The 144,179-nt window shown below is 43.1% G+C and overlaps 1 protein-coding gene across 8 annotated transcripts; it reads left to right on the forward strand.

The window, feature by feature from the left end:
* Nucleotides 1-17,748: 17,748 nt before the first annotated feature.
* pcdh7b (protocadherin 7b) lies at nt 17,749-102,996 on the forward strand. Of its 8 annotated transcripts, none has more exons than XM_086059881.1 (4): nt 17,749-21,408; nt 62,944-63,163; nt 98,144-98,162; nt 99,779-99,917. In XM_086059881.1, the coding sequence occupies exons 1-3, from the start codon at nt 18,340-18,342 to the stop codon at nt 98,158-98,160; spliced, it is 3,306 nt and encodes a 1,101-aa protein (XP_085916007.1). In that variant the 5' UTR covers nt 17,749-18,339; the 3' UTR covers nt 98,161-98,162; nt 99,779-99,917. The 8 variants fall into 8 exon arrangements, with proteins under 8 accessions (XP_085916007.1, XP_085916009.1, XP_085916003.1 ...); XM_086059883.1 differs by having other exon boundaries at nt 62,944-63,139; XM_086059877.1 differs by lacking the exon at nt 98,144-98,162 and having other exon boundaries at nt 99,779-102,996.
* The last annotated feature ends 41,183 nt before the right edge of the window (nt 102,997-144,179 follow it).

Raw genomic sequence — 144,179 nt, forward strand, 5'->3', positions numbered from 1 at the left:
TCTCAATAGGGTTGGGGTCAGGGGATGATGATTATGATGGCCACATGGTGGGTTTTTCTCCTTCTAGTCTACAGCCAAAGTGCCTTTAGTGTCAACGGTACTTTTAGCAGTGTGGAACAACATAAATCCCACAATGCTTTGAAACACAGTGCATAAATGTTCTTGTCTTGATATTTGAATGTGTGATAGTGCGGGAGAAGCAACATGAGAGGGTGAAAAGGTGCTCCCAACTCTCTCCGACAAAAATGAGAGCTGCCCCTGAACTAAATCGAGGGGATTGAAAGTGGATTGAATGCATTTTCTCGCATGCCGGCAGCTTGGCAGTATTGATGAGAGGTGGGCATGGGGGATGTGGGGAGGGGGAGACTGGTTTAAAGGAGAATGAAGAAAATAAGCGTGGCGGGAGAGAGAAAAAGAGCAGTGGTGCGTTACTGGCTGACCACTGGATCTTTCCAAGCGCCACCTCCTTCCACCGCTACTGACACGAGGGTCTCATTTTCGCCTCGCCAATAAAAGTGTTCTGGTGCAGGGGCCAAGCTCCACTGAGCGCAAACCCCCCACCCCACCCCAACATCTTGCGACACCGTCAACACTAGTGCACAGACAGAATAGCAAAAAGGCAGGCTAATTCCCGGACGACGGGAGCAAAAGTGCAACGGGTTCCCAGGGGTTAAAATGCCTTAATCTTTTTATCCTGTGCTGCAAAGGACTATTCACAGATTTGATACACTCAGGCTAAATCCTTAAGTGGCATGCCTGGGCAGGACCACATGAGTACGTAGCAACATGCAGTTTAAGGATTATAATCTGCATCACAGCACTTTCCTTCCACTTCCTGGCAAAATGAAGTTGACGGGTAAAAGCAGCAAGGTGGCAATGGGTCACACAGCAGCTTGTCGATAGGAGAAAAAAAACCATCAGCTTGCATATTTACCGTCGCCTCTTCTCTGCTCTTTCTCGAGTTCTCCAGCATATTTATGTGCATCTTAAGCAGCCCCAGTTCTCTAATGAGGCGCGATCACTGTGTTAAACTGCTAATTAAAATCAGATATTAAAGCCTACTACCCATAATCCCTCCTGGCTTGTGCTACAAACACCAGGCTGGCTGTCGCTTGGTGCGACGTGGCAACAAGTGGCTCCCTCGTAAAGCCAGTTCATCCCATCAGTACTCATTTTAAAGCAACAATACGATGCGCCCATGCGGGCAGACACGCGCTCGAGACATATGGTGCGTGTCGGCGTAGCGTCATTCCAAGAGTGAGCTTGTAATTTGGATGAAATGGGGACGGAGTGTCAGAGAATACGCCTGATCGCGCCATCAATTAGTGATCGGGCTTTCACAGAACAGCTGGCGGGCCCTAATGAAGCGTGCGCTAATGATCGGCCATGCAAAATTGATGAGTAATTCATCTCAAGACGTGTAATGAATTTGGGATTATTAAATGTACCCTTAACAGGCCAGTGTATAGAACTTGGTGGACTATTCTGTCCTGTCACATGCTGATTCCAATCATGATTTTGTCCTATCGTTTCAACATTTTGCAATATATGCTTTTCTTAGCACATGAAAGCCTTCTTATTACATGATGATTTGAACAATTTAGTCATCATTAACTATCATGTGCAGCTCCAACTTCACAAAGAAATACTACAGAAAGTGCAGCTGCTGATCAATGTCCTTCCAAGGATGAAATGACCAAGGTCCAAAAAGGTTAGAAAGCTCAGCTGCAGAGTACACCATAAGTGTGAGAAGGTCACAGATCTGCAATTTATACTTCCAAGTTTCAAGCAAGTCCCAAGTTACTGCGGCAAAGAATCACGTCAAGTCCAGTCCCCACTAAATTTTACTCTCTTGGCTTAGGCAAGTCATTTTGATGCGAATGATGTGATTTACTCCCACCTCACTTAAGTTGTCATTAAAATCGGAGGCACCGTTCAAACTTTTGCAGGTCTTGAGAGGAGAAATGGTTTTCCCCACCAATTTCCAATTAATATTCTTTGCCTTGAAGCCGTCGAGCCCTGCGCGACCTTCTGTCTCCTCTGCTTTGGGCGAGGGCACGCCTGCAAACATCTCAAAGTCTCCACAGTGGAGAACGGGGGCAGAACTCTGAACCCGGCGCTGCTACTTCATTAGCCTTCGTACATATCGGCATCTGGTCTATCGTGAACCCTCGTGCCACAAAGGCGCAAGTGGGAAATAACCGGCTCATTAGATGGCGCGGGATTAGCCGGAGTTCACAGGGCGCTTTGAATCATTCCGTTCTCGTTGGGTCGGAAGAGAAATGTCAAGGAATGACAAAAAGTACTCCACACTCTGTACTCAAGTACACGTACAGATACTAAAAAAGGACTCGGTAAATGTAGAAGTAGTGATTGGGATAAAATTGGACCCATTGCTGCTCACTGTCATACTATTACACACTCAATATTACACTCTCTCACACTAATCATACTCATGCATAATTTCACTCGTTCACTCACTCTCACACTACTGTGCACTCTTAAGCTCTCCCTATCTCACGCTCACGCATTCACCCACTCTCTCCCTTTCTCTCACACTCACTCTGTCTCTTACTATTATAACTTAGACACTCTTTTACTCTCCATCTCACACACTCACTTCCTCTGTTACTCCCACTCACAGCCTCTCTCACAAACACATTATACACTCATGCACTCACACAGTCCTACAATCTCACTGTTATACACTTTCATTCACTCTTTCACAGTCATTCACTCTTACTCTCTCACTCAGAGCCTTTCACACAAACACTCACTCAATAAATGTTACACACTCACTCATACAGAATCCTAGTCTCATTCACTCACTGTTACTCTCACAGCCTTTCTCACAGTACACTCAATGTTTCACACTCACTCACACAAAAGCTCTTGTCACTCATACACTCTCACAACCTGTCACATGCTCACTCACTCGCTATCTCACACTCCACGCACAATACACACAATTGTTAGCATTTCATTTCTTGTTTAATTTTGAATACTGCTGTGTTGATAATCTAGTTATTGCTTCACACTGTTCATCCAACCCTAAAGTAATACGTGCAGGATGGAATCAAAAACTTGATGTTTGTCTTGCCCACTGAAAAACAGCTGTCATCCACTGTGTAGTGCTCTATGTTCCACCGAGTCCGTATGCACATTATGAAACGAAAATCGGCTAATTAACAGTCTCTCTACTCCTCAGAGTGGCCCTTTGATCGCGTCCTCGCACGCAGGTTTCTCTGGACGGCAAAAGGAATTTTAACTTTAAAAAAAAAAATGGACGTTCTCTATTATGATCAGGGGTAAGAAGAAAAAAATACTTGAGATGAAGAGAGAAGACTGGCACAGAAAGGCAGACTTGTCTCTGTTCCCTCAGGCCAGCGGCGTGGGCACTGACTCTATTTGACACGGAGAAGGACGGCAGAGGATAGCGGAGACGTCAGAGCTCCTCGATGCCCGCAGGGGGCTCCGTTAATGCGAGTCATGGCCGGGACGGGGTGAGCGGGCGGGGCTGAGTCACGTCGCCCTCGAAACGTTCATTTGCTTGGCAGAGTTCGAGTGGCTGTGACTTTCTGGCGCCCCGACCCCTTTGGGAGTAGCCAACATTGTCAGATAAAAATACAAAAAGTGCCCAAGTTTGATTAGACACGAACACGACCGTTTCAGAAGTTGAAGGGCATGAACCTGAGGATCCCTGACAAGTTCTCAGTCAGTGCTTTGAATGGAAACCACCGCCACTGTGTCAAATGGGAATTCGAATCACTGCATTTCGTAGCTGGGCATTCACAGTTTTTTATTTATTTATTCATTTTTAACCAGTGCACTTATTTGTTTGCCTGTATAATGTCACATCATCTTATGCTAGCGTGATATTTAGGCTAGTAGGCCTATGCTAGGCTAATTCCATTTATGAGCCTCACAGTTTTTTGTTTTTTTTTAAACTTTACTGAACACAATCACAATACACTTATGGAACATGTGTTCATGATTTCTTAGTGCCGCATGGAATTGCAGTCTTAGTTTTAAGTGCTTTACCGCCATCTTGTGACATCTATAGGCAATTAACAAACCCTTTTAGCGCAAAGACATAGCTTAGCGTTTAGCATCGCAAAGTCACCTCAATTTAGTTGCTTCGAAAGACAAGGTTACTTCCGCTCACCGTGACGTCTAACAATGGTAAGTAACTCTGAGCCTCTACAATGTTGTGAAATCGTCATTTTTTTTTACAGGTTATTCCCAGGGACCTGAAGCAAGGGTTTTATACAACAATACTAATATGACAATAGTGTATAATGAATAAACAATTTTTCTTTTTCTGAAATTCACATTGCGTGGAACAGCAAAACATTTTCTTGTCTATGAATATGGCTTAATTTATTGTGCAGGCCTCGAGAGACAAAATCAAAACCCAGGAATCCATTGTAAAACAAACAAATATTACTGATGTAAATATTTTAGACTACATTCATTTATTTTAAACCTTATCGGCCACTCTTCCTGGCTGACGTATGGCATAGCGTGCCATAATTCATTTCCGTTTCGATCACTCCAAGCACTTAATTCCGGTGTTAAATGAGGTACCTGTATTAGTCTTTAGTTTGCTTAGCAATTAGCATGGCTCATCCGACTTTCCTTGTCATCCCTTCGTGAGAACAACACCTAGCAGAACAGAAGTGTAGCATATTTGCCGTCGCGGAGGTGATGATAACTCACTTAGGAGCAGCTCCACATTGTGTTTAGCCACAGCAGTATCCAGCCGAAGCACATTGCTGCTTGTAGCTAGCTGGTGAAGCGTAAGCAGGTTGAGGTTGTTGTCCAGGTTGTTCTTCAAACTCCCCTATACAGTTTGAAAGTGTACAGTGTGGTGTATTTACATTTCAATCTAATAATATAGGTAATTATGAACATTCTGCATTACAGCTTGGTCCCTATCCCCCTCGAATTACATCAAAGCATCGATTTGATTGGATACCAAGCAGGCGTAAATGCAATTGCCGAAGGGAAAATGGCCACGAGGCAGCGGAATTAGCGGGCTGCAAGAGGCCAACTGAGGCACATCATTAACGGCTAACAGCCAAAACATGCAAAAGCATCTGTTGGATCTCATATGCATCTTTGATTTGTCCCCCTCTAACATTCAACACACAAACACACGCAAACATTCTTTCGACTGCGACGGCGAATAGCCTGAATCTGGTAAGCCGCTCGGGAGGGACAGGAGTAAAGCCGTTGGGTTATGCACTCCACACAATGGCCCTATTTACCGACGCACCTGAATCTGAGAGCTCGGTGCGAGCGTGGGAGGACTGTAGGATTTCAGACCAATCACACGCTGTCCTTCGCACTGCTGGCAATAACGGTGCGGCGGGAAAAGTGGATGATGGCAATTCTGGGGATGAGAGAAAATCAGCCCCCCGTTTTGGATCGAATATTGTGTGAAAACATCCCATGTAGGAGAAAGGGTTGGCTTGCATCACATGAATACCAAGCAGGTGCCAAGGACGCTGTGAATATGTGAACAGTTTGTCTCAAGCGGGTTGCACTCTCACACTTTCCCTCCCACTCTCACATTCTTAATCGGGCGATACTCTCACTCACATATTCTTACATCCTCTCTGTCACAAACATACACACTTTCTATCTCTCTCGCACAAAGCCCACAATCAACACCCACATCCTCTCACACTTTTAATCTCTCAAAATCTTACTCAAGTCTCACTCAAATATTCTCACACCCTCTCCGTCACAAACACGTACACACTTACTATCTCTCTCACAATCTTACTCAACTCAACAATATTTCAAGATGATCAAAAATCCAAACTGAAAACCTGTTTTAAAACTGCTGTTTGGTTGGTGTTGGATTTAACTTTGCTTCATCTTTCCTTCCTTTGATCCTTGCTCTGGTCTCCTGACAACTTCACGACTCTGGCGGGACTCTTAAGTATTCGATTAAGATAAAGGGTCTTGGATTTATAACAGGTTTCAGGTGAATTAAAGAGCACAATAATACTTATCTCTCTCTCTCTCAAATTGGCAACACTCACGCTCACTCTTGCTCTCATTCCCAATACTTACTCACACACTTTCACTCACTGCAAACACACGTGTACACACACACACACAGACACACTCACACGCTCATCTTATTCGCTCTCACATCCACATTCACTCTCACATTCTCACCGTCACACTCACTGGCTCTCACTCTCACACTGCATTTCTTGCTCTCCGTGCATGCGCAACAGTCTGGCTGGCCCCCACGCAGCAACAAACCATTTCCGCCGTGGCAAACCCCATTGGAGTTTCTCGGCGAGCGGATTGAGTGCCCGCCTTCTCAAAAATCAGCGGGGAGGCTTTTTGATAGGTGCCTCAAGAACAAAACGAGGCTCCGTTTGCCTATAAAGTGGCATTTCCCTATCAAAGAGAAAGGCCATAATCCAGATTTATACACTAAATCCTGTGTACACTGACATAATGCCCCCTAAGCTGCCTAATTCCTTCCAGAGCCCTCCATGGTTCCACCACTCTCGCACTTAATCAGTACGTCTCCACTTCAACCTCGTCACTTTGTGTTGTTTTTTTCCCCCACTTTGGCTCCCTCTTTGCCTCCCAGCATATTTTTTTTCCAGTATCTGTGGCTCCCATCACAACAATAACAACATCCTGTAGTATACCAAACAAGCATCCATGAGCTGATGGTTGCTAGGATACCCCCCCGGATATTGCGATTGGTTCTCATCAAGCACAGGATTTGCGTTTAATCCGGGCTATGTAATTGGTCTCTTTAACTCCTTGTGACAAGGGTGCATTTTGCGGTACCAAAAAGTGGGATACAAATACAAATAAGGTGTGTGATTTACTGGGAATAATGTCTGTGCATGAAAAAGAGGCAACCTGACATCTCTCTCCGACAATTTAATGCATGATTTATGTTGTATGGGTTATGGCTTGGCACGTAGGAAGCCACCGTGAGCGTTGCATTAAATATTTTCTGACTCACAATGGCCTTGGGAACACATCAACCTTACCAACAGTCAAAACTAAAACTCACTGTTTGCATCAACCATTCAGAGTATTTTCTCAGTATCGTGAATCGTGATTTTCAGAATTTAGGTTTACATTTCACAGCGATTGATTTTTCTACTTTCATTTTCAACATTTCATTGTTGCTGTTCTGATGATATATACCAGTCTTTGAGTAGCTCTCAGAAAAATACCTTTTGAGATAAAATTTCTGTTCACATTCTTACTGATGAAATCTGCATTTAGAACTTCTCCCACAGTTATTTTATACTTACTGGTACAACCGTACGTCACACACTGTGGTATTTTCGTTGTAGAGGAAGAAAATAACGTAAAAAGTACACAGCGGAAAAGTCAATTTATGTGTTCAATTTAGAGTCAGAGTCTGACCGTGGTCTTTTTTTGAAGATTTGAGCCAGGAAAGCATGGTAGAGTTTTCATTTCATTTTCTTAACTCAAGAATATATGTAAGTCTGTGGATGAGCGGCGCTCGGCTGATATATATATTCCCTTTACCCTCCAAATTGATGCAAATGTATTCTACTCCAAATACTTCTAATTCTACTCCAAACTGCATATTTTTGGGAGGAAAACTAATCCACTGGTTTGTTGTTAATTCAGTGTGTTTGGTTATAAGAAAGCACAAATACTAGGAGGGATTACTGGATTGCATGTGCCGGGAAAAAACTGGGTGAAAACAAAATCTTGATAAGCTCCTACTTGTTTGCATTAAATTTCAAACATAGGGTTGCTGTTAGCATAGCCACTTCCACATGCTAATGACGAAAGTGCGAGGCCTACAACGCTAGTCGACGCTCGCGTATGATTAATGCGCCCCACGACGTCTTGATTAATATAACCGAGAGAGCGTGTGACAGAGGCGATGATGGCCACCACTCCTAAATTGGAATGAGCAAATTGCGTGTCACCAACAGGGGCCTCCATTATCTTCCGAACAAAAGCCAAATGGCTCGGCACGTGAGCGTCGCGCGCGGTCATTAAATCTTGATGGGCAGTTTGAGAGTGCGCTTAACGACCTTAAGAGGGCTCGATGATTAATTTATCAAACATCATGCTAGACCCTTTGACAACAGTGGAAAAACATTATTAAGCATATGCTGTTTTCACTCTGACTTGTGATTGGCTGGCCACCCCCTCCAGGGTGTACTAATCAGGATTCTTTATTTATATATATATGTATATATTTATTTATTTATTTATTCAGACTGATACGAGTGGTCACCGATACAAGTACCGATACCCCTCGTATCCTCTCCCAAAAAAAAAGGAAATCATTTCCTATGAATCTCAATATAGAATTGTTTTTGTTGCATGAAATTGATGGCAATTTTATATTGTTCCAACTTTTAATTAAAATGGTCAGCCTCGCGAGATACTTGGTATTGGTACTCACCCATTCCTATTTTTTTTATACCTTTTTAAAAAAAAAACACACACACACAAAAACAATAATTGGCTCTCTAAGTACCACAAAAATGACCACATTAAAATACAGGCACGTAGTATAATCTCACTTCACATTGTAAAAGCCGAAAATACCACACTGATGCCAGAGATCTAAATGAGTGATCTAAATAGAATAGAGATGCAAAACCTCAAACTCGCCCACCGCTGCCTTCATCTCCATTTTGACGAATCTGACTTGTGTTGTCGTTTTCTCCTGTGGGCCGGGACTTTACACAGCCTGTCAATCTCTTGAGCGTCACACATTAAAAGGACCAGCGGAGTGAGACAGCAAAAGTGATACCCATGGGGATCAATTCCTCTTCCAGTCCACCCCGCTTCGCTCTCTCGCTCTCTCAGAGTGCTCGTCCAAGTCTGGCCCGACATCCCCCTGCATGCATCACAGCAAGCATGCAACTAATGAACACAAACAGCGGAATGCTCTTGAATTCCACGCCCGGCCCGGTTTCATCTGATGAGTTTTGCGCTCAGTGGGGGACTCTGTTTACAGTCTATCCACCCAGAACAAGGAGGAACGGCCATCATACCCAAAACTCAGAGAGAACGACTTGCCTCGCATATTGGGAGATGCTGTTAAACGTAAGAGTCATCCTTATCCGGCGGTCCTTTCGTGTATGACTGGAGGGAGGCGGCATACCAGGAGCACCCTTCGAGAATCACAAAGTCATCTTGTTTCATTGCCATTAAGGCGTGACTGTGGGTTGAGTGGGCTTCTTAAAGAAATGTAAGAGCAGGGTCTTCGTGTGAATAACCAAAAGCATTCATCTGGCTTTAATGAAAGCTCTCCAAGCGAGCGAAAGTCTGAAATTGCTTTGGTTGGCACACAATGGTCGCCTTAACTGTAGGTATTAATCCTTGACCGGCAAGACCTAATTGGCTGACCAGTGAATAGGCCAATGGGTGAGTGGCTTTTAGGCTGCAATGTCAGAAGGTCCGACAAGTCATCCTTTCTCCTGCAAATGAGAAAAAAAGTTTCCTGTTGATTGGAGCGGCGTATCGACTTCCCATTGTTCGCTCGGCTTTTCGAAAAGTACCAGTAAAAATTTTCACCGAGTACTTTTGGATGAACCTTTCACATGCGCTTTATTCCCTGGCACACGCATTTTTACTTCATTTAACTCGCTCCCCGATGTGACAAAACCAATAGAAAAACACTCAGTAAAGTTAGAACGCATTGTCGGATCTTTTACCGCAGGGGGTGGTTCGATGGCCTGTGGTGTATCCAATCGCCGAGTCCAATGAAGTGAAGTAGTCCCCAGCCAATAGAGGAGAAAGACAGTGGAATGGAGGAGCACAATCTTATCCAGCCAAGTGTGCTAATCAAAACCTTGCGCGCCTGATCAATACTTGCGGACAACAGATTGCACTCCTGGGGAGAGCCGGCAGAGGTTAGAGGTGTGTATTGCCGAGCGGGGGGCCGAGAGGGGACAGATAAGAAAGAGCCTGTGTGGGAACAGGGGACCGGTTAAGTGATTTAAACGCAGAAGGTCAGATGGGGAAGGTGGAAGATCAAATGTCCGCCAACTGGACTGCGATGAGGCCAGTCAAGCTGGTTGCCAACATGACAAACGATTACTGTCTGCCTAATCTGTTTGAATTTTCATAATCTAATGAACGAATCCAGCTCATTAAGCATTCATGGGAAACGGCTTTTGATAATCGATGTGTTGATTCTAATCCTTTTGTCGCGGAATCCGAAAGCGTCATTTTCTTATTTTAATCCCATCAACCAAATGGGAGATTTGTATCCTCAAAATGACGCCGGGTTGTTTGCACCGGTATCAACAGGTGGAGAGGATATTACGAGTCACGCAGCACGCAGGAGATCATCTTGTGTCACCCGCAGCATATGAAATGATCATCATCAAAATCTCAGATTAAATATCCATCAATTCTGATCACGTTGTTCTGTTCAAAACACTGTTAATACCACAGCCACGTGATGGATTACTTCCTGTAGAGTACCAAGGTACAGAACTAAAACGTAGCTAATTACACAGGTTGGATGGATGACTTGTCGACTGTGATTAAACTAACATGTATGTTTTTATCTGCTTTTCTTTTCACGAGGCACAAGCAGGAAGCACCCAAGCAGTGGTTGATGACATTCACGCATTTTAAAAGACCCACACTGCTTTCCAGAGAGAGCAGACTACTACTTTTGCTTCTTCTTTTTGTTTTTAACTTTGCCGACAATCTTGGTCTGAGGCGTACGCTGGTTTGGGGGTGTTATTCATTGAAAATCAATATTTTCCATTTCTGCGGCTACCGAATGAATTATTACCGAGATGAGCATTGTGAAGAGATTGAAGGCTTAGTCTGAGGCATCGCTCATCTTTAGACTTTCACAAGGACATTGACTTCTCCCTCCCATGTTAACGTGGCAAACATACACCGGCTGTTTCTTACTGCTGCCGGCGGACACATCTCACCTTCCTGTCCTAATCTCCTAGTGTGTGCTGAGTTGAAAATAATACTTGGGACTGTATTATGAAAATTGACTTTTTAATTGGAAACAAATAGTTGGGTCTACATGGAGTACCTGCCAACACTCCACGTTCTTTTCTTAGCTGCCTATTTCAGAAAAGCTAAACGGCTAAATTAGCATTATTAGCATTGTGAAATTAGCATCATTTGCAGTGTGGATGCAGAAGGGGAAAGATCATCTTATCTGAAGGGTGTGTCGAAGTCTCAAGAAGTCTCCAATAACACAATTAAGTCACTTGATTCGCTGCTAGCCAAAAAGTCACTTAGCTAGCAATACTAAGTTGCCACCAGCCCTAGCAGTCATTAAAACAAAACAGAGCAAATCTGACCAGAGTGTACTGTAATTCTTTATTATTTGCGTATTTGGCAGAAGAATGTCAGAGACCTTTTTAATTAAGAAACCTGTTTTTTCTAACAGCAGCGGCCTTTAACAAACACACCCGAAGAACGTCAAGCATGCAATTCCGCAGCGACCTCCCATTCGACACGAATATGATGAGCTAAGCAAAAGCGCGCTAATTAAGCAGCCCCCCCTTTCATCTGAAATGAACAAATTAGGGAGGCGATTTCTAATGTCAAGATAAGCAATTATCAGACAAAAAGTGGCCATTAGGTAGCGTTCCCTCTGGCCACAGGTGATGATGCCACCTGGAATAATGGGAAAAGCACCGGTAGAATGGAATTTGAGACGTTGTCACGGGAGAAGTAGGATATTAACCTTAAATGCAAATGTCCTTGGGGAGATTATTTCGCTAGATAGATCTTCCAAGTGCCCCTCTCGAGGAACAAATGATCATTGGCCTCTTACGCCAACATTATGCAACTGTTGGGCCTTAAGACAATGGTTTTGATATTGCGCTGACTTGTAAAATAAGGGGGGGGGGGGGGGGGGACAACTCTCATTAATCACACGTTTAATTTTTATTTTATGTTGTTAAAGGAACTTTAAATTAACACACACATTTGTACATCCCTACTAAAAAAGACAAGTGATTTTACACCTTTCTAAAGAAAAGGCAAACGATGTGCTTTCCAAAGAGAAGACAAAATATTGATATAGCTCCCTTAGTTGCACTTAATAGCAGACACAAGTAGTTTTCTTTTGACTGCTGAATTTATTGCTTCTTGCCAACAATAAATCCACCGTGAAAACTGGAGCAAAACACACATACAAAAATAACATCTAGCATAAAGAAAATAAAGACAACTTAGATTTAACTTACACAAAAGTATTGACAGACACAAAATAAACCTCCTTGGCTGTGTGCAATGTCCAAAAAGGAACAAGGCTTGTTTTCTTCTTTCTTCGTTTTTCTGTTTCTTTCTGATGTGTCGTTTTGTCTTAATGATACTTGTTTACTCTCCTGCCTAAGCTCTTCCTCTACTCACTCACTAACATACACACATCCACCACGCTACAGCGCCCTCTCTGTTGTGGGTGGGAACAAACACCCAAAAGCAAAGAAAACAAAATGCACAAAAATGACAACGCGGCGGTTAATTGATGTTTACATTTTCCTTAAAAAAAAAAGGAGATGAACAACTGCTGTTCAAATGCAGGTTTGAGAGGAAGCAACATGGATATTTGGAGAAGAATGAATGTCCGAGTGAGTGGCAGATAGCTCGGTGAAGACAGAGAGCCCAGTCGGGGGGAGCAGAGGGCGTATTTTTCAAAGCAACATTCTGTGAAACGTCCACTGCCCTTTTCGGTGTTGTGATGAAGGATGGACCGCGAGGAGGAGGTTAAAGAATGAGAGGGTAAGAGAGCATGAGGAGAAGGGTGAGAGAGGAAGAAGCTTTCAGTCTGTATTTTCCATTCAAAGACATTTTGACAGGCCGGAGCCCACTCGGTGGCAGGGAGTGGGGCCATTTTGAAGTCTCCTACCGGCAGCTTGAGGGAAGCGGGGAGCCAGAATAGATATATCTCCAGGCTGCCTGACTGCTTCCCCCCCCCCCCCCCATCCCCCCCGCCATCTCCTACCAACACTTTCTTTCCTGTTTTTGACAGCCCGCTCCGAATAGCCAAGCAGGTGCCTTCTTATTTTTTGCCGAAACAGCGGGACTATGCACACAAACACTCCATAAACAGATAAACATAGCATCGAAAAAGGCAGAACCTGCATTCAGACTTCTAGAGCAGAACCAGTGGAAAAAATTACTTTGAATTGGAAATTTGCTACTTTAGACGCACATCATGTCGCTCAAGTTAAAAGATGACGTGACAAACGCTATTTTCAACGCAATGCATGACGGGTTGAAATGGTGATTCATCCTTGTTCGTGCCTCAGAAGATCTTCATAATGTGGCCAGTGTTGTACTCGCTTTTCTTCTTCCGTCTGGATGGTTGGGAATTAGCAGGGCATTGTGCGTAGCTTCTCTTTTCTCCGTGCCAAGTGGCCGGCTCATGGAGGATCAACGGGTTGAGGGTGGAGCGTGCGGTGTTGACACTGAAAATCATCACAATGCGAGTGGCCTCTGAGCACGTTCGCCGTGTATCAATCCATTGAGTGGAGCTCCCCTCGGGCCTCGTCCCATTGAAAAAGAGCCTCTGAATGGCTTCTTTGAGTGGTCCCGCTTTGATGTTGGAGGGGCTTTTGAAAGGCCGGGGTGCCCCTCGTGTCACTGGTGTGATTAAAATGGGACGGGTGGCTGACTGTCTGGGAGGGGACGGGTAAAGCTGACAGTGTGTATGCCCCTTGTACTGATGGGAGTGATACGATAGAGGAGCTTGTCAGAATTCCAAGGCTATCGACAAAATAAGACATTACAATATACAAATGCTGACTAAGAATCAAACGGGCCAGGTCGTTCAGAGACACTGATGAGTTTCAGGAATTGGGTAGGGTATTACTCAAAAACACACTTTTTGACTTTTACTTTTCAATGTTGAAAATGCACCTTTTTCAGAGGTGGACAATTTCGTCTCTCCGTCGACACCGTTGTTAACGGATGCCCTCATTTTCAGAAGAAAAAAAAAGCACTGACTGAAGAAGGTTTTCGTCTGTTGATCCGGGTCAGTCTAGACAGCGGCGGACGCGTTCTGGAACACTTCCTACGCTAGTATTTCACCGCATACAATTTTTTGGAACACATGCCGCTCATTCGTGCATTCGCGCATTCGAGAGGAGGAGGCTTGTTGCTTGTTAAATAACTACTGTAGAGCACTTTAGCAAGTCAACAAAAGAGCACCGCCGAATACTTCCACTTCTTTCCAGGGATTATACAACTGGGGCACTATTTTCTCCAGCCGCAACTTTTTTTGAGTCGCGTTATTACTTCCGCTTTTTTAGTGGCAATCCGGCGGCCGGTGGTAGCGCTAAATAGCTTTGGCTATTGCATGCAAAACACTATTGCTAACTCGGTACAGCTCAACACCAGCACTCCTTGTTCACCATTCGGTTCCGACTTGCCGTGTTGTTGCGCTCCGGGTGACAACAGACAGGACGCTGTGTGTGACATAGCCCTTACCCGAAGCTGATTGGCTGCCGCAAGGCAAAGCACAAAGAAAGTTTACATTTTTCAACTTGGCCGAAAAGACGAAAGTGCGGATTTTCGCTGCAAATGCCGATTTTCACGTCCAAATGCGTCCTCCGCGCCGCCCCACACCCTTTCGCACCGTTCCGCGCAAAGTACATTGACTACAATGCAATCGCGCCGCCTGAAATATATATTATATATTTTTTAGGGCTTTGCATCATAAAGCAACGTTGAGCCGCTTCAGATTTTTGGGGCACAGAAGGGCACCTCACAATCTAGTAATTCGTTTGAAGGGGTTATCACTTGATTGTATCTTTAGGGACAGATATGATGCTCCTTCTGCTGCATATTGAAACTACAGGAGAGGAAGAATTGTACAAATCATTGCTGTGGTGTGCCTCCAACTTACCAAGAGGTGAAACGTCTTCTAAAAGTGCAGTAATTTCACCCTGTTCCCTTTTCTCACACTATAATCAACAACTGTACCTGTCCAAAAAGCACAAAGTTCCAACAAATGCCAGTTTTACTGGCCAGGAAGTCCACTGTCCTGACATGTCACCTGCATGAAGAAACTCTACTGACATTTGAAACAATGTGACACCAAATCTCCAAAATTGTGCTCTTAAAATATCAATCCCAAACAAAATTCTCTTGAAGAAATAAACATCTATTTACATATTTTACATGACCCAAGTGTGAAATCACACGTTAATAGCCAGAGACACCTTAGAGAGCCAGAGTACATCTTCGATGTGGCGATTATTAATTACCAAGTGACACATTATTGTCATAATGAATAACAGAGCCTCCCGATTCATTTATCACGCTCCATTTTGCCGGCATTTGGCCGGAATACACTATCTGAAAAGCTGCAACGTATTTTACTGGATGCACAAATTAGCATTAGGTGATTCCTTGTTTTCCCCTTTTTTACGCCCAGATTGACCGTGCAAAACAAAGTTCCTAGATCAGTTGTACGGCTCATTGTCGACCCCCACCAAACAGCTCCCACGTGGTCCAGAAGGAGCCGGCCGGGCTGAGCCACGGCATTCAAAGTATCAAAATAGCAAAATCGCCGGAGGGAGTTGGAATGGAAGCGGACGCTGCTTCTCTGGGGCTGTTGAGTCACGCCATGTTGTGATGTTTCCTCGCTGCCGTTCAAAAAAAAAAAAAGAGGACGATGCCGTGACATATTACCTCCCGGGCAGAGCAACAAAGAATCGCCTAAGAGTGGCCTGGTCGGCTGCCCGTCTATCCCGCCTGCTGCATGCCGTCGGGCAACTTTTTACACTTTGTTGACGGACAGCTTTACTAGTCTCCCGCGGCTACTCAGACTTGGTGCAAGGACGGTGACTGACATCAACACAGTGAACGGGAAAGTCAAATACTGCATATGGAGCAGGTCAAACTCTATCTTGGTGCTGGGAATGGTGCGGGAATCCTTCTGCATTTGGGATTATAACCCACATAATTTTCTTTTAAATGGTAGTCAAATCATTAACACAAATGAATGAACTAACTGCATCCCTATTTCTGATGGGAAACATACCACAGGTATCAAACTCAAAGCTGTGCAAAACAATACAAACTGTTAATGGTGCCCTCTCCAAAGAAGAAGACAATATACTTTCTAAAAAGAAAAAAAAATAGTTGCACTTTCCTAAAGAGAAGTCAAATTATTGTTGAGTCTAATTATTGTAGTAGTTTTACAATATACTGTAGGGCCTCTCAAGGTAATTACAGATTACAGCCATGTAAAAAAAGAAAAGAAAAAAAGACTGAAGCTTCATTTGGACTGCGTTTTAATTTGGGGCTTTCAATTATTGTGTTGGAGCATGACTCATCTGGCTTTAGAAATGCCAGTGGAGAGATGTGGTTGCCAGTGCTTTCTACGCTGTCATTTTCAACCAGTCATCCACTCGAGGCGAAGGTTGATAATGATTTTCCGCAGCGATTGGGAGTCTTGATTGTGGCGGTCAGGGTTGTAAACACCGTCTCGAAATCGGCCTACGCGCTCTCTATCTGCTTATTCAAAGGCCATGGGACACTGGCAATCACTGCTGTTTTCTTGTTTGATCCAGCCTCGGGTTATTGCGTTGCTTGGTGAGACTGTCTAGAAGGCAACACGAGTAAAAAAAAGAATAAAAAATTCTTACTTCTTTTTTCTTTTTATAGGATTGATTAGACTGATTGATTTCCTGCAGGAGCCGACTGGCGGCATGGCGGCGTTTCATTATTATTTTTTTCATGCCACACTATTGCCCGTAAATCATCCTGGATGTTTCTGAACCCAACGCGATGGCATTGATCACCGCCCAACGCTCGGCGGACGCTTCATTATGTACACCTGCATGATCTAATAAGAAATGCCATATGCTTACTTGTGTGCAAAGTTGCACTATATCATCAATATTGAAGACTATGTTTACTATATGAAAAAAATCTTCTAGGCTACACGTTAAATGTTGCCTCAATATGGGAAGATACAATGCAGCAGAAAAAAAGGCTTAAGTCACCAGAACGTACATAACAACCTACAAATTAATATCAATTATTTTGTGTCCTTTAAGAACGGTGTCTTAATATTTTCTCTTTCATGGAGCTGAAACACAGTGACAACATTGGGACATAAATAGTAACCCAGAAAAAGACAACAACAATTGAGTGGATAGGTTCAGATATCAGTGGTATAAAAATAACACACCCGTGTCTCAATCCTTTATGATGCTGTTGAAGGTCCACGTGTCTGTTTGCAATTGGACGATAGAGGGCGCAAGTAAGCAAGGAACAAGCACTGCTGGAATCCAGACACAATCACTTTTTCTCTGCACCTCCTGTCCTCGCTCCCTGCTTCTAATCAGTCTCGTGCACAACGTGAATTTCAACTCACTTCAAGTCGGTCCAGTTATGCAGTTGGTCAGCCACGCAAAACAGCGTTAGTACGCTTTTATTTTTTTTAAATGTTCTTCTATAAAATCACAACGTACTGTGGTTCGCGCACGCAGCCTGTCCCGGTACTTGCATGCGTCATGATTTACCCCCCCCCCCCCCCCAAAAAAAAAACCCCACATAAAATATGTTAGTTTTAACGGTCCAGCACCCACACAACCCTCTTACCCGGACGCCTGGCCCAAACGCGCCGGTAACCTATACTCGCGCGTGCTCATGGAAAGGTGGGGGTGAGTGAGGTAAAGAGAGAGAGAGAGAGAGAGCGAGCGAGCGAGAGCAAGGAAGAGAGAGGAATATCATTTGTGCGTCCCTCTCCGCGTGCTGCAGAGAGAGGCTGCCGACACACGTCTGCAGGCGAGTGGACAGGTCGCCGCCTTCGCCAAGAAAACCAATCACCCCCACTCCTAAAAAAATTAATCACACAGGATTAATATCTATTTTGCTGCTTTTTCGAGCACTTGTCGGTTTGTGTGTGTGTCTGTGGAGCTGCATCGGACCGGGAAACAGAACTAAGTGACTTGCAGTATGAGAGCAGCCCGAGCAAGGTGGCTTGTTTTTTCCCCCTCCCTCCACACTTTTTACTGACTCGCGTGGACATATCGAGCACAGAGGAATATTGCCCGCTAAAGAGAGATCCAGCGCAGAAAAACGTGAGTGGCTATGCTAACAGCTTGCACTTACTGCTGCCCCGACTGGCGCCTTTTACGCGCGTGAAATTCCGTGGTGCACCGAGCCTTTTTTTTTTCTAGCACCGCTGAGGCGTCATTTAAATTCATAGAGGGGGAAACTTGCTGTCTTCCACTGCAGCAAGTGTGATGTAGACGAAGTCTCCTTTTATTCCAACATCCAGACGACCACAGTGATTTTTCGATTTTTTGTCATTTTAGTGGACACTTTTACAAGGGAGCAATGAGGACTACTGGTGCAGTGGACTATTTATACTACTGTATGCTCATCCTGCAGTTTGTGCATCAGCCCGCTGCCAAGCAGGTGCTCCGGTACCGCCTGGCTGAGGAGGGACCGCCGGACGTGCGAGTGGGCAACGTGGCCGCCGACCTGGGCATTGTCGCGGGTTCCGGCGAGGTGACGTTCACGCTGGAGTCCGGCTCGGATTTTTTCAAGATCGACAACATCACGGGCGAGCTCACCACCAACGAGAGACGGATCGACCGTGAGAAATTACAACAGTGCCAGATGATATTCGACGAGAACGAGTGCTTCATCGATTTTGAGGTGTCCGTCATCGGACCGGCCCAGAGCTGGGTTGACCTCTTTGAGGGAAAGGTCATCATCTCAGATATAAATGACAACACTCCTTCTTTCCCCTCACCTGTGCTGACGCTGTCTGTGGAGGAAAACAGACCGATCGGAACCCTTTATCTGCTGCCCACAGCCACGGACCGAGATTTTGGCAGGAATGGGATCGAGAGGTACGAGCTCATTCAGGACAGCGTGGAGAGCTCCAGGCGCTCCTCAGGAGACTCGTACTCAGGGAAGAGGAGATTTGATGAGGGCGCAAGCAGGAGCAGCGTTTTTGAGCTGCAAGTCGCCGATACCACCGACGGTGAGAAGCAGCCCCAGCTCATCATTAAAGGGGCACTCGATAGGGAGCAGAGAGACTCCTACGAGCTCACGCTGCGCGTTAGGGATGGGGGGGATCCCCCGCGTTCCTCCCAGGCCATTCTGCGGGTGATGATCACCGACGTGAACGACAACAGTCCTCGGTTCGAAAAGAGCGTGTACGAGGCCGACCTGCTGGAGAACAGCTCCCCCGGCGCCCCCATTCTGCAGCTGAAAGCGGCCGACGCGGATGTGGGGGTCAACGGTCAAATCGAGTACGTGTTCGGGGCGGCCACGGAGTCCGTGCGGAGGCTGCTGAGATTGGACGAGAGCTTGGGGTGGCTAAGTGTGCTGCACCGAATCGACCGTGAAGAAGTGAGCCAGCTGAGGTTCACGGTGATGGCCCGTGACCGGGGTCAGCCGCCCAAAATGGACAAGGCCACTGTGGTGTTGAACATTAAGGACGAGAACGACAACGTCCCCGCCATAGAGATACGGAAAATCGGACGCATTTTCCTGAAGGACGGCGTCGCCAACGTGGCTGAGGATGTGGTGGTGGACACGCCCATCGCCCTAGTGCAGGTGTCGGATCGTGACCAGGGCGAGAACGGCATCGTGACCTGCACTGTGGTCGGCGACGTGCCCTTCCAGCTCAAACCGGCCAGCGAGATGGAGGGTGAGCAGAATAAAAAGAAATATTTCCTCCATACATCAGCAACGCTGGACTATGAGGCCATGCAGGAATACAACGTGGTCATAGTGGCAGTGGACTCCGGCAGCCCCAGCCTGGCAAGTAATAACTCTCTTACCGTCAAAGTGGGTGACACCAATGACAACGCTCCCGTCTTTAACCTCAACGTAGTGGAGGTGTCATTCTTGGAAAACAACGCCCCTGGTGAGAGGGTGACTACGGTGGCTGCCAATGACGCAGACAGCGGGAAGAACGCAGAAATCAGCTATTCCCTCGACTCGTCTGTAAATGGGATTTTCTCCATTGACACAGACAGCGGCGACATCCGCGTGAACGCCATCCTAGACCGGGAGCAAACAGAGCGCTATGAATTTAAAGTCATAGCTAAAGATAAGGGGGTGAACACCTTACAGGGCTCTGCTACGGTCGTTGTCCTTGTGGCGGACAAAAATGACAATGAGCCAAAGTTCATGCAAGATGTGTTTACATTCTATGTCAAAGAGAACCTTGAGCCAAACAGCCCAGTTGGCATGGTTACAGTCATCGATGCAGATAAAGGTCAAAATGCAGAAATGAGTCTTTTTATTGAGGAGGAGGAAGAGATTTTTTCAATCGAAAATGATACAGGGACAATTTTCTCCACTCTGTCGTTTGACAGAGAGCAGAAAAACACGTACACTTTCCGCGTGAAGGCCGTGGACGGGGGTGACCCGTCCCGGTCGGCCACTGCCACCGTCTCGCTGTTTGTCATGGATGACAATGACAATGCACCAACCGTCACATTCCCGATAAACAGCTCCTACACCCTCCTCCCGCCCTCGAGCAACATCAGAACTGTAGTCAGAACGGTCATTGCCACAGATACTGACACAGGCATCAATGCCGACCTCAACTACAGTATCGTCGGCGGGAACCCCTTCAGGCTGTTTGAGATTGACGGGGGCACTGGTGTGATTTCATTGGTGAAAAAGCTCGAGCAGAAGCACTATGGACTGCACCGGCTTGTGGTCCAGGTGAATGACAGCGGGCAGCCCTCCCAGAGCACCACGACGCTCGTCCACGTCTACGTTAATGAGACACTTTCCAATTCCACTGTGGTGGAGGCACAAGTGGCAAGAAGCCTGAGCACATCTCTCAACACCAACATCGCCGGCGATCCCAATTACGACCTGAGCAAACAGCGCCTGAGCATCATCATCGGCGTCGTTTCGGGAATCATGACGGTCATCCTCATCATCCTGGTGGTCGTCATGGCACGCTACTGCCGCCCCAAGAATAAGAACGGCTACGAGGCCGGCAAAAAGGACCATGAAGACTTCTTCACGCCACAGCAACACGACAAGTCCAAGAAGCCCAAGAAAGACAAGCGCAAGCAGAAATCCAAGCAGCCGCTCTACAGCAGCATCGTCACAGTGGAGGCCTCCAAACCCAACGGCCAGCGCTACGACGGCGTCAATGAGAAGCTGTCGGACAGCCCCGGCATGGGCCGCTACCGTTCGGTCAACGGAGGCCCCGGCAGCCCGGATCTGGCCCGGCACTACAAGTCCAGCTCGCCGCTCCCCACGGTCCAGCTTCACCCGCAGTCACCCACAGCCGGCAAAAAGCACCAGGCGGTTCAGGACCTGCCCCCGGCCAACACATTCGTTGGCACCGGAGATAACATTTCACTGGGATCGGACCACTGCTCTGACTACAGCAGTCAGACCATCAACAAGTACAACAAACAGGTAAGAAGATGCATCTCCATGTTCCTTTTCTTTTTCCTCCACCACTCTTAAATGTATTCCGTTTCCTTCTCTTAGTGTTTTGTCTGGCGTAATGCGTTCTGACAGGGCTAGTCTCAGTAGTCGTGTTGCCTTTATGGTGCTAATGTGTGTCAAGTTAGCAGTATTGATCTGTTTTGGTTTGGAGTGCCATTCACATGCAATATTGAAAGGGACCGTAATGGTTTAGATTAGCTCATCGGAGGGGTATTGTGGCCACTCGGGCCGGGGCTGAACTTTTTTTCAGTTGCTGCTAATGTGTTTAGAGGGTTGCAGACAGCTCACACAAGGGTTTAGTTTGCGGTTAATTTATACCAGAGGAGCAGGGTAGTAGTGGGGGGGCCCTTCTCCGCCTCAGACAAGGCGGCCTTTTCTTCTTGTAGAAAGGGGAGGCAGGTAGATTAGAGTTCATTGCAGAGCTAACACGCTTTCTTACCATCTGGTCATCAGGTCACGTTAACGTTCCAATGCGTGTTTCATTCCACTGAGATACAATTTAACATTGTCTTTTCCATCACCATCGATATTGTGTCTTACTTTATCTCTTCCCCCAAACCGCTTTTTGTGTCTCGTCTGCTCTCCAGCAAGTTTGAACTCCCTTCTGTTTGCTTCGCCACAAAAAAATAAAAAACGCTTTTGGCCCAGCATAAAAACATGGAGGCACGGCAAGAGAATAAAAGTCAGCTGATTTGCTGAGGTGCTTCGTCGGGCTTGATTAGGCAATGAAATGAATTATTGATCCGTTTCTGCTTTTATTTGACATCTAGTATATCTTTTTTTTCTCAGCCCTGTGTGGTGCATCTCCAATAGCAAGCGCCCACCCATGCCGTACAACCTTTTATTTTCCACCCCCCCATTCCCTGCCTGTCATCACATCACAGCCCTCGCAACGCTTCACTCATTCCCCCTCGAAACGCTTCACTTGTTCTTCTTGGAGGGGGGCTTCTTTTAAATCTTGGTTGTGCCCTCTAAGTTTTATATATATATATATATATATATATGTGTATATGTGTGTGTGTGTGTGCGTGTGCATATATATGTGCATCCCCCTCCGCCCCTGCTGCTACTTCTCATCCCAACACTCACAGCTTCTAATACTGTCTATTTGCCCAGCAACTCCCCGGAGGGTGTTGAGCGCTGTTGCTTTTGGATGTCTCCTGCATAATTAAAAGGGCACTCTATCCTCCGCATTGTAGTGTGTGTCACTGTGCTCAACTTATATAATTATTTACCGCTGCATGTTCGCCGCCGCTCTCTGCGTTTCTTGCGACACCGGGCCTAATCGACACTGCCCGTATTATTATGCGCAAAGTCTTTTCCGGTTATCTTTAAAATGCAATTTACATTTGAAGGGATTTTTAAGTGGCTGGGTGATCACTAATTGGAGTATTGACATCTGCCGAGTACAGTAGACATATTGCATTTTATGGCCTTTCTAATGATCCCTCTCCTTGGTCTGTCCGTGGGAAGAGATAGAAACAGGCACAAGAAAGACGGCCCTGTTTGAAGGTACAGAGAAAGGCCCCTACTGTTTCGACAAGGGCCCTCGGGGAGGGAGATGGGGTCGCGGGATAATACCAACCATTCACTGTAACCTCTCGGTATCGGGTTTCTTTTCTCTGTCCCCTCATCCTCCTGATCTTACCGTAATTGCAGAAGCAACCTGGCCAAGTGGGTAACCAGGCAACTGCACGGGTTTATCAGCCTTTCTGTTTTAGCAGAGTCATTAAAAAGCAACTTGATCTGGACATTGCCCACCACTCCGGCTGATAAAATATTAACAAACTGTCTTAACACATAGCTGCCTCCTCATCCTCATCATGTGCACCCCGCTGGACATTTAACTTTATTATTCTTGGCTGTGGTTTCCATTCTGAAAATAGTGAAGGGCGTGCTTTCATGTGGTGAGGATTTAAATCACTTAGCCATTAAATTAGCAAAGGTCATCTGCTTTTGTTTTATCATTGCACCTTAAAAGGATCACTTTTAATCTGTGGTGATCCTCAGCAGCTTGTAGTCTCTGCTCACGTACACAGACCCCCCCCCCCCCCCCCCCCTTCCCTGAGGGCAAGCGAGGCCTCGGTCCACACGCTTATACCACAATTTCTCGCCTTAGGGCCAGTGCAGCGAGCACTACTGGACTTTTAACCCTGTGGTCACCTTCCCAATGCTTTGCCTTCCACTCCAGTTGCAACAAACCACACAACCACCTGAACAGTATTTGTAGCCATCTAAATATTCACAGGAAAGCAATATGGAAATGTGGTATTTTGCCTGCGGTCGTCATTTTTTGTTGATGTGCAAAACACTGCTTTCTAATCCAGTGTTTCACCAACCTTTATTGAGCCAAGGCTCATTTAAGATTTCAAGTCTCAACTGCGCACCGCCAAATAAAACAAAAAAAGTAACAAATGGAAGCCCAGGTTATGATGTACCTTCTGCCATCTTGTGGAAGAGCCTTTAATTTTTCTGCCAGTCGTTATACGTCACTTGCCTAGATAGATGAACAGATATACTGTATATTATTCTTCATAAATAAATAATTCACACCAATTAGGTGAATTTGGATGATGTTGGCTGAGAATCCCAGAATAAATCCAATTTTTTTTTTATTATTATTTCCAGTCACACAGCAAACTGACATCCAAAGCTAATGAGCAAAAGCTTAACTCGATAATGCAAAAAAAGTGCACTTCCGTTTGTCATCGCTAATTTGCTTTAACTGTACGCCGATCCACTTTCCTGTATGTCTATATACTGTATATACAAGTGTACTGTATTTCACAAAAAAAGAGCTGGGTCAAAAATAAACTAATTACTGGTGAAAAATTGACCACCACTTGAGTCAATTTGACCCAACTTTTTGGGTTATTTGTTTAACCTAACAAGTTGGGCTGAATTGACTCACCGATTTTTTCCAGAAACAGATAAAATATTTATGTGGTTTTATAACTTTACATTTGATGGGTGAACAAACATTCCAGAGACTCCATTATGTGTTAAAAACAACAACGAAAACAATTAGCCACTTTTAATTTTCCCAGGCTGGCTTTCGGACAGTTTTATCTGTGAGGCCACTTAGGCAGTCAGTCACTCATCAAGTCCAATAAGGTACAAAAGAAGAGATTCCACAGGAGCTCTCGAGTTTCATCCCACCAGCTTTGAGGTCAGTTTAGTAAGCCCAATCATTGCCCAGCAACCGCTTGTGCTAAGAAACTCATACGCCAGCTAACGAGAAAAGGGTACAAAAAAAAAGTCTGTGTGAAAAGAGGATAAAATAAGTTGTTTTTCAAATGGCCCATTATTGTCATCCTTGGTGGTGCAAGCGTACCACCAGCCGAGGCTAAGTTGATATAACTGCGTTTGGATCTATTATAGATAAATTCAATCAATGATTTCCCAGCCTTTTGTTTACATGCTGGGGGGAAAATGGAAGCGGTATCAGCCAAGTGGTGCTCATGAAACTGCGGCAGAAAGCCATTTTCGACAATAATTTGGTTTGGTGATTTGAATGGATTTGCTATAACGCAATTAATTACTAAACTAAGAGACTCACCTAATAAACTAGCAGAAATGTTAAGGGACTAAAAGGGAGGGATTTCTATTGATGCATAATGCAGGGCAGGGGCTTCAAACTCATTTTCTTTATGCCACATTGTATTTATGGTTGCCCGGTTACAATGGCAAAACCACACAAATTTATTTTTGAGGAATAAGCTTGGTTTTGAAAAAATTAAGTTCCAAAGTCACGGTATCCTGTATGTTTTGTGTGGCAACCTTAAAAATCATGTCATCTGATACAAAATTGCCTATGCATTTGTTTTTGATCAATTTGTCATAGCTTGTAGAAATATGGTGGCTCTTCGCTGCGGACCTTGAGTTTGACACCTGTGGTGGAACGGGTGATCTTTTTGTGATGAAAAACAAAGCTTTGTCTTTCCTCTCAGCCTTCTCTCTGCCTATGATAAATGCACCAGTGAGCTCGAGATTCCTCTCAGAACAACAACAAAAACCCACTCGTGATTGAAGGAGCCCGCTCCGGCTCTCGACATCTGTCACGATAAGAAAGATACCGAGAGAAGCGGTTGGAAACAGAGAGCGACTTTCGAGCCCCGCTGCCTTGATTGCCCGGCACGCCGCTGATTGCGAGTGTCGGCGTCGCGGATGTCACCTCTCCGCCACCACTTCTTCCAATTTGCCGTCATCAAACGTGGAATTTGATTTCACGCCGCCCATTCATATCCGCGCCTATGCCGCTGTCGGTTTTGCCAGGCCGCCGTATCGCACACTTGTTTATCCGCGGCGATTGTTAGCGGGAGTTTGTACAGCCAATTGACTTTTACAAGGCTCCCAGGGTCTATGATGTACTACGCTAGCGCCGCTGTTTCCTCGTACTGCCTCCCTGTATCGACTGCAGGAGTCCAGGCCGGCTGGATGGGAACATCACTTAAGCTGCGCCGCGGTCAGACTCGGGGGAATAGTTGCCTGTCGACCCGCCGCATTGCAAACACAGATCAGACGTGAGGCTTGTTTGTGTGACTAACGGGCACGACGGCGGTTTTGTGTTCGCTGCGACGCTGTACCTCATCAAAATTGCAAAAATGTCTGGCAGAGGCGTTATTGTAGTGTGGCTAGTTTTGTCGTTTTGTAGAAAAAGGCCTCAGGCAGTCTGCTGTCTTGATTCAATCAGTCTGTGTTCTTTGTGGAATTCTGTTTAGCAGAGGTGGGAGCAAGTCACATGTGCAAATCATGAGTGAGTTTCAAGTCTTAACCTTCAAGTTTCAAGGAAGTTGACTGTGGGAAAAATCAAGCAAGAGTTGCGGTTGATTCAATGCCTTGATTTCAATTAAACGCATAACTGACTTGAAGATTAGGTCATGTCTGATCGGTTAGCTCAACTAATCGTAGCTTACCTGTTTGCAGGTTTTCGAGTAATAGATGAAGTAATTAGACATTCTAAATTCAAGTTCTAAATTTCGGCGACTCAAATCTGACTCGAGTCAAGTCATTTGGCTTGAGTCCCTACACTTGTTTGCCTCTGTGGCTCTTGAATGAATCAAACGAATCATCCACAAGCAGGTGCGCTGACATGGGGCCCAAGATGACAAGGAGACAGCCAGAAGGGTCCGCAGCCCCCTTGTTGGTGGGGTGGACATTGATTTAAAGCCCCTCCCGCTGGTCGCGTTGTCTTACTCGGCCTTTGCAAAACATGAAAATAAGAGCTGTGAACGCTGGACACGCTGGACACGCTGATCCATAATTTACCGTAAGTGCAACCCTTTGCTCTGGCAGCCAATTGTAGAGCCTGTCAGCGCAAAGTGGACTTGTTTATGAAGAGGAGTAGACAGGTGAAGAAGACGATCTTATTCACTCCGCCAAGGCTTTTAAGAGATCTCTCTTTTGCCCCAGCCTTTGGAGAGGGACAAGATGTTGCTAGCTTGCTGTGTGTGATTTGACTCAATCAAAAACTTTAGGTTTTGGCTTTCAGGAACAAATTAAACATGCAAAGTACCACTGTATGTTGGGAAAGTGACTTTGAACAGGAGAAAAAGGTAGTGCCTTGGGTATTTAAAAATGAAAAGAAAGAAAGAAAAAAACTGCAACCTTCACCCTGGGTTCAGGTTCACATTGATTTTCTTACGGCTGTGACAGCACCTGTTCCTGCGCAATACTCCCACCCCTCCCTTTTCACTTTGACCTTCCTCCTTTGCAATGCAACAGATCTGAAATATTAACAAGTGCTGAAATCTACCGACTTTATGAGACACATTAAGGTCTGACTGAGGATAAATAATACATTCAAAAGCTTTACATTTCTAAGGTAGCCTTCCATTAACATACTGTAGGCATACTCTACATATTAGCTAAGCAGCAGAATAGAATGGCACTGACAAGAGAACCGCTTGACTGCTTGTATTAGCCCCCCTTTTGGTTGTGTGACCCCCCCCCCCCCCCCCCAGCCTCCAAATGAGATTATGTGTGTGTGAAACAGGAGGTGCAGCACTCGCCGACCATCCATCAAAGCCTGGGGGTGGGAGGGCGAGGGGGGGCAGCGCAGAAAAATCAGCGCCTGTGCGCTCAGTGGGTGCGCGTTGTACAGTATCGGAGTGTATCCTGCGAGGGACCGCCGCGGCGCCTCCTCTCCATCATCCTGCACGCCAGGCAGCGACATGCCTGAAAGGGTTTCAATATCCTGCATGAATATAAGTGTGCGTGCGAGTGCGTGAGGTGTTTACTCAAGAAATGCTGCTCGTCATATTAGAATGTGTGTCTGGTCAGTACACATACTCGGCACACGTGGTGGCCGTGGCTCCGGGTGGAGGGACGCTCGTTGGTCAAGGCACTTCACACGCATTGCCTCCAGTGCTATACTCACACTGGTGAATGGAAGGTGCGAATGTTTGGTGGTGGTCGGAGGGGCTGTAGGCGCACACTGGCAGCCATGCTTCCGTCAGCCTGCCCCGGGGCAGCTGTGGCTACTTAAGCTACAGTGTGAATGTGTGAGTGCATGAACAATGTATCCATTCCATTGTAAAGCGTCTTTGAGTGTCTAGAAAAGCGCTATATAAATCCGATGCAGTATTATTATCATTATTATTATGTGCATAGAAACAGGGGGGCTGCGGGTATGACCAATACCTCAACTATGAGAAGTAAGGTTGGTGGGTTTTGTTGGGGTAGGTGTTAGCTGTGTTGAGGCTAATGCAATGTAACTTCCAAAGAGCTGGGATTATTGTCTGATTTGGCAATTTCTTTACTAGATTTAATCTTTCAATTTGGCATTTCCACTAAATTTGTCATGGAAGACACTATCTCAAGGCACAGCTATATATATTGATGAAAATAACTGATGTTAATTAAAAAACCTTATTCAGTAAAACATGCAAAAATTCAACACTTCATTTCATCCGTGCCCAAAAAATCAGATATCAGATTTTAATCGAATCGGGCACTTGCAGTGGAAATCAGCCTTAAAGTACTGGCGAAAGAAAAAAAGTTGTCAGAAGGCTAAAAGGTCAGACTAATACCGTGTATTCTCTATAGCCCGTCTGTTGGAAAGTGGACTGTAGAACAGAGATTCTCTAATTCTGCTTCTCGTCAGACAAATGGATTGAAGAACTCCAGACATTTAATTTAGCTCCAGGCGGTGGATTTGCAGCATCTTGCCCACTAGTTTGGGATTTAGCTTTGATATCACCTTTTACTCTTTGCACCATCTCAAGAGGGAGTTATCCTCTCTCTCTCTCTCTCTCTCTCCCCAGCAACAAAGTCCTTAGCAACAAGCAGTAAATCAACCTGGCCACCGGGATGGAGCACAACAGCCATTTTGGATTGAAAATGAGTGGGTAAACCCTGGCACTGGAATAATACCACTTTGCTCTGTTTGCTGCAATCATGAAGGGAGAGAAAGGAGAATTGGTGGTGGGCGGGTGGCCTGCTATAATCAAGACTGAAATACTGGTCTTTGGCACGGTTCATTTAGCTGCAGTTGCTCCTGTGCAACACTTGGGACCCAATTGTAAAGTAGTCTGGATTCAGCAGTGGGAACTGCCTTGGGAGAGGTATTGGTCTGTTTGTGAAAATAGAGAATGTTGTTACATTTGTTGTTCCGTTCAGGTTGACGTAGTTAAGGAAATGACGTCAATCAAATTGCGGTGCCTGCGGGATCGTAAATGATTAGACTGTCAAGGCAAGTTTTAGTTTATTGGTTCGCAAATTTTTTTCTATTCCTATAAAGTTGACGTTAGAAACGTGATTTAAACGATTAAATGCAAATGTATTGAAGTTTGAGAATCACTGTTCGAGAATCAATATCGCAAAGAATCCAATGCAAGTGAATGACGAAAGCCTATCCGTTCTGTTTTGGGGGCGGCTTTGACAAGTAGCTAAGTGGCAGCACGCTTGACATTTAAATGTGTGTCGTGGAGCTCCCTCGTCGGACATTTGCCGTTTATCCGTCATCGGAATTCCTGCCGGCGCTGCGGCAAATGTTTGAGCAGCTCCGATTACTTTGCCCCCGCGAAGCCAATCGGGAGGTGATTGTTTGATGTCAGCGCAAATGTGCTTAGCACGCAAACCTTGCCACCTCCCTCTGCTTCCTCCATGTTTTTTTTTTGGGGGGGGGGGGTGGATTTATGTCAGGGCATGCACGCATGTGTGTGCCGACTGCTTTGAATCTCTTTGAATAAGCTTTTCTTTACCTAGGCAAGCCTCCTCTCGTCGAGAATTGGGGACATGACACGACAATTGGAGACCTTGTAATTTATGTTTAAAACGTGAGCATTATCAGTGCCAACATGGTTTTGTTTGAACAAGCAGGGGGATTCTGGCGAGGGGCCTCAGTCGCCGTTTAAAGCGTATGCCTGTGTTTGCCCAGGAATCCTTGGTGGGCAATCCATTGTTACTATGGCAATATAGCGCTACATCTCCCCCACCCACTGTTAACTTCTCCCATGGCAGTATGCCTGGATTTTGGCGGACGGGGTGGTGTCGGGGGGATGAAGCAATTTTACAGCTCTCCCATCAATGCCGAAAGCATCGCTCAGAGACAGCATCCCCCTCAAAAATGTCACCACACTCTAACAAGTTGGCCCACGGTTGGATGAGGCACAGGAACGCCGTGTTCCACTCAAATCATGTGATAAAGCCACCTGGGGAAGCAGGGAACGTTTCAAACGGCAAGGTCCCTGAATGCTAAATTGGCAGTGGTTGCTTCACCACAACGGGCTCATTTCATCACCATGTCAAAGCCTCGTCGGGAGCCGTAATTCACTGCCTTCCCTTCTTTCGGACTTCCGGCTCCCCAAGATCAAATTAAACAATGAACGAAGACCAGTGATGACACAAGGCCACATAATCCGCTTTGGATTAGTCACTGGTATGCTCAGGGTTCGTCCGTAAGGACAGAGGCGGCTTGTTACCTCCACTAAGGAGCTGATGTTTTCATTAGGGCCTCTTGGAATCTGTTTTTATTTTGATACATTTTCCATCTGGCTTCACCATCTCTGAAAATCCACAATTGTGAGTACCCTGGTGAAAATGTACTGCAGTGCAACCTTGACGAGCGAGAGCGACAGACGCACCAAAAGAGATAAGCAGCCAAACACAAGAATACGAAATGAAAGCAAGGTGCATGGCAAATGGCCAACCGGAATTGGAGTCAAAGCTCCTGATGTCACTGAGAAGGCACACAAAAATACACAAATACACTACGAGATTACCGTGTGACTTTTGGCTGAACTTGTTGTGGTTAGGGATTGTAACATGAACCAGTTTATCAGAAGCACAATTTATTATATCTGTCAGCTGTTCAGGATATACAAGCGAAAAACAGTCTCGCGGATGTGTGCCTGAAACTGAACAGGAAGTCAGCCATTTTGTTTTGAAGCAGCCATTTTGGGGTTAAAACGGGTTAAAAAACTGACCTGTAAAGTAAAAAAAATTTTTTAATAAAAAAATAATCCTTTGCACCCTCTCATGGGCATGTCTATGATACCAGACCACACGGCAAACTCTCAAGGACCAATGTCTGAAAGAGACACCCATATTGGTTTGAAGCAGCCAAATTGGCTGGAAAGACAGTAAAAATATTGTCAGCTTCGATTCAGTGTAGCTCAGCTACTAGTAACCTCCTGAAAATTTGCGAACACCACATTCGAATGGGGTATAATGAGCTTGATATGACTAAACCCAAGACTTAAGTCGCACATTAAGATGCCAAGTCAAGGCTTATACTTCAAATAGTCATTCATCCAAAAAACAAACAAACAACACAATGTGAAGCTGAATTGCATGCAGATTAAACGGAGATGGCGGCAAACAAAAACAAAAGACAAAGATAGTAGTCGTGGTGGAAGGAATAGACATGCAGGCAACCCTTTGCTTGGAATCTGAAGCTGCAGCAGGCAGCTGAAGATCGCCTGAAGCTTATTCGTGGTTGACTCTACATTTACACACCACAATGCATGTCTTGGGCAATTAGCTTGGATAAATATCCAGTATTTGCAGGTGGGACCTTCCTGGCAACATTTGTGGAAAACCTCAACACGGGCTACGGTCTCGGTCTGAAAGTGCCCTGTGGGATGTAACTCGAGCTGCAGTCCTTTTGTCATAGCTTGAATAACTTGGCCTATTTAACTACAGAAGTTGAGGAGAGACCGAGATGATGAGGTTGTGAGTAAGGTAGCGGGGTGTGAGTATGAAGAACACACATTTTTGACACGAGCGAATCGTATGGCCATTTTTCATCCGCTTCCACATGATTTCAAAGGTTGCCGAGCCCCAAGAAGCCTCGCAGCGAGCACCTGCTTGCCAATTTTTCAAAGTTGTCACTCCCTTTCCGTGTATTGGCGTGTGCTGCTGCACAAAGGCCCTCCTCCCGCCGCTGTCGCTATTATTGTTGTCATTGTGCTGATGCAAGGTAAACACCGTGTCGCCCGCCCCCTACCCTTTCTGTCGCCACAATGCATCACTTAGACCTTTATGTAGCAGTCACACTGAGGCGGAGACGGCACATATTGTTTCCGGCGGCGCCCGTGTTTTCGACAGCACATTTGAAGGATCGTGCAAACGCCGGGAAATATGACTTGTGTGAATAAGCGTCGACGGCTTGCAAAATCCAAGGACGCGGAGCCTCGACAGTTCATCAGATTCAGTATGAAGTGTCGCTACCCTGCTTGGTAATCACATTTTCCTCCGCCACTCTCAGTTCTCAACATCCTTGCACCTTCTGGGCGCAGGAGAAAACAAAACAAACGCCTCACACATGCTGCCGCGCCCACGCGGCGGCACTGAGAAAGGAGCTGGCCCGGATGCAAAGATACCTTTCTGCTCCTGTTCCTGAAAATGACTGAATCACACAAAAATCCCCAACCCTTGGGAAATTTCATTACATATTCATTCAAACAGCTAAATTGTTTTAAAAAGAAAAAAAAGAAAGCCGAGGCAGACGCGAATGGCCAACATAGATCCCAGAGTTTCAGGGTGGTAAAACTTATAAACATGTTTGCTTTCGGTTTATTTCCCAAAACGACAGTGACGAGCGTTCTCGTGTGGTTTGACTGAACGCAGAGGTCAGGATCTGAGCCCTCAATCAGCAGGTTTTAAGCAGCGTGGCTTCCAATTAGCTCAGGAAGTTAGCAGACATTCCCCGGATGCCTTCCCCCAAAGAAAACTGTCAAGGACACACCCTGCAGGGGTATTGACTTAACTACTTGACGGGCTACAATGCAGACTTACACAAATACTTTCACAGCCTTTGCAGTAAACCGACACCTTGGCAAACACCCTCTACTATAATTTCCCAGACAATGACTGGCAAGTAGGTTTTGTAATGACGGAGACGTCTTGTTACCTCCACCAATGAGGAGATGTTTTCATCATGGCCCTCTAAGAATAAAAATGTGAATTATCCAAAAATTTAAATCACTAAAACAGGTCTGGAAAGTTGGAAAAATGACAAACATAACAAGATACACAAAAAAAGGCTCGAGGGTCCATACCGTAAATTGAACAGGGAGTCGGCCATTTTGGCTTGAAGCAAGCAATCTAAGTCTTTTGACTTAGTCTTTTAACAAACTGTGACTACAATTTTTTTCCCAATGATCCCCAATTGGAAGAACGTATCCTACAAGTTTGTTATTTTTTGTTGCCTATACAATCCAACACGAGCGGTCAGTCCGAGGATTCGCAATGAAAAAGCTGGGGACGAGGGCCCTTTCGTCATGTTGCATGCTGTTTTCGTTAACTTATTGGTCAAGAACAATATTTCAATTCTTCGCAATCTTTTTCTCACATTTTCATTCCATTATGCATGAACCCTAATTAGAAAAGCATCTTCAAAATTGTTTGTTTGGCCTTGGTGGAGGTCAGCGTTCTACCGATTGCTTCTGTTGTCTGCCCTACTGCTGCACAGTCATTGTGTGATCTTTACCACACAGCATGTCACACGCAGTCCTGCTCTTCCTAATTAAGCTCTGTTTACCTCAACGCACTTAAAGCGCTCTCTTGACTAATTATTAGGCATGGGGGCCACGGGGGCCTGTTTGAACTCTCTCACAGTGTTGACAGAACGCTGAAGCCAGAACCCGAGTCATTCCCCCTGGATCGTCCCTCTCGGTGCGTCCACGTCTGGCCTTGTTGATTGTGCGTAATGGTCGATCACGCCACAACGGCTCTAATTAACAGGTCAAAAACTTCAGCATGGAAAAAGTAAAAAACAGACCAAACTGAACTCGACACAATTCAGCTCAACAAAACATTCCTTCTACTCAGTCTAATGGTTGAACACACACATATACATAGGCACATTTTCTCTCATACACTTCCACATTATCCCATGCAGCAGCCCATTTTAATTAGTTTGAGGTGAGGTGCGTAGAGATGAGGGTCACACTTGCCATTCCGGCCCAAATGGAGATGTGTCCTGAGAGACGGCGCTTGTTGCTAATTTAGGGCTGCTCCTGGGTCATTGCTTGCCCTTAACTCATTTGCTCCCAAAAACGTATAAATATGTTCTATTTTAAATGGTGTAAGTGTCCCAAAGACGTATGTATACGTTTTTTATGTTTTTTATGCTAGAGCATATAGAAGGCTTTGAGATGCAGCCTCTCAACTGCAAAGAATGGTTAAAAAAAATTGGTGGTTATTACACAAACGGCCAGCAGGTGGCAGCAGAGCAAAAGAGATCAACCAGGGCAATATTGGAAAAAAGCTAATTTACTCACAATTCTAAATAGATTTGTGAATAATAATGAAACTTAGCTATATTCTAATGCTAATTGCTGCGAAATAGAAACAGATAGAAATGTATTTTTTTCCTGATGAAAGAAGAGACTCTAATCTTTCTTTTGGTAGGTTCCATGTTTTTTACAGCAATAGAACACAATATTCTGTGGGCCTTGCAAAATCTGTAAAAATCCAGTAAAACAACCAGGAGTGAAGGGGATTGCTTCAGTGAAAATGGCTGGGAGTGAATGAGTTAAGAGCTAGCTAGCATTAGCTCAAATGCTAAATTAGCTCATGAAAAATATACACCTTACCTATTAGCGTTTTCTTCAAATTAGATGGAGAGGTTTTTTTGAACAAGCACAAGAAAACGTCTTATTGGAGCCAACAACTTGAAATGAGTCTAAGGTGACCAGATGTCCTTGATTTAAACAGTCCCGATTTTGAGCCTTGTGTCCCCAGTGCCAGTGGATTAGTCCAGTCAGCAACCCAATTGTAGCAATTCATATGAAAAAACAATTAAAAAGGAATTTAACTCATCCACATATAATCGCTAACAGACGTGTTTTCGTCATACTGTAACTCGAACTACTTCCTGCTTCCGTGTCTAAGAATCATGGGAAATGTAGTCCTACTAGACTAATGCTGCAGTCGCTACTCGCCAGACAGACCCAACGCAAGTTGGCGGCATATTTCCAATGCTACAATACGGGACCGATGCGAGGTAAATGGCATAGCCAGGTCCCTATTGCTGCCGGGACTGAGCAAAATTGACTAGCGATTGTTGTAAATAATTCCTGGTGAGAAATAATACTATACTGTATTTGATTTTCAGTGAAATTGTAGTGTCCTGGGTTTCCATTTTGAAAATCCGGTCACCCTATACAAATCTCTCCTAACCTCAACCCAACCTCTCTGTTAGAGAGTAAAACACAGCAGCATGGAATAAAGACCTCGTCCTTTCTTGAGGCTAAAATGACCACCTATGCTCCTCCTATATTGACATTTTCAAATAAGCATTCATACAGAGAAGGTATCAGGTATGGATTTCCAGTAATGGCAGTTACTGACAACGCTCGGTGCTCCCATCATGCCATAATGGATGTGGGTTGGGGAATCGATGTTGGATAAACAGCAGGCCTTCGTGTTTGAATGTTATTCAAACAAGCGCCAGGTCCAATCTCTGATGGGAACGTTTATATAGAGCACCTGGCTCTCCAGTGCAGCCTCGCTCTCCGGGTCTGTCTAGACGGGTGTTTCCAGCACGGTCGGCATTTTATCAGACATAAAGAGGACCTCCTGTATACTTTCACCTAACAGCTTTGGATATACAGCCGCTGAGATCAAGAGCATACGACTTAATTCACATAAAGCGGGTACGCGTTTGCCTGTGGATGTAATCGGTGTTGTAAGATGACATTTTATCGGCCTTTGAATCCACAAAAACTTGCTCTGTTGTATTGTTTTCTTTACGTTTACAAGAGGATTGACAATAACTCACAGCAGAAGCACCTCGGGGAGCACCATCTGTCTGAGCCGGAGCAATCGAACTTTTTTTTTTTTTACGTGACAGGCAGGAAGATGGCAAGGGCAAAGTTGTGCCTAGTGATAGAAAATGTGCAAAATGTCACCGACTATGACCTTTGAGCACTTTTTGAAGCCATCCAGGTCTGTTTAAGACAAAAGAGGTGATGATTCAACGCCACCGACATCCACAGGAGACATCGTTTTCCCACAGTCATATATACTTTTATTACCAATGAGTTGCGTGCAGGTATGAGCGGATTTGACGCTCTGAATCCAATTGCAAGTTGAGGAAGCCAACGTCTCCAAAGGCGGGGACGTGAGACTTGACAAAGGGAATAACAAAAACGCGTTCTTGCTTTTTTGATTCCTCTCACTGATCGCTAATTACGCTCCGACAAGGCTCTGCGTTAAAAAGAAACACAAAGGGGAACAAAACGTTGGGAGGGGGGGTGCTGTTAGTACTGTAATTACATATCTTTTGTGATAGGCTGGAACCAGCATACAAGCAGTTGTTTCACTCAAAACAAAGGGTTCCAATAGAGTCTGGATGAATTGAAATATTCGTCCAAGGAACTAAACACAAACATTTGTGTACTTGCATGAAATTGAAACTATTCCCTTTTAATAGTTGTTTATTGATTATGGTAATATCTGAAATGCATATATAGCACAATAAGATGTAGCCTCTTTGATCCTTTACAACTTAAGCGTTAAATTTGGCTCCCACAGATTGGATTCGATTGAACCCAGGTTAAGAACTACTGCTCGATATTATACTGCTCTATGGGCAAGAAGGCTAACGTGCTTTCAGGGACAACATTGTAGACCCGTGCAAGGTTGGAATGGGTAGAAAACAAAAAAAGGGAAAATATTAGGTGGGAAGGTGCCTTAATTCCAAGATACACAAATTGCCGATCAATTCTCACACACTAGTGCCCACTGTTCATAAAAGCCACCTTGAGTATGCCAGTAAACTAATCTAAACGACTAACTGATTTTGACACATGTTCTCAATCAATAAACCATAAAAAAGTGTGTTCAAACTTACAAATTCCCTACAGGAGTTAGGATGGTGGAGCACGCTTGGTGCCACGAATTGCAGTAAGGCAGCAAGCATTCAACTCTTAAATGTCTGAGGAAGTGTTTCTTCTGAGGCTTGAGGCAAAAAAAGCTTCACAACCGCTGCGGTGCAATTTGGATTATTAGTGTAATGATCGTCTGCCGTCTCCGGCGAGACGGCCTACAGGCAGGACGCGTTTGCTGTCGGTGTTGTGATGCCATGATACGTCGCGCCTTAAGAGGGCGTGCCCGTCCTTTTGTCTGAAGCCACAGTTTGCACCCTTTCTGCTGTCAACGTGGATGAAAGCAGCAATGCCAACTAACCATTCAAGGCGTCTCAGTGTGTCTTTTCGTGCTTTTCTTCAACGAGGTCAAAGCACTCGATGAAGCTATTCTGAAAGATGAATGTCGAGGAGGCAGAATACACATGGAGGTTGCTCATATCACAACTTTTGTGATCTCAAAATGATGGGTCGACTAAGTGAAGGATACCTGAAAAAAAGGAATACTCATACTACATATTTTAGATCAGCGTTGCATATTTCCGATATCACATTTATGAGCGTGTCGCCCCTTGTCACATTTGGACAAAGTCAAAGTTAACTTAATAAATTAATAAAACACTGTCTTGATTGGATATTTGCAACCAGCTATGAGAGTTAGCATGTCTACAATTGCTGAAATAAATACCATAGATTTGCTACTAACTGTGTAGCTAGCTAACTAGCATGACTAACAATAGTTCATTTAAACTCTGAGGTTACTTCACAAACCTCAGAAGAGCAGAGAAAGTCGTATTCATAAAAAACAAAAACAAAAAAGCAAGTACCTTTATGTTGCATTACATTTTGGTTTTACTTATAATTGATTGTGTTCTTCGCACATTTACTAACATAGCTATGGATCAATCATTTGAAAATAATACATTTTAGATTTTCGACCTGCAAGACTGTAACTCTGAAACCACAAAGACAATTGTTAGTCCAATAGCACGGATGCTAAGTTATATTTGAACATATTAGCATAATGCATTTTAGCAAGCACAATGTTATTTTATATTGATTGTTTGATGTTTTAATATGACGGGCAATCCCGGTATAAAAATATTTTACTCAAATGATAGTTTACTTGGTTGAATGTTATGCTTGATTAATTTATGACTTCTCAAGTAATGCCCAGCGAGCCGGCTCAAATTTTGGCATGTAAAGGTGAATTCAGTTCCAAATGTCCTCATTCCAGAGCTCACTGACAAGAAAAAGAAAAACTGACATGAATTCACTTCATGCCGGATGGTCTGTTATTGTTGTTTTGTAACAAACAAAAGTGGGATACTGTATACCAGCCCAGTAACGATGCTATTTTTCTTACAAGTTTTATTCAACTGCTGCATACAAGAAGCTATTCCAGATAGCAGTGGTATGCCTGTTTTTTTTTTTAAACTAAGACATCATTAAAATACCTCTGGCAAAGCTCACAAAAGCCATTTCTTGTCTTATGCGTAGCCCCTCCGACATCTTTTTTTGGCAGCGCAATGTTGCATCACCTCAGAAAAGTCCAAATAGGGTTCTGCCTGTCCACCACATGTACTCGTACTCTTGCGTCCTCTTGTTTAAAAAGCAAGAGCTTGAAAATAACGGCAAACAAAGCTGCAAGCGGGGGAGAAAATTCATTTGGTTTCATAAATTAAACATATATTTCGCTCTCCGTCTCGTACCTTTTTGCCGCGCTTTCATTAGCTCGGGATAATGAGAAAACTCGTGTCCACGCCAGAACGAGGCGGGCTCATTTGAAAGCACACCGCAGGGTTTGCAGGCGGCAGAAATGAAAGGCCATGTTAGCATGTATGCCCTGATTTGATGATGTTTAGCTTTATGTCACTTTTTTTTTTAATGAGCCAGCCACATTGTTTCCTACACTCAATTTAAATTGAAGTAGTTAAAAAATCTTGTAAGGTTGCAACATTTTTGTTCTGTAAATACTGCAAAATACTGAATTTGCTCTTGTAACATTTCGTAAATAGTTAGCTTTTTAAATTCCTATGGCTTTTAGGGGTACACGCGGTTCCATAGGTAAGATTATGGGGAGGGTTCTTGGAAAAATGCATACGCTTTATGGGCTCCCTGGACACTTAGCAGTGTTACAGTATGAGTATAGTTCCACGTTTACAGCACTAATGGCTGCCCTAAAAACCTGCTCATGTACCCGTTATAAGAGCTGGCAAATACATGAATCAGAGCCCATTGGCCAAATCACACTTTCAACTTCATTATCTGAGGAGGTAGACAGATACATTAAGTCACTCCTGCATGCGGAAAATGTGCCCACATCAGCGTTTTCATCCATAGTGGGCCCTTTTAATGAGGGGGGATTTTATACTACGCTGCATTATTCAATTAGGCGGCAGAGAAAAAGTCAAGTCTGCTCCCGTGGCGGCTGCAGGAAAACACGAGGATGGAAAAGCCATCCAAGACGAGGGGGGATTGACACACACGGTGATGATGAGGACGGAGGGAAAAGGGGGCTATTATCGAAAAAAGGACAATGCAACGGAACGCCGCGTACGTTCAGCAGCGGGCGGCTTAATAATGCCGAGCCGCCTACACATGGAGGCATCAACCTGCATATGAAAGCAGAATGATAATATAGCATTTCTGCTGGACTGGCACCGCACGCATTAGCGCTGATGACAGTTGTTGAATTGCAAATGTCCTCGACGGCATGTTCTTGCTTCAGTGCATTATTAGAGCGGCTATTTAGCATTTGCTTCATTTCCCGGAGTCAGAAAGGCTTGCACTCAAAAGGCAAAGGCCGCTACTGTTTTAGTAAACTCAACTACAAGGGCAATAACAAGCAAATCGGTGAGGCACCAACAACACCAAGCTATGCTAAAGTACGCACACGCACGTCATGATACACGTTCATAACTGAAAATGGATGGGAAAAAAGTTGCCTCGCAAAGCAAAGGAAGTACATAAGGGAGTTGTGGACAGATGGCTGTTTATCCATATGAGCCCAACGATTGACTGGCGACCAGTCCAGGACGTACCCCGTGATAAGTTCTAGTAATGACAACTGTTATAGAAAATGGATCCAAGTACTATTATTTAGGCTCACTAATCTGTATTAAATATAAAATGTCTATTTACAAATGTAAGCAAGAATAACCCAATGACCCCCCCAAGCTCACAAAGTTGGCCGAAATAGCAGTCGCCAGTTGGTGTTTGTTCCTCAAGCTTCAGTGCAATCCAAACCCAAACAATAACCCGGAATCAAAAAGGCAAAACGACGGGTCGTCATGCGAGGCTGCCGGAGCGAGATGAGCATACAAATAGCCCCGTTTTTGTACGTGGGAGAGAGCGAGAGAGAGGCGAGCGGCCAGGCTGGCTGGGATTGCGCTCAAAGTCTTTCAAATCCTCAGAGGCGCTGGGGGCCGTCATGTGCCAAGTGGCAAATTGATCATGACATCGCGGCGTGGAGAAAGAAGAAGCCGGAGCGTACGAGCATGTCAGTGGCACAAAAGGAGGAAGCTGTTGATGCAGGGTCCGGGGAGAGGAGGGAACACACGCATACAGCCACATACACACACATTGATGCAAACGTACGTCAAGATGCTTTTGTAGCATGTATGCTAGTGGTGTGTAGATTTTTGGAACACGTTTGATTTAAAACCATCAGTTGGTCACTCCAAAAAGTCTTGAAGCTATTTATTGGCACTCCAGGTTGAAGTTTACTTTCCAACGAAACCCAAAATAAAGTCATATAGCTAGCTACCACACAATGCAAAACACCATAGACAAGCTAAGGAAACTAGCATTGATGTTGATATAACCGGTTACACAATGGATATTTGAATACAAACAGTAAAAAATATAGCTTTAAAAAAAAAATGCTAAGAAATCTGAATCAATTCAACAGGTGCTGAATTGCATGTGGGAGTTTACTGTATGTATTTTTTCAAGTGAAAATGTGTATATAAAATATGTCAAATAGTATAAATAATTTTCATCTCGTGAATACTAATAAGACTTCACTCAAATATTATTTCATACCCCAAAAATCTTTAAAAAAATAATTATCCTGCAAGAGGACTTTGAGATTGAGTCCGGGCTTCGGCCTTCCAGGGTGGAGTTTGCATGTTCTCCCCGTGCCCATGTGGGTTTTCTCCGGGTACTCCGGTTTCCTCCCACATTCCAAAGACATGCATGACAGGTTAATTGAACACTCTAAATTGTCCCTAGGTGTGATTGTGAGTGTGTCTCTGTGTGCCCTGAATTGGCTAGCAACCAGTTCAGGGTGTACCCCGCCGACTGCCCGAAGCCAGCTGGTATAGGCTCCAGCATCCCCGCGACCCTAGTGAGGAATAAGCGGTTAAGAAAATGGATGGATGGAGTTATTCTGCAAATTTTTATCATTCTACTCTTTTCACATTTCTCCATCGATTCAAGCCATTCCAAATCTTGCATTCTATATTTCAACAATTCAATCAGCTCCACAGCATTTCTTCAAGCCGTTCTGTAATCAGTTATTAAATGATTTTTTTTTTTTATGGCTAAATGCATTCAAAAAAGATTGTCTTGTGTGCCATCGATTGTCTACCCAAAAGTATATTTGCACTAAAATCTCAGCCATTGGCATCGGCGTCATTTCGGAGTTCACTGCGAGTTCACTCTTAATCACACTTTAAAAGCATCCATTTCACCGAATTGCAATTTTCTAGGTTAAACACCCCCTTCTTTAGAAGTGTGCTACTAGACTAAAGTATTATGCATGAAAACCTTGGAATATTAAAGGCTGCAAAGATATCTGGGTGAATCCTCGCTTTGCCTTTTATTGCATTTTTTTTTCTGGTGGAGAGTGACCATCTGGATAAAGCCTGCAGGATTTAGTCATATATCCAAAATGGCAAAAAGAAAGTAAATCTGCCACTGAAGTATTAGGTGGGAGGTCAGACGAGTGGAGGGCTTAAGCCAAACAATCTGGCGCTCCGAAGACACACGGCAGAACGGAGCTTTCAACCTGCTGGCGTTGGGCACTAAAATATTCATCATAAAATGTTTTATATGACAGGCTGTTTTGTTTTGGTTGAGTGAGAGCTAAAGCCTTGGCGAGATGACAGTGTGTTTTATGTCAACTGTTTTAATAGTTAATCAGAGGGCCTGTTGCGGAGAAAGGCTTTGCTTTTGTTCGGAGTTACCGGAGAACGAGAACGAGCGGAACGGAACGGGCGCTCCGGTCTCTTTACCTGGTCGCTGGCGGTAAAGTTGTCAACATGAATCCACACGAACTGGACTTTCTCTCTCTTTCCTCTCACCAGCACCTTCCCTGGAACCCTCCAATTCCTGTATAGAATGAAAAACACAAATAATTGTACCGGTATATGTAGAATTGGATCTCTGGAGTGCCTGCCCAAATTCTGAATGAAACTAATTCACAATGTACTCATTAATTTACACGATTTATAACCCTAACACAATGTTTCTCCTGGTCTGCCAGCTTTATCTCACTTTCCAAAAATCTGCTTGTCATTGGCTTGCCCATACCTCTTGAGCTGTGATAATCTAAAGCATGTGCTCGGATAAAACGTCCTCAGTTCAGGTAGGGCTAACTGAAATTTTTTTAAAAGCATTCCTCTCCGTAACGACAGTAATTTACTAGTAGGGATTGGTTTTCTTGGTCTCTGACATGCAGGGAAAACTTTAGTTTAACTTTTGTTTGTCGATATGTGCCTTGCCACTGGCTGACGACGGGCCCAGGGTATAAACCTGCCTTTTCACAAAGTTATGCGTACTAAAACCGAAAAAAAAAAAGTTCAAGATTTCGGAGGGGTTCTCTAGTTACATAGGTTAATCCCATGCCGGGGGGTTGTTTTGAATTCCCCCAAATTGCTGACCTGAAAAACACAGCTGGCTTTCGGACCCTCTCCCAGCCGACTCCGAAATCATGCTGTAATTAATCCCCAGCAGTAGGCAGCCGGTGGTGACTGTTTAGCGTCGTAGGTTTGAAAGAAGATGCTTCCCCACTTCTTCTCTTCTTCCATGAGCAATTAGCAATTCCCTTTCGAGTCACAACCACATCATGTTTTGACAGCTACCATTTTTTTTTATTGACATTGAACCCTCTCTTTTTTGATGGCCTTTCATCTCGCTCCTCAAACAGAGGTTCGAGCAGTGCATTACATAAAAGGCCTTGGCGGAATCGTCGCCGTCTCTTTGACCTTGGGCTCTCCTTCCTTGAGAACGGGGCCTCGTTACCGGCGGAGGGATGTCACCAGTCAGATCAAACGGCACGCGCCGAGCGCCAGCGAATCCCTTTATGAACACCTGATAATGTCAAAAAGGGATGGAGGGGAACGCGATAACAATGCGGACATGTTTCACTTTGTGAACTAAAGTTTGGTCCTCAGATGTCACTCTTGTATTTCCAATCCCAATAACTGTTTACAGCCCAAAAATCAACAGAAGCTTATCTATCCTCTGTGGGGAGCTGTTGTCGTTTTTTTTTGTCAAGAATGTGGCAACATCCCAAGTTTTGAGCTTGAATATTTTCATCATTTAAAGCTTAAACAAACCACAAACTATGATCCCAAAACATTTGATATCAAGCTCATCTGGTCTCATTTGAGGACAATGCAGAAAGATGCTAAAAAGTTTAAGCCATGCTCTGTGGAAACTCACCAAATGGCAATTAGGTGTATGTTGACTGTCGCTCTCCCACCATTTTCTCGGTCTCATTTGCATTTATTTCCTCTTTATTCTATCAAGCAAGTATGCCCTCCGCAGCAGGTCGAGGGCAAAGAAAAGTATGGTGTTTACTCATTTGCTGGAAAATTGTGACTGAGACACATAAACATGACACTTTCTGTTCATTTGAACGTACTCAACCAACGCTCAGCCCTCCGTGTGGAGCGCATTTTCGAAATGTTCTCTTCTGTCAACACATTTCTTCACGAAGCCACGTAGATTCCACCTCTGGCACTTGACTCGTAACAAAAAAAAGAAGAAACAACCCCGCCGTTTGAATGTCAACAACTAGACAGAGCGAGTTTCTCGACACACTGCCTCCAGTCAATCGAGGTAGATGCAAAGTTCAAGGTGATGCGGAATGCCTCTGATTGTAGTCGCATTTACGCACACAAGTGACGTGGCTTTTTGTTGATGAATGGGGGTTTTCCCCCCCTGCCACTTTGTGAAGAGGCATCCATTGTTTTTTTAACAGCGCTGCCAATCAAGCTAATCTAACGGGTTTTGTAGGATGAACCAAAAATGTATTATAACCTTTACAGGTGAACACAATTTCACATTGACAATTTTGAATGTTCACATGTTCATTGTTTCAGTACTTTGCGCTCTCTTCTGGATCTGAATAGCACATTTTCCAACAGGTGTCTTCAATTATCAGAGATAGCAGGCAGATAAAAGGTTATTTAATTCTGGCAAATCCTTCTATTTGTACACAAACAATTAAAAAGTCAATTTTCCATAATGCACAGTCGCCTTTAATTTGTCAGTGAATAATACATGAACAAAGCGCAGGCAGATGTGGGATGTCTGCGAAGCGTTTGGATTTACTCAAATTTCCGTCTTATTATAGATTAATTAAAAGATTGAGATCAAGAAGAAAATAAAATCTCTGGCCGTTTATATGCCGGATCAAAGTGGTTGGAAAGCCCGAATAGCCCACATGGCTAAAATGTGGAATGTAAGATCACTCACACTGGACACACACAGTCGCTCGCACGCACGCTCCGTAAGCTTCTTTGTGATCCTCTTCCATGCCTCTTTCTTCATCTCCCCCCTCATCTTTTCCATCTCATTCTTTTCATCGACTTTCATCTACTTTTGGTGTACCATTCTTAAGCCCCACCCCCCTCCCTTCCGCCCCAGCGCCTCCTCGCTCTGCCGTCTTGGGCTACGGATGGATTTTTATTCACAGCAAAAGAAGACGCCTGCTTTGTCCCCGCGCCGGATGCTAAAATCTGACCTATTTTGGCTCGAAGACTGCGAGGCATCTTTTCTCCCCCCTCCTGCCTCTATTTTACCAAGTCAGTCAAGCAAAGCAAATCATGAGAAAATCCTCATTTCTCATCTACAAACCAGTTGGGGAAAGTTCAGTGGCCAACAAATGGAACTGGTTTTGACTCTAGACCAAGCGTGTTAAAGTTCAGGCAACGTTTTAGTTATTGGTGCCCTCAGCAGTGCACTGAAAGTGAAACCACAAATGTATTTTCACGGTTTGATTCATACCTTGGTTTTAAGAACTTTGTCAGTAGTCTGTCCTCTATTTTCAAGGTCCAACGTGTATGGTTTGTCTTCATCTTAGGGAACTACGACTTTAGTTTCTTTTTTTTCCATGATTAGCTTACAAAAGAAGTCAAGCTCACACTGGCTTCATAAATTGACGTGGATGTCCAAATCTGGTCTGCAGGTCTCGGTTGTGACACCTGTCGTGCCTTTCATCCGTTGCCACCTTGGACAATCATCTCTCTAATTACTGCAGTCCCCAGCCACGGGAACTAAGGTCCGCGACTCCATTTGAACGATTTGATCCCTCACTCTGACCACAGCCATCTGCAACCATCGGCATTGAAATGAGACAAGATAAAAATTGCTTGGCTTCTCCTCCAATCAGCAAAAAGTATCACGAGCCAAGGACCGCCGTGACGTGGGTGTCAGTCTCCTGACCCTGAAGCCTCCGCCGTCTCCATTAATTGCTAAACTAGTCTCGAGGATAATGAGCAGATGAAAGAATAAACATATTTGCAAAATGAACCAAAGGAATGTTGACAGCTTGACCTGTACTGAAGCGACATGCAAAATATGTACAAAATCTCACGATAACTCTGCAATCAAATCTATTTGGAATAGGAAGGAAAAGGTACATGATTAGCCAGTCCTAAAATTGACTTTTGCATATAGGTTGTGTGCGTATGCGACCCTCTATGATAATGACGCTATTAAATGCTCCACTTAAGACGATTTTGCCCCCTCCCCCATTCACTGTCTTCCATCCATCTCACGATACCACCCCTCCCTCACATGACCAAACACTCACTTCCATCCCCAAGCTGCATTATTAGCGCGCATTGCGCTCTCCTGCCTCTGCAGAAGCCATTAGCCAAGATTAGCAGAGGAAGAGCCTCACTCTCGCTTTATTTCTTCTTTCTCTGAGCTCGCCGTAGCCGCCATGCGCGCTGAATGATTACCATCCATTAAAGGGGCCTTATTGTGCTGACAGAGGCAGCTTCAGATCCTGGTCCTGGCCATTAAGAAAAATAAGAGAGAGAGAGAGAGAGAGACTCACTCCCTTTAAGTCAAGGGAGATGACACGAAGGGTTTGGAAGCAAAGGGCGGGTAACAAGGAAGAACTCTGAACATTGTCTTATTCTTGAAATGACTGTGTAGGCAGTAGTGTGTTAGAACAGCTAATGTGTTGGTATCTTGATTAATTTGTGTGCATATATGTAGCCACTAGCGTTTCACAGCATGGCAGAAGTCAATATACCGATTGTTCAACTGCCTCACCCAAATGCTAGAGGATTCAAACACAGCGGGTGAGGAATTGCATCACTTGACTTGGACTATTTATTGTTACTTACTTTTGATTTTTGAACTTCTATCCACTGCCTTGATCATCAACCCCCCCCCCCCCAAAAAAAAAACCCCACAAAGGTTTCACGCAGTTGGTAGGAGGTTAGACGACGCAAATGGGTGTGATTTCCTTGTAACTGGGTGGAGGGATTTCTTCGGAGCATTAACAACTTTCGCCGCCCCAAACCCATCCTCCCTCTCTATTTATCTGTCTGCTTCTCACTCGGCTTCTTCCTCTGCGCTTTGCTGAGCTGCATTTCAATGAGCCTGTCCCAAAATGCACTGTCAATATTCCTGACAAATCTCTAAAGTATGATATTGGAGGACGACAAATTGACAAGTGGCAGTAAAGTTCCATTGCTTTTTCTCCATCATCCACCAATATGCCATTTTTATTAGCCTCTCTTCGCACTCCAGATGCAAAAGTCCTCTCCATTATCTTCATTTGCTTTTACTAGCCAAAGTTGACTACAAATACAACCAAAAACCTAACATGCATGTCTGCTTCAAACCAAAATGCCTGCCTTCCAGTTCTCTTTTCAACATTGGTCCTGAGAATTTTCTGTGTGGCATCTTACGGCAGACATGTCGACCCAATTTCCTGTTGATCCTGTGAAATTGGTGATTTTTTCCCCCACACTTTCCAGGCCTCTTTTTCATGGAAATTGGCCATAAAATGGCTGCTTCAAACCAACGTGGCCCCATTCCAGTTAGATTTTGTGCATGGGTCCTCAGATACTTTTTTGTTCAACTTGTCATGACTGACATGTCCACCGAATTCTGTGTTGACTGGTCAAACTGGTAATGAGGGGTCCATTTTTTTCCAACATTCTTTTTCATGGAAATAGGCCCAGAAATGGCTGCTTCAAATCAAAATGGCTGCACTCCTATTGTTTTTCCAGCATGCATCTGTGAGGCCATTGCATGTGTCTATGACATACATGTTCACCTAATTTGGTGTTGATCAGTGAACTTGGAGACAGGGGGCCCATCATTTTTTCGTTAACTTTCCCGGCCTCTTTTCATGGAATGGCTGCTTTAAACAAAAATGGCCGCCTTACTGTTTATTTTCCAGCATGGGTCCTTAAGACTTTTTGCTACGTGCAGTTATGACAGACATGTCTACCCAATTTCATGTCAATTGACAAAAGGAGTAACTAGCAATATCCCATCATGTTGCACTTTGGTATTTTTCATCCACCAATTAAAACATCTGCTGACCCATGAGAACATATCAAGTGATTGAAGGTCCAAATCCTCTTGAATCTTCCTTGCCTTTTCACTCCACACGCATCCTCTTCTCCATCTCCTCTGTGGTTCCGGATCCACCCTCCTTGCCTCTATTTGCAATCCATTTTCTCTCCTCTACTCAACCTTCCCTCTTACCAATAGCTGCCGTCACTATCTCCTCCACTCTTACCCTCGCCACTATTTTCAATCTCTCTCCACTCAGCCATGCTACTCTTTTTGTTTTCCCATCCCGCGCTCTCTCCTCCCCCCCTCTGCTTGTGTTTCTCACCAGTCAATAATGAAAATTGCTCGCTACCTTGAATGGATTATGGGGGCCCGGGGTAGTTTGTTTGAAGGCGCAGCGGTGTCAAATGAAAAGGCCCGGGCCATTTTCTACCTGCCACAGGCTCTCCGCCTTCCATCACACACACACTTGGACATAGCACGGCCCACGTGATGAAAACACACTTTGCACTTATGATCAATGACAGCGCGTCGCGCTTTTACCAGCCAACCTCCCTTACCCTCCCTCTTCCCTCTGTTCATGTATTATGAATGTTGCTTAATTACACAGCCCGGAATGCTTCACACGGGTTGGCACGCATATTTGTTTGCTTTGTATCTCTTTGCCGTCGCTCTTGTATGCAAAATCCTTGCGCGATTTTGTTGTTTGTTCTTTTGGCGCCGCCGTGCTGAGATCAAACAGCGAGCAGATTGAGGCGCCATCCGCGGTCAACCCTCGAGTTGATACACACCACCAAGCGGGAGGGAGAAAGGAGTAGCGCAGTGTGCGGGGTTATGTCGGGAATCTAATCTGAAAAGCACCTTGGAATCTCAAGATTACAGTGGTACGTAAAATCACAAGTGGCCAAAAAAAATAAAATAAATTGAGTTACAAGCAAGTTGCAGTGTAAGATTGACTTACACGAGAGCTTTTTTCAAACCATGGATCCTAAGAAATTAAGTGCCGAGAAGTCAAATGTTGATAAAAGTGGGCTTGCTACTAATTGTTTTCTCTCGAACTAAACATAACAAGAATTACTGTACATGTTGTGTGTTAAAGCATACCACATAACTTTGTCTAACGAAGATCTTAATACTAATACAATGTGAAATGCCATAGACGAGGCCAGCAAACGCAGCATTGATATCGCATTAAATAATTGTTGATTATAGGTGAGCTGGAATGACATGAATGACGTTTCCATTCATCTCAATGGTGAAAGTTGATTTGAGATACATGTGATTTATGTTACGAGCAACAAAAAAACAAATTAAACTCAAAGTCAAAGTACCGCTGTATGTCATAATCCAACAAAAACTATGATTAATAAGATCTGGCATTTGTAGTCCAATTTGTTCCTCTCGGATCACTCCAGGAATTGCTTGGAGCCGGTGACTCACAAAAGCCATCAAGCGGACCCACGAGTGGGAGGACGTTTTGAAATTGTGGTCAAGCTCTGACTGACAGCTGCGTCGCCCAAGTGGAATACAAAGAAGGCAGAAAAAGAAATGGTGATGAACGGGCACTGTCTTTTTCATGATCGTCAAAAAGGATGTGCTCTATCCACATGATCAGATTGTGCCAATTGGTGAAATTAATAATGGAACCGATTTGTTCTATTTTCTATCTTTCCAGACCTTTTTTTTCATGCAATTTGGCTCCCAAATTACCATTTCAGACTATTCGATTTATAGCATGGGTCCTTGAGACGTTCTTGTTAGTTCAGTCATGTTACTCATGTCCTTGGAAGCCCCAAAATGGCTGCCGAATGGGTCCTTTCAGGCTTGACTCATCACACATGTCCACAAAAAGTTTGTGTTGATGAGTTACAGTATTGTCACAAATTTTTTGTAACGTCCCAGTCAGTTTTGGGAGGTTGTGATTGAGAAAAACAGGATGCGCGCTTTAACAAATATTGGTTCATTTAGGGGCATGATGAGGCCCCTAAAAATCTGATTCTGAATGAGGATAAATGGAGCGATTCCAAGCACGGCCCCCAAAAAAATCTGCTTTTCAAATCTCCCACTTGACAAATGCGTTGCGACATGCTCGTTTCAAGATTGATGCGGACGGATTCGGAAACCAGCTGCAATCCAAACGCGCGGCCGCCCGCTTCTCCGTGTCATATCCGTTTAGGCGCCGCGTCAGTCGTCCGTAGAACGCGGCGAAATGAGCTTGCGTCATGTTTTTTTTTTTTTGTCCTCGCTGAGTGGGCGCCGTGCGATTGTGCGCCAAAATGAATTTCCGAGTGTGTGTGTGTTTGTGAGATTACCTTTTTAAAATGAACAAGAAAAATAAAACAGATGAGATGCAAAGCATTTGCATATTTTGGAGGGAGTTGAACTATTTTACCACAGTGAATCCTTCCCTGCAAGAGCAAATATTCCTTTTTTTTTGTGGGAAAACAGAAAGGCTGCAAAATGAAAAGCATCTCTAACTGAAAGCCCGTGAGAGGAGCTTTGGGGGATCTGATTTCACAGCCGCTAATGAGCATTCAGCATTGGTCTCCTCCTCCTTCGCCTCGGCGGCTAATGCGTGACTGACAAGCCGCGGCTTTTTTTTTTTTTTTGGGTCGACTGGGCCCGAGTCAAAGCGCCCCCGATGCACAGATCCTATCATCAGCCGTTCATCTTTTGGACACCTGTATTTTACCGGAAAAAAAGGACACACTCTGTTGATCTTTAGGTTTTAATCCCAAGAGATGATTCTGGCCGCGACGTGGTATGGTGGGTGGTAGCATTGGGGAACATTGTGTTTTTATTTTATTTTGCCAGATTACTGGGCTGCCCGTGTTGGTTTCCTGCTTAAATTAGCCCAGCAGGGACATGCCTGTGCCAAAGAGAATTGTTTTTCATAGTCAAATTTGAGCATTATTTCTAACCACTCCACTGTTACCCTCTACATCTCATTTGTCTTACAAGTAACGGATCAATACGTGTTGACTGGAAGCACACTTACAGTAGGGGGAAGGGGGGGGGGGGGGGGTGGAGCTACAGGCTCGATTGTGGGTGGTCAATGGGAATGATCACTGGTCCCAAACCAGTAACTCTGATTTATGACTTTTCGACTGTACTCGTTGAAAAGCATTTAACATACCTCTGATGGCAGCACTGTGCATTGTTGAAGGAGCTGGCCAAATTTCTGTTTATGTATTAGCTCGCCTAAGCCGATAAAGGGACAGAGATCCCTTGAAAACGTTCCAAAGCAATCCCAAAGCTGCTGCTGTGTGCACATCCGTCAGTAAATCACAAAGGGATTCTAAACCTCGCTTGCCCAAAAGAGGGCCAAAGTGGTGACAAATAAAGCAACCGTACCATCGTCATCAACAGATAGAAAAAAATGATTTAAATGAATGATTCATGACCTGTTTAATAGAAAGGAACTCAACAAAATTCAATAGGGAGGGTGAGTAGCCAATCTTTACATAAACTAAACAACCAAAGGATCCCAGTAGAAGGCAATCATAATAAATTAGAGTACATTAATTGGTTTACGGTGTTTGTTTTATGATCCGACAATTTTTACATTGTTTTCACTTTGCAGATCACAGCAAAGCCAGCGCTAAGCCAAGAGGAACAGGCAGGGTCACTTGCAAAGATCTTGCATTGTTAATCCAGTTCAGATTCCGTATCTAGGGTAAACCCTCAGAATCCGTGCGTGGACTTAAGACCCACGCACAACACGTGATGAGCCTTGCCCAGATGTCCCTTCGGGAGCACAAACAAAAAGGAACAACGAGTCATAAGGCAAATACACATTAAGTGGTGTTCATGCGCTTTTTTATTTTAACTCAGCAGCAGTGTCAGTTTCCTAAATGAGGAATTTGTCCAAGACCAAAGAGAACCTCGAGCCAGCATATCTTCATTTTGCAGTGCAATACGTTCAAACGGAAATCCTATTTTATTCATGTGGATTCCGGCGGTCTCTCGCTATCTCCATCGCTCCCCATCCCCACCCTTCCTCTTGGACCTCCTTCGCCTGCTGCTCTCCGCAGCGAGCGCGCAAATTAATTTTCAACTTGTTAATTCTCTTTGAAAAAAAAGGAGGGGGGGAAAGAGAATTGAAGAAGCGAGCCCAGGTCCCCTGTTTGATTTGCTATTTGCCGGAGCCCAGCGTGTGACCTACAGATGTGAGAATCCAGAACCTGATCAAATTTTAACAAGATTGTGACACTCTGGTTGAGATCTACGGTAATGGAACAGAGCGATGGCTGCAACCCAGCACGCCTCGGGTTGAAAGGGTCATGTAAAGGAATGTGAGAATTAAATAGACCTCGTTAGCGGCGCGAAGGAAGAGCGACAGGGGCATTTACTCAGGAGTGCGCACGGCAGATACCAGCTCCACCAAGGTCTTATGTGGCATAAAACCGTAATGTGAAACGTACCGCTAACCTTATCGCGTGGATTTACGACCCAACAAGCCATTCATCTCTTTCGCTTTCCTTGTTAGTATTACGCCTCAGCTCCAAAGCATTGAGATAAGCAGAGCAGGAGACGGCAGAATTGGGGAGTGGAAGTGAGTGTGATGGATGACTTGCATGTAGCGATATTCCTGACAGACAGACAGACATGAAATGGAAACACGAGGAGGAAAAACAACAAAGTCGCTAACGGTGACGATGACATCTGAAGGGGTTTGGGAGGAAGGGCTCCGTTACGATGTAATATTCAAGTGGAGACACTGTAACATTAGGATAATTGCAAATTTCAATCTTTTGAAGACATCTGATAATCAGGCCTTTGCTAACTTTGCTCACAAGTGAAGGAAAATACCCAATTTTGGAGCGACTGTCAGTATGTGTGAACACCTGAGAGCCACCTCGACAATATTTGGTCCTTTGGGAACGCTTGCCAGCGTGCAGAATTCCACCACTCACTTCATTACCTGTAGCCCATTGATTTGTCAGCCACGCTTGACCTGCTTTTCTCTCTGATGAAAGACATTCACACTTTAGCATACAAGATGTCTTTAAGACGAGAGCAGGCAGAAATTGTAGCTTTTGCTTAATGCTCTAAATGCTTAATAATGTGGTCAAGAGAGCACAGCCAATTTTCCTTCAAGCACTGAAAAGCGGGCTACATATAATCAGTGCTTTAGGCTCAGTGTCATATCAACTACAGTGGGCTTCCTCGGCATGACCCCGGCAACCCCTCAATTTAAACTGAGGGGAAATTCAGCCAGCCCGATGGGGAGCGGCCATTAGTGTGGAGGCATGCTGCGCTATTTCGTTTGGTTCAGACACAATGTCACAAATGGGGATGGAAGACCGAGTGTACAGCAGCAAAGACATGTTGGAGATAGCCCCGCCTGGATTTGTTTGGAGGATATCAAGAAAAATTTAATGATGCCCTCGATGGGACAAAAGTGCTCATGAGACTAGATACTTACAAATACTTTCTAACACAGTGGTCCTTAAGTTTATCGGAGGTTGTGAACCCAACCAGTTTCCAATTCAGTGTGTTTTTCTCCATCTCCATGCAGCAGTGTTGCTTTAGTTTCATTAGATAGCTAGTTGTACTGTACTACCATCGCTCAACTTGCAAATCACGCAGTTAGGACGCTGACTCCCATCACGCAACTAAACTTTACATTTATAGAGCGCTTTATACTGCATCAACCACCGCTGTTTTCTCAATGATGGAACCCAGGTGCAGCAGATCCAATGAAAACAGCAGAGGCCCCAGAACTGAACCCTGTGGAACACCATATGTTCCGTTATACATGTGAATTCCCACTGCACATTTTCATCTGAACCACTTTTTTTTTTTGCTTGACAGTATGAAGGGATTACAATACTAAGGAAATTATACGACGTACCATCACAACAGTCACAAGTCGAGTACTGAGCACACCAAATTCCCAGTAGCATAGATAAACCAAGTGATGCCACATAATCTGCAGCCAATGATGGCCAAGCGGGGCGTATCATCACGAATCATTTGAGTCAGGTGTGACTTGACCTCTGCCGAACCCCTGAGACTGAGTCACCAAACCCCTGGGGTTCGATTGAACCCAGGTTAAGAACCACTGTTCTAACATTTGTCATCAGTGGAGGATGAAAAATTAAAGAGCATATTTTGACAAAGTACAGAACATAAAATCATCAGAAAAATAAAAACTCAAAGTACATATACAGTACCTGAAAAAACTCTTGAAGGTACTGAAAAAAAAGCAAGTTCAGAATAAATGTGTTTTAGCCTCTATAGCCTTGCGTCTAGATGACCTTTGTTGCTGTCCCAGCAAGATTGAGAAGGAAACTGGAGAGTCTGTTGTCACTGAAGATTTCATGAAGGGCGCGGCATACCGGCAAACGTGACTCCATGCCTCCATATTGATTCCACATTTAAAGATACTTGAGTTCTCTGTACTTGTCACTATTATGTGTCAACCCCGATGTCACCTGAAATCAATAACTGTCTTGCAGTCACACCCACGACATTCAATATCAACACCAAGGAGCAACTCGACTGTATGTTCAGGTTAGCAAAAGTAGTCAGGTACAAGCATCAATAATCATACCGATCTGGAGCCCGACTACATCCTTTCAGGCTCGGTTGTCGACCAGCTCTTTTAAACTGTGATTATCAACTGGTGGGTCAGCAAATAGGCTAGGGTTCACTGTGCCAGTTAAGGGAGCGTTCCGCCAACGGTGAGGTGCAGCCACCTGCCTAGACTCGCAGGAGGGGGTCTGTTTGACAGAGCGGGGGGGTTTGGGGAGGAGCGTAGTTTGTGGAACCAGAGCTGTTCCATCTGGTGGCCCGCTCACCTTCACTGATGAATCGAGTATTCCTCGGATAGCAGCTGTTGCTAAGGTGACGGGTGCGCATGCACATGAGGAAAAAGTGCTCCCGGTGCGCTGACACAGGTGTACACTCATTATGAGGGGTTGACTTCGTATAACCTCAGATTAGGGGAACCTATTCTTTATTCTGGCCAGCGCTTTGCACGTCTCTCACTAAAGACTCTAAATTGTTGATATCTGCGACTGGTTGGTGATCAGTCCAGGGAGTCCAGCTCACCTGTGACCCTAATGAGGACAAGCGCTATAGAAATGGATCCATCTTGGCAGGATTTGCGAGAGCGAAAAATGACCCCTCCGTGCTATTCAGTGACAACTTTGTTTGTTTTTGCAATCCCGCAGTGTTATTCCACATTATTTTGACTTATTGTGTATAATGGCAGGCGGGAATAAACAAGTGTCACCACTAATTGCGTTCCGTGGCCCCCGCAAAGTGTTGAGAGTGGCGACGCGCCGAGGGACCACAACAACTCGACGACGCCTTATCCAATCTCCCATTAAGCAGTCCCCAAAATGGCCGTCCAGTCAACAAGTAATGAGTAATGAGATCTAATAAGGCCGATGCCAAAAAAATGAAAGCTTAAGCGCGACGTTTTCTTTTCACAAGTCGGTGGGAACGAATCAAGCGGAACTGTTAGCCAAGTGCCTCGGAGGGGAGGAACATTTTACATGCGGATTAGCACGCATATCGCCATCATCGCACACTGATGTGACGGCTTGATAGACTCTGTGTCTTTGATGCCTCACGAGGCATGGGGGCCCTTTATCCCTTCTTCGCCCATCTTCTGGAACACACTGATCCGGCTCCCTCGGAGCCGGTGGAGATGGTGGAGATAGGATTGTAAGACGTCTGCATATCGCTTCTTGCCACTTATATCATACACCTTGTAAATGATAGCGTTGTCATGCCGACAGACGTAGTAAAATAACATTTTCGGAGCCAAACACACTGAAACATTTTAGCATTCATTTGGTCGGCACTATTAGCAGCTTCCCCCTTGCTTCTAAATCTCTGCCTGTCGCCATTATTTAAAAGTGTACCTTCATCTTATTTCCGTTTTCATCTATCAAGCGTTGGGGAGGTTTTGACCTTGCCTGATCATGCCTATGATAGTGAGGCTTGGGCAGAGGGGGTGGAAACAGGCAAGAGTGACAAAGATGGGAAGTTGCGAGATAAGAGTTGTGATGATGAATGCGGATAGAGGGATGGCGGGACATGACGGGGAAAAATGTGGCGTGGGGAAAATATCACCGACGCAAACTTTAGTGGCCTGTCAGACGTGTAAGTAGAAGTTATTATGTTTTGCATAAGCCAGCAAAGTAATCATCATTTCTCCTTTCCTTCATTTGCCTCGGGCTTTTTCCACCCCACCCATCTTCACCTACTGTATTTAAACTGAACTACTTAAGTTCCCCATCGCATTATCCACTTACACTTAATTGGTTTGAAAAAGTCAACAAATAATCTTATATTTGTTCATCTATCTATGCCAGCGATTTATAGTGACAGGCAGAACAAATTAATGTTCTTCCATGAGATGGCAGAATATACAATGAACCTGTTTCCATTCATACAACAGAATAATAGGCCCAGATATTCCACTAAAAACATTAGTGAGTAAATTGAGATGAGAACATAATTTTTTTTAGTAAACATAATTTTTTTTTGAATTTTTTCATGATGGTATGCCGCAAGATTTTTCTCATGGAAAACATGCGCCTCTGCTAAATAAAGATTGGAGAAACAGTGATTTTAATCTTTTGTTTTCCTCATTGTATGCATCATAAGCAGGCATGTGGTGGATGGAAGCTGTTACGCGAGTGTGTGTGTGTGTGTGGAACGATAAGAACACTTGGCAAAGGAAATGATGGCGTGAGGGAATAATGGGTGTTTTTGTTAAGATGAGGAGTTGAATGTGTGCTCCATCCTACGCCAATCCATCTTCGTTTCCTATTGGATGGCAGCCGTAATCTCATGGTGACTGAGGAGGGTAAATAAAGTTGATATCATATAAACCAGGGGTGGGCAAAGTGTGGCCCACAGCCCATGGTCTTCCCTAGTTTTTTTTTTTTTTTAATCTGGCCTTCAGAGCATTCCCATTATCAAGAGTCTAATAGATATTGCATTAATTTGGCTTTCTTTGCCCTAAAAAGTGGGGGGGGGTATTCATCACATTACAAAATTGGTAATTATTACTATTAATAATAGTAGTATTAGTATAGTATTAATGAAGTAAGTATTTTGTAAATACTTGGGATAGGCGAGTACCAGTGCTTCTCAATTATTTTTTTGTTGGTGTACCCCAGTAAGAAAAATATAATAACCCCAAACCTGGGACAATTGATCAAATAAAATTAAAGTAAATAAAAGTATAATTTGTCTACAAAATTGCTGTACGTACACCTCTGCAGAGGAGCTAATACTCCTTGTGCACACTCTGACAATAAGAGTTCCACTCCACCTACAGCAGTGGATGTGTAATTACACTTTCTAGTATGGCAAAAAACAAACCAAAAAACATGTTCCCTGGGGTCACATATATATATTTACAGAACGGTTTGATGATTTTATTTACTCATTATCTCATTTATCAATTATTTGATTGATTTATTGTTATTATTAATTGTTAAAAATGTCAAAGAAACCATTTTAAATACAACTTTACCAAGTTAAAAAATGTATTAAAAATGTGTTTAGTTATTTAATAATTGATGAGAAATAAAACATGACAATGAATTTCTATGATTATTTTTGGGAATAAATCAATCATATGTATTTAATTTTTTGGGGGCCCATCTGTTTAAAAAAAAACAAAAAACGTGACCCTTTGCACTCAAGTTTACCCATCCCTGCACAACATTGTCTCCCTCCTCTGCTTCCGACAGTTCATGTTTCTGTGCTAATGTTCTTTCAGCATCAAAATTTTCAATGTAGCAAAACAAGTTAGTGTCTCCTCACATCTGTGACACCAAATGCAGAAAGTCGCATCGGGCCACTTTGCATCAACTCCAGGCCAATCGCCGCGCTCCCTGCTGACACCCAGGGCCGTGTCACAACAAGTTGACGTTGGGGCTCGCCGCGACCCGACAGTAGCGGGCCACTGGTCAGACGCGGTGACGGATCCATGAGTATGACACCTGTATACCTCCCCTCGTGCCCTGAGTTGATGGCTGGCTGGCACGTTAAGATGACAACGGCAAAAAAGCATGACACACGCAGACATACAAGGCCCAACTTCTGTGCCGGTCTACGTCAAGTGTGCAGCTCATGTTGACGTACAAAACAAAATGGGGGAATGCAGCAGTCCCAAGTCGTAAAAGTATCTATTCAAGTCTGACTCGAGTCATGTCTATCTCAAAGCAACAGGATACCACCAAGTGTCACTTTAAGGACTCAGACCCCTCAAACCATCCAACCAAAACCCAAATCAAACCAATAAACACTCTGGCTAAGCTTGTGGTAATGTTCAAATGCATCCCTGAAGAATTGTATCTCTGTTACACCACTGACCTAATCCGCCTCTTGAAGAGCAATTAAAAGTTTAGCGCAGACTTTAAGAAAGTAACCGTGTGATCTTTTCTTTTTCTGTCCCCCCTAACACCCAACTCGTCTCCGTGGCTGTGAGCACCCGGTGCATGCTAATATGAAAGTGTAACCATGGCACTCTTCCAAAGGCATTCCAAACACAGTGGGAAAAGAAAAGGCTTGAAGGGGGACGTGGAAAAAAAACATCATTTCCCTTTTATTCTAAACTGGAATCCGTCTTTCCCTTCAATACCCACTTCCCCCTTTGCCATCCAAATGGGGTCCTGGGAAGAATAAAAACAAATCCCAATAGAGACACTTTGTGCCTCAATTCACCTTTGAAAGTCATAATCTTGACCTGAGAAAGCTAAGACGTTGGAAGAAATGGTCTTGGAAGGATTTAATAGAGCCAAGTGTTCAACTTGGAACAATAAGCACTTGATAAAACGTGAAAACGATACTTTCCTGCTTGTAGCCTTTCCGCAGTTGCTACATCAATCTAATCTATTATTCTTCAGTCTGTTTTGGTATGTTCGCATTTTAGGCGCAACAAAAAAAACAGAAGCTGTGAGTGTCCTTGTATGCCTGGCTGTGTAAAAGGACATTGAATGATGTATTGTTTGAGACTAAGTAGAGCAGGACACAATTTTGTATTACCAAATTCAAACGATGAACTCGCAAAAGTCGTTTCTGCGGGAGTCTTGGGTGTTTTTTTGGAAGTCGCTACCCCGGTTTCATCTCCTCATCCTGTCTTTCCTTACGGGAGGAATGTGTGTGCGGAGGCGGAGGATTTGGCGCACCGAGGAGACGTGGAAGGAAGTTAAGAAGAGAGCCGGGGCTTGATGGTGGGCGGGGGTTGGGCGAAGCTATCAGTCGGGCCAGAATGTGATACTTTTGACTCGGCGGGAGACTGTTCTGAGGAAGCTGCGGCATTTATTGCTAACATTCCAAAGACTCACCCTTTCTCAAATTCCCTTGGTCACTCACCTAAGAGACATTACACAATAGACCATTTGTATTTCTTCTGACAATACAATTACTGTGTTTTTAAGCTGACCTGTAATAAACTGAACTGCAACCGGATAGAACCTCAGCCCACCCTGATCAGATTGCAATTGATAACCCCCTTTGGACATTCACCTTGAGGGCATTTCTCTCATCTATCACTGATGATTGTTAGAATTCACGCGAGTGGAATTACATTCGGGTTTATCTGTCACTATTGGGATACATGTTGACTGGTGTAATGCGGATACTTGGCATTCTATTCGCGTCTCGGGTGGCGTTTCCCAGGCCTCCGTCTGCTCGCCCATTAAAAATGAAACACGGCTTCTTAATTTCAAACTTGATTGCCGATTTTTCGCTTACTCACTCAACTCAAATTTTGAGTTGCTCCTTCCATCTCTCCCTATCCCTTCATCTTTACTGCCATCTGCTAAAGGTATTTACAGGAGGAGCTACAACACCGCCACCAAATGCTAGACTCTAACTAAGCTGTTCGTGTTACACTAATTCCAAACAAGGTGCTAACCACGCTGACAGTTCACGGGCAAAGGAAATGAAAATCAAATCCAAGAGGTCGCACATTATTGGCGTGAATGCCGCGTTGTGTTGTCACTGGCTCGACCCGCACTTGAGTCGGAAAAGCCGCATGTTTTCTTCCCCCTCCCAGACAGAAAATAGGCTGGGTTAAGCCTCCAAATGTACCTGTGACTTTGTTTGCATTGTTCATCTCGAAGGATGGCAGCTTTGCTCAATCACCCTTGGCCGTCGCAGCTGGCTTTCAATCACAGATACACCCCCCACCACCCCTTCCACGCTTCCCCCTCAGAGGCTGCCGATGCAGAAGTCGGCCCCAGCATCTGGTAACCATAAAGCAAACGAGTGCTAACTTGTCATGAAAGTCATTCATTCAAAGCCATGCGACTCAGCGTGGGGTTAAGCCATGCACTTTGCTATGTGTGCGTTTCGGCATACAAGCAAAGCAACTTGATAAGGTTTTGATCTTTTTCTCATCTCTGAATTCCAGTGAGACAAAACATCAATTCCGGATCCTAGTCGGGTTGAAAATATCCACCATGCAACACCGCACTACTTCCTGAATTACCATTAGCATAAACAAACTTGTCTCTCAAAGTGATTTGTCGCAGGGACTTTTATTAGCTTTCCACTGGGTCAGCCTAGTAAAACGCCATCTAAAGTAATGGTCGGGAATAAAAGGTTTCCCCTTTTACAAGCTGGACTTTTTGGCTGTGTGTTTGCGCATTTGTGTGTTAGTGCTTCCCTCGCTGGATTTGATTGGCACATGGGTGAACTTTAAGGCCAGGAGGTGGGAGGAGGGCATGTTGTCGGTCAGCCTTAACAAATGCACGAGGCCCAAAAGGGTACAGAGAAGGGGTCAAGTCCGCGGCGCCGCCGCAGCCATTTCTACCGTAACACTGACAGACAGCTTGTTTTTAGCTACTTCGCCGCAAAAACAGTAAAGAAACCCCTCACATTTTGGCATAGAACTACTTATTAGAGTTATTCTACAGTAGGCCTGTACCCTGCTGCAAATCACAAAAAAACTACAATTACCCTAAAAATTATGAGGGTTGATTATATAACGATACCTTGACTTTGATGAATCACGCTTGAGTTTTTCAAGATTCAAACTGACGCTTGGTTGATTTTTTTGCTAAGTGTTACAAGCACAACTTGGACATCCTAGATGAGAGCAGCCAACTTCACAACATCAGGCCACAATCAGTTGTAAAAGTAAACTGTTGTGTTTTGTTTCAAATTTCTATTTTTTGCCAAGATTGCCAATTTTCTATCAATAATGGTTGAGTTTTCAGGGAATAGCAGAAAATTGGTGAATTTCTTTATCGTGAATACGCACTGTAGTGTATAACTGTACTCTATATTTAACACTTGTCGACTTAAACCTGGGAAAGGAAGAGCAAAATGTTTCACAGATCGAAAAGTTTGAGAAAAGAACGGCGCAAAGGTCACGGTGCAGATGGTGCTTACGGCAGATTCCGATCCAGAGCCGGCGGCAATCCTGGCGTGAACTCCGTTGCCGCTCTGCAAACAAATTAGCTTTCTCCCGCCATCTCACTGCGCAGCAAATAAAAGAGGAAATTCAGGTGAATAAAATATTTCCCCTAGCTTCATTTCCACATACTAATTCTCGCTTTTCCCTGCCCGAGTGGTTCCAATTCATTAGGCAGCATTCATTGCATTTGTGTCACTGAGAAAACTGTTTTCCCAGGACAGTGTGCCACTCCACTGGACAAATCCACAACCAACACCTCACACACAAAAAAAGGTTTGGGTGCATAAACAAACCCACATTTAACATCTTAACATCGACTCAAGTGTTGTTACACTCACGAAGCAGTTTTCCTTCTGGGTCCACGGTTTTAATTACACAACAAATGTTTGGCTATCCGAGTGAGATCTGCATGAATATTTATACCGATTCATTTGTTGAGTGTTGATTGTAATTACACGGAAACATGATTTATTGCCAGGATTGCCGCGTGCGCCAGTCAGCCGGAGAAAGCGAACTAGGTGGAAGTAACTAAATAAACGCACGTTCACAGACAAACAGCAGTGCTTTGTGGGAGAAGTCGGGCAAAGATTCAGAATGACAATTTGGATTTTTTACTCTCTGACACATTTGGATACACAATGGCAGCATGAAGAGGAAATAAACTCATGGAATTGAATATCCTCAGAACAGAAAGACACCAAGGGGGCGGGGGAATGATTGAAAAATGACTTAGGAATGCCAGGAAGCAACAAGGGCCAAGTGACAGAGGCCAGCTGGGACGTTGTTTGCATCTAATTACGAACCGCATTGACCATTTGTAGAGCCATTTATTATGATAACGGCAAAGCCAGCGCTGAATCTATGTCTTTCACCACCTCCTTTCTGCCGTTACCTCAGTGCGGCACTCCGACAGGGATTGAGAGATACACAGTCGGCAAGGGAGAGCGACCGAGTCTGGGGGAGGGAATGAAAGAGGCTTCTACTTTAATGAAATGCTCTTACTGCTTAACTCACTGACACTGCTCAATAACGCCTTCGATCAAGCAACATGTATCGACAGCGGCTCCTCTGGCAAAGACTCCGCCGGATCGGAATGCTCTTATCTTTACCTCCACACAAACTGCAGACTGCTGCTAAGACTCGCGGGGCCCTCGTTCACTCACCGTCGTTCTTCAGTAAATAAGTGAAAAACATTCTTTCCCCTGTGGGCTACCACACCAAGGCTGAGGGGCAGCCATGTTTACAGGTCTGGTCCGCTGAGTCCTATCGATGTATTTGTGGGTGTTAAAAAGTAATGACATTTTTGGGAACTACTGTAGGAGAACAATTTGTTGTGCTTCTTGGTTGGCATTAACATGAACCCCTGCTATTCATGGTGGATAGGGAAAAAAGCACTGCTACTAATCAGTTTCCATTTGTATGGATTTACTACAGTTTGTAAGACCATGGAAAAAGGATTATCAGCAAAGCAGCAAACCATGCAGCTAGCATGTACGCAACCATGAAGCCATGTTACATAAACCACTGTATTCAGTAGTTCAATTACGAGCCACCTTCACATAAAGCTCATCAATAATGGAATTGAGCAAACTAACTTTAATAGGGCTAGCATAAATTGACGAAACACACGCGCATTAGCATTTTACCCAAAGGGTATAAGGCATTAAAATCCCCTTTTGCCTTTGGATAACACAATGAAGGGCAATGTAGACCACGCAGGCTTTTAATAGCTACATCTGAAGAGAGGCAAAAGCAAACAAAATAGATCAGCAAATAAACAAAGTTGCAAATGCGGAACTGCTAATATTTGCGAAATCACATTGAAGTAGCTAGCTTTAGCCTTACAATATGACTGGCAAACCCCTTTCACTCTCTTTGGAATCATCCTGAAAAGCCTCCTTACACCTGTCTGCTTTGTGTCCACCCTAAACTCCCTTCTGAGGACAGAACTCCCTGTAAGCATCCCTTTTATAGTGACGCCCGGCCATTTGGTTTCTCTTGTAGCCGTTTCGCCGAGTGACCTTCTCGGTGGTGAGCCAGCCCCAGGATCCTCACCAGCAGGGATCGCTGCAGAGCTGCTACGACAGCGGCCTGGACGAGTCTGAGACGCCGAGCAGCAAGAGTTCATCGGGGCCCCGACTGGGCGCCCTGCCCCTGCCCGAGGACAGCTACGAGAGGACCACGCCGGATGGCAGTGTCGGTGAGGCAGAGCACTTGGAAAATGGTAGGGGCAAACACTGAAAGGAGATTGAGATAAGATAGAGGGAACACATACATGCACATACTGCCCAAAGCGTTCAAGCAGGATGGCAGGTAGACAGTCACAGATGTGTAAGGTTGTCTGGGTATTATTTAAAAACAAACTTTTAACCACTTGCTGCAACGGGGTAGGGGATTAGCTGAAATGTGCTGACATATAAACAAAACAGTACTTGTAGTTGAACCATCCATCCATCCATCCATCCATCCATCCATCCACTTTCTACATTTGTCCTCATTAGTGTATCAGGTGAGCTAGAGCCTAGCGAGAAGCGGCGGGGTACACCCTGTCAGCCCCAGGGCACGTGGTAACCACGAGGCCACGCCGTGCTGCCTGACAGAAGTCTGACATCAAAACTTTTCAGACTAACGTTCCCCTTTTTCTGGAGGCTGCTTTGGATGATTCCGAAAGAACTGCGTCTCTGCACTGTATCTCGCCTTGTCTTCGAAATAAAGTGAAATGGGGGGAGCGACCACGGGGGGCTAATACCCTACTTGAATTGGTAAGAAGCTGTGTTGGCAGTTGCTGTGTGTTTGCCTCAAGGCCCGCATGAAAGAGCTAATATGTCTCTAAATGTGGGATAGACCTGCTGTGTAAAGACTCCAGCCTTTGAGTGAGATTGTGAGTGACTCAAGTAGGATGAATTAGACCAACTTACATGTGAGTGAAAGCAATGCTCATACTTCTTAACTACAAGCGGCATTCAGATAAGGCTGTATCCTGTATCAAGTCCGGGAATCAAGCTATAAACAGAGTTCAGGTTTTAAGGGGAATTTCTTCATATCAGAATTGAGATGTCAGGATCATCTCCCGCTGGCAGCAATTTATGACAAATATGAGTAATCAAGATAACGGGATTAACTGCCCCACCGTTGCTCTTGATGCACGGGGAGTCAGACAACCCAAACCAAAGATGTCTGACGTCAGATGAGAAGCTGGACTTAATGCGCACTGGTAGGGGATTGTGACGCGGGGCAGATAGGTCTACCTTGTAGATGTGTACAAAATAGATACATATTTCCCTGCCTCCATAAATTAGGCGAAAAATAATTTGTGCCTGGTGCTGCTATCCAATCCCTTAAAACAATCCTCAAGCATCCTTGAGGAAGACCTTTGCTCACTCACTCATGCGTGGCTACTCCTTAAGAGGGGCGTCAGTTGACGTTCACTATGACTCAAGAGTACGGCATCTGGAATGTTGCTGCCTTCTTGATCATGATGCACAGCTGGGCCCATTCACTTATTCATGAGTTCACCCCCACGCCCATCAGATATTCATAAACAGCGAGAGTCAAACAGCCAATTAAATTCTTCCGGCGACATGCCTCGTACTCTTCGACAGTATTGATCACCGCGTTGCTCAAAGGCGCGGCGGTGGCTTTTCCCAACCTCTTGGACTTCATCGCCAAATAAACAACAACATCACGAAGTGAGGGGTGCAATGTCAAACTTCGGAATCAGAACACCCATCGGCGCTATACTGTAGGTCAGAGGTGGCGGACTCGAGTCAGAATTAATTTTTAGAGCTCGGGACTTGCTTGGTTAAAACTTATGAAAGACTCGACTTGAATGAAGTACATGACTTGAAAAATGATGCTTGTACGTTTGAAAATGTGCATTTCAATGATGTTGTGCCATTTGTTTTGTTTTTGAAATAAAAGTTATATACTTGTGTTGTGCATAGAAATCTGCCAACCCATCTCAATCCTATGATGCTAATTGCAGAGGGCACATCATGAAACACATGATGCGGTGGGAGCTCCAAAAGCTATTACATTTGTATTCAAGCATTGTGCTTTTGATAAAATTAGGAAAAAGAGAAAGGCAGCTGGCTATATTTGCAACTTGAAAAAAAAGAGACACAACCACTGTGTTATCTAAACCCATTTGTTACTGTAAAACACAAAAAGAGGAAAGTCAACTTGACATCTTGGCTAACAGGCAGCTAGTTGTTTGTGTTTTGCCTTTGGAACCATTAAAATAGCTAATAGAGTTAGTAGAGTTAACTAACACAATATGTGTATACATGTATGTTGTGCCTGAGAGAGTTTGTACGGCTTGACTTGCCTTAGGAGTGACTGTACTAGCTTGATATTTGCCACAGTAACTTTGGGCCAACACTTGAGACTTAACTTGTGACTTGCGCCCACCTTTGCATCAGTGTGCTGGCCACATGACAAGGTCTGTGCCATTTGAAGCAGCAGGATGACTCACAGATTTGTGTCAGTGCAATCCACGTTACCCTTTACCTTAACTTGTTAGGATTGAATTTACCGTTCCCGGGGAAGGCGGTTGCCCATATGTGTGTTTTCTGACAACTTTGCAGGCGAAGCGAGTCGCCGGGAGCCAGAAAATCGTTAAAACACTCCCGCAAGCCGAGGCAGCACCTTAAGGATGATCACTTGCAGATAGAAGAACCTTTTACTGGCCCGGACATCACTGAGAGTTCATTCACGCCGACTGCCAAGACGGATGAAGAGTGCAAATATATTGCAGCCTCTAAAAAGAGTAATAGCTCGTCCCAGCATCCCTCCCACACTTTTTTTGCACTGGCTGCCAGACAGGGGAGCAAGCATTTCCCCTACTGGGAGATTACAAATGTTGCAGTTGTTGGTATGACAATGGAAAAAACTGATGTAGGGAATTTGGGCAGTTTATATTAAAACTACTGGCTACGTCTGCTTCTTTTCTTTACCTTGACTTTCAATATTTAATCTTGGTTTCTTTTATTGCAGCGTGAGCTTCCTCGTTACATCCTTGTTGTTTTGTCTCACAATTTCCAAAGCCCAGTTAATAATGAGTGCATGTGTGTGTGAGTGTGCTAACGAGGCAGGCCCGATAGTGGAGCCAGATGGCAAAGAAAGTGTGTTTAATTAAAACCATTCATATTTCAAGAGCGAGAGCGGCAATAGCGCTGGTCTTAGGGTTGATTTCCCCAAACGGGGTGGTGGGATGGATGGTTGTGGAAGCAGAAGGCATGCATATTATCCATCCGCCTCCCAAAGGTCACGGCCCATGTGTGCACACGAAACACCAGAATGCCAAAACGGCAATCAGGGTAGAAACAGGACCGATAAGAAAATTATTCTCAGCTGGGGTCCAATTTAAAACAAAAAAACAAACAAGAAATGCATTTACTACATGCTTTCCATTAAATTACCCACAAATCCCAGTTTCCTTGACTGTTTGTTGTGGCGATATCAATGCTCGTTTTTGTCTTGCCCCGTCTATGGCGTTTCACATTGTGTTAGCATTAATATTTTTATAAGACAATAAACACACAACAAGTCAGGGAGCCTCAGCTCTCAGCACCTTTTTTTTGCGCCTGTAGATTTCTACTATGCGCCTCCTATCCATCACCTGCTCCTCGCCGCCCCCCATTTCTTTATGTGATATCCCCCCAGGCGAGGCGACAGTGAGCAAGATAGGCAGAACAAGAGGACCCGGTGAGATAACGCGGGGCGAGGGACCCGACGGCGGCGAGATGGCGGCCAAGCGAATGACTAACACGGCAGAACAGAAAAATCAGAAAGCAGATGGAACAGCGGGGATGTGGGAGAGACCCAGGCGATATAGAAGGAGAAAATTAATTAATGAATGTACAAAAAAAAAAAAATAGAGGAAGACGTGGAGGAGGTGGGGAAAAAGAGGCATCGGCGGATAAGACGCCAGTGGGGAGTGGCGGCTGACAGAGAAGTGATTGATCACTGCTCGGCTGGAGCAGGCAGGTATTCAAATCATACCCTTGTGTTGCATCCAAAGGTCCGGTTTCCTTCTCACTGCCTCTGCACACGAGCACGCGTGAGCCATAAAGCCCCCGTTGTGCACCACAGAAATCCCTTAACGTGGACAGGCATATTCCAGAGGAAAAGATGCGTCCCACGGGAAGAGAAGATTTGGATTGGAAAGTAACATAAAATACACATTTATAACATAGAAAAATCCGCAGATGAGAATAAATTATATAGGTATACAGTATATGTATATATTAGAGCTGTCAATTTCTTTTTTTATCACATTAATCACATATTAGAATTTTGATGAATCACGATTAATCGCTTAATTAAAAATAATTTTTTTGCCCGCCGAATTTGAAGAGCACCTGTTATATGTTAATTCCTTCAACATTTAATGTTATGAGGACATCCAACATTTTTTGGACCCACTGCACACACACTCATCCCCCTTTCAAGAAATTCGACATGTTGAATCGGCGTCGGGGCATTTGATCGCTGTGATTGGCTGTTGGCGAGCGAATCAGCGCACGAGGCAAGAAGAGGAAGTGACGAACGCGGATAAACAGTACTGGATGGAAAGCCTGGAGCATTTTGAATTACACCATTTATATACAGTATTCCAGTTTAAATATTTACATTCATTTTATCCTGGATTGGCTGGCAACCAGTTCAGGGTGTACCCACCCCACCTATTGCCCGAAGCCAGCTGGGATAGGCTGCAGCGCCCCCGCGACCCTAGTGAGTGAAGAAAATGGATGGATGGACATTCATTTTATTGGACCATGCTAGCTACCATTATTGCATTCTTGGGGACAGTAACTCAATGTAGCAAAAATAAATAAATAAATAAATAAATAATAGAACCCGACTTTTACAAGAAATACCAGTGTGGAGTATAGGAGAAAAACAAACAAACAAACAAACTAACAAAATAATAATAACAATAATAATAATAATAGAACTCCGACTCCCTCATACAGTGTGTAGCTCCACCAAGTTGAAGCCAAGAAATCCAAATGCAATAGCGAGCGAGAGAACCATTTATGAACTCTACGCTTCCTTTGTTTCGAATACATGGTCAAATCTGTTCAATCGCCGAGTGATTTTTGAGTTGCGACACAACTCACACACAGGAAAAAAAAAAGAAAAAGTTTGTCATGGCGGCACGAGACATGATTGTGTATTTAATGAGGGCCTGCAGTCATGCTTATATGCAGTCAAGCAGAAGTCTGGCTCAGACTCAAATAATTGTCGTCCCCTTTTTCTCCAGCTCGCATTGCCGTGGCTATAGCGCATAACAGGTGTAGCATTTTGGTGGTTTCCCTCCCACCAACATCATCTTTTTGTGTATGGGTGGCATCCTAGTATTTTGTTGTGAGTGAATGTGAATGAGCTGTAAGATTAAGAACGCGGTAGTTGTCCTTCCTTTGAATACGCAATTGTGCCAGGATTGTGCATATGTTGCTGACTTCGCGCCAACAAAAAGGGAAGGGGGCGGCTGGGGTGGGGGGCTTATTGGTGCTTGTTTTCTCACTCGAGCGGGGATGTGCTGGAATACAAAAAAAAAAAAAAACATATTCAAGCATTCACACATTCTGTAGGTTTGACACTCGGACCGCGGCGCCTCATGCATTCATTCATGGACCCGCCAAACATATCTCACGGTGGAGGAGAGGGAGCGCAACGCACATACGGCTGGTGCATAATAACTCTCAGGAACAAGTTTCTCCAGGCTACGCGTTCGCTACACGCGTCGCCACGACAACGAGGGAGCGCGGTTTAATTTGCGTCTTCTGTCGTGATTGCGAAACACAACGGGTTCGCCTGATTGGAAAGCGTGTTTGCGGCTCAGAGCAGATGTAGATGAATCACTACCAAAAAAATTGGACATAGATATCATCCGCGTACACACACTTCCTGTCGCGACATTTATCACATTGATTCTATTCCCAAATGGACGCAGATATCTGTGCTTACACACACCTCCTCGCCATCTTGACCTTTAAAGATAGGAATCACAAAAATGTGTACACACCCCCCCCCCCTGCCCATGTTTGTGCATGTTCTCGTCCGAGCCCTCAGTTTGTATTATGTATGCAGCGACCGGGCCCGCCAGCTGCTTAACCTCTGACATTTGAAATACTTGTCCAAATAAACAAGAAGTTCTGGGCTGAGAGACCACACTTTCTAATAAGCAACATTATTGGAAGTCGTGAGTTTTTGTGACACCTTGTGTATTTAAAACAAGAAACAAATGTCCCATTAGCTTCATGCTAATGCTAATTAGCATCTATGTCGTGGTGCTTTAACCCTTTCAGCAATGGATTGAACACAAATGGTTCAACAACATGTGGACTGTTATATCTTCATAACAGTACTCAGTTATGTACTCTTTATTTTCTGCGTAGAACAACTCATATTAGTGATGAATTGTAGGCAGGAGACATAGACACACTGCTGCAATATGATTGGTTGCTGCAAAAAGTACCTAGGGCTCAAGTGTGACTCATAATCTCTCAATCAACAATATATCCGTCTTATGCTGCTCCCAGGTGGCCAAAGCGGGCACACCACAAGGTGCAGCATTAAACTCATTCACTGCCATTGACGGCTATAGCAGTCCAATAATGTTTGTTTTTATAGTACTTTATTATGGAGTTTGATTTCTCCTCATTAAAAAAACACATTACATACATTTTTGTTGTTTTATTTGGGAATGCTGCAATACGATTCATTCATTTTAATTCATTACAATGGCAAACGATGATTTGAAAGTTCTCCATTGGGTTAAGGTCAGGGTATCCACAATACGAGCCCTTATACATCCACAACAACGTCATCTTAAATGATAAATTTTTTGCAGCCATTATTATTCCTTCCTTTTTATTTCCTTCATGGAGTTGTTAAAGGAGCTCACGGAGACAATTACTCTGGTGAGGAAATCCTCTGCAAGAGGATGGCTGATTACAGAAGTATCTAAATATTGCAGGATGCTCATTATCTCCTAACCCTGAGCGATCCCCCCCCCTCCCCAAAAGAGGAAAAGCGGATGGCGTTAATTCCTCCCCGTAGCGGCGTGGCGACTCCTGTGTCCGACAGACTTTGACACAAAAGGCTGCGGCGGCGGCGGCTGGGGCCCGGCGATGCACGTAACGGCGAGCATTAGCGTCATGCATGTTTTATGAAGGCCGGCACTACTTAAGACGGCCGTTCGTCTCGGCCGCGCACGCGAGCGCACGTCCATTAGGGGAAAGGAAATTGTGAACATGCACGCCAATGTTTTCTGCTCACATTGTTGACCCATTTAAAAGGCTACAGTGTTGTGCTATTTTGCTTCGCATGTATAGTACACAAGATGTGTTCCCAGCCGTCATTGTTCCCACCGCATTGCCCTCCTTTTCTCGGATTTGAAGCCGCAGTGAAAAGTCGTCAGCAGTATGCAAAGACGCTCGCATAACACAACGTGCTGACGGCTCGAGAATTATCACGGTGGGGGCTGTGTGTGGTGGTGAGTGGGGGGGGGGGGGGGGGCTGCCATTTTCATCTCAATATGAATATGCATCCGAAAGCTGGAACTGGAGCAGCCTCGCCTCTTTTATTTTGTTTAAAGGCTGAACAATTTGTTAAGTTCTAATCAACATAGCAAAATCGGAAATTTGAGGTTCACAACTCTTAACTAAAATAATTTAATGAACAATCTTTCATATTGATTCATGGTTCATTTCCCTTTATTTTAACTTAACCCTAACCTATAATACAAAAACATTGAAAATTTAGTTTTTTGTAATTCAGATTAATTTAATTTGAATTTTGTGTTATTTAGAAAAAAAAAATACATGGAAAAATTATCAAATATTATATCGCAAGATTTACAGAAAAAAATATCACATTATTTTTCAAAAAAAATATTCTATTGATCAGTGTCTCACCAATAAAGCGTGGAACTGCCTATGTGGGGTAAACATTTTTGCATACATACTCACTAGTCCACTCCACATTGGCAGTTCCACGCTTCTGTACACCAAAGTTTTAATTTAATTGTTTTAATTTATAAAAACGTGACATAATCAGAGTAAATGTTTTTCTGTCACACTATATCAATTAAGAGTTGCACAATCTGGTGTGCCTGCATAAAACTGTTGGTTATACTATTATACTATTCATTGAGACGTCTCAGATCCTCCAACTCAGTACGGCACTTATATTAGTCGTTCTTTGCAGAGGATAAAGAATATGACTATGATGACCGTTACACTGTCTGTACAAGTGTTGCTGCACTGTTTGTGTTCAATATAGGGTTATAGCACTGCAACACGGATGCTATTTAACATTAGCATTAAGCTAGCAGAAGGCAAAGTTGTGTGGTTGTTTTAGATACAGATAATGTAAATTAACCTGGGAGTGACATTAAACAGCCTGAAGCTTTTTTTTCTTCTTTTTAATTGTTCACCATTTGCCCTAGCGCTGCTTATTTTGAAGTGGGATGAGTTGCAAGTAACATGACTTTGGCGTGGGGTGTACACAAAGATTAACCGTTGGAACAAATACACTGAGAGCACACCTGGTAACATGTTTTGACTGGCTGCTTCCTGTTCTTTTGTTTGCATCAGCCTGAAGACTAATGGCCTACCTGCGGGGCTAAACCAATAGCATTCATCTTTGTCTGAGGCTTAATCTAACCCTGGGGCCATCACTTTAGGAAGGTTTGCCGGACAGGTCACAAACGCCTCTCAATGGGGCACAAAGGTTTGAGTTCAAGCAGGTGACGGGCAAGCTATGCGTAGCCACGTTCAAACGCATTCCGTGCTTGTTGTTTTGTTGCGCGGGGACAGCTGCGTTGGGAGTTGAGCTTCCAGCCTACGTCAAGTCTTCAACTCGGGGTTTTGGGAAAATCGTCCGTGTGACAGATTGGGTTCACGCGCGCATGTTTGCAGAAACACAAGTTGGACTCGTTATCTACTTGATGAACTTGGCTGTCAAGTTCACGCTGTCTATCATAAACCTGTCCATCACCTCATATTTGAATCGGAGGTAAATCATCCTAATCCATGACTGATGGCTCGGATGCCCACACATTTATTCATAAATACAAACTTGGGAGAGAAAAAACGAGGCAGATTTAACTGACTTGAGCTCACAGGGGGTCCGGTTTAATCTTAGTGGAAAGCAAGTGCAGATTAGGACGAGAGCAGATGTTTTTTGGAATAAAAATGGCATTTCTTGATTGTTTATGATTCCGCTTTCCTCTTTTTATTATAATTTTTATTACTGCCCTTGCTTTGGGGCGACTTTACAACAGTCTTTGGGGCATTATCCAGGCTTAGACCCTGCTGACCAATTCCCCAAAATGCTCTTGTCCTGACCTTTTAACGGCATCAAAGTCCTAATCCATGTCAATACATACATGCAGACGCTAATCCTCCTCCCCCTCGCGAAGGACCCTGGTTCTTTGGCTGAACTCGGGGGAGGACAAAGCGCTATGTTTTCCGAGTATCAAAAGGTGGAGGCCTCCAGGCGCCAAATGGAAGCGTTGGCTGCAAGGAAGCCAACGTGCATAAACACAGTCAGCGCCTTCGTGCGGTTTTTGGCTTGATAAGATGCGAGAGCGCATCCGCGGGGAAAGGAAAGCTATTATATTTTGCAACCTGGGCTTTTTCTTCCCTAGATTAATTGTGCGCCATCAGACCGCCGGTTTAATCTGAGGAGCGGCTGATGCAAATATAAGAGGGTGAAAATAATGAGAAACAAATAAGGCGAGAGCACTTCGCCTAATGAAATGGAACGTCCGACATGTTATTTTTGGTGCACATTTTCGTAATGAAATTCCTTGGAGGTGCTGATAGTGAAGAAAGCTGCTGTAACGCATCTATGTGGGGCTCTTGCGCTAGCATTTTCAATGAGAAATGTTAGCGGCGTAAGGTGAAATGGGGCCACTGACTGCAAGGGATGCAACGATAACCCTAACCATTAAGATGCAATAAATATCACGATATGAAGGTCATGATCCGATAATTATCCCAATATTGTGGGTAGGTTGGCGATATTAAAAACAACTCATGATTTTGCGGCCCCTTCCAAAAAAAAACACTTGAAATATATTTGTTGGTACGAAGGATTTATATGAGATAACCGTCGCAGTGGCCAAAACATTCCTAATTAAATTTAAAACTGCACTAATTAACCACCAGAGGGTGCTATAGCTACACAAATAGAATACAACCTTTTTAATATCGTGGACGACGAAAATATTGTGTCAATTTTAATATTGCAATATGACGATATTGTCATTATTGATACATGACTTCCATATGAAAAATGAGGAATCAAGAATAATCTGGTGTTTCCGGTGAAAGATTATCCTGAGCGATAATCATGCGGTGTACGGTGTGTTAAGAAGAATTGTCCAATCACCATCTGCTTGAAAAACAGCCATAGTAAATTTGAAGCATACACAAAGATAATCAGGTGGAATTTGAAAAAAAAATTCTTACTTGTGATCAAAGTCAACAAAATCCCAATCGTCGGAAGCCCCTGAAAGATTATCCGGAGTGATTACCGTGGGATGTGGCAAGAGTGATTATTTTTATTTTGTCTTAATCAATCGGCTTAGAAAATGGTTGGTGGCAAAAATTTAAATTGCAAACCGATAATGGGCTGCGCTGTACCCTATAAGAAACACGTCAAATGTTCCTCATTGTGTGGGGTCTCTCAGGTTTTAAAATAAATTCAGATATTCTAATTTGGTATCGGTGTACCCTAAGGCCCAGTCCAAATGTCCACAACCTTTGTTTGGATGTGAGCGCGTGACTTGGTTTTCATACTGACTACACATAAATGTCATTGTCTATTCTGATATTAAGAGGCAGTGTTTCTACAGCTGCCTCTTTTTCTCCCCGCTCCCCGTGTGAGGGCGTGCAATTGCATATTTTTCCCTCTCCTCTGAGCGCAGAATGGGAGGAGGACGGGAAAAATAATACAAGGAGATGCCAACTGAAGCGCAGAGAGACGGCGAAGCAAGGGCTCGTCTTTGTTCTGCAAACTTCTCTTTCTTGTTTCAGCAACCGTCCAATATCAAGACGAACATGTAATGAGTCGCCACGCAATGGTCAAGGCATTCTCTGAAACGTCGATTGTGATCACTCGTGAGGAACATCCGTGCGTCCAATTATAAGGTAGTCATCTGACAGTAGCGAGAGGGAGGGAAAGCGCAGCCACTTGTGTGACTAATAATAGACAGATAACGCTGAAGACGTCTGCAAAGGGGGTTGTGTTGCCGTCATGATGTACAAGCAATGTATGGGAAATACAGTATTTTAAGAGGCGGGGCTTGGTTTCATGGTGCGTGACATTAATACAGTATTAGCGGAGCCTCCAAATTGTTCTCGCTAAGAACTGTAGGAGTCACAATTTTTCCATTGCAGAGCGCCGGGGAGTCACCGGCTGAAACTGGTTAGCCGTTCTTCATTTCAGTCGGTCTCGTCACACACCGATATATTCAGCTGAAGCCCTCACAGAAGATGATATAGTAGTCGAGGTAATAAATGTCTCCTACATCCCACTGTGTTTACGGTCCTAAATGGATTACAGTCCATGGGCAGCTGTGCGTTAACCTGCACATGTCTGTTCCCAGGCTCCCTTGGACCTCTATGATGGGAAAGAGGCCCTCTAACCAGCAGCCGCCTCGGCGTGTCGCTAATCACGTTAGCATCGATCACGCCACTGTCCTGGCTTTGACCTTGCTGTGCTGCATTTAGCTTCAGAAGCCGATACATTAAAGCTCAGCCGACTGCCATTCGTATAGATCCCCCCCTCGCATGTCACAATGACATGCTGCCATGAAATACGCGCTTGCCGTAGCCTAAATATACATTACAGTTGGCACTGTATGCAAACGTGAGTATTTAGCCATCAAAATTTGAGCCATGCTGGAGTGAAAGAGTTTGTCAGTATTATGAAGATAATGTTTCTTTTCATCACATCAAGGATGAGGTCGCCCACTGAACGATTCCCCTCGACGTAAGCCTGGGAAATGAGGCTTGCACTTTTCAACAGGCATAATTAGTCCGCCTGACAGTCCATCCCCATTTGTGACACCATTTGTATTTTTTTTCCTAGACTCCAGTTTGGAACTGTAATCCCCCTTTGAGGACGTGCGAGTATTAGGGTTTTTTTTTTTCTTGTAGAATATTCCCGCAATTAGATTTGACATAATAAAAGCCATAAGCTTCTTGGAGTTTAGCGTTTAGACGCCTGACCCATCTGTGTATTTAGTGTGTTTATGAGGGCCAGGATAAACTTTAGTGTGAAACTGACTTTGTGCTTTGTTAAAAAAAAAAATGATGGTGCTGCTAAACCAGGATCAAGGTCAACGTCTTTGAAATGTCGCCACTTTCTTCCGTCAAGTCATCAGTCTCCGGGTCCACCCCTTCCTTCAAGCGACTTACTTACTTGACATTTAGCCTTTTTGGGTGTTGGCTCTGTCGGAAAGAGTAATGGCCGCCGCGTATGATCGAAATATGTTACATTTAAATGATGATTTCATATTTACCATCTTTATACTGTTTGTTTTAAGCCTTTAAGAAAATATTGGGTGATAAAACAAAATGTTTGGGGTAAAAAAAAAAAGTTTGATAATATTGTATTCATTGACGATGTGGACTGGCCTGATAGGGTCGAGCGAGGTGGTGGTCCAACATATTGGCCCATTACATACTCTATTAGAAAGAAATAAAAAATCAACATGATAGAAGAATGTTTTTTTTCTTCCTTTTTTTACAGAAGAAAAAATTATATACACTTCCCTTAAGCCTTCTAAATATTTTAATTATTACTAACAATTTAATAATTATTTAATACCATTGATTTAATAAGCTTTTTAAATATATTTATACTTCTTTTTTTTTTTTATAATAATTGAGCTCTGTCAAACTATATAACAGTTTTCTTTTTGAGATTGAGTGTCATTCTGTAATATCCAACTTATTATTATTATTATAATAATTATTATTATATTACTTTTTCTAGTTTGTCAGCAAATATATAACGTAAACTATTTTGGTGCAAGAATTGACCCTTGTGGTACTCCATAGCTGCTGTCACATACTTCAGAATTTTTTATTTCAGTTTTTTTATTTATCTGAAGTAATTATTTTCTATGTTTTAAGTAGCTTTTTAATCACTGGTTTGTCCAACTCGTTAATGTTTCATTTTATTCCCAGTGTGTTTCAGCAAAAGTTGCTGTTTCTTTAAACTCAAATCTGTAAGCCATTTATTTTGAAGAATGATGTTGTTTGCCAGCAGGTTGAAACAGAGATAGGCTACAGTGCCATGTTTTGAATGTTGTCATTCAGGTATTTTTTTTAGAGAACAGCAAGTTCTGCAAAAAGAAGTGAAACATTAAAGCGTTGGTTAAAAGTTTAGAGGTAAAATTAAGTTCCCCTTGCAGGTTGCAGTGCATGTTAAGTTTATCGTGAATTTTCTACCTGAAAGCCAAACATCCCAAACTTTTTGCGAGTAGTGCATCATCCGTCAGTCAAAGTGAAGCGGAGAAAAACGAGCGACAGAGGGCAGTTTTGGCTGAGTGCCTCCGAGGTGTTTATTTGTCTTCGCTGATGACAGCCCCACCTGCTCGCCTGACACGCGCTTCCTCGCCAAGACGCGTCGTGCATTAGGAAATAACTCCACCTTATGGAGTGTCTTGAGCTCTAAGACATTAAGGGCGTCAGCATCCGCCAACGGGACATCTTTCTGGATTATTTCGCTTCCTGGAGTCCTCAATTCAAGCGCTGAAGGTTTCAATTAGAAAGCAACGCCGGCTTTGGCCACAGACACTCGTTCGGAAAGGTCACTGCTGTCCGTTGGCTTCATCCGAGCTCGTCTGAAGACTAATTTAAGGCTCACTTCAACTTTGAATCGCTGACCTAGACGGGGCTGATCTGCTTGCGCCCAAGGTGGCGCGCTGTGATTTCCCCGAGCTCTCTGCAGCCGTCATTTTACATTAGTTGCTCTTACTGCTTCATTCAGTCAGACAATTCCCTGAGAGCCCCTTTTAAACGCTTAAGCAGGCTAAATAGCGTGTATAATATGCAAATATTGCTTAAATTGCGGTTGTGTACTTTGTGACATACACTGAGATCTTATGGAAATGTACTTTTTTTTAAATTGCTTGTATACAAATAGTTGGTTCTCTGGAGCAGTTTTCCTCAAGTACAATCATAGTTCTTTGAGTTAAGAAAATGAAATGAACACGCTATGACGCTGTCCTGGCTTAAAGTTTCAAAAAAGATCAACGTCAGACTGTGAGGTGGATTCGCAGGCTGACACAGCACGGACGTAAAAAAAATAACACAATGGACTGCTTAGTGAAGCCGGCGGCAGCCATTTGCGTTGCCACGCTTGCAGGAAATTCTTTTTCTACAGTGAAAATAACAGTGAGTGGCGCACGGTTGTAGCAATAAGTATAAAATAAGTCTGGAAGAAACTCTAAATGCAGATTTCATTCGTAAGGATGTGAATATAAATTTTCTCTCGTAAGGTATCTGTCCAAGTGCTACTAAAGATTGCTCTGCATCATCATTTTGTCACAACCGTCAACAATGAAATGAAAGCAAAGCACTCAAGAAAAACAAACATCGCTGTGAAATAAAAACCTAACTTCTGCAAGTCACCATTCATGATACTGAGATAATATAGTCTGAATCATTGATGCAAACAATGAAGTTCATTCTTTGCTATGCTCTCATTATCCCATACAGGGATCCTGACGTAAAACACTCACTGGTAAGTGTTTTCGGTGAAAAAATAACATAACCCAATTACTGAGCATGAGTGGCCGGAATTGGCCCCACATTTTTTGGTTGTTTTAAATGAGCACTGTGGCATCTTCTTTGTTTCATGTTTGGTATGACAGTAAAATTCAAATGACATGTTATATCAAACAGAAAAAAAAAAAGGGTTTTTTTCGTGAAAAACTAGGCACCATTGGATTTAATTACAGAGTTAACACAGTTGCAGTGGCTTACAATGATATAAAATATAATTTAAGAGAATAAGATATCCGTTTTGGTTAATCGGGTGGTACCAAGCATTTTTTTGGAGGAATTATTTAATGTAAAAAGTATGAGAACCACTGATTTAAGGGTTAAGGTGTACAGTATATTGTACAGCATGCACATTTTATAGCTGGATTCTAAGAAACTTGACTTTTTGTCTGAGACCCAGGATGACTGTGTTCTCAGATAGAAGCTATTATGCCAGAATGAAAAGGACACCTCCCCCATGTTTTAAGCTCATAGCAAGGTATGACGCTAATCGCTTCAGACTGGCATGGCAGCACCGAGGGATGAAAAAGAGACGCGAGGGCGGCCGCGGCGTAATGGAAGAAAGCGAGTCGACGCATGCGAGTCGTAAAATGGCCGGAGGGGATGCTGTTGGCAAAAGCGGGCCATTTGTTTGCGTGGCTTTGGTAAATATGTGTCAAGCCCCATCGTCTTTGCCAAGCTAACGAGCCGTGGCTTTCTCACTAGGTGAGGGCCAGGAGGGTGCACAGGTTAGGAACGGTGACAAACAAGCTTAGCCTACATGCAGAGACACTCTTAATATCTACACTGAAAATCAGAGCGCAACAGCGCCAAGTTTGATGGTTGCTACTGTATTAAATGGGCCACCATCAACCCACAAATCAAGCCTGTGTAATAGGGATGTACTACAGGCGGCTATCATAGCTACAAAGGTTGTTATCGGCCATTTGGGGCTTCTTAAACATCCCAGCAGATGACAGGAAGAAAATGCTTGGGAAAACATGGAAACATTGTTATACTTGTAACTAAGCCCAAATGAGCAATAAATCGTGACAAATTCCAGTGCAGGGGGTTTACGACGGGTCCATGAGTTTGAGATTACCAACGGTAAAAGTTAACTTGCGCAATACTACCTCAGCTACTGCTGTACTAACAAATTTGTTTTATATTAATGGCCGAGAAGTGTATTTAATACACATATTTACCGATTTATTACTAATGTTATTGCTAATGTGTTCATAAGTTAGTGATCTTACTGCTTTTTATTTACAATAAGGCTTATACGCGTTTCTCATATTAAAAAAGATATTTCTATCATGACTACTAGTGTGTTAGCAAAGATTAGTAATCGACACTGGCGGGTTCTGATATACGTACAGATTCGGGTTACACCGCCGCCGGAGGAGCGCAACAGTCACAAACCGAGAACCCTCATCTGCATTGTGTGTAACTCTAAACGCAAATGTTCCTTGAAATGTCGCACTCACGATGAATGTACGGGTTTGCATGGAGGACATCGCAAACGCCCTGCCCCACTTCTCTCCCCTCACTTCTTGATGAGGAGAGTCATGATGTCCTGTCCGTCCCTCCCTTTAAATAGACACCCTCTCGGCGAGATGGGGGCGGAGGGAGGGCACGGCTTGACATATAAAGTCAACAGCGCTAAACCGCCCACGTTCACCTTGAGAAACTGGTATCGTCATTGAAGGTATTCCAAAAACTGTCTTTTTTCATTCTTTCCACTGCCTCCTCTAAATAGTTTAGTGTTTCCCAACTTTTACTCAACCAATGCACATATTGGACATCCGAAAAATCATGCAGCACACCGCCAAACTAAAATGTCACAACACGTAGCAATACGAAAATTGACTTGGTGTGAAAAACCACTGCAATAGTCAACTCAGCTTTCTGGTTCGAGCCCCATCTAATTTGCAGCGAGCGGGTTAGAAATGGATATCAATCTTATCTCGCAGCTACTTTAATTATTCCATCTTCGAGGTGTGTTCCTTTTTTGGAAAGGGAGCGGTTAGAGTTAAAGAGTGTCCATTTTAATCACGGAGCACTACAGCCCCAAAATGAGTAAGTAATTAAAGTTGGAATAATGAAATAAGTGAAGAAGCAAATTTTAGTTCATTTTACGGTCACAATCGGTTCTCCCTGACAGCTGGGAGTTCCTGTGGGAGGGAGCGGATTGCCTCTATGTTTGGAGACCGACGGCAAAGGAAGGACACCCCCTTCCATTGGCTACTTTAGTCTTGGTCTTGTTTCCTGCACCTTCAGTTTTTGCTTTACTTTTTATATTCCGTCTCCCTGGTGATAATTACCAGCTAAAGGACTGCAGTGCAGCAGCTGCATATACCACAAATACACCTTTTATGGGATTAGAGTGGCCCTTTTATTGCGCACCCGTGCGGAGCAAGTGGGCATTTATATTTGTTTCCTTAGCACAAAGAAGAATTCCGTCTCAAGCGAGTGGACACAGCGAGGAGTGGGTCTTTCTTCTGAAGTCTTTCTAATGTCCAGCAGAGGGCAGCCCCATTTCCCCCATCCCACATCTCTTGGTTCTATAAGGACAATTCCCACTGTATCTTCCAATATATCTGGCTTTCCACCGCTGCTCCCTGCCTCTCCAACGTCCCGAGGTAACCCTGTGCACCCCCCCCCCCTCCACAACTTCACCCCCTCGACGCCAATGCAAACAAGCATCCAACGGATCAGATGCAAAGGGGCTACGCCTTTAGGGACGGAGAGAAAATAAGGACATGGCGACGAGAAGGGAGGAATAGCAAAATGTCGAATTGCAGCACTGGAGGAGAGCGGCAACAGAGTGGAGGGAGGCTCGATGTGTGTGCGTGTGATACGCTTGAGGGATTGGGCTGCAGAGACAATGAGCTCATTAGTGCTTACTCTACTCTATATGAAGGCACCTCATGGAGTAGGGTTGCGTGAGCACAACTGCCGAGCTGCTTTTTCATTTGCATATTCAAATTTTTACGGCCGCATGCGTATAAAGGTGATCGTTGGCGGAGCCATTTATGTGTGTGTTTGTGCCTTGGCTTGTGTGCGCGGCGGTACGACACGAGCCCAAACACGGGATGAGTGTCATTAGGCCTTCCCTGCGAGCTGCAAAAAAGCAGGTCATGATCAAGGGGAGGAAGAGGCGACTTTAATGAAAGCGAGCCTTCCAAAAAAAGGAAAACACGGCATAGCCTTGACTTGACGGCGCGCATGCGAAATCAAAATGGCTGCCGTGGAAAAGGCGTTTATCCTCGGTGAATGCGCCGTTCGCTGAGTCACGGGCTTAGCTCTTTATCAACGCTTTATTACTCATTTCACACGTTTGAGTTTTCCATCCGTTGAAGGCGGGCAAAGAAAAGAATTTGGTCCTCGGGCTGGTGGGGGGATTGATTGACGGGGGCGCCAGTGATGAGCAATCTTTGACTGTCGTCCATCCTGGCTTTTGTCTCTCGTAATGATCCAACCCACATGCGCAAACTTACATTGAGTCCAACTTGGAACCAAGGCCGCTCACTTGTGTCCATGCGCTGGCATCATTAGCCGGCTTGTGTCCACTCCCCGAGTCAAGGGTTGCGGCAACAATTCGCCACTGCCATGTTTAGGAACATTATCCCCATCACTCACAGCGGTAATGAGGGAGCAGCAGATGGATGCCATTCGAGAAACCGCTTTTAATGACCAAACAGGGGATTGGGCTCCTGAATGGAGCCTGCAGACTCTCACTCTTAAAGGGCAACTGTCAGATAGCAACACCAAAATCAAGGCAAGGGGACTTACATGGTCATCGTTCCAAGAATACTTCTCTGAGCTTCTATTTTATATATTTATAAGTCACACCCCATGTTTTCACTAAACATATGACGGGACTATGCTCCATCCTGTTCCAGTGGCTTGTCCTTTCACCTCAAGTCCCAGATTCCTCTGTTTCATAAACAGCTTTTATGACGGCCAATCAATACAGGCAGATTAGTAATAGGATTTAACATGACAAAAGGTGTAATCCCTTCCCTCCCTCACACTGTTTGTTGAGAGACACCAAAGACAGTGCAAAAATAGCCCTTCTTAACAGAGACGAGCCTCAACACTCTTGTCGGTCTGTTTCTGCTGACACTTTGCAGATATCTTGAATCCTTCTTTCGTCGCTCAACAGTTGGCGGCGTGGTTGCTTAGAAACCAAAACGTTGTTATATGACCCTCCTTGTGACAAGGAGAGAACAGTCAGGATGCTTCGCTGCACCCCTTGAGGGACCCTTGGAGTTACCTCATTCCCCCTGCCTTTAATTAGCGATGTGTATTAGCAGTCCTCCTGCGCAGATGAGAGCCTAGGACATTCAAGGGGACCACCTAGGGATCACTACGACAGGATATCAGGGCTTCTTATCTGTAGTCCCGGGGGGTGAGGCAGAAAAACAGCTTAAGCAAACAGCCTCCCAGGTAGCCTCCTCATTAGCGCTATCGTCACTATTAACAGCATTAGCGTCTGTGTTTTGATTGCCGTCATTAGCGTTAGCAGCTTAAGCAGCGCTGTTACAAACGAGCAAGTGGTCAGTAGTGTGTCTGGTGGGTGTTTTTAAAAAAAAAATCAACAGTATTTTTTCATGGGATAGAGCACCACATGTGCTTGTACTGTAAACCACCACTTTTTGGGATAATAGAACGTAATTGGCATCCTACCTGAATATGTTTGTCCTGGTGGTAGTTTTAACGTTAAATATCCGCTAAATAGAACTTTGATCTCAAAACACATTATTTTCAATCTATCTTAAAAAACATGACCCTTAAAAATAAATGGCTGACAAATGACTTCCCTGACACCAATTACTACTTTCCTATTAGACATTAGCATATTGTGGCATCTAGGGGGGTATTAGAGAAAGTGGAAGGGTAAAAAGCAAACAGCTGATAGGTTGCATAAAAAACCGGCACGGGTTCAATCTGCCTTCCTTGGCCTGTTAAGGACAGATCTGAGTTTAAACGAATGCGCAGACTTGCGACAGTCCGGGAAATGTCCAGGCGGCATGTCCTGGTCTCTTAACCGCTCCGGCATTGTCCATATTGGCTTGATTCATAAGGCCATTGAGCCTCTGCACCAATTTGCTCTCTCTCCCCAATAATGCCCTGCTGGTAACTGTGTGGTTGCAGCTGTCGCCAATTCGCTCCGTCGTCCGCTTGCTCGTTCTTTTAAATAAAACAGCGAGAGGTCTTTTGAAACAATTATCTGTTGAGGACTGAAAGAGGTGGGCGTAATGAGCAAGTGATATGTCAAATCCAAAGTTGCTGTGAAAACAAATCAAACCACGAATGTCAAGCAAGTTGGGTCAAGTAGTCATCAGTCAAGTAGTTTTTTACTCAATCACAAAATACATTCACACATTTTCAGCCACTTTGCACTAAGCATCTGGACTTGCGTTAGCTAGCTGTATTAACAGATTCACAGCCACATATTGATCCTAAATTATTCAGTGTTGTCTCTTTCTGTAGTTTATTCTCAATAGCCTGCTATCAGTGATGTAGCTGAGCTGTATTAGTAGGTTTTAGCTCAGATAAGTATTAAAGTTCCTCGTCCTAAAGTTGACATCTTTAAGTCTGACTCGAGTTCACTACCTCTGCGGACTAAATGACGGAGGCAAAAAAAGAGGACAAATAAATGAAGCGTAATGTACCCAATGGTGCATCACAGAATGTGGGAGTGTTGAGAGTGTTGCCATTGTCAAGACCACACTAAAAACCGAGGGGACTTTGGACATCAGGGTTTACCCAGGCACTCAAGTGCAGCACTGACGAGAGTGAGGAAGAGAGATTATGGTCTAGACAAAGGGAACGGGAAAATACAAAAAAATCACCGGTAACTCCGTACACCGAGTTGCTCCTCGCGTGATCTGATAGCACCAGAGCAACGCCGATGCCGGAGCAGAATGAGGGGTTTTGCATCATCGCATTCGGAATAATCATTTTTGTGGAAAATGCGTGCAGCGGGCGAGATAACAGAAGGCAGGCAAAGATAGCAGCCTCTCTTCTGCTCGTCGCCGTCTTCATTTCAAATGGTCCTTTTGTGCACAACGTGGCATCTCCCACTCTCTGGGCCTGTGATCAGGCAGGCGGCAATGACAACGCTACTGTCAGGCGCCGCACGCAGTGCATTCAATTACAGTTGTTTAGATGTGACACAAAGCAACCTGTCGGTTTTGGACAGAAAAGCAGCAGAGATCGAGAGAGAGAGAGAGAGAACAATTGCAGTTATTGTCCTCTACCAATGGTGAGGATGTTGCCAAAGCCATGGGGCTCATATATTGATCAAGATTGCAAAAACGAGAGGTAGGGGAAAAAGAAATCTATCCTTCCCAAAAACTCATCACCTCCCGGATGACTCACAGCCCCCCATAAGGCCCATTATTCAGCCATTATTGGCAAGTGCAGGGGTTTACTTAATTGGACAACTTGTGTGTAACTGCCAACCCCCCTGGGCTGGTCAACACCAAGTTGAAACCAATGTGCCTAATTGATCCGGGACAACGGATATTGTCACTGCTCATGATTGGTGATGGAGTTTATGACGACTTGAGACTTCATTTTAGGAAACTGGTCAAGGTACACCACACACGATTGTTAATCCAATACTCATAATCTAGTAGAATTTTAGCATTTTCACATCTTTGCTATCAAGGCTAGAAAAGGGCCGAACTTTGTATACCCTTCATTTCTTTTAACCAAAACATCGTAAATTTGCCTAAAGTGAGATAGGACAAACAACAATGACTATAAATCTCATAGCTCACTGGGCTGAATCGATGAAAACAGATTGGCAAGATTGTGGGGGATGTACATTTTAATCTGAAAAGGCTACATGGGCCACCCAAAGAGGGATGAAAGAGTTACACAAAAGAATGACTACTCCTGGGAGACGTAGAAAGATTGATCGTCTTTCCACATCAGTAGCGGCCAAAGCTAACATGCCTCAGTTGTTTGGAGATTCACATCGCTCCATCCCTGCCAAAGAGTGTGCTGTTATTTCCAACTTGTTTAAAGATGAGTTCGGGTTAACTTTGTAGAAGGTCGAACCAAGTAAGGAGAAATGCTCTCAAACTTCTTCGTTTTTTTTGGGCTGCTTGTTAAAATGTAAGCAGTGAATGATGCAGTACACAAAGGTCCCGGGGGCCAAAAGAGACTTCATCCCAAATAAGGACAAATCCAAGTTCAAGAGGAACAGTGTGTCTCTGTGCGAAATGGAGAAAAAGTCAGACCACAGCGCTAATATATCAAAAGATCTACAAGGGGTACGCAGATTCTCGTCACCTTTCCAACTCGAGTGCAGCGTTCTCGTCGTTCTTTCCAGCACGCCACTGTTCTGATTTGCTACACAGTAGACGAGTACCCTTGAATTGGCTCCCGTCTTGGGACGTACGAGTGCAGAAGAAAGAGAGCGAGATATTAATAAATAAAAGCGGGAACGAGGAGCCGAGCTTGTGTGCGAACGCCTGCTGTCAAGTCCTTCTGTCAGTGTGAAATATTGCTGATCCGGCCACACTTCTAGTGGGGAGGTGCTCATAATGATTCAGTCCTTGGGGGGGGGTTCAAAATGTCATCCGTCTCACCTGTCTCCAGTGTGCTGGTGTCCTATAGGGAGACGCCTACCACATCAGGATATCATATTTGGAGGTTTAAAGGGTAAAGGAAGATGTCGGTAAAAGGTTAGTCGAAAAACACTCAACTACAAGTCGTCTGTAAAATTTAGTCAATTGGCAGTAGTGTGACAGGTAAAGTTGATTGGTGATGTCAAGAAATGGAGGCATCAAACTAAACGAAATGTAAAGCAGCGCTCGAGCAATTCTAATTTTTTTCTACTGAGCTGAGAAGCAATACGGTGCTATCTTGATGTATGAATATCCCAATTTACACATTTTTCAAACTGTCGTTCAGCCAATGTTCAGCTTGGTGTTTCCCGCCAACAAAAAGAAGAAGAAAGGTACGAGTATGTTTGTTTAATGCTAACAAATATTGTATATGAAACCTCATAGATGGGCTAACAAAACTAGCATCGGTATCACTTCCCTTGAAACAACTTTTTCGATTCAAGGTCATGAAACAAATTCAAGCCAGTGTACCACTGCATGACTGTGAGTAATGTTGGAAATTCTATTTGTTAGTTTTACTGCTGCCTTTGTGCTTAATAGCAGTTTGATGGTTTGAACTGCCCGCAGGGGTTAAAGCTGCGGCAAAAGTTGTGGCTTACACTTCGAACTTTACGTTACTTATTAGTGCCCGTGTAAGTGATTTTACTCCATTGGGACAAATTGTTTAATGTGCAACCGCCCTATTACCTTTAACGAGAAAGGGGTCGCATTCCGGACGTTAATGAGAGGTGTCAGAGAGCACGGCTAATGGGCCACATTCCAACTCTTTTCACTGGCACGCTTGACCCTCTTATGCACCCACGCTGCTCCCACACTCGGTGAATCAATAACCCGGCCGCATGAGGGGAGACTCCCTGTCACAAGCTCCTCAGCCAGTGAGAAAATCAATGGGGAAAAAAACAACGGCCGCATGCATCCAGAAGCTCGGGGCCCATTTGTTTTGGTTCCTGTTTACCAGCCGAGGGCGATATTCAATGAAGAAAGCCCTCAAACAAAGAGAGAAATAGTAAAGTAGTGAAAATGCAAACACGTGAAGGGCCGTTAACATATTTGTCAGCTTTCAAAGTAATAAATAAGAAAACATGAATGAGTGAACAGTCAATGCTAATATATAACGCTAATAATAGCATCTTTGTTGTGGTACTGACTATTAACAGTGCATCCAGTAATATAGTCTTTATCCTCTGCAAAGAATGACTTGTGTTAGTGCCGTATTGATGAGTTCAGATGAATGAATGAATTTGCAAGTTTTCAGTCAAATTTGCCACAGAAGGTCAATTTGCAGCATAACACAGTGTGCTCTATGATTCTATTATATGCAAATGGTGTGGAAGATAAGTATGTACATTGCATGGCGTCATTCCTTTCATTGTTCCTTTACGTTTTTGCAAAACAAGCCGTTTTCCAACCCCCAAGCATACCAGGGCATTTGTATTCATGCAAGACAGCACTCTCAAAATATAGGACAAATACACTCCAAGAATAGATGCTTCCTAGCCAAAGCTTATCCCTCTCATTCTGCTCACAACTCGAAACCCACTGATTTATTTTCCTCTCCGTTTTTTTCTTCTTCTTTGCAATATGTTACGCAAACCAGCAGAGTTTGGACTCGTCAAATGATAACACTTGAGTACCCTGGGACCAATTCAGAGTTGAATTATCCCACTGTTTGCCTGCTCGGGATTCACGCCACGTCGCTGCCTGCAAAATATAATCTCATACTTGGGGCGAGCAACAATTAAATGGTATTGATTGGATGCTTCTTTAAAAAAAAAAAAACTTTTAGATGTCTTGTAATGAGGATGAACAATTGTAGTTGGTTGGATTAAGGCATCACAGCATCGCGACAGATGTAGTAAAGACCTTAAAAGGGCATTCCAGATATTCTAGCAGGGATTTACGCAGTAGACTAGCAGCTTCAATAATTCATTCAAATATGGCTTTCAATGTCTGCCCAAAGGCCCAACAGAAGAGAACCCCCCCATGTCAGTTATATCTGTTGTCTATGTGAAGTGACACACTGCCACAACAAGACATCAAATTAAAAGGTTCACAGCAACCTTGACACATTGCGGTACGATTGCGCTTTTTCCCCACTCATCCCGGGAGGCGAGCGCTTAGTCCAACCGAGAGCACCTGCCACAAACGTCGTGCGAAAGATGTCAAAAAAGATGTCTGCTAAAGTACAGCAGAATCGTTTCTCTGCTTCTAATATTAATGAACACTGGCAAAAATAGAACCGCGTTCTTCCTGAGATGCAGCATCAAAAAGGGCAGATTTTTTTTTCTCCCCCTCTTATGCTCGCGCCAGGCGGAAAAAATGGACAATTACTGAGCTATTCGTGACAAAAACCAATAAATGACTGCTACGGAAAGGTTGTAGTTATAAGACGGCTGGCTATTGTGCACCCAAGCGCCTCAAACAAACCATGACCCAATGAGTATTTGAGGCACAGTCAGAAACCACAAATAACAAGCGATCGAGGAAATCTTCCGGAACGGCTTTGCTAAACGTCGTGAGGACGACCTCGCTTTGAGACGCAAATCGTCGAGGAGCAAGTGTCTTGCTATACGCGTGGCCTATATAATGTTGGGATGGTCACATGGCTGCTGCCAGACTGCAGTCATTTGTTACTGTCTGTTTAATCACGCTAATGGAGGCCCCTTTTTCCTGCTACCTCTGCCTGAACACACGCTCTCTCAAGAAACCAAAGAATTGAACCCCTCCATTGGAATATAAAAACATTTAGTGATTTTTATTGATTTACTTTTATTAGGGGACATAATTCAGGATAACCTCTACACTCACTACTGTAACGCACTTACAAACTACTGAAATGCTCTCAAACTCACCATTTCATATATTACTCAGGCACTAATAAAACATGTGCTACTTATTTTCTTTCTGGACTCAATATTGCTTTAAACACTAGTAAAATGTTTTTTTACACAACTCATTGATTTTTGAATACACACACCAATGAAATGATCATACACACTACTGAAATAGACACATTGCTGATTTTGTTTTGCTCACATACACTACTGAAACACTCTCACACACAACTAAAACGGCCTTACATAAACTAAATATTTTATTGTTCATATGCACTATTTAAAAGACTGTCCTCAAGTACACTACTAGTGTTATCATACACACTACTGAAATACTCTCATACACAGTACTAAAAAAAGCTCCAACACACACTACTGACATTATTTCGCTCTCTCACGCACACTACTGAAATGTTTCCAGACTACTGAAATGATTTCCACACGAGGTACTGAAAATCTCTCACACTACCGAAACACTCACACCACTAAAATGCACACACTGCTGAATTTGTTTTGCTCACATACAATAATGTATATTGTACACTGTACTGTTGTGCTCACACACTACAGAAATGCTCTCACATCTTACATTACATACACAAGGCAACTCAATGTGCCTCAAAAACACTTTTTTTGTTCACATACACTACTGAAAAGATGCCATTGAAACTCTCTCAAGTACAGTACTAAAACGCTCCCATACGCACTACTAAAAAGCTCCAACACACAAGACTGACAATTTTCCCTCACACAGAACTGAGCTGCTCTCATACACACTAATGAAAACGTATCTAATAGACTACTGAAAAGCACTCACACACTACTGAAATGCTCTCACATCACCACTGAAAAATGAGTACTGAAACACTCGCGCACACTACTCAAATGGTCTTACACACACACTACTGATTATTTTTTGTTCACCACTCACGTTCTCTGAAATACACTACTAAAATGCTCTTATACACATACGACTAAAAAGCACAACTGAACTGCTCTCATGCGCACTACATTCTTAAACGGATTACTGAAACACTTTCACACACGCTAGTGAAATGCTCTCTAATACTACTCACTTTTTGCTCTTTACTATTGAAACGCTCTTTACTGACTAGTGAGATGCTTTCATACACACTACTGGTACGCTATCAGGCACTACTGCCCCCCCTCCCCCCCCCACTACACTAACACACATCCTGAAACACTCATACAATACTACTAATGAAATCCTCTCGCACTCACACTGAAATACGCATCTCAGTACGGTGAGAACATTTCACCATATATTAAGTGGATTTCTTCACTTTGCACACAGCCGCAGCCATATCAGCATGTAATGACGTACAGTAGAAACATAAAAGGAACTTGAGATGCTGGAGTACTGCGGCGAATTAAGATGTAATTCAGAAGACTTTTTTTTTTCCTCGAGTGCCACACTTTATTAGTATTCCGTCTCAGACTCTGCTTTCGTTTCCTTTCACCCTGCGAAGTTCCCTGGGTGGGGGGTTTGGCTGATCCCGATGCATGTTAAGCGGTCGGCCTTCAGGAGTCTTGCCGCCTGGGAGTTTCCGGAGCCAAATAAGTGCACCGGTAGCTGAGAAAAGCGGAGAGGGACCCTTTTAGTATACCCGCCCACCCGTGTAAAAAAATTATCAATCTCATGAATTTGCCAATGGGGAGTCGTTGGCCGATCAGCAGAGACACAAGCAGATAATGAGAGAAACGGGGGAGGGAGGACACCGGAGTGAGTACATTTTCAAAGGTATTGAAGGGATATTGAGCGAGCATGAGAGAACGGATTAGGGAAGACAAAAGAGCAGGTGAGCTTTGATAGACAGAACGAGGGAACGCAAACATCAATGTCAGCTTAGATAAGAAAGAGCTAAGCAAGGGAGGGGAGAGAAGAGAAATGGACAATGTTTTTCTCTTTTTTGCCTTTCACGGCATGCATCCCACATCTGAAAGCCGACGGCGCATTCTGGCTGCAGTGGAGCGAGGTACTTGTTTGGGGGTTTTTTTTGTCAAGGGTGAGCGAGTCCCGGTAAGGTAGCGACAAGAGAGATTGATTGGGGAGCCTGTCCTAAATTTGAGGTCTGGTACAGCCCGAGGGTGATTTCTACACTACCAGACAGTGTGGTATGTAAATGTCATAGAAGTCAACGGAGCGAGAGGCTGGCTGTCTCTGTTGGTTTGACAGGACATTGCGGGTCAGGTGCATTTCTCAGCTGTGTCGCTGTCGGTGTGAACACACATACTTCTGATGTGTGTCAATTGAAGGAGACTCGGATGCACCTCAGCCAAAAACTCACATGCACTGGATCAGAGCTAAATGACGAGGTTCAGGTTGGGGCTTGAGTGCCCAATTCAGAAGTAAGAAAAAGCCTAAACTACAGGCCAGAGAAGGCAGAAATCCAAATTGATAGATTTTTTATGTTGATTAGAACTGAACTGAATTTATTCTTGATGTATTTACACTTTGGTCAAGGGTATCTGGCAGCTGTTAGCCACGTTAATCATCGGGTAATTGGAGAACAAGGTATCACAGAGACAGCACAAAATTAGAATTTGATTAATACTAATCCCAAAAATGTCATCAAAGTTTAGATCAACTTCAATCCCAGCCTTTTCGCCACAATGTGTAGGTTCTTGCCAAGCTCCATCCCTTGTAAAACACTGTTGCAAACACATTTCATCTGGCATGCATGTCATCCAACAAAGATGATCTTGTTCAGAGAGTCTGAATACGCAGTGTTTTGGCCTGAAAGTGGAGAAGAAAGTGTTGCCCGAAGCGCATTAGCATCTGCGCTAGCTATGGCAATAGTGCTTTCAGCAAACTCAGTTTGTCAGAGGACAGCATCATCTCTTATCGGCACATTTCATGTTTCCCAGAGGACTGTGTGAAGCGGGTGATATTATTGAGGAGCGCTGAGCCTTATTAAATTCCCAAGCATATTACTAGCTCTCCCAGTCGGATCGCTCAAACGCTTGCTGATTATGTTTCTCCCTCTCTTAATTTGGTTGCACATTCTACTGAAGCACAATGCCTTAGTTCATATCCCCTTTTTTGAGAAGACAAAGGATTTCTCAGATCTTCCCCCAATCTCGCTCATCGTTTCCACGCCACATTATTTTCGGTTCACTTTCAAATGTGGATGACGTTTTCAAGAAATCGCGGATGGAAAATATGAAAGGAGCAGTTGACTCCGCGAGTGTGGTGGTGGTGACATTCATGAGGATTAGCCCATTTACTAGTTTGGAGGCAGACACTTTGTCAATGGGTTGTACGGTTCATGTTGGCCTTTTGAATATACGTTTGTGTCTCTAAAGTGGGATAAACACATGTGGTGTCTTGACATCTTAATCCATTTCTAAAACGTGGCAAAAACCGGCTTTTGTGTTGACTGCTCTTATCCGGCTGACAGAAAATACGGAAAAGAATCATTACTACACCACAGGATAAAAGTTTGGGATTAATCTTTGAGACAGCCGGCAACCATGACATGATGACCAACAACCAGGTGTGACCACCTGATTGGCTAGCGTTACATTTTGCGAGACAATCAAGAGACAAGAGAGTTAATGGCATGGCCAAACTCATTGTTAACTGCATACGCAAGAATTTGTCAACAAAGAGATTTATGAGTTACGTCGTCTGCTTTCGAAGCTGCAGGGAGAAACAAAAAAAGTCACTTTTAATATGTTCAGCACCACAGGATATCGCTCCGGGACTTGTAAGGGAGGGAAAAGGCTCAAATTTGGCCCGGTGTGTTTTGCATGCCAAGGCAGCTTGATTAAAGTTTGATGCGCCCCATTTTAAATGGACAGTGCCACGCAATCTCTTGAGGAGTCCAGAGAACTACACAATTACACTAAAGCGGAAAAGTAAAGTGTCAGGCTTTACCTTGCCCGGTCTTGAACGTCCCCACGTCGGCGGCAGAGATTCGGAGAAAACTGTTTGACTTACGGTGCTCATGAAGGACCCATTTGCTTGGTCGTCAGATCAATGGGAATAAATATTTCCCACAACCCACAAGCATAAGAATAAAAGACGAGAAAAAAAAAGATAGATACAGGAAAAGAAGAAAAATCAATTGTTCAAGAGCTTTGCTAAAAAGGGGCTATGGTGGGCTATGGGGCATAAATAATGGAGCAAGCTTTCTGCGCTTCCCACGAAGAGGAGGAAAGACATACGTGACATGATTCATGTCATATAATTTCTATTAGTTCACATATAAATAAGGTGTGAATGGAAACATCACCAGAGACACTTTTGAACAGTTACATGCTCAACAATGTCAATTTAATAAATAAATAATCTTTATACGTATCTAGCTGTCCAGAGCTTACCCACCTATTATATTAACCTCTTTCTTTCAATTTTATTACTCAAGCCACTTTTTGTTGTTTCAATAGAGGATCCACTCAGTTTAAACGGAATGGTTTTGTCAGTGGGAATTAGCTCAGGGAAAGAGACGAAGAGGGCGATGGGGGAAAAAAAAAAATCGCTGGGTGGCTGCCGCTTTGATCTCACCGACAGACGGTGTGAAAAATACATTTCAGAAAGGATATTCCCCCGTGATAGGCCCACTAGAGTGTCAAATTGGGACCCCAGTGCTTTAAATAATACACTGTGTATGGCTCTGGCATCAGTTTGATATTGCCTGGATAACCTGCCTGGTGAGCCAGGGTTTATGGAAGAATATATTCCGAAGAAGAAGCAAAAAGTATTCACACTGCAGTTATGCAGAAAAAGACTGTGGTAAAAGTAGAGGTGCTAAGCAACTCCTTTAAGTTAAATTTTGATAGCTAGTTAGCATTGGGTCAGGATTTTTTTCTTATTTAATTAAGACCTCAACCACAGTACCAGCAGACCAGCACAGTGACCTAGTGGTAGAGTGTCCGCCCTGAGACTGGGAGGTTGTGGGTTCAATCCCTCGCCGGGTCATACCAAAGACAATAAAAAATGGGACCCATTGCCGCCTTGCTTGACATTCAGCATTAAGGCTTGGAATTGGGGGGTTAGATCACCAAATGATTTCCCAAAGGACTGCCTTTCACCCCACTTAGGTGGATGTGACAATCAGTGGTAGTTTACGTAAGAAATACTCGCGTCCCAGCGCTGATATTCAGGTATCACAAGAATAGAACTGAGAAATAAAAGGTACCAGTGCGGACAAAAGGCAGACAGTGTTAAAAAAATAAGCACAAACCCAGATTATAACAGATGACCCTCTACCTCTCGTCTCCGGTGGATTGAAAAATTGAGTTGATTCAAAGTTACACAGCAAGTCTCAAAGACAGCGAGTGAACATCGAAGGTGACAGCGCTGCAGGAAATCTAATGCAGCATTCCTGGAGGGGACAAACTGTGCCCTATCTATCCATAATCCAGGACACCTTGGCGTTATCAGGCTGTATCGCTCAGCGAGCTAGAAAGCCTGGATAATGTTTTTAAGGCTCTTGAGAAATCAAAGATCCCGATTTCCACAGAGTGCAATTTTTAGAATAGGACCGGTGTACGCTGATGTTTGACAGGTTTTCAAACAAGACTGCAAATGAAATGATGATCAGATGACTTTGGAAGTACCACGGGAAGCCTTCACGTTCTTTCCCAGAAGCCTTCGTTCGGCGGAAGGTTTGAAACAACAAGGGCACTCTGGTCAGGCTCAAGGATACATTAAAGATGAACCTATTTGCTGACTGACACATCCTTTTAGCGCTTTGATCAGCGCAAAGTCGACTGATGCGGTTTATTTTCAACTTTCTCCGTCGGCGTCAGTCCTTGAGGGGGCCCGTGTGATCATTTTTTAGGTTACCTGGGGCAAGTGTCATCTCATTACAATATCTCAACAGACGAGCCTTTTGAGCTCAACTAAGATGTGTGGTAAACAGAAAAGAACCAAGGGAGATTTTTAACCTCAAAAACAATTTTGGGGGTGGAGCACAAAAGTTTATCGGCACCTCTGCGCCGTATGCCAGGACGGTGGTTTACAGCCTCGTCATAAAGAATTAATGTCTTTATGAATGTAACTCATCACACAGCACTCATCATTGCTCCTTAGTTATAGCCGCATGTTTCATACAATCCTTATGGGAATAACTCGTTTATGTTAACCATGTCAGATGTCACACATCAAAGATCACATGTTTTTTCATGACTCATAATCATTGATTTAGATGGCTTCTACCGCATGACTTTCTAAAAGCACAATTGGTCTTTCGAGTTCATTTTCAAGTTCATTTTCAAGGGATGGTTTAATGGACATTATAGTTTGACAAATAACCATTTGCCACCGTAAAAGTGGCTATTGTGCAAGGGAACCTGGGCGAGGGTGATAAGACCAACAGGGAAAGAGAAGCAATGACATTTTCTTTTCTGAAGACAGCAGTTTTGGGGTCTAATATGCACAGACACACACACACACACAGACACACACACAGAAAGCCCTACCATTTTCTAAACACGTACCGCCGCTTCATGCATATTGTGTTTGTCTTCTCAAATGAAAGTAGGTCTTATTGTCTGTGGCTGGCAAAAGGAAACAAACTGCACTCACATCACAAGGTTCATTTGACAATTTTAAAGAATGCCGGTGAGCCTATGCTAATCTCATATGCGGCTTCTGAGTCTCGATGTATACACATGCCGACAATCAGGCCAAATATGAGCATTTACCGTCCCTTGGCCCTCTGACGCCTCTGAAGCGATCACAAATCCACAGCTTAGTTACCAACAAGGTAACAGTTAGACTATGTCCTTTGATTTCTTCTTCAGTGGATTTTTGGGCCATTGGGCACCATGCTGCCTCTCACAGGTCAGTCTTAGTACTACAACAGCCATCTTTCCACATGCGTAATTTCAGAAATCACCATTAAGACATTTATTCGGTATGGATGTGCCCCTGCCGGCATTCCAGCAGTAAATTGGCAGTAGACACAGCTACGCACCAAATTCCCGCACCAACGTTAACGCTGTCAATTATTGCCGTTGCTCGGGGTGCGCCTTCAAAAAGGTCACCACTCCCCAAGACTCGCTTTTTGTTCACGTCGTTGCGTTCCCGCCGCCTGTCTGCCGTCACTCCTTTAATTGTCTGGCAAATGTCTCGACGTGGGGGGGGAAGACAAATTTCGCTCTTTTTATGTGGATTGTCTGAACCCGTTGTCATGTCATTATTAATTTAGTACCCATTTTATTCCCTTTCTCCTCTCTTCTCTTAGGAACCTCCCACAACGTATTCTTACCCCTTGGCCATTCTTTCTTCTTCTTCTTCTTGCCGGCCCCGTTTCCCAGGCTTCCTTTGCACCCTAGAGCTGCCTCGTGTTGCGTATTTTCCCGCCGCCAACGCATTCCCGCCTGTCTCATCTTTGATGATGCGGGCCTTCTGTCATTGGGGGCCCATCGTGTACAAGGGAGACACGCCTCGGCTATGAGTTGCCAACATCCATCTAATTTACCGTCAGGGCTCTATACTGGCTACTTTCTTTTTTTGAACAATTTTAGCTGTAATAAACTCCCGAAGCGTGGGATTTTTTTTGGTGTGTAATTTGGAAGTGAGAATGTGAAGCGAGGGGCAAAGAAGGCGGTTTATGCGAACCACTGCCTCTCTCCGTCGCTCGTCTCTTCCTATCACAAGTGACGCACTCTCTCGATTTGTGGCAGTTGGTTTTTGCAGTATAAATATTTCACTCAGCTCTCTCGGCGGCTTGAAGTAATCTGTGCGACACGCGGCAATGTACACTGTCATCTTTCCACTGATTGTGCCGCCGCGCCAAATAGATCCATCTGAGCACAAGACCTTTGATGAGGGGTTCGAGGCAATCGTCAGCCCATTTCCCAAGCTTTGTTCTCTACAAGTCCTCTTCTCGTGCGATTTCCACTCAACTCAGTCCGTTATTACTCTTTGCCCTCAAATCCAAAACGTGGAGGCGTGTAAATTACATTTGGAGGTTAAAGCATTTATAAGGTTTCTTGGGAATTGGGCGGAGTTGTAGTAAATCTAATTATCTGGCCCAAAAGACAGGACTTTGTTGTACAGTGAGGAGTTCACCGTTATTCACAAGTGAACCTATTTATTTTTTTCCCCTGTGAAATCTAATTAAGTGTGTTTGTGGTTTTCGAAAAGCTCTAAATGCCACCAATGCCCAGTCTTACATAGTGGTACAGTTATCGGTGTTAAGGAAGTACACTACTTAGAGAAAGTGACACTCGGCTTTCTAGCTTTTAAAATGAACAATTAATGAGGTTAATAATTAATGAGGGTTTACTAGAAATCCCAAAAATTCTCAGGACTGTTGTTTTCATAAAGCGAAACCTCAAAGTGTCTCCTACGAGTAAACGGATTGATAAGATCATGTATGAGAACACATTCGCGAACATGCCAGGATTTATTTGACGCAGAGTGCGATCTCTTGTCAAAGTCAGACCTCCTCTGTCCCAGATCCTTCCTCCTCGAATCTTGTCTCCGCAACTCTCCTTTTTCTGCTGCTCTCTTTTGGCAGCATGTTTGGCCTATGACGGCCCAGAGGCAGCCATGCTGTCTTCTCTGCTCAATCTGCTGCTTCGCCTCTCCCAGGCCCTGACCCCGCTACAGTCAGAGCATTGTCGCTCTCCTTTAATTCTCCTTCTCGCTGTCCTCGCAGTGTCGCCCTCTGTTTCTTGTGTACCCTTAACTGACGGACGGCCGACTGTGATAAAAGACACTCAGCGCGAGCGAAGGTTTCTGCAGTCATATTAATTCCATTGTCTGCATTTTTTGCTCCGGTGCAAACAGAAGGCGGCAACAATTATCACTCAATGATATACACCAATCCGTCTTCTATCCACCATTGCAACTCTTCCTGTTTTCTGACCTGAAGGAGGGCAAATGGGCTGTATTGTAGGCCATTATCAATTTACCCCCCCCCCCCCTCGGCTGAAAGCACTTCTCCCTCAGGCGATAGAGATCGTCTCTGGCTAGCAAATACGGCCTGCGCCTTAGGGGTAAAACCTGCAAGAGAAGGGCCTTCGTTTGCTTGGCTTTTGAGTGGTGCAGTGAGGCTTGTGACCCCGCTCGCATTGTGTGGCGCAGCACTTAATTGGGCATGTGACAAAAGAGCACTTTCTGCAAAGTGAGTCCTCACAGGGCTTTTCTTTCATATTGTTTGCCATGTCCTGATTATTGAAATGATGGAAACAACCCATTTCAAATTCTAACTCGGTATGGTGTTATATGGTTGGAGTTATAAATAGCGCAGAGGCGTAAGAACACATTACATACATTGCTTTTGATTGTTTCATATTGAAGGTTTAGTAGTTTATAATTAGCAGACTGAATGTCGTATATTCATCTCAGCGGGACCTAGCATCAAGATAACTTCCTTTAGTTGTCCTGAGGAGTCAATCAGATGAGCAATCAGTTGCACCCTGATTTAGATTTGCATTGTGGGTTGTCTGGCGGCTCGGTTGTTGGTTTAAATGAGCAGGACAATCAGTGTCCGCTTGTCTCCGTGATGGCTGTCTTTGAAGCCGGGAGAAGTGTCGGGGATGTCACGCAACCATCCATCATTGCATTGCATTGCATCTCTCAATTTTGTCGACTTCTCTCGTCTTGACTTTGGCTCACGTGGCTTCTTAAAATTTATGAACACCTCGCGTCGGATCCGCTAATGATAAAAGTGATTACATTTTTGTGGTAAGTGAAAGTGATTCCCAGAGGGTTGGGCTCCATGTTGACTAGCAATGCTCGGTCAAGCCTTGACTCAAATTCTACTGGAAAGGGATTATGAGCAACAGAATGGCACTCGAGAAATGTCTTCTGCCCCCCCCGCGATCTAAGTCATGTATCTTCTGCATATAGCTTGGACATCCACTCCTGCTTTAAAAATGCAGTACTTTCTATGTGACAAACAGAACAAGTGATTTTTGTCCTGTATGCTTTCTTTTACAGGAGAAAAAGAGCATTAAAAGTAAGCCACGATACCAACTCTTGTTTTGGGCAAAGGCATGCTTGGCTTGGTTTGCACTCCCCGTCGCTGCTTGATTTTGATTTCCCATGCACCCTTTCATGGCCAAACTACATCAAACATCTCCAAAAAAAACAAAACACATCCATCTCGTACTTGTCCGCTCGGCCAGCGATGCATCACCGACGACAACCTTCCCGCTTTGTTGTTTTTGTTGTCAGTGACACCGGGAAGTCTTTTAAACCATCTCACAATATAATAGTTCATCTTGATGCCAACGCTAAGCCAGGTAATTGGTTAAAGCCCTAATTAGCGGATTAAAGAGAACACCAGAACGCTTGAGCCACACAAATCTGCAAAGCTACTTAGATCAAGACGTGATTGCCAGCTGTCAATCACCAGATAAGGAAAGGAGGGCACCGGCCTCTCAAAAACACCCTCGCACACGTACAACAAGACTGGGCCCACATAAATAAAAGTCAAATTGATGTCTTCAGTTGTTCATTGTTCCTCCCCGCCGCCTCAGCACAAACACGTTTTTAAAGCATGACATGATTTCAAACCCTTATTCACGCCACCGTTCTTTAGTTGGAGGCTGCTGTCCTAGCCGGCGGAGTTGTCTCGTTTTTCATTGTTGTTTTGTTACACTCGCTGTGGTGGCATGCATGAAAACAAAACGTTGCTTTTATTTATGCGAGCTTAGTGCTGCAAGCAGAATAAATAAAAGAAGCCAGTTCCAACCTACACTGATTACATTTACCATAGCGGTTAGTCGGGGCTGCATTATTTTATTCATGTATTTATTTTTAAGTTGACAATGTGGTGAAAGGCTAGTCGACGAGTTCCTGATGACATGATTTTTTTTTTCTTCAATAATTAAAAAAAAAAGGATGAGGCAATGCTTTACATTAACTAGCAGCAACTTGGCCAAAAGAGGGAAACTGATCCTCGTTCTTAACCACAGTTGCGGGTTCTGGATGTAATTTATTAAGTTACACATACTGGAATAGAAGTCAAATAAAATCAGGTAATAGACTAATTTCATTCAGCGCACTTACCTCTTAGTGCAAATGGTTGTTAATGCCAATACATTTCAAATAGACATCAAGCGCTAAATGCCTTAATGAAGAAATTAACTAGTACAATAGTACTCAAACTTTACACATCTACTAGCACCAAATGAGGGAGCAATTGTATGCTAAATGTAATAGTCGACAAACGGACTAGTATAGTAGTTCTATAACATCAAACAGCTCGTACCACTTCATGAGGGAGCGGTTTTATTTTTACTAATTTAATATTATTGTAAGCTATTGTAACTTAAAATAAGAAAATTAATTGAAATGATTCAATTAAAATGTGCATAAAAATTAAGTTGAACATTTTACCTGAATAAAAAAAAAAACACTTCTAAAGATTAAACTGTAATTAACGGGTGTGCTGTAACATTAAGCACAGTTTAGTACCACAGACATCAAGGCAGATTCTCACATCTGCATTCATACTGTCAACACAGTCAAGTGTTAGATATTTACAGTACCCATTCATCATTGAATATCCAACGCCGGTGCAAACAAACAAATCATCTTCACGCCGTTCTGTTCTTTCTTCTCCCGCAGACACACGGCCTTTGCCTGACGTAGCCATGACCGGCAAGTGCACCCGGGAATGCGACGAGTACGGCCACTCGGACTCCTGCTGGATGCCTGTCCGCACGTCGCCCGAGCGGCGGCCATCCAAGTCCACCACCACCCCCCAACAACCAAAGCTTTCCACTTTCATGAGCGGCAACAGCAGCAGCAGCAGCAGCAGCAGCAGCAGCAGCCAAGAGCAGCCCGGCAGCCAAGAGACCCTCGCCATGGCCGCCATGGCCAACGGAGACCCCGCCGCCGGCCACATGCTGGGAGACCGCAATCGCAACCTACTTAGTAAGAAGATGGCTTCTTCCTCCTCCTATGAGGCCTTCGGCTCGCCGTCTTACGGCTCGCCTCCGTACAGCTCGCCCGGCGGCGGAGAGGAGACGCTGGGCCATCCCACCGAGGAGATCCCAATGGCACCCACTGGGGAGTACAAGCCCACCACCTGTGGTACTCTGACCCGACGGGAGGTTTACCTGTAAGCTGACGTGACTTTTGGGTCAGAAATATGCAGGAAGGAGAACGCTACTAAAGTTTCCGGCTCTAGTTATTTTTGCCACCCCTTTGCACCGAATGAGGTCGGACTCCAAAGACTTTAACAACAAAAATGTAAAGACGGTGGCCTTTTTTGTTTGTTTTTTTTCGTTTTGTTTTTTAAAGCGCTACTGCTTGGATGTCAATCTGGCGAGTTGGGCTCTTGCAACGCGGTCTGCTGCCTGATAGTCCACCTGTAGAATAACCAACTTATTTTACACACAGACGTGACAGTTCAGTATGCATGCATCCACATCCATCACCACATTGAGACTCTTGCTAAAAATAAAATAAAGGAAAAAAAAAAAAAAAAGAGATCAACTTTTTGTAAAAGAGCAGTACAACTTGCTCCAAAATGTGTCCGGATTTGACTGATTTATTCTTTTGGAACTGTTTGCGTGCAACAGTATACTTGATTATCAGTCGCAATCATTTGGAGCATCCATGGACTCGAGGCCAAACAAAAGGAGATGTTGGCAAAGACTAAGCTTTAATACGCGCTGCATCTCTTCTGCCGAGACTCTGGTGATGTCACCGTCCGCACGGTGACATGAAAAATTGTACAGCAACACTTGGGACTACGTTTCTATTTTTCCCCCTCTCCTCTCTACGCTTCTTGGTTATGATTGGTGAGGCCGAGCCCCCTTGCGAAGCGGGAACATCTGGGCTGCAGACCGCGCACCGTTGCCGTTGTCACGCGGCGAGCCCGATTCATGAATTTAACGAGGCAGATATATTCCTGGTAAGCAAGTGAGCGGAGATTAAAATGAATAATAGAAAAGCGCTGTGTGTACGGGCCAGATGCGCACATGTATAGACTACACTGTAGGTAATACAACAATAGGTTCATGATGGTGTGCTGGTATGAAAACATTGTCCTTAAAAAAAAACAAAAAAAACAACGGTTTTCATCGTGAGAGACTGAGCAATAAATATTAATGTAAACATTTACCATCAATCATCCAATTATTTTTTTTTTTAACATACTGTTTTTCTCAAGCTTTCAAAGGTAACACACATGCAATGATCCTACTAAGCACTAGATGTCGCTCTCGGGAGTCCGTGGCATCTTTTGAGCATGAATGTAAGAATCAGCTCAAGCAAACGGAAAACAATCACAAATCTGATAATTGACTTTACGTTTTGTGCCAGACACTGAACTTAAAACATTCCACATGGTGTTTTTAGATTGTCAATTGAATGAGGAATCTGAAATGCGCTGGATTTTTGTTTTGTTTGGTATTTAAGCGAAGCCAATGGGATTGAATGCAGTTGCAATTTCTGCATTCTGGCTCTCTTTAGTCTGTAAGTACTACTCGTCGTCGGAAAGACAGTGCTCCTATACTTAGCAATTGTATACATGAATATTTACTTTTTTACTGCACGCTTTATGGAACTTACTTCGCTTAATCAGAAGAAGAAGAAAAAAACTATAAAACAAAATGTACAAAAAATACCCCTGTAACATTGGATTCCACTTTGTTGCTTGCTTACTTTATAACTAATGAAACATTAGCCATGTAGTACAACTTAGTACATTGATTTCTCTTTTGGGTATTTCATCACACAAACCACTAAATTCTCCCAGTGTTTTAACAATTGATTTCATTTTCATCACTTTGTTAACGACAGCTGAAATTGTAGAGATGATCATAAAATTGTACTCTGTATTTGAACTTTTTTTCCCCCTCCTTTTTTGGTGCCACTTTGTATATCTTCAGTGCTTCTGAACAAAGACAAAAAATATATATATAGAGTGAATGCAAAATTGCAATTGTGCCTTTTTATACCAATCGGTATGATTCAATGTTGGCTTGGGACGGACTGGGGACACATTTCCACGCGTGTTGTGGAAGGCTTCCCGGAGGATTCGCCAGTCAGATGTCAATGAGCCAAAATTTGAACTTGGGCTTAAATCTCATGTTGAAATATCCATTCCTAGTGTAATGCAATATGAATGATTTCAGGTACGTTCCAAAAGTTGCTTGTTGGTAGTGATCATAACGATGTAATGGGTTATTTGTCACGCTCCGCTGATGTGCACGCGCGCTCGCTTGGGATTTTATCGGGGATTTCATCAAAAAATTGTAGTCGTCGGGTCCACTTGATTGAGAATGAGATCATTAGAATTCTCATTCGCATCCCTTGTGTTTGTTTATGCTGCGTAAGATAAATTGACAAGCGAGTGTGTAAGGCATCAGAAGTTTTTTGCATGAAACAAGCTCTAGGATTGACTATAGAGGCATAGAATGGTAAAGTGGTAGATCGGGGGCAAAAAAAAAAATTTAATGCTTTCACCTGCTCATAGTTGAGGGGGGGCCTACAGATGATGATTCCACTCCACCGCTGCCTGAGGTGCGTGCTCAGCCCGAACCCTCGAGTATCCACAACGTGTAACCAGATTTGTAATATTAACCATTGCTATTTGTCCTGCGACTTGGATGTTGATATAGAAATCGAGGAAACCTGACTTATCATCGTTAAATATGAGTCACTATGCACGCAGCTTAGCTGAACATGGCAACGTGTATTGAACGCAAGTCCACTTCTATTTATGAGATATTTTATGTAAGTTAATTTGCTTTTGTACAGGTTTGTGTAAATAAATCGCTTGTCATTTTTGTCCCTGCAAAAATTAAAATATAACATGGTAAATCTTCGCCGCATCCTTGCCTCTGTCCATTTTGATTCAGGTGCATCCAGCATTGGTAATTACCAACACCATATTTGACGTTTTTGTTATTGCAAGCACACAATAATGTAAAAGCTCTTTAACGCAAAGTATATTTTTCTTTATGCTACAACATACATTATGGGAGACTCAATGTGCTGGAATTTGCATTAATTATTGAAAGTTTGAGAAGCCCCCAAAAGTCACTCATAAACGCCACCATGAACGTTTGGGAATACAAAAGTAGTATCCAACACAAAGCTGAACAGAATACATTTGTTCCACACAGACCCAGTGAAGCTTTCCAAACCGAAGAGGAAAAATTATTAATGATAATTTTTAATCATGTGGCTTGTAAAGACACTGCTTCTAAGAAATCTGTTGTAGATATGCAAATGTCGCTCATTTTCCTGTCTTGTGAAGTATTGTGAATCGCAGGAATAAACAGTGGGTAGCATATTTTTAAGTAGAGAAGTGGGGGGTGGGGGGGGGAGAATTAAGACAAATTAGAATTAATTTGAATGTTATTAATATTCGGGCAATGAACACAAATGTTTTTGTTTTTTAATGAATAAAACAGTGACTGACTGAATCAGATAAATACAATTAAAGTGCAGAAACAGCTAGTGGCAAGCATATGTCATATAACAACTGCAAATGATGCAGTTGATGATTATAATTATAATAATAATAATAATAAGAGCAACAACAATAATAATAATAATAATTCCACAAATCTTGACTGCCCAACTGTAATCACACTTTTCAACTAAGGGGTACCCAGAGATGAAAAAGCCAAAAACTATTAACAGGTACAGAGACCTCAAATCAATAAAAATGTATAAATGTTGCCTGATCTTCAACCTGAGTAACCTTGAACATCTTGCCACAGAATCATTTGCAAACCTGCAGTACTAACAGTTGTATTCCCTTTCTACTGGCGGCCGGCAATGAGCAAATAAGAGTAACATTTTGCCATTTAATTCTGCTAAAAAAAAACTACACAGCATTGTATCTGTGCTGAATCCCTTTATTAGACTGCACATGATTGTATCCGACACGAACATGTGTTCATACATAAACAAATAGACATGCTTCACACTGTGCAACTATTGATCCCTCTGTGATCTTTTCAACCAACCACATGCGGCCACCGAATTTGCAAACCAACCTTACACCGCAGGTGACACTTTGCTCGTGAATAATTCATCAACAGGTATTTGCATGAGGTACATGGAGACCAGCCTCAACCCGAAACCTCCGCGTGGGAGACGTTGGCGTTTGTGCCACAGATCAAACGCTTACCCGAGCGGAGAGGCGACATTAGCAAACAAAGCAGCACTGCCATGGATTATATATAAGCCAGTGTAACATTATGTACAGTTTGAACATTAGCACTGTAAATATGCTGTAGAAAAACTAAATTTAAAGATTAAGTTAACTCAAACTTGCTCCTGAGTTAATGTTAAAATGTGTTTTTTAAAGATTAAATGCAAATGTATGGCTAGTAATGACTAGCTTCTCAACATAAGGTAAAGAAGCTAACCAATTGTAGATAAGAAATTTTATATGTATGTACATTATGTTTTTTAATGACAGTATCTATGTCTCACCAAGTAAAAAAAAGTCAAAAAATAGGACAATAGGATAGTAGTAATTGGTACTTTTACATACCACAATAGCCTCGGCGATCTAAAAGCTAACACGGGCACATGCGCTAACAATTAGCATCTATGTGATGTCATTCCAGGACATACTGTATGTGATGGACACATGGGAACGTATCATCATCTCAATCTGTCGTTCCATCGCCTTTCATCCCGTCGCGGTCTCCATGGCCGAGTTGTTTACTTGCCGCTTCAGTGCTGAGCTCGCGAGTGGCGGCACTTCCTGACCCTCCGCAAAACCTCTGCAGGCTCACTTCCTCCCTCAGTGAGGAAATGTGTTGCGCTAATGAGCCCCACGCACACAAGTACGGCCGCGCACGGTCGCGCCAGCGGTAAAGCGCCAACGTAGTGATGAGGCCCGCAGGGATTTGATGACAGTGAACAGTCGAAATCCCAGCGGGCAGTCCGTCTTCACACATCAAAACATAAAGTGTAATAATAGGCGACCTGAAGGTGGAAGTAACTAATTCCAAGCACATTGTAAATGCTCAGTCGCTGGCAGCCATTTTCACTGAAGCAACCCCATTCGCTCCCGGCTGTTTTACTGGATTTTAAATGATATTGCAAGGCCCACAGAATATTGTGTTCTATTGCTAGAAATGTTTTTGGGACCATGGCAATATTTAAAATATAACGTTTTATACGTTTTGGGGAGCAAATGAGTTAAGTAGATTTTTTTAAAAGGGGAAGTCAATCCCCCCCCCAAAAAAAACCCGTTGACAATAATATGCTCTATGCAGTCCCACTAGTCTAAATACGGTATTCTGGTTAATATTGCGTTAGTGGAATATGAGTTAAGCAGCAAAATCCAGCAGTTTTTTTATCATCTCAGAGGGCGACCATTTTGCCACTTGCTGTCGACTGAAGATGACTTCAATGTTGCTCAGGTAGCAACCAATCACAGCTCAGCTACAGAAAACAGATGAGCTGTGATTGGTCGTTGCCTGGGCCCTGAGCAACTGCGATGTCATCTTCAGTCGACAGCATGTGGCAAAATGGCCGCCCCGTGAGAAAAAATCCGGCTGGGTTTTGCTTCATAAATCATATTCAACAAATGTAGTATTAATCAGAATGTCATGTTTAGACTAGTAAGGTCACATATAACATATTATTGTCAAGAAATGTTTACGGTTGACTTCCTACTTTAAAGATTTTACTTGAGTATGTACCGTAATAACGACTTTTTTAAACAAGTTATCCGTTCAGCACATTTTACGTAAGCACTTTAAGTGACTCTAAAATGCCGGCTTGCTTCACTTTCAGAAGAATGTGTTCATCCGCGGAAGCAACGGCAGCCCGTGCGAGGCCTCCAACCTGGCACATGAGATTAGCGTCTGCTCCCGCACGCTGCCATGCCAATCAGCTCAACGCAGGCGGAGGCCGTGGCAGCCCACCCGCGAATTTGCGTGCAAACGCCGGCCAATCTCCCAACTGTTGCCGAGGACCAACAGTGATGGCCTGAAAGCGGAGCGTTGGTGACAGCTCCTCGTGAGTCGACGCGGGGGTCAAATCAAACAGACTTTGCCCGGAGGGGGGAAAAAGTTGGACATGCACTGGACACCAAGTACATGCAACAAATGTCTGATCCAGTCAACTGCTCGTGGGAGCGGTAACATTGCAGACTTTATGTGTGAGGCAAAGGCACATCTTTTTAAGTGGCGTATACTCTTCTATGGTGATGTCACATGAGGTCCATGGAAGATACTAGTTGTCTCTGAGACTTTGGAAAGAAGAACTTCAGGTCACAATAGACACATTTACGCAACAGTCCAACCAGCCTAATCAAACCAAAGCCCCAAAAAGAAGAAACAGTGTGTACAGTAGTGACGACTAACAACTCACACATACATACAAATGTTTGGTTGGTAGATGAAATCTACCATCTCCAAAATTATTGACTTAGTAAACCTTGACGCTTCTGTGCTGAATCCGTTTTCTTTTTTGACAGAGTGTCAATGTTTGTCTTGGGTCTTGGTCAATCTTCTTCTGAGGATGGGAAATATTTCCTCAGGAGCTCTGTAATCTACTACCGAGTCTCGCCGTGGATGAGACTGACTCCCCTTAATGCCACATTTACTCACTTATCTGGCCTGTATGTGTGCTTTTCCCCCAGCATTACACGTGTACAGTGATGTCGGGGAAAAGAAAATAGAAGGCGGAGAGGGGCCCGAGCCGACTGTTTGTCTTTCCGGTCTTGTCCCTCTTGTCTTCAGGCGTGCCGGGCTGAGCTGGCAATTGAGATTCCGCTCAGTCGTCCTGCTCCTCCAATGGCTCAATGGGGCCAGAATGAGCCCGGTGGTGATAAATGACCCACATTGCTGTCAATGTCCTTCCTGTATAACCTGAGCATTAATTACACCCAACTGGTATTGCACTGTCATCAATGTCTACCGGCTCATTTTGGGAATTGCATGACTTGGAGTAGAGTACTTTTATGTGCAGAAATGTAGTGAAATTATCTGTACAAACATACAGATTTTTACATTTTAATTGATTTTGACAGAAGCCGAAAATGACATTGAAATATATTGCTGTCATTTTTTAGATTGGTCTTGGTGTCAAGACCACTTTTTAAGGGTCTCTGTCTCATCTAAATCAAAAGGTGTTATTACTCAGACAAGGGGGGCTCGTGATTTTTGATCAATTGAAGAGAAAATTTTAGAGACATCTAAGAATTGATCGTCCCTCCCTGACTTTGATCATAAGGAAGGAAAAATGCCTAAATGTCCCCTAATTGTTGATATGTGTGTACTCCACTTTTGCCAATAAAACACAACAACAGACCACACACAAAAACAACACGCTATTGTACTGTTTCTCAAAGTTTCCAAGTCATTATATCTCAACAAACCTCTCAAAATATGATCAAATTGAGTCGAGACAGTCTGCCTCCGCCAACCTTAAAAAACCTCCAAAAACAGACTCCCAGTCTGTCAATCAAAACATACCGGAGAGAAATGTCAGGATGGAGAGAATCTGCACGAGTATATTTCTGGAAAGATGAGCTGATATGATGCTCCAAGCTAATACGAGTGGCTCAGCCTACAGGGGGCCTTTTACTTTAACGTTTCTGAGACATCTAACCCAACAAATCAAATATATGATGGGGAATCCTTCAGTGCAAATACGACCTTTGATTCTTCCTGTTTACTGGCATTTCAATATCTCAATGTAAAACATTCACAACACAAAAAATAATAAATCCTGCTCGCATCAAATCCAGTGCAAGGTGACCCTCAGACAAGATTGCCTATTCAGCACTTGGACATGCAGTCGCAGAAAGAAGGTGACAAGAGTCCAAGTAAGGAAAGTGACTTTGGCTTCAGACCATCTGGCTTGTCACTTAACCCGCACCTTTACGGCTATCCAAACTTCCCGGGCACAACTCTCGCTTCCCGCCATTGATCAGCAGACGTACGTTTGAAGACGGACTTAATGTTGAAATCATCAGGTTGACGGGTCCCACTGACTACAAGCATATGGCGAGCAAGGCATCCGAAAGTGACACTTGACTTTTGGAGAGGAAGGTGATCTGATACCTTGTGTTACTTTGATTCAGAGGCACACTTAAATAGAATTATTTTGTAAAACTTTGCGAACCTTTGGCTGAGCTTGTGAATCCCTGGGGTTCCTGTGTGATTATTTTTGGATCTTAAAATAAAATAAAATAAAATAAAATAAAATAAAACAAAATAAAACAAAATAAAATAAAACAAAATAAAAGTCCTGGGAATAAATTAATCTCAAAACACCATTGTTAGGTCCTGATATTTGTACTGGTGTCAAAATATTGGAATTTATTTAAAGTTTAATAGTTAAACTGAAGCTTAGTAGTTATTGGGTTTTGATTTTGTTAAGGTTCGACAAAGTATGAGCTCCGCGCCTTGTCCCAAATGGACATGGACATCCGTTCAGATTTCATAGACAATTTCCCATTAACCCCTCTTCAAACTTGTGAATCAGTCAGTCAGCCGATTTAAAGCGTGACAAGTAGTCATTGTGCTGTTTGGTGACATGGTGTGTATCACACTAAACATTGAGCAGAGGAAGTGAAGGAGAAAGTTGTCTCGGGAGATTAGAAAGACTATAAAAAGGCTATAAAACCATTTCCAAGCAGCTTGATGGTTTTTTGTGACTAAAGTTGCATATATTCAGAAATGTATTATCTAAAATCTAGATAAACTAGAGAAATGCTACGGAGATGTGAAGAAAATACACTGCTGGGAAGAAATTAATACAATTTCATGGAACAAATATTATAATTAAGGTAGTAAATGTAGGTCAGCAGAGAAGGCCCTTTTTCCAACCACTGGATATAAATGACTTGGCCATACAACCTCTCACAATGTGAAAATGAAATTACAAAGCATGGTCTTCGGCCGCTGCACCATGTAGGAATGCAGCAAACTAATTCATGCATGAAAGCACTGTTGGTGCCGTTGAAAAAATTTCACTGATTCCAGATGCCAGAATCCACCACGGTATTATTCATTAAGACAAGTGAAACGTTGGGAGGCTACAAGTATATCTCCAAACAGGGCCGACCATATGTTTAGTGTCAATATGGCTTCACGGTTGCCCATGTGGAAAATAGCTGCGGGCCACAGAGCGCACACACTCACGCAGTGCGCTGTTTAGATAAATCATCTTGAACTGTGAAATGCAAAAAACAGAAACGAAGAGCCACGTCTAAAAATAATTTTCATCTAGATCTTTTTTAATTGCAAAAGAAGGAACGTTTGATTGTTTCTGGTGACCTTGGGGATTCGACAAGCACTGGCCAAGCGTCAAATTGGCAGAGGAACTGATATTACTGTGTGCAACTGTCTTGGGAACTGAAATAATCAAAAGTGAGATCAAAAATAGCCAGTAGAGCCGTTTGCACCAAAAAATCAATACAAACATGACACTTTGGATCCCCGAGGTGTAATTTGCGACCATCCAAGGAAAATTTGTTGCCAAGAACCCATGGATTGATAATTGAGGTTTTCTTCAATGCAGAATGTCTCACGTCGTTACACTTTTGCCCGTGTTCCACATGGCCAGCCCTCTTTGCTTCCTGCAGTCTGAATGGATCTCTTTTACGAGCCACCTAGCTTGAACGGTCCCCACAGGAGGTCTGAACCCTCTCTGAAATGCACTTTTTAGTGTGCATTATCCTTTGCGGAAGATGCAAACTCCTCAATTTGGGAAGAGGAACCTACAATGAGAATGTGCTAATTGGCTTGGCATTTCACTAAAGGCAGATTTGACTTTGTGCTAATGTGATCGCGCTCCTCCTCTCGCTGTGCTTGCTCACCACAGAATGAGGTGGGCGAGCTTTGAAGGAAAGCAGACAAGTGGTTTGTTCCACATAGAGTTAAAAGCTATTGTTTTGTTTTTTTTCTTTCCTCCCCTCGGTACGGGTTCGAGTTACCTCCTGAGGCTTCCTTGCATCAGACGGTCGACGGCGGTAGAGCTGTCTTCAAAACCGTTCCGAATGTTCCCTGTTGGAAATGAATGGGTGGTGTTTATCAAAGGCAATTTGAGGTATTCTGATTGCATTTATATAAACCGGTATTCCGGATTATTGCGCATATTTACATGGCCGTTGAAAATGTATCGCCCGCATGTAAACGTAGTCACTGATCTTTTTCCGTTGCTTTTTTTGGTTGTACATTTTATATCCTTGCGTCATTGTGTGCTTAGTCAGAATGTGATAGACAGCTAGGGAGCGGTGTGGTTAAGTGGTCGAGTGGTCGTCTCCCAACCCAGAGATTGTGGGTTCGATTTGATGCCATTGTGACCACGTCGAATTATCTTTGAGCAAGATACCGAACCCCCGGTTGCTCTAAGAAGGAAAAAATGTTATACAAATGAAGTAACATTTAGTATCCTCAATCGTCTAAAATCAGAGGTCCATCCTTCCAGTGAAAATTTGAATTTATTTGAATCCTAAGAGCCAATGTACTGTCATTTTTACATGTCGAGTTAAGGATTAGATTAATCCAGTGCCCTTAACCTTCTCCACTAGCGGCGGAGAGAGCAATTTGCCTAATTGTGTTACCGCCGTGGGTGGCTCTCCCCACAATGACACCTCCCCACTGCGTGCCCGGCATCAGAGGCCGGCCGGCGCATTCCCCCGAGGGGTTGTGATGAAAGACGGCGGGGGGAAAGCGCTAGCACCTAACACCTGCCAAATGAGAGCAATGCGGCCATTACGAGGGAGAGCTTCCGACTCTCGGGCAACGCGGGACGTGAGTCTTTCCAAGTCCTGTTGAGGGATCAGGGGCAACGATCTTGTTACGCTGACAGGCAGAAGTACAAATACTTGTGTTTAAAAAAAAAAAGAGCTCTGGTACAAGTACATTTTCAATTTCTACACTTTACTATAAGTACAAAAAAAAGTCAAAGGAAATCAAACATTTCTGCATTCTAGCAGCGTTCCAAAGACGCATCATTTTAAAACCACTGGGTGATGATTTGGAGGATTTTGAGGGCTCGTACCAGACATGCTCTTATTCACACTCAGCAAATTGGCCCATAATCCCGAGCACGAGCATCGGCTGCTTGTCGATGCAGACGGCGTCTTTTCTCTGCTTTTAAGGGAATCTCCTCCAGATGAAATTCCCTAATGACCCTCAGAGGAGGTTATTATTAGAAGGCTGTGGGGAAATCGGTCAAATGGGCAGTTTTCCTGCTCGAGGTCGAAAATGTTGCCTTTGTACCATACAAAGCAGGGGTGGGCAAAGTGTGGCCCCAGGGCCACATGCGACCCACTCAGTTCTTAATCCGACCCACCAAGTATTTATATTAGCAAGAGTGCTGTAATTGTTGGTGTAATAATTTAGCAGTTTTCTTCCCCTACAATGTTTATAAAAACATCTGTTCATTTATAAAAAAAATTCCGCCATTTATTGGCTAATTGGTTGAATATTATTTTCATTAAAAATGTTTATTCACGGTTATAAATTGGTTCATTAAATGTAATTTAATTGTAAATAATACAAATAAAAATGTCATTTTTGTAGTTTCCATTTTCATATAGTTTTATTCAATGATCTCATTAGATAATTGGTTAACTGTTTTATTATAATTATTAAAATAATTTGTCAAATATTTTACATATAGTATATTGCACTTTTTTAACTTGAAAAAAAATAATTGGTTCATTAATTCTGATAAATTATTTTTATTAGTAAAACGTATATATTTATATGCATTTATGTATTGTTTCCTTTAGCTGTCATTTAATTTGTTGCTTAATTTATTTTAAAATACTGTTTACATTAAAACATGTATTGATTACTTAACGTAATTTGACATACATAATACATAACATTTAAACATTAAAATTTAGCATTTTGTACATAAAACTGTTACATATTTTTTTATTTAGTTTTATTAGGTTCTCATCAATTGATTATTCAATATATGGTAAATAAAACAAAAACATTTTTCATGCATTATTCATTTTAAAATATTTTATTAAATGTTTAGTTAGTTAATTATAACTACATTAAAAATTATACAATTTAAAAATGATGAATAAGCCAAACTAAATTATAAACTGATTTACATATATTGCATGCTTTTCTTCATTTTTCATGCAGTTCTCATTCAGTAATTTGTTGATTGGAAATAATAAATGAATAACATTTTTACATACAGTAAATATATGCATATGTGTAGATGTATTTAAAATTATTCCATGAAATAGCTAGTTAATTAATTACAATTACTTTAATTATAAATGATAAATAAATCAATGAGGGGAGGATTATTTGATTAAAATTATTAAACAATTTTTAAAACATATTGTAACCTTGTTTACCTTATTTCTGATTAAAATGGACCATCTGTGTCTTTTACAAATGAAATGTGGCCCTTGAACACAACATGTTGCCCACTCCTGATCAAAATAGAATCCATCTACCCAAGAGAGAATCCCAATGATGCACATTTGTTTGCATGTCTTTGATCATTACAGTACTTCCATCTAACAGCATGCTGTTGCCAAAGGAAGATAAATTGTTGTTTTTAATTTAATCTGAAAGGTCAAACGCTCCTAACAAGTAGCATGCTGTGCTTCCATGTTCTTAATCCGCGCTGTCTTCCATCTCTCCCCCGACAACGCGGATCCTCTTCCCTTTCGAGAGTTTCAAATAAGCACTAATCACTATTTGTATCCTTAGCGGTGTTTGCGCAAGCTTCTAATGACTGTGTTCTGCTCCCCCCCCCCCCCCCCAGGGTGTGGGGGTGGGGGGGATGGGTTCATTTCGAGATTCATTAGAGAACACCCGCAAAATTCCTACCTCGAAACCAAATGGGCTTCCGTATGCTTCTTCTGTTGATTGCGTTTTACTTCGATGGGGTTCATCGAGGGTCTTTACGGACCTTTTTCTCAAATTGTAAAGCAGTCTGAAATCCATGGGAAGTATTTTTAGAGATCTGTAATTGTAATACACTTTATTTTGGAGTCAGCCAGCACACCCCTAAATCATCGGTTGGCTTTTTTTCTTCTTTTTTTTAAACTTTTAAAGTGAGTTAAATCAGTACTTCTCCTTATTTTCCACCTGTATCTATACTTCTACCTATGTATAGAGCGTGAGTATTTTTTCGCACCTTTGTTTGAAACAAAACTCTTGCTCACTTGGATAAAAACAATAAGCCAAATGACGTTTGCGGTGCAAGGATTTGGAATGAAAAGGTCTCTGTTGAGCAATGCAATTTATTTTTTACTATTATAATCATAATAAGGAGGAAGACATTTGCACTTAACCAAATGGCCTGTGCCTAAAACAAAACAAAGCTTTTAAACAGACGTTGTGATTATACTGCAAAGTGGAATGCATTCTATAGGGCGGTTATGTAAATTTGGCAGTTTTGGGGTAATACACTGTGAGGGGAGGTTGCAGGGAAAGTATAATTACACAAGCTAATCCAGCCGAACAAAAACAGCGCTTCGAGCCTGTACGCGTTAATGCAGTGAGCCTTTTTGTCACTTTCATCATTTACCGTCCGAGCGAAACATTCAGTGACTCAGTGGTAATTGTGGAACATAATAATGACGGGGGAAGAGCAACAGTGGGACAAAAGTGTGCCAGTGATGAAGGACTTCCCCCCCCGTTGAGCTCGAATTGAATTGGTAATAACGCCTACGCTTGCAATTAGCCCATAGTCTAACCATCGAGCATGTTCAAATCATTATAACTTAAATACCTTGTGCCTTGAGTAGTCATAAATCAGAGCGGATTGCAACAGTGAGGGCCATACACGGAACATTTCCATCAATGTTGAACCTTCGGAGATTGACATCTGCAAAGGTGACATTCAACCTAACCAGCTCCCGCTGCTAATCATTCCCTTAATCCGCCGTGTGTGATTGTGATTGGCAAAGGCATTATTAGAAGAAAGCAATTTAGATCTCTATTGCCAGTAATATCCAAATTTTCCAAGATTAGCGCGAGTTAACAGCTCCGTACGGAATAAACCTTCCATCTGGATGAAATGAAAGGGCGCTTTGCATCCATGAACACACACAGTAATGCAGGCTATAGCAACTTGAGTGCGTCCTTTGGGAGACCCGTCAATGTGACTTTGTAAACATACTGTACTTAGATCAAGTCACAGCTTGTTCAAAATAGAATGTTTGTAGCATACTTGTCGAGTGGCCAGGTTTTGTTGTAACGGGCAAAAATAATAAAAACACGACTGAAACAAATTGGGAGTTTTTTACAAAAATAAAGCACACTGTGTGACGCATTGGATGATGGCAGCACAACCGAATGTTGTGTTTGAAAATAACAGTTATTTAGCATGCCATATGGTGACCTTATTAGGCAACCAACAAGAACACTGCCGCTTCCTTAGTCTGTGGCAGGACCTTGATAATATATAATACTATTTGGCAGCCGAGTTAATTATAAGCTGGCCCGTGACACTTTTGCGTCAGAGGAGCCTCGCCATCTGAAGGAAGGTTATAACTGTAATCCAAACTGCCATAGTCACTTTGAAACCGGGTATTTATTTATTTATATATAAACTTGCGTTCATACAATACGGCAGATGCAACGAGAACAAAGCAGTGCAAATATCAGCCATGATTTGGAGTAGTGACTTCACAATGGGCATCAGCCAACATGTGCATACATATATACATACTGTACATTTCCAGCCCCAGGCTGCCCATTTGTAACCCCTGAACTGGTATGATCTTTTCACGTGTGCACTGTGCATATACGATACGATGCGATATACTTTTATTTTCCCCGTGGGGAACTTTTTCCTGGACTCCGTCCAGCTGCAGTTGCAGTAAAGAAAAAACAACAGAATAAAAAGAGATAAAATTAAAGTTAAATAAGAAGTATAAATAAAGTATAAATAAATAAATATTGTTGACACTTTGCCAGCTATAGAAGCCCATATTCTAAAAAAAATGGTGTGAGTCAGGTGTGTTGCTGAAATAAAAGTGTAAAGTGAAAATAAGCAATTCAAAGTAGAATCGACAGAAAATTTGCATTCATTCTACTTCCAACCAGCACAAGACAAATAAGGACAATTTCCAATTGGAAATTACTTTTATTCAGTTTTTTAGTTCAATTGATCAACATGGAAATTGCACTTCATTTAAGTATAATTGTTTGTTTTGAATGAAAAGCACACTTTGTATTGAATTTTACAGTATTATCGCATGTGGCCTCACCGAAAGAAAAAAATATATATTTGTGGCACTTTTAGGATTTGTATTTGTGTACCCTACATTCTAAAGAAAATTGTTAAAATAAGATTTCTTCCTCATTAAACTGACTCATAATACAACACAAAATTTGAGTCTTCTAGTATTATTTATTTAACCTTTACTTAGCCAGGCAAAACATTAAAAACAAAAAATCAGATTTACAACTGTGGCTTGACACTGAGGGAAAGAGAAAATGGGGATAAAACAATTAAAACAACAAAAACAAGCACATAAACTATACAAGGAAGACAATAAATGTTACCAAAGACAGCTAAAAATGTGCACACACATGAATCGTGCCGAAGAGTGAAGAAACCACGTTGCTATCCGCCAAGTCAGTGATCGTGGCTTAATAGGCCAATTTGTAGACCAAGGAGTGTTTTCTAGATTAACAAGAACAAATGAATAATTTCATAGTAACTTTATTCTCTTAAAAAATATGAATTTGAATTTTTAACTATGACTTATTTGATTTCAATCTGCACGTCGACATCGCTTCGATAAACCCGGCCTTGCCCCGACTCGCTCTTGCAGATTTAATTCAAACAGCTGTTCACTCGTACCCAATACGCCTTGAGCATTTTTTTGCTCGGAAAAGGGAAGTAGACGCGAGGGTCTCCGGATCCTCTTCAGCAAATGGATTCCAGAGATGTGGACGTAAATCGGCGGGCGGCTAGCTTTTGCCTGCTAGCTAGCCAACGATTGCCAATTGTTTTTTTAAGAACCAAACCGTGACCGTGTTTTGCTCCAACTTGGACGATCCGTGACCACGTTGCACTGCAGGTGGTCGGGCAGTTGTGCGCGCTCTCAGCAGTTCCCCCCCAGAAAGGCCGGATCTCACCGAGCAGATTGCTTGGCCGCTAAAGATGGTCCCCCCCCCCAACACCCCCCCCCCCCACCCCCCCGCCCGGCCGTGCCCCGCAGATGCTCAGGTGCGGTAAGCGGTCGCGAGCCCCCCCGCCGGTGGAAAGGACGCTTGGAAAGAAGAGTAACAAGCGTTGGCCTCACGCTGGTCTCCAAGCTGTGCTGTCGATCTGCTCACTCTGTCCTCTCTTTCCGTTCATCCCTTCTCTCTCGCTACACTATTCTAATGTGCCCTCAAAAGGAAGGAAGTAAAAAGTCATCTCTATCTTGTAAAATGATGAATTCGAATCATACTTAACTCATTCACCGTGAATGTTTGCTAGAATCCAAACTTTCACTGAAATCAACGACCACTTCAACATGAGTATAACACACAAACATTAAAAAAAAAAAAATGGATGATACATTTTATTTTATTTTATTTTGGGGGTCAGAATAGCAGTCGGCATTTGGTGTGACCACCGTTTACGTCCCGCAAACCAACATCAGCAAACTGTCTGCCATCTGACCTGTACAGTGAAAACCGGGATACATCCGTGGCGCCATCTAATGTGAGCATTCGCCCATTCAGCTCGGTTAAAAATGGATGACGGGATTCGGCAAGATTTTTTTTTTGTTTAGTTTTTTTTTAACTGGAAAAATGCACCTTCTTTTTGAGAATTCCGAATTTACAGATAAACAATTCAACTTCATTATTTCTCAATGTATTGAACGAGGTCTGTTTTTGGTGATTTTTTTTCTTCTTTGGTAGGTTCCGTGCTTATATGGCCAAGGAACTCAATATTCTGTGGGATCAGGGAACTACGCTTTGAAAATAGCAAACAGTAAATGCGTTAAATTACAATTAAAAGTCAATTATACTCTATGTAGGTCATTACTTAACATAACATTCAATTATATACAATAGTTGGTAACCAACTGACTTGCAAAATGCTCATAAAGAGAAAAAAAAAGACTCACCTGACAATATTACTTAAGTACAGTAACAAAGTATTTGTACTTAGTATCAAGCCAGAGGCAGCAGCAAAAGAGAACGCACTTCATAAAGTTAAAGAGCAACAATCTTCCCTATTTTTCTTTGTACCGTTTCACATTTTTATTCCTCTTGTTAAAACATTTCTCACTTAACTTCCACGCATTTATCATCCTTGTGAGGATTCACAAAATATTTTCACGCATTGGCTGATGCAGATAGCCGCACAGTGCCTCCTGCCTAATGCAATTTGCAATTTGAGCGGAAAAACACTGCCTTGAGTTCATCATCCGAAACAGTGATGCGCAGGCCACACTCTCGGAGAAAAGTGTTTAGCAGTGAAGAAGGCGGAGAAAATAAAATGAAGGGAGCCGTGCTAAATGGGAACTAATTCAGTACGAGACTGGCAGAAGGACAAACAGAAGGAGCAGAAGATGGAAGGTGAAAGTGGCGCAAAGCACATGTGATGACGAGTCTTTAAAAACAGCTTATCCGGACTGGTATACAATATGATTCACATTTGTAAAGAAATAAGAAAGACTGTGTGCAAACGATGTCGAGCCTCCGGTGCCTCTTGGTCCGCTCAATTGTGTGAGCAGACTGGCCTTGGGATACTACATTTGAAATGTTCATGATGAATAGGTTTCATCTCTGGAGTTGCGTCTAACTACTCTATTATAACCATTTTAACCCTCTGGGCTCAATGCTGACCATTTGTGTCTATCTTGCTTCCTTTTGGAACCAATTTAGTTTTGCCGAAGCAAATGTAATAAGACGTACAAATGGTGTGGATTTGTGTCTAATTTGGTCATGTGAGTATTTATATATTGTCTGCTTGCGTTGTTTTACAATTTCCATAGGTTATACTGTTATACTATATCTGTTAGCACTCTGTAGCATTTCCCATGATGTGCTCGCATTAGCATTAAGCTAGCAGACTCAAATGCTTAGTTATGTCGTTTTAAATACACAAGATGTAATTACCGTATTTTCCGCACTAAAAGCCTTTAATTTTCTCAAAAACTGACTTATATGTGGATCAATATTGGTTACGTAAGCTCCATCTAGTGGATGCTTAAAACAACCCCAGCCACTACAGTAACTAATATTCTATGCGCCTTATAATGCACTGCGCCTTATATATGGAAAACGTTTTTAAATGGGCCAGTCATTGAAGATGCGCCTTATAATCCGACTCGAGAAAAATCCGATATCTTATGTTTAGTTTGACAGTAAACTGTCCCGCTCTTATGAAATTATTACATAATTACATAAACACGGAATTTGTCAAACAAGAGCAAAATAATTGACTTTTAAGCAGCGGATTAAGAATGATTATGTCCTGCGTGATAATACACTGAACAAAAACAAACAACACACTCCGACCGATTGGATGTACTGCGTGATGAAACTGCACACTTCAGAGTTGCATCATATTGAGGCTGCCTAATCAGCATATTGACATGCCACACCGCTGAGGTGGGATGGATTATCTGAACGATGGAAAATTGCTCACCAACACACATTTAGACAACATTTTCTCAACAATATGCGAAGGAAACGGCCTTTTGTGTATGCTGAAAAAGTTTTAGATCTTTTGAGTCCAACTCACGAAAAATGGGCGCAACAACAAAAATGTGTTCATATTTTTGCTGTGCATATCTTTGCTCTGTTTACATGTTGCTTTTTAGAAAGAAAAAAAAATGGTCAGTGAAGGTCATGTGATGGCTGGCCACTCTACATCCATTTGGCTATGAAGTGTATGAGCAGAGTGGCGAGAGCAAAATAGTAATGGTGCTCTTCATAATCTCAATGGCATAATTGAGACGCCACCTGAAAAGGGTTATCCAGACCGACCTTTCGGCGGTCAAGAGCGAGGCCCAGACGCGCTGTGGAATGCGCTACGCGTACTTAAAGGTACATGCAGCCTTCGTGTCTAATGACGAGGACAAAATGGACAGATAATCGCTGCCGGGCATGTCAATTCTGATGGAAGCTCACACCAATGTTGCGAACCAGCCCTGTCGCACGCCCACAGACTTTGCATACTTCCCCTCACTTTCCTGCCCTTCCTTTGGACTCGGTCCAGACAACCAATTGCATTGATAGCTTTGTTGTCAACCCTCTCTCACATCATGAGGCTAACATGCAGGAATCTTGAGCTGCTTTGGCCCAGAGCCAATGTTGCCAAGGCCGACTCACCCTGGTCGAGTTCTGACAGAACAAGATTCACCATATGTAATTTCTGTACAAGTCATCGAAATGTTGAATATCTAAAATACTGTGTCCACTTTACAACAGGCGCATTATGATCGATCGGAAGAAAGGCATGGGCTAAAGTGGAAAGCGATCACTGGTCAGGGAAAAAAATGCTTTGTAATGCACTGTAATGTAAAGTTAAAATAAATCCGATGAGTTGATTAATCGATTGGATAATCGATTCTAAAAATATTCAAAAGAGTAAACGAAAGAGAGAAATTTAAACCATTAGTACGTATCAAGCTAAAGCCTCAAATGTTAGAAGAAGGCGTCTCAAACATTGCATTCATTAAACAACAGTTTCCGTTTAGCCGAACTATACAGTCACTTGATACTATAAAAATTGTTTTCATTGTGGGGAACGGGGCAATTTGAATGGCCTTTCTGTGGCTGAAAGAAGATGCATTTTTTTGTTTGGCATGAACTCTCCCTTTACAGAGGCGATATGCAAATGGCACGCTAATGAACTCAAAGTATTCTCTTTGTGGAGAACTGATTAACCAAGGGGCTGCTTTGCTGCAAATTTGCATTTTTCTCAAGTCAAGTCCGGGTTCTCCAGTCACAAATTACAGTGCTATTCCAGGCCAATTACATGGAACAAGTGCGCCATTAACCAGTTTTGAACATCACACGCATTTGCCTCCTTCATTTTCCGGAGAATGCTTCAGGCCAAGGGCTTCTTCAGACAGAAGAGGACAAGGAGGACGCAGGGATCAATGTTCAAAGGAGAATCAGGACGAATGAGAGTTATTTGGAGCTATATAACGAAGAGAGAATAATTAAGGTTTGAAGACATGACTGTAAACACTCCCTTTTCACGAGGATAAGAGATCAAAACCCAACAAAATAGCAAAGAATTGTAATAATGTTCCCTCGTTCATTCCCGGTTCGTTTTTTGCAGATTCACTCTATAGCGGACTTTTTTTCTTTTTTGTGACATTTGTATCACACGTGTGATTCTATCTTTATTGCATCTAACTACTTCCACTTAATTCATACGCTTCATGTCATTCCAATTTTAATGTATTCCAAATATTCACACCATTATTGGGTGCATTTTGTTCATTCCAAATATTCATGCCTTACCCACAATTCCCGATTTTGTACCCTATTTTTCCCCATTCATTCTTAATGGGAGATTTTACATTTCACATTTACATCATTTCAAAGTGATATTCAAAACATTTAACTAATTCCTTACACTTCAGGGGTAATTATTAGTCCATTCACTACCTGATTCTTCAAACCTTACCCCATGTTCCTAATTGATTCTTCATCACTTACTCCATTCACATAATTCATCTGATTTTCGAGATTCCAAATTTAACATATTCCAAATATTCATGCCATGATTAGATACATTTTTGATATTAGTCAAATTCACGCCTGACCCACAATTCCCTATTTTGTACCCTAACATTCCCCATTCATTTCCAATGGCAGATTAAACATTTACATCATTGTAAAGTCCATTCCAATTTCAAAATATTCCAAATATTGACGCCATGGGGGCTTCCTTTTTTCAGTTCTCAAAATTCACGCCTTACCCACAATTCCCAATTTTTTATTTCTGCAGCATTCTAGCATTTCTCCAGAAATTGCATTTTCTAGTTATTGTAAAAAATTTCCCCCCAAAAATACAACACAATAATTTTTTATTTTTTTTTACAAATAACACGCATGTGTACATTTTTCAGCCACTATTTAGTTGTTTTACAGAAAAATGGTTTAATGTATTCAAAACATGCTTTCACATGTGTGTCTGACTCAACTGCGTGGGCAGGTGCATCAGATTCTAAAGCCATGCAAAAAGCAAGAAAAAAGCAGGAATGCCACATTATCATTCCAATTCGGCGGGAGGTGCAAACACTGTTACTTTTCACATCAAAAAACACTGCACCGAGCCACTTACAAGTGGAGCTCTGCGGGTGCTCTGCAACACAGCGACGCCCCTTTTTTTTCCCTTTTGCGGAACAACAATAAAATAAAAAGAAGCAGCAAAATCCAATCTCACAACAGAGACGACGCCTGTTGAGGTGACAAATGTTTGGGGGCCGTCTCCAGCCAGCTTCCAACTGTTCTATTCATTAACTTTCTGCCTCGCTCAACCGCCACCGCCACCGCCGCCTTCCCTCGCTTTCTTGCCGTGGAGCAGAATCTCCGGGAGATGCATTTTGTGCAAAGTCTCCTCCCGCTGCTACACCTGATTTCACAAATGATAGGAAAAACGAGCCGGCGGAGGCTGAAAAGGAAAACAACAACGATGGCTGTCGCACGCTGGCGTCATGTTCCGCCCTGCTCCTTTTTACATAGATAATGGCGCATGATTAGTAAACAGCAATTGGCAGCAGGGTGCACCAGTAACAATGGCTGGAAGCCGGGTAATTTCACTTTGCAGGCTCCCTGGCATTTATTCACAAATGGAGGTCTAACACACAAACTGATATTCCAGATATATGGCTTACGTGTGCGCCGGGGCAATAAACTGACTTGAGCTTGTGGATTGTGTATTTGTGGCAGGACATTTGTCATGCGCTGATAAAATCGGGGCTCCGGGGCATTTATGTGAGCCGCCGACAATAAAGCCTACTTGTAAAAAGTTTAGAACTTCGAGTCAATGACTTTATTGATGTTAACACGTTATTTATTCGCTGTTAAATCAGGGAGACGTCCATGCTAAATGCCACCAATGCCGCCCCATAAACATAATACCCGGCGGTAATAAACAGCAACACGGTAATAATTGACTGAACACACAGCAGGGTGAGGGACAGTCCTACTAAAAAGGGGGAGGGTGATAAAGAACAACACGACAAGACAGAATCGCAGCAAAAGTGCCCTCAGTTGCCATAAACAGCAATTAAAGGGATTCATTTTCAACAGTAACAAAACAATATTTTGTCGATATTTAATGTGATAACTTCATTATATTTCATGAAGAATTAATACCTTTAAAAACGAGACAGGTAATGACCAATCATGGCTCAGTTTGCTGACCCAACCCAGAAAACACGCGAGCCGTCATTGGTCGCCATCTTCTATCAACAGCAAGTGGAGAAATGTGTTTTTAAAGGTATTAATTGTACATGAAAAATAATCAGCCATTAAATTCATTCTGGACAAAATGTGAACTTTATACATTTACATGGAAATTGGAGAACATTTGAGACAGTACTTAGTAAAAACAGCGTGATTTGCTATGTTGTATATTTGTTAAACATAAACAAGAGTACTTCAGACATTTTACAACTTGCCTTAAACACATGTATAACTCATACGTTTACAGGAGGAAACTTATATATTTTTTATTAAAGAATTATAGCTGTAATTCAACAAAAGATGCCTCTGCCAAATCTAATATTGGGGTCTAAGGAACTAACAGATAAAAGAAAGCAGCGCATACCGTCCACTTGTTAAAAAATACGGACCCCGCCCCCTCCCTCCCCCACAGCACCATACATTCGTCTGCTTGCGAGACGGGAGGAGTAAGATGGCCGCCCTATGGCTTCAACTGCTTGCACGGGCGTGTATGGGCTATCCAGTCAGATATCCAGATCAGTGTTTAAAGGACATTGGCAACAAATCCTCCAATTTGACCATATACTGTAGGTCGTTTTACCATGCGTATGTTGAAACAGCTCCCCCTACGGTTACAAAAGGACGTTGGTCCGTTCTGCGCATGCTCTTTCTTGAAGTCAATTTGTCGTTACTTCTGGGATGGGAAGCTAATGGTTGGGGTTAGTATTTGGCTGTCCAAGGAGTTCTGAAGCATTCGGTTGAATATGAGCAAAAAATATTGCCCGAAACATTTTCGAATTTAGCTTGCTGCTTTGCCATACAGTAGGAGTACTACGCTATTTTTTATTTTTATTTTTTAATTGATGTTGGCCATAATGGTTGTATTTCAAGAGCAAAGAGAACCATGGATGTAGACAAAATGAACATTTTTAGAGAGAGGGGCACAATCACAATACACAATACTGACTCCTGACACAAAGGTAATACATTGTCACATTGGTGCTGACTGATTGTTTTGTTCCCTTCCACTTTCTCCCTGTTGCTGTACAAATGCAACTCAAATAATCTCATTCTTTTCCCACATGCATACAACAGGAGGAAATTATTAGTCAGAGTGAATGTCATCTCATTTAGTGAAGCCGTAATCCTGCATGCTGATACGATCTTCCACGACTGGTCGTCGCGCGTGTCGAGATATATTGTTCGGCGGCGGCTCCCTTTTTAAGATCTCAATCTGCAGAAAGCGCCTCGGTTTTTTATTTCACCCCCTCCCCCGATTCCCTTCCGTGTGCGGCATTTTATTACACCGAGGGCATCAGACTAATGCAATATACTGTTGGCCTGCTGCCACATGCCAATTTATGACATGTTAGCTCTGGCCACACTACGCATACCAAACAAAGTCTGATTTGTTGTATCAGCTGGACTGCATTTGAGTGTTTGTGCACCGCCCCCCCCCCCCCCCCCACCCCGAAATACTAAACAGCGGGTAAAAATGCAACACTTGGAAATAGCGGCGCTTATGAAGTAGATGATTGCAAGGAAATACGGTAAACACGGTGCTGGAAGTAGCACTTGAGAAAGATGCTAAACGCCACAGAGCCGATGAAGCTCAAGAAAAATCCAATGTAAGCTCGCTGAAAACACGTATGGTATGATATGGATTATGCAATATTTGAATCTCAATACGGAGCCTCCCAACATACAAACTGTCGATTATATTAACAGAGGTCTCTTGTTGGGTGGTGTAACTCATGAGACAAAGTTTGTGCCAGAAGAAGCTTTTCAAGCCATGCAGGTCAATCCTTGCAAAAGTGAAACCCTGCAGTTGTTCTTGTCCTACAAGATCAGCATGAAACATTAGGCTTCCCAAATGTCACCCGCTCCCAATTTGCATCCTGGTAGTGCAAAGAGCGTCAACCACCCATTTCTATATTGCTGCCTTTCCCGTCCTGTGAAAATGTCAGCAGCTCTCAATGAGCCTGTTCGAAAACAACTGTTCCCTCCCACTCCCGAACAGCTGCATTGAGATACTGGCCTATTAGGCACATGGATCATCTGCAAACGCAGCTGTTGGCAGGAGCAAAGGCATCTGGGTGGTGAGGGGGGGGGGGGGGGGAGCGAACCGGGGCGGAAACTGCTGCATCACCAGGATTGTAGAGCCCTGATGGCAAAACACCAAATGACAACTTATGGATTCTACTCCTTCAGTTAAAAGCGCGCTGGGGAGCTTTTTGGCTCGATCCTGGTCCTTGAATCGCATTCCAAATAATGCTAATTCATGACGCCAGCACAAAAAAAAGTTAGTCCCTGGCATAACAATCAGTTTAAAATCCTAACCGGAAGGGATGTGTAATCTTTAGGCCAGTCAGCGGCAGAGCCTGCGAGGGAGGGAGCGCTTTGGATCGGGGCCCGGTAACAAAAGGTTAGCTCGCTATAAATAGCTAGCTGGATGACGACCACATCAGGGAATCGGGACCATTTAAAAACCCGCCATTCCTTTCAAACGAATGTGTCAACGGTCTTACCTATTGACGCTGCCGGCTTTTGGTTTAACTGGACATTTCAATTGAGGAAATGGAGATCAACCAATGTAACGGCGCCTGATGCCGCAGCCTTGACATTTTGGATTTATTTATTGAATAACATCTTGCGGCGACGTTTCTGAAAGTCAGAAAATGAAATGCAGATCCAAACTGACTGTGCTTCTTCGCCACGGCTTTTTGTACTGACAACTGTGTTTTCAAGTGTGTTTTTTTGAAGCAGCACTGAAAGATGACACCCAATTGGCATTGCAGTTTTGCCTGCTTCCTATAGCAATTAATTCAAGAGAAGCCTCAAAAGGAAACATAGCCGCGGGTCTGTTTGCGATACTTATTTCAAAAAAATATGCAAATATGGGTGAATGAAGTTCATGGGCCTCTTAACAACACTATGTGATTTGAGCTGAAATCTTTTATTTTGGATTAGTATGACTTTCCACCCCTGATCACACCTACTGTTGCCTATCGGAACTGTTTACCACATCCGTTTGCTAATGTGAACATCGCTGACACGCATGCATGCAAAAACACAAAAACAGAATTATTCAGGAGATCATTGCTAGTGTACCGAGGCTCCAGTAGGGAACTAAAACGCCATTTTATCTAGATAGCATCAAGGCCTGCCTACATGTCAAGCGTCTGAAAGAGTTTTTGGAATGAAAAAGAAACAGGCTTCCCCCTTTTGTTTTGGTAACTGTTACAGCAATATGGCTCCACGGCACCTCTCGGTGCATTTCAAGTGATTGCGAGCCCCTTTGCTCAGTGGCATGAATATTCCACCTCAGTGTTCTCACCGAGCTGTCTCCTGAGAGCCGCAGCTCATCAGGCCCTGATGTGCTCAAAAGCTGCGGCTGACGTCAATCGTGCTACAACATGCCCCACGCCAGCCTCAAAAGGTACAGACGGGTCCTCGGTTTGCGGAGGAGTCCTGTTTAACCTAAATTGGCGACACTAACCCTGAAGTTAAACTCGTTTTTAAAGCACAGGATCATTTTTGGTGTCAGAAGATTATGATTTTTGCCATTCTCTCTACTCTACTGTGGGTGACAAATAAAACCGGCAGGGAATCAGAAACTGGATCGTGAAGGAGGGAAGGAGTGGGTTGAGGCGGGTGGGGGGGAAAAGAGATCAATGCGTCTTTTAATTATAAGTGTGGCTAAAGCTCGCTCTTGACTTCTGCGCCAGCCGCTGCAGACACTAGATCTATCACGCTGACTTGACTACCTTAATATTACAATATACAGTCCGACGTTTCAAATATCGTTCATACTGCCAAATAGTGAACAATCTCTGGCGTTTCTGAAAAACGTTGGGGCACAAGCTCCCTACCCAGATGCACTCAAAACCACAACGAGAGCGGTTATCTACTGTGTCCACTCATTCCTTCAGTGAAAAGGAAAACCCTTTGACTCTCATCAGAGAATAGATATAGATAGGGCCAAGGTGGGGCACTTCAGCGTTGGCGCATTCCCTGTGCGGTGCCATGCAAACTTACAATTCAGTCAAGCTCGTAAGCTAGGTTAGGCTTACTCTTATCTTGATGAAAGGTGTTGGTGGTCTCTCCAACGTCAAACTTCCTTGGCACTAAGTACTACTTTTCCGCTAAGAAAAAAACTGTGAATAGTGTACCATGAATAGGCAAGCGGTTCACTGTATACCTCTGAGCTCTGTCTTCATCACACGCAGGACCAAAAAGAAAAACAAAGCCAAGTAACAATGCGTTAAGATTGTGACCGGGGCAGGCTGATGGGAAATCACGGATCATCCGTTGACTAAAATGGTCTTTGACTATTCATTGTTCAGTTTTCTGTGATTCCGCGTGAAAGCTGATTAGAGGTGGTGTTGAATATTTAACACCTAATTAGTGTGCGCATGTTTCATATTGGCTGGCGCTTTTGGACGCAAATGATGCAACACAAAACAAAGCTAAAAATAAGTGTTTCTGGCAAAACGTATACAAAAGCAAGAATGCAATATCAGAAGGAGACTTTACTTTTGTTCTTTGCTCATCGAATATTTGAGTTGCCAGGGTGGACTGATGGCCTCATCGACCCTCCCGTCCGCTCACCCCCCCCCCCCCCCTCCACACTTTTCGTCAGGTGACGGAGCACAAGGGGACGGGTCATTGGGCAGCACCGAGGGAGAGTGGTGGCTCACCGAGGGGAGGACAGAACGCCATCAGCTCTCTCTACCGTGCTCTGATGCCATTAGGCACGGCTGGGCACGTTTCACAGTGCCAAACACACACGGGGGACCCCACTTTTCACCTGCACGAGAGTCTGGGTGTGCACAAGTGGGCATGTGCAGCGTCTACGCAGCTGGGCATGAGTAGATTTGACTGGATTCTCTCTTGGGTATCACATCAGTCCAGGATATTATCGCAACCTAGTTTCTCCACACCAATGTAAAGTATTATAGGTCATTTCGGGATAAAAGGCGCATTAGAAGTTGCAGTTATTGTTTTAGGGTCTTGCTCAAGGGCAAGTCGTTTTACGCCAGGGTCCTCGCTCTTACGGTGGATTTATTTTCTTAATCAAATAAATTGCAAGACACTGACTAACTTAAACAAAGAATTTGAAATAGCTAGCCTAATGCTAAGATACAATGGGAAACACCATAGGTCCACAGGCAATTAGCATTTATGTGGCAGTGCAGCAACACAGGCAGATGATATAACAGTACTCACAGGCATATATTATTTATCTTCTGCAAAGAACGGCTAATGTTACTGCCGTACTGAGAAGTCAGGAGAGGAGCTGAGTCTCCAGTACGTTTGTCTTTTACTTTTGGGGGTCAGCTTGGTGTTTAAACTGTTGATATAGAAAATACAAATTCAATCTATCAATCTATCTATGCCACATATTAGCCCCTGACCCAAAAAGTTCACGCTATACCATTCGTTGGCTTTCTGATCTTCTCATCAGATTATGAAAATTAAAACAGCCTACTATTTTATTTTTATTTTTTGCTGTATTACTGAAAAATGTGTCTATGAGCGAGCAATTCTGAATGTTGCCAAATTGAGACATCACAATGATCATTTTGCACTGGATGGATTATTGGCAAAAGCTGCGAGTTCAATAAACTGGGCCCTTTCCCAAAGTGATAGATAGGAAAGGTACATGAAAAGTAAAAAAATACCTGCCAAGTCCTAAAACAACAATACAAGTGATGAACCACCCAACCAGTAAACCAATGAAGATCAAAACAATTGCAAATGGACATCCAGCACCATTTCTATCCTGGGCTGGAACATCCGCTTCACACCAAGTGGAGTGGAACAGCAAAATTTAAATGTGATAATACATTCTTAAATCTGCACTTTTACCCACTACCAAATATTTCACAGGCCCTTTCACGGCCCTTGGACCACGCTTCTGTAAAGGCGCATGGAAATTGGCCTGTAATGCTTGGCAGCAGTAAAAGAAAGAAAAATAAATCACTGCTGACTAATGAATATTGTATGAACAGATTGTGCATATGTCTTCCCTCCCATAACCTCCGCATCCAAGAGGCGGCCTTTGTTCACGGTAAGGGTAAAAACAATAAATTAATATTGAATATGCATATACTTCGGAAGAACCTGGGAGAAATAAATAAGGAAATAATGTCAAAGTTTGAGGTTAGCTCTGATTAAAATGTGCGCAGCTCCCAGTGGGATGCATTGCAATTATTTGCAGGGATAAGCCATAAACATGGAAAATGAAATATGGCCTAATGAAGAACACTTGACGACAACAGGGGACAGGGCAGACAAGAGACGATTTGTCTTCCACAATTGTGCGATTCATCAAAAAATACAAAATAAAAGATTCCGCGCACATTTTACATTTTCTCTTGAGAAATCACTTTTTAAATAACTGATAATATCCGCGAGAGGCGTTCGCCACTGATTAGTTCAACAATGCGGCAAAGTGCTGCTACGGCTCTCCCAAACTTGGACAAGTTTTGCCTTCAGGGGGCTTTTCTGCACAGTTTTCCCAAACTAATCCTCGACTCGGCAATATGCAATCTCCTATAAATTACACCTGCTAGTGCCAATACACATCTACCTTGGAAAAAGGGGGTGCAGAGCAATGAATATTATTTCTTCCCTCCTTTCCCCCGGTGCACAGATGTGCCTTCCCTGGCAGGTGCGCTGCATCTGCCTGTATCTCTAAATTCAGGGATTAACTAGGACAACTGAGAATAATTAACCATGCGAAAACCCACCTTGACTCCTCGTCCACCTGCCTGAACAAGGCTGATAAATAAATGGATGACCCGAGCTTCCATTCAAATGGCATATTCCGCAGAGGGGCGTTCCGTCTTTCACAAAAACATAAAGTCCGAGATAAAAACGGTTGAAGTGATGAAGAGAAAAAGGACGAATTTTGCAGAGCGACGTCAAATGCCCACTTCCTGTTTCCATCGATTAGAGGTGAAAGAAGCCTTGACAGCTGCATACGAATGATTAAAAGATGCACTGGGATTTGAGGAAGGACCGCAAAGGAATCGGAACCGTAGCTGCTTTTTGATTTGGAACCGATAGAAGAATTTATACAGCTACGACGCTTTAAACATTTCACACTGCACTTAGTTTTTGCGGTGTTCGGCGCGCAGGACAACGCTCGGCAACAGTGAGCCAGTTGAAGCGTGTGCATATTTGGGACTGGTTGCTATGGTACCGAGCAGGTCTCCTTCACGCTGCTTTACTGTACAACTTCAAACTGAACGCATTCCAATTTGAGCAATGGTGCCGTAAAGGAAAAAACCTGTGGAAGTAGGGGAAAAAAATTACTCTGTTATTTTATAAAAAAAAAAACAAATAATTTAAAATACAAATAAATAGAATGTAAAGAAAGAGTTTGTGCATCATGATTTAAGGCGGCAATGCTCCTTCTGGCGTGCCTGCCTTGGCCACTAGGAGGCAGTATAATATAGTTACACAGACAAAAAAAGAATAATGCATCTAATTCTACTGTAAGTTACTCAGTAAAATGCTCTAATCTTAGTTGTTTTTCATAAATATCGGTTGCTTCTAAAACCGCAACTATCAATGCTAACAATTAGCATTGTCGATGGAATTTTGATTGTTTGGTTTCAATAAGCTAAGTGGACTTTCTTAAGGTAAAACTGTGTGGTTCTTTTAAATGCATAAATTGTAACACGCGGTTTCTCACTCGTTCACTTCCAGCCATTTTCACAGAAGCAATCATTTTCACTCCCGGCTCTTTTACTGGATTTTGACTGATTTTGCAAGGCCCATAGAATATTGTGTTCTATTGGGACCTACCAAAACAAAGATTTTTATCTGTTTCCGTTTTGCAGAAATTAGCATTAGAATATAGTTAAGTTTCATCATTATTCACAAATCTATTTAGAAATGTGAGTAATGAGGGTTTTTTTCAACATGGCCCTTGGTTGATCTATTTTGCTCTGCTGCCACTTGCTGGCCGTTTGTGTAATAACTACCATTTCTTTGCAGTTGAGAGGCTGCATCAAAGCCTTATGTATGCTTTTATTTTTGGGAGCAAATGAGTCAATTAATTGGACAGTAAACTGGGAGTGGCATAAACAGCTTGAACCCTGTCTTTCCTTTAAATTAATTGTTCACTATTTGCAAAACTGCTACTCTATTCAAGGGGTTGAATTGAGTTCACTCCTACCATACAGTCAAGTCAAAGTTAAAAAAATAAAATAAAAAAAAGGTTGAATGACAGCTCGTATCTTGAAAAAGTCTTAATCAGGTCACTTGCATTTCAAGGCGCCACTGTGTATTTGAAGTTCTAAAAAAAAAAAGAAGAAGTGACATTTCATACGTTTTTGGAGTCTTATAAATTGCTTTGATGGAATGATATGTGGGCCACTACAATGCTGTTGAACCACCATGTAGGCAGTACATCATCCCTATGAAGAAACACGAACAGGGTGCTATTATGGGGATTATTTCTAAAGATTACTCAATTTCACAGACAATTGTGAAGGTTGGCATTTCATGTCCAAGTAATAGGATTGTTTTAGCGGTACAAGGTGTCACTTAAGTTCACCTGCTCAGCCATTTATGGACATGCTGGGGGTGGGGGGCACAGGCAGTTGTCAGGAGGCAGGTGGGGGACAATGCTTTTTCCCTTAAAGCAGAAGGTCAGAAGATCGATCGGTGCAAAGAGAGTGTCCACCTGTGACAAAGTGTCCTTGAGTGAGGAACCAAGCGGCTGGGGGGGGGAGGGTAAGATGACTCCTTCATTACCTCAGCCAAGCATCACCGGTTTTATATTGACGTGCGTTTAGCTCGTTACCATTAGTCACATGCCCCAGAAAGCAATGGATTTATATCCCAAAAACTTTTTGGAGAAAGAAGACATTTGCGTATGCAGCACCGTTGCGAGAATTTACCTTTTAAATCAATTCCAGATCAAATGTATTGAAATGTCATGAATCCGTTCCAAACCATGAGATTAGGTTAGTGTGAGCATCTGTGCCATGCTGCTTGTGAGTGTTCAAGTTTTGTATGTTGTGATAGATTATTTATCCCGGTCTTCACTCAAGGATTGAGATGTATGTTACTCACTTGTAAATTCACTTACGGCTATGCAAAAATAAGAATCAAAAATACTTTCTTTTTTTTTAAGCTAGGCTATCCGTTATTTGGTAGCTATATTTCAGTTGCAATTTCTTGTCATGAAAAGCTTGGTAAATGCATTGTACAAGCACAACATGACTGATAGAGCCTCCGCTTTTGTCCGGGAGCAGCTTCAGCTTCCTGATTGGCTGTCGTTATGATTAATGTCAAACGAGCTCTTTTTCATTCATAAATATTGAACAGGATTAACAGTCATGATCCGTTTACGGGGCACGTTGGCAAAGTTAGCTCTCTCAACACACCTTATACCACATGATAATCACGATAATAAGTTTTTTCGAGCAGTGATTTTTAAAGTCCAGTAAATATACTAGGCTCCCTCTAGTGGACACATCATACTTTTTTTTCTCTTCTTTTTTTTTTAAAGAGCTCAGTATTGTTCATTCGGTAATGTCATCATCATTGCTCTTTTTTTTTCTTTTTTTTTGTATGTGGGTGAGTATGTGTATGTGTTTGTGTATGTGTATGTGCGTGCGTGCGAGTGTGTGAGTGTGTACTCATTAGTTTACCTAAAAACTATTAAAAATACTTCAGAATCCAGCTAGTCGTGAGGTTGTCAGGAGACCCGAGGAAGGATCAAAGAAAACAAAGGAAAGTGAAATCCAGCACCGGCCAGACACCACCCACCGGGCCACCAACCAGAATTCCTCACCAACTCCAGAAACATCTCAATTCCAACAAATCCAACATCGTACTTTTTGACGACAACTCGATCTTTGTATGGAAGTGCAAAATGTTCATATTTTGCCCGCTTGTCTGTATGTGTATATCCCGCTTAAAAAATTTAAGAGGACGAGAGGTTAACCAACAGCCTTGCTTTTATGAGTAATACGTCACTTAATGTGGTACCTGAGGCCCTCAAGAAAGACAGCGCCCTAAAACGCTATTTCCAAATGACATATTAATATGTTATGGATCATTTGATCTTCCTCACATCCGTTCCCTCCCCCGTCGCAGCCCCTCGGAGACAAAAGCGAGTCTTGCAGGCAGGGGCGAACAGCGGCGTCTCATCTAATGCGGCATCCGGCGAATGGTGAAATATCAGAGTGTCGTCTGGAAAGGATGTCTGGGGAGCGGGAAGATTGGAGCTCGCAGCCTATAAAAGTGTCTGTCTGTGGGGTATAGAACATTCAGGCCCCTCTCGCGCCCGATGCTGGAGGCTCTTTAAAGTGCCATCGGTCCCCTTTTCTGCAGCTGGGTGCTAAAGAAGTGGTATTACTGGAGCTCAAGAGGCTTGGCCGCATGATTCAGTGTGCCATTGTGGGGAGAGGTGCTCAGGGAGTGGAACAAACTGTCACAAGAGAAAATTGGGTAGAGCGAGTATGAAGACGTGTGTGTTGTGTACAGGCACAGAAGTGTGGGGAGGGAGGTCGTTTATGAGAATGGGAACAGGTTAGCAGGCAAAAATCATTGTGCGTGCATGTGTGTGCCGTTTACAATGGCATTTGCCTGCGGTACCGCTTCTGTGACCTTTTCAGCTCGTTTTTTTTTTCCTTTTTTTTTTTTTCATTTTAATTAGGACTTCCCGCAAGGATGAAAACACAAGCAGATTTATAGAGAAGCAAACCCAAAAGGGACCATTGAAAGGAGCGAAGCATTAAAAAAATTCAGGAGGAAAAATGGACTGCTTGTAGAAGGACATTTGCATTAAATTCACACAGTCATAAATTTTAATAGAAGCAAATCATTTTCAATGGAATCCTGATCTTACTTTTGGCTCTCATTATTTGTCAACACAAAAGAGAGCGGAGCGTTTAAAAATTCTGAGAGAAAAGTACTGATCATAGAGTGTGAGGGAATTTTTAATTACCAATTTGCACGGTATTACATATTATCACAAGACGAAAAGAACATTCATGGTGGAATCCAGTTGTTATTTGGCTCTGATCCTTTGAGTCTGTCAACACAAAAGATGTGATGCTAAAAAAAAAAAAAAAAAAACACTCAGACAAAAACAAGTGCTGATCTCAGAGAATGAGAGAAATCTGCATTACCAATTCACACAATAATAAGTATCACATTAATCACATTAAGAAAAGACCATTTTGAGTAGAAATCTTGTTACATTGGTCTCTGATCGTTTTGTGAGTGTTAACACAAAAGGGAATGATGAAAAAAACAAAACTAGTACTGATCCTAGAAAAGAAGGGACATTTGCATTACCAAGTTATAGCAATTTACACAATGATAAATATTACAAGAAAAGAACATTTACAGTAAAATCCCTGCACTTATCCGGTCGCCACTGTACTATACTCTATATGCCAAGGGCCACGGTTGCCTCTCTCTGTCTCCTGCATCTGTTAGCTCCACTAAATTATTCAGGAGCTTGGCATCTTTGAGCAAGGCAGCCCCCCACGCCCCCACCCCTTCTCTCCCTCTGCGTCCTTATTTGCTTGCTGGCATTCCCTCAAAAATCACAGAAAATGCATAACACTCAAGCTAATTATGATCGTGGAGCGCTGTGTTCTACATTTAAAGTATATGGATGGTGCGGGGCGACACATTTCGTTACATTTAGAGATGAGGAATTAATCAGGTATATATATATATATATATATATATATATATATATATATATATCGGAAAGCCGTGATGAGGTGGCACCCGTCTTATCGTTTTCGAAGTTCGAGCTAATATACAGAAACTTCTGCTCCAGCGTTAAACAAAAGAGGCATGGATGGATGGAGATAGATAGAGAGAAGGATTGATGGATGGATGGATGATAGAGAGATAGAATGGATGGATAGAGAGAGCGAGATAGATAGATAGATAGATAGATAGATAGATAGATAGATAAATAAATAGATAGATAGATAGATAGATAAATAGATAGATAGAGAGATAGAGAGACAGATAGATAGAGAGATAGAGAGATGGATGGATAGAGAGATAGATGGGTGGATAGGTGGATAGAGAGATAGAGATAGAGAAATAGATAGATAGATAGATAGATAGATAGATAGATAGATAGATAGATAGATAGATAGATAGATAGATAGATAGATAGATAGATAGATAGATAGATAGATAGATAGATAGATAGATAGATAGGTGGATGGGTGGATAGAGAGATAGAATGGATGGAGAGAGAGATAGATAGATAGAGCGAATTAATAGATAGATAGATAGAGAGAGATGGATGAGTGGATAGAGAAATAGATAGAGAGATAGATGAGTGGATAGAGAAATAGATAGAGAGATAGATGGGTAGATAGATAGATAGATAGATAGATAGATAGATAGATAGATAGATAGATAGATAGATAGATAGATAGATAGATAGATAGATAGATAGATAGATAGATAGATAGATAGATAGATAGATAGATAGATAGAGAAAGGGATAGATGTAAATATATAGCTACATACATAATGAATGACAACAGGCAGAGACAGCGTATGTTATCGATGCTCCATTAACTGTACTTTTTCCTGCTATTCTGAGGCTTATCTGTACCGGATGTGTAGCACTTAAGATTCACCAAGGGTAGGGTTACTCCGAGAGACTTTTGTGAAATTTGCCTGCACTTTAAGGCGAACGCTGACAGCACTTTCTCCTGAGAGGAGCGAAAGTGACACCGTTCCAACAGCGCGAGGGTGGCGACGGAGGAGGGAACCATCCGAGAGAAGATTTGCCCAGAAAAAGTTTTGCGTTTCATCTGTTGCGAGTGATGACTTCAGCATGGATAATGCTGGGTCTGTTTTTCCATGCCAAGAGGGAAGTGTACTTCATGCATTGTCACCGTTTGAAAAAAAGCTGTCAGGGAATGACAATCCATGGGAAATGCACCTGCATGCCGTCAGGCAAAATAGAAAATCATGCACATGCACCGTGGCAACAGCCCGACTGCAAATTGTTGCTGCAAGTTTGATGCTTAATTTGTGTACAACTGTGCAGCATTCTGTGTAACATGCCAATTTAAAGGGGATGCAACGTATTGATTGTATACAAATAGTTGGGTCTCTTGTGTTCCTGCCCACCCATCAAGAGTGAAATTAAACAACAGAATAAATCTTTTGAATTTCATTAGACCCTGATAACAAATTGGTTAATTTACATATTAACCCCCTTCTCCTATTCGAATACACTATAGGGGTGTGAATTGGCTAGTACTTGGCGATTCGATTCGTATCGCGATTCATAGGTCACGATTCGATACCGAATAATCCCGATACAAATCTATAATTTGATTATTATGATTTTTTCAACTAAAATTTAGAAAATACTAATCAGTAAACTTTGTACATGTACACTGTAAGATTTGTATGAAAATGTATTTATCAAAAATTCAGGCTTATAACTGAGCTACTGCATTTAACAAACAGGTTGCAGTCTGTTTCATGTACACAGCACTGAAATAAAAATATTAAGGCTTAATGTTCCATGAATATAACATTCTTCCATGCTTAATGTGTAAATCTTAATCCTAAGTAAGACGTTTTGTTGAATATTCCCATAAAAATTTGATGTTTAAAAATCGATTCGGCCGCATATTGAATCGATTCGAAAATTGCGCGCTGTAATATCACGATATATTGCCGAATCGATTTTTCCAAACACCCCTGCACTATATATAGGCCTACTTAATGGCTCGTGGCCCCTTTTGGCCAGCTGAAAGCCATGCAATATTTGAAATCCTTGGTATTTACTTGATTGAATCATAACATTTGTGCAAAGATGAAACTCTTATGTTTTGTTTTCTGCCCAATTATCAAACATTTGGACAAGGGAGCAATTTCTTGTCATATTCTTGGCTTCTGAAAGAGGCGTTAACTGGCTTACTGCGCTTCCAGCGCTAGCCTGTCAGCCAAAAAAATGGCTACGAACAAGCTCACAGGGTAGTAAAATCAAACAAGGCATGAGGGTTAAAGCCGTGTATTACGCCTCCCTTAAAGCTAATGACAGAGTGCCTGGAGTATGTTGGTTAAACAAGCCCCGGCAAGGCAAAGAAATCCCTTTTGAGTGAAAGGTACAGGAGGCTGAATCATCACCATGCTAACTTTCCCGTGGTTCACCATGTGCTCGTGTCTGTATAATGAACCTCCTGGGCTTTTCAGAAGACACTGAGCCGCTTGAGCCGCGTGCGGTAGCCCTTTTCCCATAGCCTCCTACAAGCTAGTGCGCTAATGATGCCATACAGGTTGTAAGTGTTCCGCTGAGCACCATCCCGTGTGAGCTGCAGATCCAAAGCGCCGTGTGCATGTATGGGTGTAGCAACGCACCTTGTGCTCTTGTTTCTGGCTTCCGTGGAACGAATTACAATGAGTAACCTGGAAGGAAGTCCGATGTGTGGATTAGATTGTAAGACGGGGATGTCAAACTCGCTTACAGCTATGGTTGCCCTCAGACAGCCAGTTGATGGTAAAAGAATGTACTTTGTTATTGTGGCTGGTTGAGCAGGCCCAACTATTGGTTTAAAAGTATAAAAAAAGTAAATTTTTCATATGTTGCCTGTACTGTTTGTTGGAATTTAGATGTTTCTGCGGTTAGTGAAAGACTCTGGTTGGCAACCCAGTGGGTAGTAGGTAATGTCTGGTCGGTGCTGGATTTCCCTTTCCTTTCTTGTCTTTGATCCTTCCTCTGGTCTCCTGACAACCTCACGACTAGCTGCATTCTGAAGTATTCTTAATAGGTTTTAGGTAAACTAATGAGTACACACTCACACACACACATGAACCAACAAAATTAAAAAAATGTAAATCTTTTTTTTAATTAAAGAGAGCAATGATGATGACATGTCAAATCTGTAAAATTACCGAATGAACAATACTGAGCTCTCCCGGTAAAAAAAAAAAGAATAAATAAAAAAATAAAAAAAGATTGTATTGGGACGTCAAACTCGTTTTCAGCTATGGTTGCCCTCAGACAGCCAGTTGTGATGGTAAAAGAATGAACTTATGTTGAGCAGGCCCAACTATTGGTTTAAAAGTATTAAAAAGTCCATTCTTCATATGTTGCCTGTCCCCCTCCGAACGTCAGCTTGTTCCTTAATGTCAAGCTACTTTTTGTGCATTCAGCAGCAGTCCGTTCCTCCCAGGAAAAGGTTAAGAGGCTGCGTTGGATGACGTTTGGGCAGGATGCCGCCCGTACTTCCAACACAATAAAACTCCCGGGAGGGCGGAGCCGCAGCTGAAAGCGGCTGACGGGGCCAATTCGCCGAGAGGTCACTCTGGAAATGTAAAGCAATTAACAGCGGGTTTAAGCGAACATCGCTGCTGATCTGGAGTTTGTTGCAGAAACACGGCAAATGCATGTCATGCACTCTCAAAGCTAACAAGGGGGGCCACCACTTTTGTCCTTTCTGATCAATTTGAAGTGTAAACCAAGACGACGCCTGATAATTCTGTGGAAGATTTAAGGCAGACTCGGCATCTGTTTATCAAAACCAAAGGCTGCTTTTCTTTTACAAACTCATATTTGCTGAGGGCCAGACGAATTACTCACCTGGCCACTTTACAGCATCCGACTGTCTCCGCTTTCATCTTTTCCGCATTTGCAACCACTTCTTATTGAGCGTGACAGAGGAATTACAGCATTGCCGCAAAGTGTCACAAACAAACAAAAAACTGTGAACAGCACATTCATTTCAATTCGGGCAAAGCCAATGAATAATTCATGGTGACTACTGAACAGTAGGCTGAAATCTGTTTGGGTCTGTGGTTCTCAAAACGGGTTCCGTGAGCCATCGCTTGAGGTTCCGCACAACAATTTGCCCAAAAATTATTTCATTTAAAGAACATACTAATACTACTATACATGTTTCAATCGTGACTCAAGTCTTATTTTTATAGTCTTGCATTTAGCTAAACGACATGTCGGCCAGTTTAACTGCCACTTCTCCTCTCTCTTGCCCCCTCCTCTCCTGCTTAGAGAGAAGGCGAGGTCGCAATGACTGAATTTGATGCATTTTGCTGAATGGATTCGGTACCGACCAACCCTAACAGGATCTGAGCACTTTCCCGGAAGCGTTGCTACGGAGAATTTTCCATCGGCCGGTTGTGGTGTTAGATCAGGGGATGTTGCTAACATTTGTCAAGTGGGTGCTTCAGGGGTGTAACAAAAAACGATTTGAACCGGAATTCCGATGCGAGTGCGATAATGAATCGGTCTAAAAATAGCTTGAACCGGCCGATGGCCTGGTCAAAATGTTATAAATCGATTTTATGTTGCTGGTAAAATTACAGGGTGCGCTCCCCGTTCGCCACGTCGCCGATGACGAGGAGGGGGGCGAAAAAAACATGGCCATATGCAATTTGCGTACAGTAATCCCACAATCCTCGACGCGGCCAGTGACTCACTTGATTGGTTACAGTTCATTCACAGCATCGCTCCAAGCCATTGACGCATTGCTTATATCTGCTGGCGCGGCATGTTACTGCTAGCGAGTATTAGCAAACAAGTCGTTCTGTTGCGACCTGAGGAGGGATGAAAACGGGAATATTGTGTCGGTTTCTGCTCGAAAACGTAACTATATTGCACCCGAGTCGCATGAAACAACTCCGAATTACCCCCTGGGCTCCCTCGAAAGTTGCGGGGGGAAACGAAAGATGACGCGAACCCTTGTCGGATCTTAATGGCTTGGCAGCGTCCCCTGGCTTTGACACGACGAGGAATACACAAAAAATTGTTTTAAACTAAAGTGTGTTAAAAAAAAGGATAATCAGACACTTTCACGAGCGGTAAGTCATCCAGGATCGGTTTCTGCTCCAAAACGCATTACATATGACAAAAATGTTGATCGATGTTTTTCAAAATAAAAGCAGATGTTTGCAAATGTGCAAATTATGAGATTTAGATCATTTTAAATTAAACAAGATATCAAAAACGATTAATGGAGTATCAAAATAATTATAAATAAATTTGGCAGTTGACTAGTTGTCAACTAATCAAATAATCGTTGCACCGAATCGAACCGAATCGAATCGTATGCCTACTGAATCGAACCGAATTGTTCTATTTTAAAATCCAACCGTCCTTGTATCGGATCGCACCGCATGTATCGAGATGCGTATTGAATCGTCTTGATTGGAGAGCCCTTTTGAGACTGTTTTGCGATTTTGGGCTATACAGTACAAATACACTGGACTTGCTTGATACTAAACCGATTTGTCCTCCATACCTTCACCTTGGGCCCATTATCTGTGACATACCATCACATAAATCCATTCAATTTTATTTACATACCATTAGAGGGAGCATGAGTACCACTCTCACTGCTTAAAGTGAAAGGCTCAAAAGAACAGGTGAGACTTCAAACCTTCTGCTTTACGGTTTGCACCAAAGTGTGAACTCTAAATTAAAAAAAAGCTGTTGATTGGTCTTTGTTTTTGTCACATTTATTTAACCAAAGGTGCAAGGCATAAAAATACCACGTGTAAAATGAACTACAAGTTTCCTTGTCGTGCGGTGTTACTAATACACACGGTGTGACAATGTACTTTCCAGAAACTCTCAGACGGTAAAACTCAACAGGTTTTCAATTTTTTTGGTGGTCCCAATTGCCTTCACATCATCAGCAAGTTCCTACCATGTACATCAAGATTGTTCTTGATCTTTCGTTCCCTTACGGATCTTTCTCCAAGAGGTAACCCCTTCCAGCCGATGCAGGTCTACAATCTTCGTCCCTGTGAAGGCAAAAAAAAATTTGTATCAGTAACAAATTACAAATTAATGAGCCGAACAGAGTGGCATATTTGCTATTAAATCAGCAGCATGGCATTAAAAGTTGGTTAACTGGAATCTTCTGACCTGATTTTTAAAGCTGCTCTTTAATCTATTGGGAAATGTTGAAGGTTAGATGTTCCGGTTCGTGCTTGGCTTTCATTTGGTAGCAAATTGTGTTTTCCTCACATTTGTGCCAACAAGTTTGCATCCTCTTTTTGAATCAATATCGTTTATGTATGATGATGGAATATTCCATTGCAAGAGAAGTTGCTTCAAATGAAAGAAAACTTGCTCAATCAGTTATTATGAGACTTTTGGGGGGCTCCAGGCAACCCGCCTGTGTAGCGCTGACTGTATGAGGCAGAATACTGTCTGCCTCACCTTGCACTTTTTGCCATCAGCAAAAATAGCATGTAACAATATTAAATACATAAGCCCTGTGGTTTTTAACCTGGGTTTCATCAAACCCCAGAGGTTCGGTGAGTCAGTCCCAGGGGTTCAGCGGAGGTCAAGACACACACCCGACTCATACGACAAAAGTAAAGACTTGGTATTTTGCTACAAGGCAGTCTGACTTGCTGTCCCCCCAAAACACACAGCCATTAATGTCTAAAATGCAACAAAAGTGAGTACACCCCTGAGTGAAAAGTGAACATGCCATTTCCTTGTGAGGGGTGTATTCACTTTTGAGAGATATTACATGTTTGATGAAGAGTTTTTCACCCCTGCTGACTATTAAGCTGTGGGCAAGGCCACTGAAGCTGTCCATGGTGCTGAATTGTGTGTGTGTGTGTCTGTGTCTGTGTATGACAGTGAGAGTGCTAAGTTGCTAAGTGCCATCGTTTTTTTTTATTTTCAAAATCTCTGACAAGTTCAAATATAGAGTATTTGTTGGCTGGGTGTGAGGTCCATCTGGAGCCTTGGGACACTCTTGTCATTGAAGGGCGCGCAGCGTGGACATGCGCAAGGAGAGAGGCGACAGATGCTAAGGGGGGGGGGGGGGGGGGAATACAAGTTAAAACGCAATTTAAAAAAAAAATCAAAGGGAAAGAGACGGGACAGGAGCTGAAGCTGGCAACAAAGGGTGCCGTCTCCTTGACACATGCCCTCTTCTCTAATTACCCTCTTTGCCAACTGATTTTTCAGGTATTGAACATTTTATTTTGTGTGCTTTTTAAAAAAATAACTTTTAAAAACAGATTCTGCACTACCAAAGTGCAGAGTGTGAGTACTTTTGCTACCTATGAGGGAAAGGCACACATGTAAAAGCAAAAGTGAGTGGATGTGAAAGTGTATTAGCGTGAGGCGGACTTTACTGCTGCCTCAGCGCCTTGACATTGTGTGGCTGTCGCCAAGGGGGCCCTGGCCATGGCCCCAGATGAGACGCCGTGCCGTGTCCACTCAGCAGTCCCCCCCACTCCTCGCGTGCCCACCCCCTTGCTGCCGGTAAATTAGTCGCAGCAATACGCTGCCACTCCCCCCCCCCACTCCTCCCCCTCCCGTGTGCTATTGTTCATGCCCTTGAGGAAGAGAAGTGTGTACCGGCGCGTGTGTGTGAGTGTGAATTCAATATTGGTGTGAAGTGTTAAAAAAAAGCATTACAAATCTGCAGAAACAAATTACCGCTAATCACATTTAATCTAACCTCAATGCAGAATCTATCCTGAGTGGTTGCTGCGGTTTGGATGAAATCATGTAAATAAGGGGACGGGGTGTTATTTATTAAGAATTTTATGACTGAAATTCATTAAACAAACATTACGGATATTAGGGGAGACCGGGGCTCGTTGTGAGATTAGCACATTGTGAACTGAGATGAGGGACGTGCACAACCCAAAGCAACAATTTTAAACTTCATATATTTTTGAAACAGGCGTCGTACATAGACAAATTCTAGCGGCGAATTATGTGGACTCGTTAGAGGAGAGATTCAGGCATCTTAGTCACGCTTCAGTCACTGCTCAGTTTTAGGATAACTAAACTAGAGCAAGTATTAGTCAGCATGGTAGTTTGGGGCATCTTTTCTCAATCATAATGGGGTTTGTTGTCACATATGCAAAGAATGGGCCAATGTCAGGGCTGGTTTAAGGTTCATGATTAACCATCCATCCACCAAAATGCTTCATTTTTTTGAAATTCAATTTAATCTCAAATTTCCAGTTTAAGTGGAGCAAAACAGGCATTTGAGGCTGAGAGCTATGACCTACAACCCAGCAGTTCCTAAGGACTTTCATCTATTTCATAATATTTTATGTAAACTTTTCCTCAATGACTATGGTACATTTTCAAGATCAATGTTAAACAATTTCTCTGGCTGTAAAAACAAAAACAAAACAGAAAACAGGAGAACGAGGATAATTTTGTTTTTGTTTTATTAGTTGCAAAATCCAATGTGACATCTTACCCCATATAGTGTGACAACTTACCCGTTGGTGGGGCAACATGTCACATGTTCACTACTATTTGATGGCTTATAACAGGAATACAAAAAAATATACCTAAAACTTTGATCTTTCATCTGGTACCCAATTTGTTTTTGTATGATGTATTGATTCCAATAAATATATACAATTATAAAAGTAATACAACTAACCCCGGTCTTCCCTACATAGGAGTAGTTCGTTGGGCCATGTTTTCGAGGTGCTGTTGGCTCAACTGAAAGACATAGATGTTGACTTTGAGCATGATTTCACTGGTAAAGTGTCTGGCTTGAATGTGTGATCTGTTGAGTCTTTGAACTAATGCGCCCCCCCTGCCTCCCTGAAGCGCACCGGAGGTATGACTTTGCTCGCCAGTGGAGTCCGAGTCGACGGGCAGCGGGACAGAGGACTCGTTTGTGGCGGTTCATCACCCCCTGGTAGCAACTGCAGGTGACGTCTTTGAATTCAACTTTAAACATAGGCAACAGATGACAAATGTGCAGATATTTGTATGCGCTGCGACGCGCCTGCGCTGCGCTTCCAGTCATAGAAAGACAAAATTACACACGCTGGCAAGTCACTGCCTTTCCCCAAGGTGAAAATGGATCCGCAGATGAAAATGTCCAACTATGGCACAGACAGCAAAGTGCTTCTTCTCAACGTATGCAAGTCAAATGACTCCCCTTGTGGCGGCTTCGCACATCTGAATGCACATCTCGCCTTTCCAGCGTCCATCATGAAAACGGAAATGCTATCTCCTCCCCAAAAGTGCTGAGTATCTCGGCGTTGCACTATCGATATGCGGTTTGGGTCGATGGCCTCGGCTGTCGGAGCAGACACAGAAGCGCGTGTTGGGTTGTAGGCCTGATCTTGTTCAATTGACCCGTGGCGTTGACACGGTTGGCGCACCTGATTCTCCAGCCTGTCATGGAGGTCAAACGCACATATTTGAAACACAAATGGAACAGCCGATATGCCAGTTCAGGCTACCGGTACATGTATAATATGGGCATGGGATTTAGGCTATTTTTTTTCTCTGTATTCAAATATAAGGCTGATTTTATTTTATTTTTTTGGTTTAGAGGTTCATCCCATTTATTATATTCTGACAAGGCTTTCTACGAATTAGCCATGGCTGCAGGAATGTGAACCTATATTTATAATATGATGTTTGTCAACAATGAATACACTAAGCCAGCGGTCACCAATCCAAAGGTGGTGGGCAGTTGACAAAAAATAAAAAAAAGTAGCTCGCCAGTGATCAGTGAGCATCATGATTTTCTAGGAATGTTGCATAAATGGTCATCTGAAATGTTCACAACAAAGGAAGAGAGGTACAGAAATAAAGTATTGCACATTAGTATTTATCTGTTTTCTAATTATAGTGAGAAATCATGAAAACGAAGTGTTTTCACATGCATGAA

This window comes from Leptonotus elevatus, chromosome 17 (assembly GCF_054856555.1).
Source record: "Leptonotus elevatus isolate MCC_2025b chromosome 17, RoL_Lele_1.0, whole genome shotgun sequence".
In the NCBI taxonomy this organism is placed as follows: Eukaryota; Metazoa; Chordata; class Actinopteri; order Syngnathiformes; family Syngnathidae; genus Leptonotus; species Leptonotus elevatus.

What these genes read in the sequence shown, in the direction of transcription:
- pcdh7b (XM_086059877.1), top strand. Translation starts at nt 18,340, where the DNA reads ATGAGGACTACTGGTGCAGTGGACTATTTATACTACTGTATGCTCATC. An exon ending in TCAACAAGTACAACAAACAG is followed by an intron (nt 21,409 to 62,943) that starts GTAAGAAGATGC and finishes TTTCTCTTGTAG; the next exon opens with CCGTTTCGCCGAGTGACCTT. An exon ending in GGCAGAGCACTTGGAAAATG is followed by an intron (nt 63,164 to 99,778) that starts GTAGGGGCAAAC and finishes CTTCTCCCGCAG; the next exon opens with ACACACGGCCTTTGCCTGAC.